The following is a 134,324-nucleotide window of genomic DNA, read 5'->3' as shown; positions in this document are numbered from 1 at the left end:
GTCTTTAGCCAGCCAAACAGCAACTGCTGTTTTCATGGCTGTGTGCTGTCCCAAAGGCTTCTCCTAATGTTTCCCCTTTGCTCCATTCCCGTGTGCCATCATTTAAGTGTGGCCCAGGTGATCAGGCTCTAAGAATGTAAACGTTGCAGTGGGGAATCTCTTTTTCTGCCTTCCCTTGGTGCTTTTAAAAGATCTGATAAAGCATCTTGCATGTTAAAATGACTTGATGTTAAACAAAGATTTTGTGCCAAAAAGTGACCCTGCAGTATTTAACTGTAACCTTCTAGAGGCAAGCTCTGCTCTCTTCAAAACCTATGCAGCCGTGGAAGCTGTGGTACAAAGCTGGAACAGAACCCTCCGACCTGTCCGTGCACCTCCGGGGCCTGCCCCCATCCATGTCCTTCAGTCCCTCTTCCCTCCTCTCGCTAGGGAGTCAGAGCATCCAGCCACACTGGGACAGTGTTAGGCTGTGGGATTTCTGTTCAGTTTATCTCTCAAACTTTCTGGTTATTCTTTTTTTTTCTTCTTCCGCCCTCTCTCACCTTTCATCTGTCTCTCTCATTCCTCAGACTCTCATTTCTAGTTTATGCAATGATGACCCCTTTTCTCTTTTAACCCTAAGTGATTTTGCCTTCTGTTGCCTCAGTTCTACTTGAGTCGTCTTTTTCTGTACTCCTCCCTCTTCTCTGATCACTCCAAAGTATCCCAACCCATGGCAGACTATCCTAAACTCACTCCCTCCTTGAGGAGGTGCCAGGAGGGAGGAGAAACTGAGGGGTCCACTTTGGCTCTGCGTGACTTCTTTTGAGCTGGAAGGATGACTGTCAACAGGAGCTATAGAGCCGGAGAGTAACAAGGGTGACTCCTCCTCTTTAGGATTACTCCAGAAGAGAGAAGCATTTGTGGTGGACGTGGTTAATATCTTGTGTCCCTGAAAGCAATAGAACAGGTGACAATTAATTCCCCTGGCTCCTCAAAGGAGGTAGAGGGGGAGTCAGAGCTGAGAAACATCTGCGTTGACAGAGAGGTTGGTCTTTCACCTACTGCCATTTAGATTTCCTTGCCTTCAAGGCTGCATTTTGGTACACAGAAAGAGGAAGGGAGTGGCTGAGGGACCTGAATTCCCTCAGGTGATGATTTCAAGTTGATGATTGATACTTGATGATGATTTCAAGTATTCAAACTGTGTAACTTCAGGCACAGAATTTGTGTGCTCTCAATCACACCTGCTTGCTCTCTGTTGGTCTCAGTAGGTATCGTAGCCTCCTAACATAGACGCTCTAAATTACATCTTAGCCTGATGCCAGAAGTTAGCTAAGCTGGTTAGTGGGATTGCTCTCACCTCTCTGCTTTTAGCGTTATTCTTTATTCTGGCATTATAAAGCAAAAACATTAAGAGCACTTCAGTTTGTGCATTTGCAGTATGGTACTAAGAACTAAAATCATGCCAAATGCTTCTTGTTCTTGCTGTTTGCTATTTTTTGTGTTGCCCAAACGAAGAATTCAGTCGTGAGGACATTTCTGCTGTGATACATATGCATCTAATGGGCATCCTGTACATCTTGTCACCAGAACATTTCTCAGATGCCTGATATAAATCATCATCCTTGATTAATATAAATAATAAAATAAAATCCCAAACCAAAAAAGGAGATGAGACACTGAACACTAATAGCTGCCCACATAAAACACTTGATAACAACAGTCAGGCTATATGACTTAGCAGGCCACTGCAGAAGTTCTTGTGGTTAATAGCTCAGCAATGGGGCTTGAATTACTCATCAAAGGTTTTTTTTCCTTTGAGTAATCAGTTTAGCTCCGTTCAAATGAAAGAGCTACAACGTGCATTATAGATCTTTCACGGATGTTATCTTTGCTAAGAGTTTAGGGAGAGCTGTGATATGTGGGTTTCTTTCTTCACCAGAATGTGAATACAGTGTCTCTCTCTGCAATGAAAATGTGAATGCATACTGTACCTTATAAGATAAACTTGAATTCTTCCATTTCTGCATTTCTGTCTTTTCGATGTTAATATACTCCTTTTCAGTCTTAAATAGATGCCACTGTATGAAGCTATGCCCTGATTTTTTTGGTGATTTCCACGTGATAGGTACAGAGCTCATAGGCAACACTATGTCCAGTTTTAAAAACAAAAAGTCAGTGCACAGAATGCTGCTTGTTCACAGCGAATTAGGGATGAAATATGGGGGGGAAATGAGCATTTGATTTTATTCAGCTTCTTATACGTTATATCAGTGAAGTCGGAGCCAAATTACTTTGATAGAAAACATCACCATTCACATGGAACCATTTGGGGAAAATAATTTACTATTTAAGATTCTCTATTTTTGCTTTTATCAGTAAGGAAGCTGAAAAGATAAGACTGCTTAAAGAATGGTATTTGTTAAGTGATTGTGAACAAAGTATCATTGGACCTCATGTATTTTCAGAAAAGTTTTAACTGGACGTATGATGTAACTTGTAGAGAGTTGCATGTGAATCGTGTTAGTCACTGTTTTACATTGTATTGTTCTGCAGTGCACAAATATGACTACTGAACACAGAAGTGTTACATTTCATTAAACTTAAAATCTTGTTGCAGTATATAGTTCCCCACTTTTTGTGCCAAAAACATCAATACATTCCATAATCTGTTCTAATAGAGGTTTGCACTTTTTTTTTGTGACTCTTGCAGTTTCAGTACTATATATCCCCATCACGAAGGAATAAAGTGTCAGTTGTACTGTGCACTGTGTAGTTTTTGCCTCTTGTTTTGAAACTGAAAGCATATGCATTTAATTTAATACTGTTTCATGCCATCTTTTTATTTGGAAGCTTGTTACATGCCTAGAAATAAAACCAATTATAGACACTAGTGCTAAAACCTTTAAGCCTGTTAGAAGAAATCTTGACTTTTTAGAAACAAATCATGATTTTAGACTCTACATTTAAGAATAATGTGTAGAGAGGGGATATTGCCAATGTGTTCTAGATACAATGGTTGTGACTAAATTTTATTGTTGTTTAAGATAGTTAAGCAGATCTTACTGTAGCATAGTATTTTCTCTGTAGTTCCTGTATTTACTGGAAGTTACAAAAAGTGAAACTACAAAGGCTTAGTGGCACGACTGTTCTGGTTAAATTACTCACGTAGCTCTTGGGTCTTTTCTCCCCCAGGATGTCACAAGAGGTGACTACGTTTCAGACATCGCTTGGTGGTGACATGACAGATGGCCCCATGTTTTGTATCGCAATACTACTTGTTGTGCGCTACAAATAGCGTGTGTGGGGCTAATCTCCGCTTGTACCCTTGTGCTCTAATATCATTAGGTTATGATATTAGGATTAACGATCCCGGGAGTCACTCCAGGCTCCACGGCCGTGTGTGGAGCAAGCGCTCGTGGGCCTTCAGTGCCACCTTGTGGCAATCCAAGGTTCACTTGTTCAAGGCCTCAATGTTGTTCCTTCAACTTTTTAAGAAACCCAACGTAAATTAACAGTACTGTAGCAAAAGAATTACATCACTTCCAAACTGTACAGCTTTGCTAGTAATAGGACTTTAAACAAACCATAAGCTAATACTCCTCTTGCTGGAGAAGCAGGGACAAGGAAAGATTTCATTAGGGCTGATCTACATATAGTCTCTGTACTAATTTAACTACACTGGTTTCAAAGTATGATTTTTATACTAATATATTTAAATCAATGCTACGTCTAACATGGATACATTTATTTTGGTGCAATTAATATAGTAAACTACTGCATTTACATGCATCTTTGTGTACCCGTATCTACACGAGAGAGTTGGCACCAATTTACTTGAATTTGTTTCTAAATGGCAATCATTAAAAATAACAAATGCTATACAAGCCACTCCCACTTGCCACATGAAGAAGTTTCTCACAGAATATGAAAACCTGCAAAAGCATAATGGTAATCTAAAAAGAAGTGCCCTTTGCAAAATTTAGCTGTAGACTATTACTTCAGCAAGTAGCGACTTCTGCACTTAGCTGTATGAATTCACTCTCCGCTGTAAGTACGTCCTGCTGAAAAAACATCAGTCACGGTCTCCTGCATCATAAAGTCCAGACATTCTGATGCTCTCAACAGCCTCACCCCCAAACATTCACGAGCTGTAGGTTGATTGCTGTGGGTTTGTAGTTGAAAACTTGCCGTTGGTAGCTGCAGACATCCATTCAATGTGGGCAAGGCCCTCGATCTGGATCTGTAACTGAACCAAACTCTCTTTGCCTTCTCTCTGCCTGGCAGCTTTCCTTCTCCTCCCTAGGGAGTTGTGGCTGTAGAGCCCTGCCGCTCTCACAGGGGCCGGGAGCGTCCTGCCAGCTCCAAAAAGGGGTTGTCCTGAGGCAGGACCCAGACCATTGAGTAAGGACCAGGAGGCAGAATGGGATGGGAGCACATGAAGCTCCCAGGCAGAGGCCCCTGCTCTGCAGTAAGGACAGGCTGCCTGGAGAGGGTTTGATCAATGAGAGCAGAGGGCAACGAAAACCTGGAGCCAGTCACAGCTCTGAAAAGCCAACCGACCTCTTCTCACAAACTGTGACAGCATTACAACATTTTATAGGACCAATGCTGTGAAAGATTTGAACAGCTCTGGGTTGTAAGCAGTTTCCAAAACTGACTTGGAAATTTACTCTAGAAACTTATTCTAGATGGCTATTACATATGTACATACTCATAAAACCAATGCAGTGTCCAAAATCTTCCCAGCTCCCTTGAAAGAAATTAACTCGCTCTTCATTGAGGCTCACTGCGTAATATTGAACTGATGTTAACCTCCTGAAACAAGTTTCATGCTGAGAGTAGTCTTCTTCCAACTGCCTGGACCATTAAATCCTGTTAGGGTTTATCGGCATTAAGTCTGCTAAAATATGTTCTATTCTTGTATTCTCTATCCGCATGCTCTTTTCCTGATGGCTGAAGTTAATTCATTTCAGTTTGTCTCATACACAGCTCAGGAATCCAGAAGCTTAACCCTCCAGGCATCGTGTGGCTTTGAACTGCACCTCTCGCTGAGCAAGGTTATTAACAAATACTCTAAATCCAGAATGCACGATAGCTGTTTTTATCAGCAGTATTGTACAGAGCCAGCAAAGTCTGCAATATAAATCACCTTGAAGAAGAGGAGCTGGAAGGCATTTGGTTTAATGAACAAGGATGGGAGTCGGGGCTGGGAAGACGCCTGACTGTCTCAAAAGTGCCACAATCAGCTCGCTGGAAGCATCAGAGAATCTCAAACCTTCCCGTGTATTTTGGTGCCTAGTACAGATTAGGGAGGATCAACATAGGCACTTGGACTTGAAAAAAATGGCCTGTCCTGCAGCCCTCTGAGCAGGAAAACAGGAGATAAATACTCGTTTACTTCATATTTCAGATGTTTAATCCAGAGATACACAGACAGCTTTGAGGAATTCAAATGCACTACAGCAAACAAAGGTTTCTTGGGGTGGGAGTATCACCACAGAAGGAGATGGGTTGTGAGCAGAGGCGTGCTGCCAGGTTACCAGCAATCAGGTCTGCAGGGCCGGATGGTGAGGGCGAGTCTAAAGGAGTTTTCACTGGCAGAAGTGTCCTTCACAGCAATGACAGGGAGCAGAGCAAAACCACCTGGGTGTTTTCTGGCAACCAGTTTGGGGACTGGCTGTGATTTTAACACCCAGCTCTACAGCAATCAGCCCTGTCACCAGGTAAGAATGGTGACTAGTCCTTTATTTTTTAAATGTTCTGGGCAGGACCTTTGCTATCCAATGTGTTTATTGAAAAGCTGGGAATGCTGTAGAATAGATATTATTGCAGTTAATATTTGAAGTATGATTGCATTAACAAGGCATATCAAGCACAAGGACTTTGCAAAGTATCCTGAAACTCATAGTTTTGCCTTGCTGACCAAAACCCACTATTGATTGCTTCCACTTCTATACACTTTCATGCTTAACTGCTGGAAACGAAGTTTTCAAGACTGCAGCAATAGCCCGAGTTTTGCCTTTGAGAGCTGACAAAATACTGATTAATTAAGTTTTGCCTTCTGTCCTTCAAGAGTTTGCTCCTGCACGGGGCAGGGGGGCAGTGGCACCAGCGGGGTCTCCTAACAGAGCTGTCCGGCCTTCGGAGGAGTAAAATGGGAGCTGCTGGCTGCTCCATTGCATACAGCTTCGCTTGTTCTCAGACCTGCGTTGGCCTTGGAGGATCGCCCTTTACAGCAGAGGGTTTTTGAAAACTGTCAGTCCCTAAAATCTACTATAAATCCCCATGTCTTCCTTATTTGCTTATTTATTAACTTAAAAACGCTGTAACAAGTGATGAACTTGGTCCAGATGAACTGCGGCCTTTGAACAGAGCGTCGCTGAATGCTAGCGGAGCGACGGGCCCCAGGCGCCCGCAGCCGCCCATCGTTTCCAAACACCGGTTTTAACGGAGGGGGTGTTAAAGTGCCCCCGGGAGGCAGCTGCGACCTGCAGACACAGCCGACTGCCACAGTCTGCTGCCAATTCCGGAGAAGGGCCGGGTTTAACGGGCGAAGGGAGCCGCTCTCCGCCTCTGCAGGGCAGGCGGGAGCCCCGCCGCCAGGCCCGCCGGTTCATCGCTCGAAAGCCGCGGGCCCGGCGCGCGGGGAGGAAGCCCAGGCGAGCCCAGGGCAGCTCCCCGCCGCGGCCCGGCCCGGCCCGGCCCGGCCCAGCCGCTCGCCTGAGGCGAAGGCGTGAGGCCGGCGCGGCCCCGCTCCCCTCGGGCTCCCGCTCCCCTCGGGCTCCCGCTCCCCTCGGGCTCCCGCTCCCCTCGGGCTCCCGCTCCCCTCGGGCTCCCGCTCCCCTCGGGCTCCCGCTCCCCTCGGGCTCCCGCCGCAGCGCGGCCGCCGCGACACGACGCCGCGCGTCCGCGCACGCGCCGCCGGGCGGGGCCGCCGTGGGGGCGGGGTGCCTTCCCTGGGGGCCCATTGGTGGGTGGGCGGGAGGGGGGCGGGGCCGGGCGCGCGGGGGCGGGGCCCGGGCCGGAAGCGCTGCCCTGAGCGGTTTTCCCCATCGGCGGCGGCGCCGGCGGAGGGGTTTCCGCTATGGAGGGCCCGGGCCCGGGCTCGGGCTCGGGGGTTGCGGGGCGGCCGCTAACGGAGGACGAGATGGCCGAGGTGAAGAAGGATGTAAGTGGTGGGCTGGGCCGAGAGGCCGGAGTGCCCGGGGCCGGGGCGCGGAGCGGCGGGGTGGGGCCAGGGCCCGGGCCCGGGCGGGGGAACCGGAAGCTCTGTCAGAGCGGGCGTCCGAGGGGGGAAGGCCGGCGCGGAGGAGGGAGGGCCGCCGGGCCGGGCCGGGCCGGGCCCCCGCCGCGCCGCCCGGAATTCCCCGCCGCCTTGCCGGAGGGCGCCCGCGGGGGCGGGCGGGTCACATGCGGCGAGGCGGGGGCGGCGGGCCCGGGCCTGGGCTCCGCGGCGCCGGGCGGGGGCCCCCGGGGCGCCCTGCCCGCAGCTCGGGCCTCCGGGGCCCTCCCTGGCATAAGGCTGATAACGACTTGCAGAAACTTAACCCTGGGGCCAGGTATTCACCTGAAAGTTCAATTTTCTTTTGTTTTCCTCTAAGCGGTTTACTCCTTTGTCGCGTTTTAAGGCCGGGGTAGCGAGGGTTGGGTTTTCGTGGTGTCTCCGTGTACCACGATGAGGCATAGGAAGCAGAGTAGAAGTGATTTGTAATTAATATGGTATCCAAAGGTTAGCTGCAAATGTATGTGCTTCTCTTGGTTTTAATACGGTTCTCTCTTACAGAGCATGAATATTTGGATTGAATATTGATAATTTTTTGAGGCTTTTTGTTCTATATTTTTCTGACTTTTCTTTCCCATATTTATTCACTGATGTCTGGAATCTGAGAGAAGGCTGCATCCTTATTCAGTCTGGATTTACTTATCTCTTTGCTAGACTGGGAAGCAAGCAATGTGCTAACCAACCTCAACAAGTGATTGGTTAATTTAAAAAAAAAAAAAAATCTTAAAAAAATCACAGTTTATCAATTACTTATTGACCATCTCTGCTCCTGTTTGTAATTTGCAGTGTCTTATGTTTGACTTATTTGGGTTTTTTATGTTCCTTTAAAGTACAATAAAGATTGTTTGGAGTTGGGTTTTGATTTCTTACTAGCTTTATGCATACATAATTTTCTTTAAATGCTTTGTCATAGTTTTGAGAGGCATGTTTTTCAAGTTACTTGCTTCTGTGGAACCACAGAACTACTACCAGTGCAGTAGTTAGCATCCGGTAGTCACACCAAGAAAAGATAAGAACTACTTAAGTCAGGCTATATATATAACACGATATGTATGTTAACCTGTGTCAGTGACTGAATTCACGGCTGCATCTCACAGAAGTGCATGTATGTCACTTCAACCTTTAATCTTACAGAGTCTCCCATAGTAATTGGAGGACTTGATGGAAACCTAATATGTAGAAAGAAATAACATTAGTTCTATCATCAAAATACAATCTAATAAATCTAACTTTTGAGCTGCTCCTCTCAGATTTTAAATGTTGCGGCTTTGTGATACAAAGTGCTGGTTCAGTGTGAACTCACTTAGCTGTTTCAAAGCTGTTAAAGTAACTTTGATAGGGTCACTTTAAACAGAAGTGCTGCATTACCAGAAGTTCTGTGTATATTATGTGACAGCATGCCTCAGAAAGCTAGCTTGCAAGGATAACTTGGTCTGGGTAAACTTGTCTTGAGGAGAAATTCTAAAGGTTGGAGCCTTACGTTTGAGAGCTGGGAAGGAAGCAGTGAACCATACAAAATAATTGATATAGAGCAAAGTATATTTAAAGCTTCTGTTCCAATGTGTTTGCTCTTTCTGTCCGTCATAAACTGTTAACCTATGAGGACAGTGTGGAGGGGAATTCTGAACTGATACGCTTCCTACAGTGAAAGACTCATTACAGGAAGATGTTAGTCAAAACATCGTAGTCTTTCTATTCAATAACAACTCATTCTATTCTTTTAATGTTGAAACTTTAACTGACTTACATTTCAGAGTTTGTTGACTGATCCTCCTGGTGGTAGGATGAGATTTCCATGAGAACTGAAGAAATCTGTATCGCCTACTACATTTGTAACCATTCAGGCATAGGCTTGTTGCAGTTGGGCACTTGAGATGTGTTCCAGAGCCACCTAAATTGATATAAGCTGTACTGTCACACTTTTCTGCTCCTGTCATAGTTGTTATGCCACCACTAGTGCCAGTGTGACTGCATGTTAAACTGGATCGGGTAATTAATCTCGCTGTGGGAGGGGAAAAAAAAGGCACCAATACAGTTTCTTGACTGAATCTTCTCATCCACCAGTACAAGGGAAAGGGTAGGAACATGCAGCCGCCATGCAGGGCGGAGTGTTCTTGCACTTAAATTGGCTGCCATGGAGCTGCACCCTTATGTTTTCGGTTTTACCTTGTACTCAATCTAGTGGTGATAGTCTACTGCCAAAAGCCTTCCTTTATCTTCCATGCATGCTCATCTGATATTTTCTTTAACAACTGTGTAACCACAGGCTGTTTATTGATAGCTTAGTATTCATTGCATCCTAAAGAGCAACGAGAACACATTTATCCTCTGCTATACTTAGTGGAGCAGTCCAGGGAGTTTGGGTTTTGTTTTTTTTTTTAAGAGTTATTGGTGCCTTCCCTAGCACCAGTGTGCCAGACAGTATTTTGCTGTTTGAAATAATCTGTCTTAAAGTGCACCTTTATATCTAGCTTTTCCTCCACTTCTCTTTACTGAGCTAGTAAATGGCTGTAAGGCAAACGGTCATTTTCAAATTTTAATTTTTAAATGCTGCTGCTGCTATGGAATCTAATCTCAAAAAGCAGGGGGATATTTGAAAGCTTTCTTCAGGAAAGAATTTTTGTTTCTTTCCATCTCTTTACATGTCTTGTATGTAAAGGTGCTTTTCCTTCTGGCTCTCAAATATTTTTTTCTTTTTTTGAATCAAATGAAACTTGGCCGGAGGGGGTGTTAGTTTTTTCACATCAGTAATATTCATCTAGTGCATATCTGACTTCTTGTGTAATTCTGCACAGTGAAAAATGTGGCAGGAGAAACTGCCAATTTTGTAGTATTATTTTCAAGCACAGAGATGTCATTTGTGACTCTTACCTTCATAGAGTAGTAGATACTGAAACCAGAGAGTAGTGAACACATGCATTAATTCTGTTTCGATGTTGATATCAAGCAGGCTAGTTAATGTACAGATTGAAATAAGATGAATATCACTTACATTTTGGCGATGTTTGTGCTTGTATGTACCCTCTGAACAAGGTGGAGGAAGATTGTTTTCTGTTTTGATAACTGTAAAAATTGGTCAGTGTAGGAGCTCACTTGATCTTCCAAGGAGGAAATTAAAGTGGTTACATGGCAGTCTTTAGTTCTGACATTGCTGACCACAAAAATAAATTGGTAGCCAGGTTAGAATTGAATATGGTGACAAAAAATATCATGTTTCCTCAGAAAGAAGATCTCTGAGGGAATGTGGTCTGATAACGAGGTGTTACAGTTCCTGCAGATGCAAAGTGGCACTGCTGCTAAAGTGCTCAAGACAGATGTCTGCTTCATCAAACCCAATGTTAATTAACTGCGTGTTAGGGTCTTTAGACCATGGATGGAAGTCCCCTCCCACGGGCAGATTGTTCCACTTCTTTCTTTTTGCTGGTTATGGAGAAGAGTTAGGCAACCAGTTTACACTTGTAAGCTGAAGTTATGCTGCAGAGGGTAGTCATTTTGCTTTTGCCAGTCATTAGAGTTGCACTAACTCCCAGTGGTCTGTGCAGCACGTTAGAGGTGTGCAAGTTGCTTCAGGTGTTTAATACAAAATCTTAAACCAAAAGAAGGCAGCTTGATGAAGACAAAAATCAGCCAGTAAAGTTGTTAAGAGTAGGTCCATCTGTGGATGAAAGTGCATGTATTTTGAATGCCAGTAATCTGTTGAACTTGTGAATAGTGGTGTTTATTTAACAAACCTTTTAAACAGTGAGTATATTCATGCTGTTGCTCTGAGACTGCTTTTACTCAATGTACAGAAAACATCAATAATCGAACTATTTTGGAGTTGTGCCTCGTGGGTACAAGTAGTATGGAAATGTGGCAATTGGGTAGTCAGTGAGAATGAGCGTGTCTGTAGACAAAGTGAGTAGGTGCTGTAGTGTTTTGTTGGTATAATTTCTTTTCCTTTTTACTTTGTGAATGTTCTGAAATGTGATAACCACAGACTTGATGTAACTGACATTTTCAGTAAGTATTCACCTTATTACTTAACATGCTTTAGACTCCTGAGTTCACTCAAAGGGAACCAATGAAAGGGGTAATTAAATTAGATAACATTTTTTAAAAAAAAATGTTGTGTTTTTTTTTACACTGAGAAAAATCTCTGCTAGGTATCGTGGTCATGGCTTTAAAAATTGTTTCATTAACCTGTATCAAAATCATATAGGTTTCAAATACAGGCTTCTAAATAAATTGAAAGATTGGCTAATACTAGTTTGTTTTGTTTTTCAGGCTTTAGAAAGGATGCGTCCTTACCTGTGTGACAAAATCATAGCTGAGAGACACTTTGATTACCTGCGTTCAAAGAAAATACTCACTAGAGAGGACACAGAAGAAATTTCTTCTAGATCTTCCAGCAGGAAAAAAACTGGGAAGTTATTGGACTACTTAGCAGAAAACCCAAAGGGACTAGATGCTTTGATTGAATCTATCAGACGAGAAAGAACACAAAACTTCCTGTTACAAAAGATAACTGACGTAGTGTTGAAAGTCAAAAATGAAAAACTTGAAGCTCTCAAAGGTGAGAAGTTTATAGTAATATTTTGTAAGATACAAGTTTTATTTTGAGGGTCTGCAAAATTAAAACTTCAATTCTTTAAATCATGTTTCCTAGTACAGGTTGGTTGTGTGGGGGTTTTGTGGTGTGGTTTTTTGGGGGGTTTTCTGCTTCCTCTACTGTTTGGGACAATATTCTTGGAAATATCACCAGTTTGGGTTTTCAGATCCTAGTGCATGTATCCTGGCTTTGCCTTTTTACTATCTGAACACATCATAAATAACAAATTGCAAAAAACCCTATAACGTGTTGTTACGATGGATAAGTCTATCTTCACATTTCAGTTTTGCTTTCTATGAGGTTCTAACTATGAGGTTCTATGAGGTTCTAACAAAATAGGTGATTATCTTGCATTTCTCTTGAAGCTATTTACTGCAGTGGCAGGATGCTCTGGTTTTGTTAAACTTTGTACCTCAGCAGAAGATAAGCCAGCACATGCAACCTGAGGGGAATTCTCCCGTATGCCTTCAATGCCAAAACTTAAAATTAGACACTGTAAATGTATGAATGTGTTACATCATATAGGTAGAGAGGTTTTGTTGACACACAAAGCTTGAAGTAACTATATGTACTCATATTTTAAGGCAGATAAAGAAAGGATAAGCCTTCTAAACTAAAAATGTTACTTCCCCTTCCACACCCATCAAAAGAGAAATACAGAAGGAAGAAGTACATTTTAACCCTAGAGATGAAAGGTCTGAAGTTTTCTCTGGCTTCAGGTAAAACAGCCTTCAAATGCAGTCCACTTTGGAGTAGAATCATGTAGCTGAAGCTTTTAAAAGTTTGAAGAACATAGTGAGAAAAATCTATCAAAAGATAGGTCAAAGGGCTGAAGTGACTTCCTAAAATGAAGCTTAAGTTATGGTGCATCTTTGTCAAGTAGTAGCTGATACAGAGATACAGAGAAATCATTCACGTCAGCCTGGATAACCTGCATGTATTTTTTTAATTTGCCATGAATATTGGGATGTCACAGGTGAGATGAAGACATTAGTCTGTTAAAAATACAGACAATTGATCTTTGGCAATCTTACTGATATTAACTCGGAGCGCAGTTTTAAGAGTGCACTATGTTGTGATTAAATCCAGTCTCTGTTTCTTGTCTTAGGTCTAAGCTGCAGCACCTGTATGACCTCACTGTATGGTGGAACGAATAATCTTTCTAGATCATATTCTGATGAATCTAATTTTTTTGATAAAACAAAAGACAAAGAATCTGCCCAGATACATCACCCAGAAGAAGATTATAGCACCGCTGCATTTGTGTCTGCTGTCTCTCTTCATTCAATGAATTTACCAATTGCAGAGATGGGAAATGCTGCAGAGAGCGCTGTTTTCTCAGCCACCCTTCCAGGGCCCGGAGACCCTGGTGCACCCCCCCTCCCCCCAGAGCTCCAGTCAGAGCAGCAAGAACCGTGTACTAGTTCAAGTGACAATTGCTTTTTGCCTTTAAGATCACGTTCTCTTCAACCACAGTGAACGTAGTGACTTTTGTCTCTTCATCCAAATGGTACTGAAACTTTGTGTGATGTCTTATAAAGGTTAAAAAAATGTTTTCAAACTGCTAACTAGCAAAATCGGAGGAAACAATCTGTGCTATTTACTGTTTCTAAGGAGTAATTTTTTTGTAACTGGGTGACTCTGGAGCTGCTTGATTTTATGTTCTTTAGGGAGCTTCTTTCCAAAAGATCGTGGTATTACACCAGCAAAGGTTTGGTTTTTAAATCAATGTATTTAAGATTTCACATTTAGTTGCAGGTATTTAAGCTGCAGCTATAGAGCAAATGTTTTTTTTCTTCCTACAGAAACTAACGAATCTGGTTTTCTTAAAGTTTCTGTGATGGGTGAATTGGAAAAGATGGTTAGGAAAAGTACTGAGTATTGAAAAATAACTTTCTGAACGAAAAGCTTAAGCTCACTTACCAAAAACCTTCCACTAATTTACCAAATTAAATGTTTCTCTGTAGGATAAATTTTGCCCTGTACATATGTGTGTGCAGCTCCATTTGCAAAAAAAAAAAAGCAAAACCAAAAAAAACCCCAAACAAAACAACAACAAAAAAACCCCACCACAATCTGTAGCTATACTTATTTGCAAGAAGTCTTCTGAATTGTCTGAACTTTGTTCTCTGTCCTACCAGTAAATCAAAAGGTACTTGGTTTCGCAGTGATTTGAGTTAGCAAATATACTTCCACCAGTCTTCGCATATTATTCTTGTATATTAGTTAGAGATTTCTGATTTGAGATGCACTTTAAATATAAATTCTCATTAGTACTGGAAAAGGAATGTAAACTGCTGTAACAGCGTCATGTGGGCTGTAAGAAAATGTTATTGTATAATGCTATTAAGGAGCAAAGCCTGTATGTTTTGTCCCAGTAGGTAAGTAGAGGAGGAGTCCTATAGCAAGAAGTATCCATAACTGACGGACTCTTGGAAATGTTGCACTTCAGATACCTACTCTTCAAAGCAGAGAGACAGGTTTACATTTCAAGTTGTTCGGAGTCAAATGCATTTTAAACTATTTCAACATGGGAAGGTTCTCATTTCTTGACACAATGGAACATGCTGTATTCCTCTCATACTCTACGCTTGAGTTGTATTTAGGAAGTTGGCTTGTAATCGCTTTAAAATTACTAGGCAAAGACAAACTCTTACTTGGAAATGTGTACAGTTGTGTTTTGCAGTACTACACTTTAAAGCGATGGGATGTTTTCAGTGTATCAAAGGGTAGGTTTGTATTTAAGGCTTTAAATTATTTTGGCTCTTATACAGTGCTTTAGCTGTGTAATTCCATTCAAATTCAAACAGAGGTAATATTCCTAAACCGTGTTCTCCTTTTGTGGAGACAGGCCGTCTGCAGGACCTCAGTATAGTCTCTAAAGGGGTTTTCACGTTTACTCTGGTTTTGGAAGTAGGTTAAAATGAACTGCAATGTTCGACTACACTCTGTACTTAGTATATGAAGAGCTTACATTCCATAAAGATGTGGGCTTCTGTTTAGTGTTTATAAAAATCCTTGTTTTTCTTATATGCATCTAAGGTCATAGCCTGTCAGGACAGTGAAAATGCTTTTCAACAAAACTGCTCGGTTCAGAGGGTACTCTGGAAGTTAAGTGCCTACATATGCAAGCAAAATTTTGCTCTCTAACATGAAATTAAGGGTAGGTTTAAATCCCTCTCTTCCATTAACTTGAACTGTAGTTGCACGTACTCGGGATGTCTAAAGATTGATTTGTCCGAATGCCCGGCGTGACCACTTAAAGAGCTGTGCTTAGGTTTGGATCCCTTGGATTCTTGGAGGAGAGCGAGCAAGCTTGGCCTTAACTGGAAGAGAGCTTCAGCCCAGGGTGAAGGCAGCCTGGCAGATCTAAATCCCAGCGCGCGAGGTGTGCTGCCTGCCGGGATCGCTCCTGCGGCGCAGCCTGTTAACCTGAGACTTTCATTGAATGTATTCTCTTACCAGATGTTTATAACGTGCCTTGGTTTTTGGATTTGAAATTTTTTATCACAACTTTTGGAATAAATTCTTTTGTATAATTGCCTGTTTTCCTGTCTGCCTCTCTCGTTATTGAAATGTATAGGTTGTAAGAGCAGTTTGTGCCAGTATCGGGATGTGCGGTTTTGGTTCTGTGTGTGCGGGAGGCTTTCGTTCTCATTGTCTCGTTGGAGAGGTTTGTCTTTGGTGGAAAGAGTGACTGGATGTGAAACACCTGTGCCTGTAGGACCGCTTTCAAGAGCCGTGTATAGGGAAAACATGCATGTGAAATTAAGACCTCGGCTGCTTGACTACGGTTTCTGTGGTTCATGACTAGTATTGCTAATCTGATTCTTGCTTTTTTTTCAAATGACTCGGTCGCTCAACTTCTTTAAGATGTGAGAAGTGTTGCTTCCAGCCATGCATATATTGACTTCATTCTTAATTTAAGATTATTTTTTTTTAATAGCAGGGGAGAAACAACACCTTTGAGAGCTGAGGAGTGTGACTCAAAAAAGGATTTGCAAATGTTGCAGGGACGGTGGAGGCTCACTTCAGCGGTTGCTTTCATCATACTTTGTGTGTAGGGCGTCTTTCAAGATAATGATTATAGTGCTGATTATGAGAGAGGAGCTGGACCCAGTTCAGTATCTTTGCAGTAAAGGAATTGATAGTATAATAACCAAATCCCCTTCCTTACACCTTATCCTCCTTCCTTGGTAGTGTTAAGTAACCTGAACAGTGCTAGTAGGAATTTTAGCTGATGCAAAAACAGATCCATGGGTCTTGCTGACGAGACGTCTAGTACAAGCTTTTTCCAACAGATGTGAAAAATCCGGTTTGGTAAAGACAGCCGGGTAGGGGATGTTCAAAGCTTTATCTGCCCTGGCTTAGCTAGCGCTCGAACATTAGGGAAAACGTGTTTTCTCTCTACTTAAGCCTGCAGGTGTAAAAAAGGAGAAATGGGGGTCGTCTCAGTTTCACGGCTGATTTTCTGTGTCCGTCTGCGGCCCCTTAGGGGGAAAACATCCCCGAGGTACGGGGGCGAGCCCCGCAGGCCCGGGGCGACGCCGGAAGGTCAGCTTTTTCCCCCTCCTCCTTCTGCTGGATCCCCTTCGCCGTGCACAAACCGGGACCCCACCCCCAGCAAAACAGCCCTGGGTTTCGCCTCCCGGGGCCGGGGGCGGGCGGCGGCGGGGCCCCCCGCGGGGCGGCGGCAGGCCGGAACCCTCGGCGCGGGCCCGTTTTCCGTGCGGGCGGTGTCGCGGCGGCAGAGCCCCGCCATGGCGGCGGAGGGAGAGGACCCGCTGGGCTATTTCGCGGCCTACGGCAGCTCCAGCTCCGACTCGGAGGCCGACGAGCCCCAGCCCGACGAACGCCAGGCGGGGGGCGGCGCGGCGGCGGGGGGCAGCCCGGGGCGGCGGCCGCGGTTACCGCCGCCCGACGAGCTCTTCCGTCGGGTATCGCAGCCGCCCGCCTTCCTCTACAACCCGCTCAACAAGCAGATCGACTGGGAGAGCCGCGTCCTGCGGGCGCCCGAGGAGGTGCGGGGCCGGTGGGGCGCGGGGGGCAGCCCGGGGCGGCCGGTGGGGCGCGGGGGGCAGCCCGGGGCGGCCGCCGGGGCCGGGTGGGGCCGGGCCGCGCCGCCTCGCAGCCGGCCCGGGCGCCGAGGCCCGGCGTGACGGGTGCCCTGCTCTCTCCTGCAGCCCCCCAAGGAGTTCAAGGTGTGGAAGAACAATGCCGTGCCCCCGCCGGAGACCTACAGCTCCCCTGAGAAGAAGCCCGCGCCGCCTCCTGCCCTCGACATGGCCATAAAGTGGTCCAACATCTACGAGGACAACGGGGACGACGCGCCCCGGCAGGCCAGCAAAGCCAAGTTTCTGCCGGATGAGGAGCAGGAACCCCCGGAATCGGGTGAGGTCCTGGCGTAAGGCAGCTGTGCTTTGCACGGGTGCCTGCGTTTCGAATTCGTGCACATAGGGAGGCGAATTGGGTGGGTGGGTGGATTCTGTGAGTGGTCTGTGGCTGGAGCCCTCCCTGCCCAGACCTCAGAGGAGGTTCTGCTGGCCTCTTCTGCATCCTCTGCGTGAGGTGCTGGAGCGTGCCCAAAGGAGGGCGGTGAGGCTGGTGAAGGGTCTGGAGCACAAGTCTCACGAGGAGCAGCTGAGGGAACCGGGGCTGTTTAGCCTGGAGAAGAGGAGGCTGAGGGGAGACCTTATCGCTCTCTACAACTACCTGACAGGAGGTTGTAGTGAGGTGGGGGTAGGACTCTTCTCCCAAGTAACAAGCAATAGGACGAGAGGAAACGGCCTCAAGCTGCACCAGGGGAGGTTTAGGTTGCATATTAGGAAAAACTTCTTCCCTGAAAGGGTAGTCAGGCAGTGGAACAGGCTGCCCAGGGAAGTGGTTGAGTCCCCATCCCTGGAGGTATTTAAAAGGTGGGTAGCTGTGGTGCTTAGGGACATGGTTTAGTGGCGGACTTGGCAGTGCTAGGTTAGCGGTTGGACTTGATGATCTTAAAGGTCTTTTCCAACCTAAATGATTCTGTGATCCACTGCTGCTCAAGAGCAGAGCAGTAGTTGGCTGCAGGGATGGTTAGGCTTCAGTGTGGGTGTTCTGGTTTCCTAGAATCAACATAGGCTCTCCAGCAATCTCTCTGCTCCCCTTCCATTGTCATTAGCGGAAACAAGGAATGATTAAAGAGCCTGTAGAACTGTAGTTACATGAAACTAACAGGTTCAGTCATGGTACTGCTAAAACAGAAAGTGGTATGAGAGCTTCTTCTAACACTGCTGTCTTGACCTTAGGTGTAGATGTAGGTCAGATTATTTTTATAATGTTTGCAAAACTTGGGGGCCAAGAGGGGAATTAAATAAAATGTCCATGTGACAGATTACTGAAGAAAATATTTACTGTCCTTTTCACTTCTAATCGTGTTACAAGCTGTAATGGTAATTTAGGAAGTAAAGAAATTCGACATGAGGGAGGAATATTTTTTTTTAAACTCGCCGGAGAAAGAAAATAGCCAGTAAGCAACAAAGAGAACAAAACCAGAAGAAGAAATTCTGGGGTTTCAGAACACACAATGTTTTGCTTTGCCACTAAAGTTGTCAGCAAACCTTTTCCAAAGAAAGGGTTTTTTGCTGTCTTGCTCCTTTTTTTGTTCTGGGTGTTCCTTGCCCAGTGGCAGTTTGTCTGTGTCTTGCTCCATTTGTTCGGTGTGCCTTTTTTTTCCCCCCTTCACATTTCTCTTAGTCAGCCTTCATCCAAAGACTAAGAAGATAAACTGTTAATTGACCTCGACATTACTTCCTGCTTCTAAAGTGTCATTTTCTAGCTCTTTGTCTTATCTATTCAAATAATAAGTTTTTTAGAACAGGTACTGTACAGTAGCATAACAAGACCTCTTCTCAATTATCCTCAGTGGCCTGTGGTAGTAATAACAAGTAATCATTCCTATTCTGTCTATATTCTGTCCTATTCTGTCTATATTGTCCACATTCCAAAAATGAGGATGTTGTCAGTTAATACTACTGTGTCTTTTTTCCAGGCACCTCAGATGTGGTTAAGTCAGTTGTTCTGAGACGAGGATGGTGTTTAAGACAAAAATACTGGCTTTGCTGACTTTGATTAACTCTGTCTTTTATTTAAAGATGGTGAAAAAGATGATGAACCAGCTTCTGCTAAGAAACGTAAACTAGACTCTGGGGAGCAGACGAAGAAGAAGAAGTTATAAGCAGGGTGTGCTGGATTTAGCCATAATGAGAATTTCAATGAACTTGGATTCCTCTGCTGGAATGGGAAACAAATACATGTTTACCGCATTTCTCTCTCCTATTGGGTAGGGAATTTTATTTCTGAGTATGCTTGCCTTTTGGAAAGCACAAATTTAAATGGACAGTGTCGTGATATAAACTCGTCTACTGAACAAAATTTAAACCTGTTTATTTAAAAGAGGGATTTAGAAGAGGGATCCATTGTGATGGATGCTTGTGCTCATGCAGGTTACAGGGCTTCATGGTATTTTGTTTATCAAGAAACCTGGTAACGTGACCTCTTCTGGACTGACTTTTCCATTGTGTCAAAACCTTTTATAAAGGCGTATATACTAGAGATTCTTTAATACTGTCCTGTGATATGTTTGCATAATGTTGTTTTGAAATGTACGTAAAGGCTGCAAATAGGTCACTGGAATAAAACTACATTTGAAAACATACGCGGTATAAATATTGCATTGCATGCTTGGTGAGTAGGAGGGATGAATGCTGTACTGTGTGCATTTCAGTGATGTATTTCTTATGACACAAGAGATTCCTCAGGGTTTTGTTTGTAATAAATATACAACTGCAAACTGAAAAAAACATGAACCTAATAATGGAGTTTAATATTTGATTTCACTGCATCAGTGAAACGTGAGACTAACTGATGCAGGAAGAATTGAAGCATTTCACATATTCTTCCTAAAATTGAAAATAGAATCTAGATATTTACGTGGAAAAAATTATGACAAAGTTGTGATAAAGTCTTTACTGCCAAATTGTATTTATTTCAGTACAAACAGTTGGTAATCTTCTCTTAAGTGCTAGTCAGTATATGTTGCATTTGTGATATGCTGCTGCATGGATTTGGGGGTCTGTATATGAAGAAGTACCAGCAAAACTGGGTTGGAGGGAGGGTTGCTTTAGGTTTATTTTCAAATAAAGCTTCTGTGCCTTAGGAAATGTGCAGCGAGATTAGGCCTACTATTAGAAGTTTATGTAATTAAACTAGCAATGTAAATATTCATAATTTTTATTTTCCTTCTGTCTTGGACTAGCTTTAATTTGGCAGACCAGATTCTGTATGCATATGTGCTAATATGTTAATATTTTTTTAAAGTGATTTTTTAAAAAAAATCTTTTCAACCTCAGTATATAGAAAAATGTATTCATTTTTAGTGAGTATATGAAGTTAGCAACAGGTTATGCAGTCCTAGCCTTGGCAGTGTGATAATGCTTTCTCTGGATCCTTCTCTACCTGCAGACTCCGCAACCGCTCCTTGCCAATTTCACAGCCTGTTGGGCCAAATCCGTGATATATTCCACCCCTTCTGTGCTGCCAGTCTGGAAACTTATTCCAAAAATGGCACTTGTACACAGCTGAGGGTTTCCCATGCTCCAGATCTCCTAGCACAAACCCAAATATTTGACGCTGTCATAGCAAGCTTCAAGATGGGGGACGGTGTCATAGGCAAAGCTGATGTAGTGCCAGATCTGTGTACAGTTTCTCAAAATACTCCTTCGTCTCAGATTATGATGGCTGGGCTGGAGCAGAGCAGAGCTGGCCTCCGGGTTGCAAGGGGAAACCTCCCATGCCCTTAGTGATGACCCTGCTGAGTTCCAGCTGGGATGAAGACCCCTTCGCGTTTATCCCTTGCTGAAATGGAGCCTTCGGTAGGTGGACAGCCAGTGGAGCGTGACAGCCTAGGACCTGTGGATATCTGCACTTTGCTGAGTTGAGAGACTATAAATGCCCGTACTTTGCTTTTCTAGAATGCTAATGTAAATTCTCCTTCGTTCTAATAATCGCACATGAAACTTCCACTAAAAATTGCCATCTAATGCAGACCGGTTCTCTTACAGGAATAGCTGTCTCCATGCAGGTCATGCAGCCTTACGTCATCCACTTCGGGATATGGATTGTCACAAGCTACTTATGTAGCTGGTCTCTAGGTCCTGTTCGTCTGGGATCAAAGTTTCTGTGAGCTTCGCCTACAAAGAAATGAAGGAAGTTTTTCTTGAAGTGCTGAATGTGAAGTCTCTGAACGAAAAGGCTCACTCTAATCTGTTTTTTTTCTCTATCTGCTGTCCTAATATCGCTAGGTTGAAGGTGCTAATCTTCGGCGAATGTGGTAGGAAAAAAGACTGCTTATGCTCCTTTTTTGACAGGAATGTGTTTATACTATAGCTGGCATAGAGACCTGAGGGTAGGGAATAGCAGCAAGCTCCTGTTCAGATATGAATATCAGATGTTTGGTGAGTTTCCTGAAGGTTTAGTTTGTGTCCAGGCAGCGAGCTGCAGATTACGGTATGTCTAGCAAGACGCTTCTTGAGAAATCTGCCTCTGCTGTCCTGTATGTTCCAGGGTTATGTGGGATGAAGGGTACCATTTCTTGAAATCTGAGGGATTTGACGTGATGTACGCGGTTCAATGGACTGCCTAATTCTCAAGTCTTACAATAGTTCTGTTTGCTACTGAAGCGCTTCTCGAAGAGCGTTACAGCTGAAGGTTAATGTCACCAGCTCTGGAAACAGGATGCATTCCCACGACTGCCATGACCGAGGAGGCTTTTGTCCTTGTATTGTTTGCTGTGCTATTCTGCGGGGCAGCTCAGGAAGTTACCATGCTAATCACTCCTTTTGTTTTCAGATAAGATGATATACGTGGTATCCAGTTGTCTTGAAGTTAACACCATCTGATACTCAGTTTCCAAGGAGAAGACCAGCGTGGCTAATGTGGGAGAAGAATGATTAATTGTATTCTTTACAGGTTGAGGAAATCTTCATTGTAAGCAGTGCCCATGGCAGCTTCCCTATTCAGGAGAAATGGCAAAAGCAACTATGCTTTTTCTTTAGTAAGACATCTGAAACAAGGCTGTGAGAAAGCCTGTCTGAAGCTGAATTATCTGGGTGGGCTGGTTCTGCTGCTGGAAGTTTTTTGGTAGAGATGCTTCAGTGCATCATCTTCAGGAGAAGATGATGAGAGAAGTGCTAGTGCTGCAGCTTCTGAAGCAAGTCAGATTTCTTGACATACAGGGCACACAAAAAAGCCCAGAGCAGGGAGGGGACTGACCTTTCTGAGTTCAGAGACAACAGACAGCATGTGCATTTTATTGTAAGTAAATGAGAGCGCATGAAAGAAATGTTATGCTTGTATCATTGGTGACTTGTAATGCAAACAACTACAGGACTCCCCGTAGTGGAAAAAAATGCTGGAGTCCTAACTGTGGTGAGAAAATGGCTGGAAAGGCATCAAATGCTTCCAGTGATTGGCTTTGGTAGTGTGGTTCTTACTAAATAGTACTTGCTTCTGTGGGAAAAAAATGACAGGTATCTATAGCTGGTACAAAGAGGCTGTTTGGAAATGGCTGCGTTGAGCTAGATAGAATGTAGCTACTAGCCAGGAGAGGAAGAAAAGGAGAGAAATCACGCTGATTTTGCCAAGGATCTGTAAGGTCTTACTCAGATTCCATAAAAAGCTTCTAAGAAAAAAGGGCATTAGGCTAAATTATAAATGCTCATCTGGAGTTGGGCTTCTAGGTCAAGATTACTGATAACGCATCCGTGGTATTCATAGCTACGAAGCTGTAAAATTACCAGCTGTCATTCAAGTTCCTCAGTAAGTCACTAGACAGAGCACTGCCGGGAAAGATGCGGTCATGATAAGCCTTACAATTATAGGAGTGCATCCAACAGTCCCCCAAAAGCGGATTCAAGTCTTCTCCATCCCCTTTTTGCATGATCAGAAGTGGCACAGGTTTACAAAATAAGAAAAAATTGATAATGATGCAGTGCTTAAAGGAAGCAGATCAGGTAGGTGTGAAGAAATGAGCAATAAGAAGATTTTCTCATTTGTTTTGAAAGTAGAAGAGGGAAAGACTCTGAAAAAGCTGAAGGACAAAGCTTGATGGAACAAAAAACAGACTTGTAGGTTTTCTTCAGGTTTGGGCAGCTAATAATGAAAAATTGGCTACTCCATGCATCAGGATCAGTGAAATGCGTGAGTGAACACTTACTAAACTTAAACTGATAATTCAGATGTTAAAAAAATCTCTAACTAGAGAACAGTTTATCCTGGCTTGTCTTTCAAGAGGAGACAGTGACAGCGAACATACGCCCCCGCTGACAAACGGGGAAGATTGGCTCTGAAATTAGTCCTCTATTGACTCATCGCTGCACTGCTTTTATGATGAATCAAATGTGATGATGATCATTATGTGTAACAGGAAAAAAAAGGCAGTAACAATGCATACAAGTTTGCTCTGAGAAAATTCTCTTAAAAATTTGTCGTATTAGAAAAACAGTGGCGGGAATGCAATTAATTTGCAATGAACACATTGTGTTGCCTCCAGATGCTGGCACAATAGCAGCTACATTACTTGGATTTCCAAGAAAGTCAAGATGGTCTGGAAAAGAAGAATTCGCATCAGTACAGAAGTACAGCTGTTGAGGATAATGGCTTTCATGGCAGGCAGCGCTTCCTCCCAGAAATGCTAATGGAGAGGTTGTTGCAAGGCATCCCTCCGGTTGTCTGCTATTCCGATGCGACAGCTTGATGCATACTAACGCTACTGAAGAACTGATTCATTTACAAATGGTCTGTGATAAGCTTAAGGCTGCCAATCTGAAATTGAATCCAGGGACATGCAGTGTGTTCCACAAAGGGTAATTTATTGTGAACCTGTAATCAGCGGAGGAGGAGGAGGATTTTTTACCAACGGAGAGAAACAGAAACTGTGGGGTGCTGGCTGGCTCTTTTCTTTCTCTGGTGACAGGAAGCTCATTTGCCAGCTTGCTAATCTTGCAAAATCATGGCAAATTTAGATGAAAAGATGTAATGCTTTCAGTCACCAGCAGGATACAATTTGGGTTTTCTTTTCAGGCTTGAAAGGTTCTTGTGCCTGTTTCTGTCTTAGATTGCTGATTTTTTTCCAAACCCCTTTGACTACTGGTCGCAGATGTTTGTGCTTTTGCTTTGGGTGTGGGTTTGATGTGAGAACAACGCGTCTTAAAAGCGTGGAAGCTGATTACAGCTGAAGCGTGCGTTCTTCAAGGATACATGGCTGTACCGGTTGAAAGGGACCCCTGGCAATGGCTACAGCTGTGCAGCATTTCCATTTGGAGACAAAATGTATAAGGACACCCACAAATACCCGGTAGACTGGAAAATACTGAAAGGTTGGTTTCCGAATAGCTGGAAAAACGCCATCACCGTCAGGCCTTGGCACAAGCATGGTTGTACCGGTGCCCTATGGAGGTGAGCTTGTTGAGAGGCTAATTGCTGTAGCAGCAACAGAGTGGAAATGGCTGCCCAGGCGTGCTCAGGAGGAGACGCCGACTCCTCTCTCTCGAATTGACAGGAGGGCAAGCGTTACAGAGGAAAAAGCTTCTCAAAAAGAAGACTAGCGTGGGATGCGTTTAGAAAACCCTTGAGGAAATGGAGGCCCCTTGCTAAGAAATCTGATTCCATTACTGCTAAATGGCGTTTTCTGGATGTATTGACTAAGGTGAAGTTTCAAGGAGGATACAACAAGAAGCGGCGATTAGCGAGGCAGTCTGCGGCTGTCTCAAAATGTCAAGACTGAAAAGCAGGATTTCTGTAGAGTAAAAGGTTAGCAAAATACAGAAAATTGCTGAAAAAAATACAGTGTTTTCATTGCACAGGAGGCTTCCCGTGGGACATGGGAATCTCAGGAAATGGTTCTGTTCCTGAGACAAATGTGGTGGTAGCAGTGGACTGCCTTCTAAAAGCTTGTAAGTCATATAGTTAGGAACCAAGCAATAGTGGGAATAGCAGAGGGACAGAGATTCTCGTGAGCTAGTTCTTCATGTGGAGAGTATCACAGACCAAAGGGAGCAACCTTGTACCAGAGGAGTCCCCAGAATTTGTGTCGTTGATAGAAATGTGCCAAGATCAGTTGGACCTGGAAGGCGGAGTCGCACCAGAGACTGGAATGGGTTTGTGCTGCTGGTTCCTTTGAACTATTTTCTTCAGGGCACTTCTGAAAAAAGCAGGAATTTTCAGGGAAGCCAGGGCCTGTGGAGTTGGATTGACAGAAGAATGCAATGAATTCAGTGAATGGAGATAAGCATTTTTGGTCCTTATCAAATAATTTTATCAGTGCTCTTCATTTAGAAGATGAAGTGCTCTTCATCTTTAGAATGCTTTCGTCTTGGTAGCTTCAAAAGGTAAATCACATCTTTGCTTCGCTGTAGCTGTGAGCAACAATGCAAGCACTCTGTGTTTTGCTGCCTTCTAACAAGGTGAGCCTATTCTTTGGAGCAAACGCTGATTTCCCATCCCTTTGCTTAACTTCTCCCACATCTGTTTCTTGCTGTAGATGGACTGATACGAAAACAAATACAGGATTAATACAGGGTAACCCCAGGAAAGTGTAATGGGGAGTTAAACCTAAACCACAGGACTTATCAGGAGAGGATTAACATATCTCCTCAAACCAACCCAACCAACCAACCAACCAACACACCCCCCCCAGCAGCAGGCTCCCAGCAAAAGTAATTGGGGAGCCTTTCTGTTGGGAAGCACAACAGGGTCCAGTTTTGTTAAACAAGTAACTTCTCTGACACAGGGTGATGAGGGATGCCTTTGGGAACCAGACCAGGTAATGTGAGAGAGTAATTTCACTTCTTTCGTAGGAAGGATCACAACTACTTAATAAAGACCAAAAGAAGGGTTTACAAAAAATATTTCTCTGTTAGGCTTTTGGTCTAGAAAGCGTGTCACTTTCTGTTTAATTAGAAGATGCTTAAGAGAAACGCACAAATCCCTTCCTTAGGACTGATAAAATGGCATTTTGTGAGACTAAGAGCTTATATATTGTCTGAAATGTTTCAAAGAGTTGTATTATTTAATGTAGTTATAAAGCTGGCAATGGCAAAGGCTTGAAAACATACTGTTTTAATAGTGAGGAATCCTGTTTTTTATTCAAGATCTAAGGTTTTGCTTACCATTAGTGACTTGTCAAATCACTTGTTCTCTCAGGAACCCTTGGGCATGCCTCCTGGATAGCTGTAAATAAGCTGTATCTCTCTGACAGTTTAAATAAGCCATGTCACCATGATCTTTGACGTGGTAATTAAATACTGCTTACATCTTAAAAACTTAAATTTTTCAAAGTATCTATATAAAGCAACACATATATAAGACAACACAGAGAGTTATATGCTATAGAATTATTACATTATTATAACATTAATAGATTCCTTGTATTATTTCCCCACAGAAGCATAATTGACAACTCAAGCTGGTAATATAAAAATAAGTAGAATCCATGTCATTAAGTGATTCCAATGCTGACAAAACAGGGGGACTTACCTGACACAGATCATAGATATCTAAATTCAGGGCTCCTTGAATGGTCAATAACCAGTGGCAAATAAATTCTGGTCCCCACCCTCCTGCTGGGGATCCCATATTTCCCTGCCTTTTCTCATCCTTTTTGGGACAGCCGCAGCACACAGTAGCTGTTGAGTCAATAAAGTATCACGTAGCTGGCAGAAACATGCACTGCTCCATCGGCAAAATCATCCAACAGACCACTGGACAAATGAAGCCCTGCAATAATTTAGCTCTTCTGTTCTACCTTTGCTGGCTTTTCAGCTGTGCTACTCCAGCAGAGGGTGCTTTTGTTAGCTGCTGGCATAATGCCTGTTTGAATCTGTCCTACTTTAAACTGTAGACCCTGATTTTCTTTGAGTCAGCCTAATACCCGATCAAGTGACTCTTGAAACAGTACACGTCTATTTTGGTTGCTTTATTGATATCTTGCTCTAGATTTTCTTAGCACTACAAAGGCTTTTTGAACTGGTTTTGCACTGCAAATTACAAATACGTTTTGAATGCTGTCTGGGGAGAGTTACCATAGTCTTTTTCTTTCAAAAATAATTCTTAGGTTCTGCAAAAGTCCCATAGATTTTAATAGCATTCTGTGGATATTAACCTGAAAAGCTATCACATTTAGTAATAGCACTAATTCCTGGGAAACTCTACAGGATTTTCCATCAGTGCTGTGTTTATATCCCAGATTGTGCATATACACTTGAACGTTAAGAACCAGAAATAAAAGCTGTTGGGAAATTGGCTCTCCTGGTACTTGGGAAATAATCCGCTTCAGAAGGTCAGTTCCATCTTGAACATTTGTTTAGTTTTCTCAGTTATATTGTATATGGGTTTTATTTGTTAAATAAGTAGCTCTTCTGGTTTTTACTGCAGAATAAGCAGGTTTACTGACCCTCCTCGTTAAGGCTATAGGGCTGTTGGGTAGCTATATGAGATATAACCACTTCAATTCTACTTCTGATATCATGCTAAAGGAAGCTCTTTAATCTGTGGCTACATTTGCATTAGTAAGTCGTTTGGCACAATAGGAGAGTGCCTGTAAAGTGAACTGGCCAGTGCTGTGGGCTAGTTCTGCTTTGCTCCCGTAGACTCAACGCCCAGCAGCTGTCCAAGTGCATTAAATGCACTCCTGGAGTGCATCTCCTGGCTTGAGTTTCATCTGAAAGGAATCCAGTTGGTGCACTCTGAAAACCAAAGCAGAGTCTGCTGGGCCGATAGGGAGAGTCACTTCAAAAGCAGCCTCCTGATCCAAACCGCAATACTTCTGCAGGCACACCCTGACTGTGCAAGGAGCACCGCACGCGCGGAACCAGCGTGTCTCCGGGACACGCCTTCGCGCCCAAAATACGCCTTGCTGGGCAAAACACAACTGTATGCAAATTGGATTCAAGGTCTGTGCTCTTGGTAGCATGCCAATATTGCCTTCTAAACTTAGCTTTTTCATTACCTTTGATTTTTTTTTTCTATTAATTGATTCACTGGTTCTTATATTAAATACAAGGGGTGGTGGAGAATGAGAGCGAGAGTAAATTGCAGCACTGATCGTTGCTTATCCACAGTTCCTAGACCAGTAATATTTCTCCTTAGAGATGCCGCATTCATTCCTGCAAGAATCTATACATGTGTATGAAGCTCAGCTGTGTATGAAGCTCAGCTATGTATGAATCCCACTATAGGCAATGGAAAGTCTGTTGTATATGAACCTAATCACACACCTGAATTTACACTGCCAGGGGCCATAGCATTGAGCCTCTGATTCTTGATAGGGGCTGAAGCCTTGTTGTGCACCAAGCAGTAGAATAAGGAAAGTGATTTGTGGGTTTTTTTATTCCTAGAAAGAATGGATCCCTTTCCTCTCCCTATGCTTTCTTCTTAGGAAAACTTAACTAGCACATGAATTTAGCAAGCTTACATAAACATTTTTTTTTAATTTCAATATAGTTGTCTTAAAAGATTAATTTCTCCCCGAGGACATTTGGGCAAGGTGGAGAGAGACTGATCATTTCCAGATGCTCTTTGCTGACAGGCCAAGAAAAATTCTGCTTCAGCTTAACATTTGTGAATGTATTTTAAAAAATATATATTTTTGTATGCAAGTCTGACAGGGAGAGCGCAGGCCAGTATGACAGGCATCTTAAAAGTGCCTGAGATGCATAGATTTGCATTGTCATAGCTGCATAGTCATAGCCTCTGCTGACTGAGCTAAAAGCCTTTGGAGCTTCCCTTGCTCTATCTCCTATGGACAAGCAGAGGAGATGGATGTATTTTTCATACAGAAATACAGAGGCCACGTTCAGTGTGCTTTGCAGTAGACAAATGACTCGGCGGTGCTTGCTGAATCGGGCAGTTAAAAATACATCATTCACATCTTATTTGATGCTTTGGGTACATTTCCTGATGGGATTCCTAAATATTGTACCCTAACTGCTGGCAAGACTTGGCACAGGGAATGACAAGTGGTTTGACTTTGGGTTTCTGGGGAGTCCCCCGAATTACAGTAGCAGGGAGAGCTGATGTCTTACATGTTACCTGAGAAGAGAGCCAGTTGGAGAGAGCGATTGTGCATTCGCACCCTGCTCGCCGTGCACCCTGTCTCGCTTCCCCGCAGAGCACGAGCAGCACTCCGGTATCGGCAGCTGCAGTCACTGCTGCTCTGGCCTCTGCACAAGAAATCAATGCTTCCTTTGGTATTGGCTCTCTTGCCTGGCAGCAGTCTCTAATCACTACAACATGAGGACTTTTTAATGGTGAAAGCTGAGACTCAACCACTTCTGTGGGAGACCCTGATCCCTGGGAAGAGCAGATTCTTCTTCAGTTGGTGCTGATCTCTAAAGCAACAGCAGCCGCGGTGCTGAGCAAGGGAAGCAACGGGGCTGACGCCTGTCGGTGGCAAAGGAAAGGCCTCCTTGGGAAGCAGTCCTTCCTAACGTCCATCCATAACAGGTGTTGTCCTTCTCAAACGATGTGTGGAACTAGAAACACCACTGGAGACCAGGATGCTTTTGTGAGTCAGAAGCTGGTTTTCCCTGGGTGGTGAGAGGAGGTGGGGGCAGTCAGTGGGACCAACCGCGCCTGTTGCCTGCTTGTGGACATTGAATCCCGGAGACACGGGTTTCTGTCAAAATGGTCAGTAAACCTGTCTCCATTCAGACGTTGCTGACTGTTAAAACTGTTTTAACCAACTGACTGTCTTTTTGACACATTTTAGCTATCTAGAGAGGGCTCTGCTCCTGTGCGTGGCAAAGCTCAGGACCCTGAGCGCGTTATGGGCAAAGCCCTTCCAAGGCCAAAGAAAGAGGTGTGTGAGGGCGGCAGTGGATGTGAGGTCTAGAGATGGTAAAGTCCCGCTTCAGGAAATGAATCTTCTGTGGAGCTGTGTCATGGCATTTGTCCTAAAACCTTGCAGCAAGCTCAGCTGTGACAGAGTAAATGGGGGGAAGAGAGGAGGGAAAACTAGGGGCATCGTTCTCTGGGGCTGTTCAGGTAAAGCAGGTAAATACCCGAGGGTCTTCCTTAAGCCCATTTGCTGTTTAGAAAGGAAAAAAATGCTGGGTTAGAGCATGAATTCATTTGTTGTGTTTCAGGAGCAGACAAAGTAGAAGGGGAAGATGACTCCAACTCAAATTTTTGGAGTGTTTTCTGTGAGAGCAAGACTGGGGAAGAAAATGAACATTACAGTTTTTGTCCTTAAAGAAGGAAAACGTGCTGTGCAAAAGAGGGCTCTGAATCCTAAGACAAAGTGCTAATGATTTCTAGGTGTTAAAGCTCTGAGACTTGATGCTGTAGGCAACAAAGCATCAGCTTTACTACATCAGTGTTGCTAAAATGAACTGTCAGTTTTGGGGTCGTATATAGAACAATGTAGGAGGTAGTCTTTGGTGTTTTCTTAGGTTTTTTTTTTTCCCCCTAAATACTTAGTGGTGAACATGTATGCAGAGCTGAAGAAACGCATTCTGTGTGCGCGTGTCCCCCCAAGGTTTTCCTTTCACAGCCTGCAGGCTTTGACCTGGCAGGGTCCTGTCCATCGCAGAAGCGTGCAACGCGTCAGCTCATACAGGCTGCAAACTTGTAGCAGGGTCTTAGCACATAATTTAGCCTGTGATACCTGATGAACTATATGCCTAATTAGAATGTGCTATTTGGGGATACGTCTTCCACAGGGATGCTAAAATTGGCAGCTTTACCATTTGACCTGATTTTCCTTTGTTGTTGGTTGTAAAGATAGAAGCCACTACGGAGTTAAAATCTGTTGTGTTGTGGTTGGTTGGTTGAGTTTTATTTTGAGAAGGAGGGGGATAATTTTAGTTCTTCAGAACTAAAAATTAGATCAAAATCCTGGCAACTGTTCAAGATAAATGAGCAACCTTGCAATAAAGGGGTTTCTGTCACCTTGGAAACACAGTTTCAAAAAGCCAGTTGTAGTAATTTTAGTTTCAGACTTCCCTCTGCCCTTGTCCCTCCCATGCAAATTCTGTTTTTACACTCAGTATATCCTGTTTAGTTGTGTTTCTTTTCTACATAAACAACAGGGGAATTTTCCAGACAGAAGTGGAAGAACACTGAACATGACCTTGCGCGTCATGTTTCAGAGCAGAAACTGGTGTTTGGAAACACACAAAGTTAAACCCATCCAAAAATAGGTTTTAAAAAATCATTCATTTTAGATCTTGCAGCTCAATGTAAAAAAACCCAGAAGTTTAAATACTTGGTTTTTTACATACTGTTGAGTCTTTTTATTCTGGAGAGGCATATGGTATTTAGGAAACAAATATTAGCAATGAGAAGGAAGGTTGGGGGATTAAACGAGTAAAAATCTACTTTGAAAAATGGATGTAATCTAGCAAATATACATGGTCTTCCAGAATCCTCACCATTGTGTTATCTGTCTGAAATTCGTTGCATTAAAGTGCTGTGGGTCTTTGTTGTGGGTGTTACACAGATTATGCCATGGCACGGCTGGAAACTCAAGTAATTAGAGAAGAGATTAGGATAAAGTAGTGCTTCTATCCACTGAAGAATGTAAATATTTTGAATATTTTCAATAGCTCACACTTCTCAATAACAGATCTCACCTGAAGAGTGCCCTTACCGTGAGGGCCCACTAGAGAAAAACCAGAAGCCTTTGTAGCCTTTCCTGTCTACTTGAAATCAGCTGAGATACATGGACTTTCCACTCCCACTCAGGAAATATTTCGAAGTGAAAAGTAAATTGATTTTCAATTATCTGAAAGATTAAATTGCATTTAAATCTATATTTTATTGTCCAGGTAATGTTACTGGAAACTCAGAGGAACCCATGCAGGACTGGTGACAGCCCCTGTGCCAGCATCTGGTGTCACCTCTGCCTGTTGGGCTGCAGCCGGCTGTGTGGGCTGTCAGGCTGGGTAGGAAGAGGTGCCACCTAGAACCACGGGCCATAGTCTGAGCAGCCACAGAAGACTAGCAGGGCATTACGCTAATACATCACAGGAGACATGACTAGATAGAATAGCTGACTGACATTTGGGTTAAACATTTGGAAATGCTTCCTAACCACGTGGCTGCTTAGACTGTTGGGATAAGAGTAGGACCATATAACTTGAGATATTTAAAATGAGATTGGTCTGAATATGAGCAAACGAGGAGACGTGTGATTAAGGGAGCACAAGTGAGATTATAAATCTATTTTTTCACCTCCGTTTTCTTGGATTCTGTTGTGCCTCCCAGGGGTGACTGAATGATATGATGGACATTAATTATCAAAAGAAGCTTGACCGTGCCACCTTCCCATCAGCTGCTGCGCTTTTGTCATTCCTTGTTATCGCAGGAGCGAGTGAGTGCTGGGAGCCAGCTGTCAGCAGATGGTAGGCAGCAACCCTGGTAAGTTTGCAAATGAGGGACTTTCCCTGCTGGAGCCAGCAGGATCAAGTACTACCCTTCTCCTTGCTGCATTGTTCTTTACAAGTCAAGAAAGCTCATCAGGTCAAAACATGTGCTCCATAGTGCCTGGCCTAAACAGGAAAACTTTTTTCTCCTGTGAAACACAGTTTTATTCTGTTCTACTTGATAGGTGTGCTCCAGGAGATGCAAAAGAAACTCCAGGGTTCATCTGTGTAGCTATACAAAAACGCTTTTCTAGTTTTCCTTCACTGTACTGAAGCGGTGGTGTTCAGACTCTGCAAACAAGCTAAGTATGAGCACGCTAATGCATGCACAGACTTCATTGTCATAGTTTCTTACTATTAACTTCTCTGATCGCTGCCTTTGACGCACACACAACGGAGAGAAAGAAGAAAATATTTCATATATGAAATCCCACAGATCTCTCAGCAGCCTGAGGTGATATGCTGGGTTTCTCTGGCTTTTTTTTTTTTTTTTTTTTTTCATTTTTTTGGCTTCCTAACATACAGGATAACTATAATGAAATTATCATATATGCACACATATAAAGTTGAGTAATAAAATTATTTAGCTTACATAAAAGAGAAAAATAGACTAGATCTTTTCAACACGTGAAAATCATTGGCAGATTGTGCCTATAGAAACAACATCTGTTGCTTAAAATTTAAGATTATAAGAACACATCTTTAAGGCATCCTTGTGATTATCTTAAGTACTTTGAGCACAGCACTCTATATACAGTTCTTAAAAAGGATCAGTCTTCCAATTTAAGGACCTTTCCACTTTTCTTTTTAAATACTGCCTTTCCTTTTACAGCACTTATAAGTCCTCTATACTTTACTCCGACTTGAAGCTCAGAGTTTTGAGGCTGTTGATTAAAAAAAAAAATTGCTATTTCTGATGATAGAAGTGGAAGAAAGGAACTTTAAGAAAGTGGATTCCTCTAAGAACCTGTTCATTAAATGTGTTCCCCCATTCTGGCATTTTGTTGACTGTGAATAGGCAATCAGAAGCCATTCAAGATGTTCTTCTCACAGCGTTTAAGTTTTGCAGGATTTTTAATAAATAAATTTTGTATCTGCAGCAGCTTTTAGGACCCTGTGCATAATGGGATTTCTGGTGGATGTACCTTGCAACATGGACTCTGTTGTGTGGACTGGTAGACCCTTGGCTCTGCGAAGGGTCTGTCAGTGGGTACAGCCCTCCCGGACAATATTAACAGGGACTGCTACACACAGCTCAAACCCCTTACGGCTCCAGCTGGTTAGGGGATGAGATTCACAAATGTTACATTTCAGCAAAGGCTGGATTAATAGCCAAATACTGTGAGAGACTGAATGATGGCGGAGACTGTGAAGGCATAAGGCCGAGGAGAAAGATGGACCACAGGCGGACACGAGTGAGAGCTCTGCCTCTTCCCTGCCCTCCTGGGGCAGAAACGGCAGGACCACAAATGTGGTCCTGGCCTAAAGAGACAGGACAAAATAGACAGAGAAATGCTTATTTAGTGATTTCAGTTCCTTCGTAGAGGATCTCCTAATGTTGTGAGCATGAACTTGAATCTGTTTTTCTTTTGCTTGAACTTACTGCACTCTTCGTTAGTGTTTACTTTCGCTTCAACCAAGGTGCAGTGTCACTGACCTGCCAGTTTTGTCTCCATGTTAGGAGAAGGTAATGGTGATAATGGTCACGATACCGACTATTTTTACCGTATGGGTAATGCTTTGGCTTCTTCATATCCAAAATACTTTGGTATTTTTAGCATATCTTCAGTGAGACTGGCATCCTACCATAGCACTGGCATGCTGTAAGATTGCAGTCAGAGGTGGTAATGACTGCCCTGAAGTTCAATGACATGTTTTCAAAAGCTCATAGGGATGTTAGCTTGCATTCTCTAAAAAGACAAATACCAACTTAAAAAAAAAAAGTGCAAGATACTAAAAAGAGCATGAATTACTGTCTTGTTTCTGTTTAAACAAAGCACAGAAGGCAGAGCCGTGGATGCTCCTGCTGCTTAACTTAGCTGATAGCTATGAACAGAAGTATTTCTATCGCACTGCTCATTTGAATCTAGGTTACCCGTACATGGTTCTTAAAATCCTCTCCTGTTTAATTTTAATTACAGCTTAACAGGACAAGTAGACCATGCCACGGGGAGCAATGGGCTCAGCACTTCACAGATAGCCAGGGTAGCAACCACCCTGATGCTACAAGTCACATCGCCAGAGCCCAGGTGGCCCGCGCCACAGGAGTCAGAGAGGAACTGAAGGTGGCAGTGACTTCTCAGAGCTCTGTTACCTCTTTGCGAGAAGACACCAAGTTTGGTTGGCCATGGCCAAGCAACAGCAATGCAGGTGTGGTGCACTGGGTATAAGATCTTGACAGCAGTGCCTCTTAAAGCGGTTTGGGATTAAGGAGGTTTCTGGCAATGATGCGCTCTAGAAAGAAATCAGTGGTCTGAGCCAAACACTTGACTGCTCTTGGAGTCTCTAAAACTTACTTTTAAAAAGTGCACCCCCAACTGCAAATAGTTCTGGAGACCAGGGAGCAGATGGTGGAGCCATTTGAGTAACGAACACCTTCGGCTTTGTCCAGCCTGTTGTCTAGCAACCTCCTCAGGTTTAGAATATAAACAGCTTATTCTCCCATTGGTTTGTCTTCCTAAGAAGATAACCAGCTGTATTCTGGACCTGCTGGGGTGCCTCGGCTGGCCAGTTCAAAATAGGGTCTGGGGGTAACAAAGGTATGGATGACTGTAGTGGTGTCTGCATCTGAGAGGGATCAGTCGTTTGGCAGGCTGGGGATAATGCACACGGCTATTAGCTGCCTGATAGGGTTTCATGGGACTCTTATTTCAGTCCATTTCGATGTCAGGAAGGCCGGCGCTTTCAATAAAAAGAGTGCTCATAGATTTTATTGGGGCATTCAGATGCTTCCAGTTCCCAGCTGTCATCAGCTCCGCTTTAGTCTTATAGCTGTCACTTTATCCCCCTGTCTGTGACAGGTCTTGAGAGAAGAAAGATACCCATTTGCTAAGCTTTAATGAAAAGGAGACTCACTCACGTTTCCGGACACTTTTAGTTTTACTCATATGAATGAATCCCACTGAAGTACAATAAAGTATACCTTTACACAGTTACATCCTACATTAACATGTAACTTTTGTTTCAGGTACAGGAGCAGGTCTTAAGTGCTACGAGGGATGGAATTTTCCAAACTCAAACCAGAGCAGTTCAAAACCAGTCCCTGCGTTTGTACAGAAACGAATGCCTGTGTACTGAGGAAAGCACAGCTTCTTCGCAGTATCTGCTGAGGCAGAGCCGATCTCTGGAACTGTCAGCAAGGCTGTAAAGGTTATTTGTCAGTCTTTTATCGGGAACTATTTATCTGCATAATTTCATCATTCAGCTATATCAGTGCCCAAATATTGCCACCTGTCCATCAGCTTCTTCACCAGGGATATCCTTCTCATCAATGCTTTTTTTTTTTTTTCCAACTTAAGTTTGACTTTTTGCTTCTGCAGTCATTTACAGTTCTCGTGTCATCAACTCAGAAAAGATTACTTGGCAAAATCTCAGTCTGTTAATGAAAAAAACTTTTTAAAACATTTCCCTTTGTACCTTAGGAAGAATACTGATTTCTATTTGTTTAAAGTCACACTGTTTAACTGGTCCTAAATATTTGCCAGTCTCCTAATAAGAAGCCTCTTCAAGTCGATGCAAGCTCTAGTCCCAGCCTCTTGAAGTAGCTTTTACTTTTTGTAGAAGGCCGAGTAAAAGGACTCACGCTCAGCACTGTGTGCTTTGCAGCTCCTGAACAAAACAGGCTGAGCTGAAAACAAAAGCTCAGCTTTGACTCTTACTCCACTGGCTCAAGTTAGTTCCAGCCGGATCCTTAATGTTATTTTATCTGCAGGTTGGTTTTTTTTTTTGTGATCAATGCCAACTCTGTTGGGCAAATACAGGATGTGTAGGGATTTAAAAAAAATCCAGCTGCCAACAAGAAAAAGTGCTTTGTAACCACAGTTTGGAATAGAAACAATTTTCTAAGATACAGATCAAACTGTGTTTATAGACTCAACTATTGGCAGCTTTTCACCGAGCTATTTCCTGTGTGCCTATTGCATAGGGGAATAATCTAAATGCTTAAACTAACTCTGAAAACCATAGAGAACATGAAGAAAATACTGTGTGAAGTGGCACAGATCACACAATGATGTTGAATTTTGTTTCCCTAGCTAATACTCATGGGAGAAGGCAGTACTGCACACCAAACCTCAGTACTCCAGTCCTTTGCAGGATTTGGTCCTTACTCTGGCTAGTACCTGCTTTCTACTAATATTGTTTTAATTGCTAAAAGAAAATATCCAAGCAACAAAAATTTCCAAAACTGCCACCTAAAGAAGAGGAACTTGCTAAAAATGACATACAGTCACTTTAAGTGCAGTAAGTTGTTATTCATTAGGGGGACTAACGCAGACGATCTAAGGCGTGGGTAGGCAGGAGGAACCTGATTTCCCGTTAGAACCGGTGGGAAACCCGCAGGTATGATGATGACGGTCAAGGTAGGTGTAGGCTTCTTTTGTTTGCTCAGTTTGAAATGGTTGCCACAACTTTCTCTTGTGGAAAAAGCCTAGAGTTCATCTCCTAGCTGTTTTGAATCTTTTCAGTGCTTTTTAATGGGGCAGGTTGCCTCTTCCAGACTTAAAATGCATGCCCTTTGCCTTAGGCATGCATTTGCTGGTGGCACAGCTGAGCTCCTGATCACATCAGTAAGGTCAGTGCAGTCGAGCTGTGGTGCCCATGCAGAATTTTACCGCTGGTAAATTTTATTGCTGGTGTTCTGCTCGGCTGCAGTTCATTCCTTCTATCCAAGCCATGTCTCAGCTAGGGAGGACGGCAGCTCCAGTACGGAGAAAGGTTTTGAGTCAGGAGAGTCATGTAGGTTGGACGGGACCTCTGGAGGTCCTCTGCTCAGCCGCAATGCAGAGCAGGAGCCGCGGAGGTGAGCTTGCCCAGGGCCAGAGCCAGCCAAGTTTTCAGTGTCTCCAAGTCAGAGTTTCCACAGATTTTCTGGGCAACCTGTTTCAACATCTGACTATGAGATGAACAAAAAAAAATGCCATCAAATATGTTGATACCTTTCTTTGACTGTATCCTTACAGGTCAGGATCAGTTCTGGAAGGTGTAGTAAAAGGCTTAGCTTTACATACTGATTCCAGCCTGAAAATCAACGTTTTTGTTGGGTATGAAAGCTTAACCACTGAAACGGGTAAGATTGGTTTAGAGGAGGTGGCACTGGGTTCTTCCTTTACTTGGGCCTATAGGTAATGCAGATAATTGTGAATTAATCTGCTGGAGGTAGATGCATTCATTGTGCACAGCGAGTGTGCTGTCAGAGAAGTACTGACAGTTTTGGGTTTATGCATCTCTTGTGTGCTACTTTGCCCGAGATGCTGTTCCTCACCTGGCCCGCGGGCGCTGCGAGGCAGCTGTCTGAGGGGGCAGGATCCGATGCCCGCAGGGACAGAGGACTCGCAGCTCCTCACCTGCACAGCAGCGAGCACCGGATCGTCCCAGCCGCTGCTGTCTTGTCTGTCGTTTTTCCCAACGAAAAGCATTTCTCTAATGGTTTTACATCTTGCTCTGCAACTCGTACACAGATATTTCCCAACATGTGTATTTTAAGGAATGCAAATTGTTTCAAAAGACAGGATGGCAAAATGGCATTTTGAGTTGTTGCAATGTGACATATGATAACTATTGTGAGCCTTATCTTAGATTAAGAGAAACCATAACTACTTTGTAATGTTTTTTTTCGTACATTGTATATTTACAGGTATTACTGAGTTACTACTGTTGGTGTTTCACATACAGATTCAAAAATGTAATGTTGTTCTTCAAAAATATTTAGTTTCAAATGATCAAATAATTAAATCCCCCTCAAAATTTGACAAGAGAGGAAACCTGTGAACGCGTGCCATGTTGACGAGCTGCGGTTGTTTTCTCCAGAACCCAAGGAGAGAGCCTTCGGCCCGGTGTTGGGGGGGTTTGCCACGTACCGAGGCAGTGCTGCGCTCGGCACGCAGCGTGCCTGGACCGCCGGCCTGCTCCCGGCTGCCTGCGGCGGGGCGGCGGCGTCCAACCCACCCCGCAACGCGATGGCTCCTGGGCTCTCGCCCACCACAAGCCAGGCGCATCGCGGGTCGTTTGTAAGATGCGTCATACAGAAAGCTGCAAAACGTATTCCTGAAGCTGTTGATAATAAAGCGTAGACCCATGTAGATGTTAAACCAATGAAAGCTGCCTCAGTATTTTATCTTGGTAAAAAATCAATGACGCTTCCCATTTCCCAAGGTCGGTTTCGAAGGGCTGTGTGCTTGCTAATGGAACTAATGTGCAATGTAGCTGAGCAACACATACACCAAACCCAAATTTTTGCCCACTTCAGCAGCCTCAGTACATTATTTGCTCTAACGCCATTTGTCTTTTACCTATGTGGTATTTTGGCTGGAATACTAAAGGCTCCTAAGGCCAAGGCCAACTTCATCCCCGCTTTGCCGGCGTTACGCTGCTGAGGAGCGTGCAGAGGCTTTCCGAGGGAGCGAGCCGTGGCTCCCGCGCTGCCAGGCTGCAGGGAAGCCGTCTGAAATCCTGCCAGGAACCAAGCACTGCCACATGCACGGCGGGGGAATAAGTTTGCAGCCTACAGATGTCTTTCTTTGGGGGGAAAAAAAACAAAAAACAAACGAAACAAACCGAAAAACATCAAGGGGAAAAAAGTATTTAAAGTATGCTGTCCATCCCTTAGCCTTTGGCAAGAAATGCCATGCCCGTGGCTGACGGAGAAGATGACACTCCGAGCTGTAGCGAGAAAGACGGAGTGCAACCCAGGGTACCGACGGGGAGCCTGTGCCCGAGCAGGACGGACGCCGGGGCCGGGGAGGCGGGCTGGCCACCCACCCGCCAGAGCCCCGGCAGCCCGGGCCACCGCCGGCAGGCAGAGGCGGTGCCGCTCGCCCTGCACGGTGGGGACCGGCTTCCCTCAGGCGGGCCGGGGGCGACACCCCCTCGCCAGGCCGGGCCGGGCCGGGCCGGGCGGGCCGGTTCCCGCCGCCCCGCTGAGGGAACGGCGGGGGCGGGCGGCGGGCATGCGCACTGCGGGGCGCCCTCTCACCCCGCTCAGCTATGCCAAGTATGTGCGCGGCGGAGCCGGGGCCGGGAGTGCGGAGCCAGGCCGCCATGGGGCAGCGCGGCCCAGGGCTGCCGCCGCCGCCGCGCAGGGGGACCGCCGGCTGCCGCGGGCCGGGGGGCAGCGCCCGCTGAGAGGCGGCGGGGAGGCCGCGGCCAGGCATGGCTGACCCGCTCCGCAGGACGCTCTCCAAGCTGCGGGGCAGGAGGTCTCAGCGAGGGGCGGCGGCGGGCGCCGGGCACCGCCACGGCGGGGTCTGCGCCCCGCAGGGTAAGTGTCTGAGGGGCGGCCCGGGGCTCGGCCGCGGGGCTCCGGCTGCCCGCCCGCGGCCGCCCTTCCACCTGCCGGGCGGGAGCTCGGTTCGCGGGGGGCGCGGAGCCCCGTGGGCGCCGGGGATGCGCCGTGCCCGCTCCCCGCGGCTGCCGCCGGCGGGGCTTTGCCCGGGGCCGAGCTTTTCCCGTCCCTCGGTCGGAGCGGCTTTCGCGTGGGGTTCCGCTTCCAGGCGCGGACTCTGTTATTCCCCCCAGAGGTGGGGGAGAAGCCTCCGCCACCCGGCGGGAGGGCGCTTTGAAAGGAATAAATAAATCGGCTTTTCACGTCTCGGGGCGGTCTGAGCTCCCTCCGCGAAGTGGCCGGGTTGTTCGGGGCCGCCGGTGTGCCTGGCGGCGTGCGTGCGAGAGCGGGCCGGGGTCGGGGACGGCGGCGGGGAGAAGGGCTCCCTCCTCCCCTGTCCTGCTGGGGTATTTTAAGCCCATCGTCCATGTTTAAAAGCAAACTTTATTTTCATTGGTCGGGGCCGGCTTATATAAACCATAAGTAAACAAAAACAGAGTCCTAAAACCGATAGGGTTTTAGATGGAGCTGCCAATATGCAACGAAATTAAATAAGTTATTTACTCATGTTTGGAAAAGTTTCTGTCCTTTTTTTTTTTTTTTTTTTTCTCTATATCTCCTGTAACCTTCAAATTTGTTGTGAGCAGAGATCAGGCACTTCAGCAAATCTAAATTTAGGTCTTGAATCAATCCTCAGCAGTAGCATCCTCACATCTGTAATTACTCTTCTTCTTGGGAATAAAAATTCCTCATTAAAATAAGATGTTCTTGAATTTAGACCACTACTTTATGCGAATCCCTGCATGTTTTCTTATCATATGACTGTTTGTCATTCTTTGGCTTTTGTTTGCCCCTTGTGTTGGTGTTTTTTTTCTTCCCCCCCCCCAAAGGTGTACTTGAAAGCTTACAAAACAATTTTTCGTCTTGCTGTTTTTCTATTTAAATACAGAATTATTATATTTTACAGTTTTACTGGGAAACTTAATGAAAGAAAATGTGTTTAAATAGCTGCTATTGCAACCAGAAGAACTATGAATTGTTTTGGTCCATATATGGAGAGGCATGAAAAAGCTGTTCCTTTCTTTGTTACAATCTGAAAAGCAGTATCATCATTCATAGTATCATGTTGAAGTATTTTATATGCCAATGTAATAGGTAGAATATCACTTTTGACCTTAGTTGAGCTGAAATGTTGAGGCTCTGGTTCTGAGAATACATATGTTGTTCCCATAATATTTTAGCTTTAAATAGTTATTTATTTAGTTTTTTGTCAATAGAATGGAAGGTGAAGGGAGCACCTGATGTTTTTTGGTTTGTTGTTGTTTTTTTTTTCTTTTTTTTTTTTTTTTAATTCAACACCATATTGAAGTCTTTTAGGAAGGAACCATTGTCTTGTTCTGTGTTTGTGTGGAGGCCTAATGTGTGGAGGTTTAATATATATTTTTAGAATATATTAAATATATTGGAGTATATATTTAGTAGAGAGTAGGCAGCGTTCTTCTGAATGAACCTGTGCTCTAGAACAAAAAGCATGTGCCTGACCTGTATATCTCTGAAAGCTTTGTATTTACTTAAATCTGGCTCGTTACTATAACAGCTAACAACATTTAAAACTTGCTGTGTTACACTGAACCGGTGGTTGTGCAGATACTTGCATGTGAAACAGTTTGTTACTAAAATAAACACAGGCATAAGGGCTTTCAGGATCGGGACCAAGTTCGAATAAAGGGGAAGGAGCGCTTGCAAATACTGCTATCAATTGCAAAAACTGCAGCTGGCAGATTTACATGTAAGTGTATCGTTTGGATGAGATTCGGTGAGCTTTTACAATCAGTGACCTCTGGCAGCGTGTTGGCTAATTCGGAGACAGAGAAGGGGTAGCTTTAATACGTATGATAGACGGCGTGTCTCTGCAAGCAGTAGGGTTACTGGAGTACGCTGGAGGTACTTGATTATCAGTGTTCCTGCGGTGAGCTTTTGCAGATGGTTTGTTGTTGAGATACCCGGATGGGTGTTGAAAAGAAAGCTGAGTTTGCTCTGTGCGTTTGCTGCTGCTGGGACCGAAGGGCAGCCTGAGGCTGAGGCCAGATGTATCACTGGGTGTATGTATATTTAGGCACGCTGTACTTCTTAGGAGCCCGCTGTTTTGGGAATTGTAGGCTGTCTTAAGCAGCGCGGAAGGGCCTGCATTTCTACAGTGAAGGAGGAAGAAGCAGATATTTTTGTTTGTGGAAATACAGCCCTCGGGTGCTCCATCTATTTATGTCACGGGAGCAGAGACCGCTCCTTGGGCTGTCCGTGCAGAAGTGGAGGGCTTTGAGGTAGTCGCCACCGGCAGGAGGATGCCTGCTTACATTTCCAGGCTACGGGTGGGGGAAGAAATACGGTTGCTGCCAAATCACTGAAACTTTGCCAGAGATCTGCATCCTCAGCCCCGCTTTCGCGTTTTCCTCAGATTCTGTTAATTGACCGACTTAGGCCCCAGTGTAGCAAAGCACTTCAGTGGAGGTGTGCACAGGCTTCAAAAGGAGCACGGCTAATTTTGTTAATTCTTTGAACCAAGTTAATTCTTCAAAGTGTTCATATTGCAGTTTAGCTAAATGAGTAAACCTCATTTTTTTTTAAAAAATCACCAAATGATGAATCTCTAATCAAATGAAGTGGTGGCGTTTTAGATCTTATCAAGGATCTCTTCTGTCATTAATGTACGAACCTAAAAAGAGGGTCGAAGGGAAGGTGTTTGTGTGACAGTCTTTTTCCTGTCTCCATGTCTACAGCGATCTTAACTGGATTTACAGAGCTGCTCCTTGAGTCCTCCACAGAGGCGTCTGTATTTTAACATCCGTTATTGGTGTGTAAATAATTTTTTTGCTGAGAATAATGTTCAAGCACTGTCAAATAGCTTCTCCCATCTGGAATTTCCAATTGCAGAGGGGTTCGCATGAAAACAAGTTATCTGTTTTATGAGAACCCAGTTATCCCCATTCAGTCTTAGCGGCTGAGCAAACCCTGTCTGGGTTCTCCTCCTCTGCAGAGGAGCGTGAGGGTTATTTGACCTCCGTTCCCTGTTTTTAATTTGGATGTATTTGCAGCTTTCCTTCCAGTCCTAGCGAAGGGGCCGGTGCTTGCTCAGGGGTGAGGCGCTCGCTCCTTGCGAGCTCCACCGCGCTGCTGCGGTGCCCTGCAGCCTGCCGGGGGTACGGCGCTGCTGCTGAGCGGGCTGCTTGGACGTGCTCTGACAAGGGGCTCAAGTGCAAGTGGCTTTTTCGATGCATAATTAAACGTTTGGCCGTTGCTTTAAAGAAATTGTGTTGAGTTTTGGGAGCAGTCAGTGGAATTTGATTAGGTGTTGCATGGAATTTTTGTTGTGTAATGAGATATTTAAAAACTTTCCTACATTTCTTCTTCCTCCTTCCTTCCTTTCATGATGGCGTGTTTCGTTTTATTCCTCACAAATCAGGGGATGCTTTTGTCTTAATTATAGGATGAAGCTGGTAAGGACAGTCCTTTCTGGAGTGTTTTTGTGCAAGACATATCCTCACCTTTATTTTGTATCTAAATCTGGAAGTGAACCTGTGTAGGGGGTTTTGTAGCTATTTAAGCTATATGTTATAGTAAAACCAGGGGCTATTTCTTCATTGGCATAAGTAAACTGTGGAAATTCTACGTAGCAACTTTCCAAACCAATTGTACCTGAACTTAGCTGAACAAAAAGCAGCCATTTCTGTCCAAGTATGCGTGACCTTTCCGCAGGGCTATCTCACTGCCATCTACCTAAATTACACGGTGTTAAAAATACAGCTAAACAAGCCTGACTCTTTATGAATTATGTGCACGTTCTGCTTTGGCAGGCTGAAATCTAATTTTATGATCACATCAACTTATATTTTGTCCTTTCGGATGAGGTCTAGTGCAAATGTCATACGACAGCATATGTGTTCATCTGTCAAAAGCAAAACGATATTCTAAACATTTGTCTTACCCTCTCTTTTTGCCTCTCTTTCTGGGAACAGACTTAATAGAAAATGTTTACATAGCTTCGAGAAGCAGGAAGGAGCCAAAGTTCCCCCAGGCCAGCGAGGTCCCCGAGCACAGGCCGCAGGTGAACAGCATTACTGTTTCTAAGAAACGCAGCTGGCTGCAGCAGAGCACACACCGACCTCCTCCTCCTCCTCTGGAAGAAGAAAACACCTGTAAGGAAACGCACGGAGCTGTTATCCCGGTACCCAAATCTCCCATCCTGCTGCCTGAACCTGCAGTGCTGCTGGCACCTTCCACGTTACCGGTGGGGCGGGAACGCCCCGCGCGAAGCTGCGCTCCTGTCGGTGCCCTGCCAAGCGCTGCAAGCCCTGCTGTGCCAAGGAGCGCTGCTTTGGACTTCGGTGAGGATAACGATGCAGATGATGAAGGAGAAATATGGTACAACCCGATCCCTGAAGATGATGAACCTGACTTGCCGAGGGTCTGCCCTTCTGCTGTGAATAGCCCTGTTGCTGGGGGCTCCCCGACGGTACGGTACAAACCCCGCCCTGGGGGCGACTTGGGGACGGCCGTGGCTCCCCATGAGGGTCCCCCACGCTCCATGGAGAGCACGGGGGACAGTCGGATGGTTCAGCCCAGCGAAGCGCGTCAGGCCGATGTCGTGCATCCTGGGGAGCACGTGCAGCAGCACCGGCAGAGGTTTGCCTGCAAGGCTCCCAGCGTGCCAGCAGTAGAGGACAATCCCGCCTTTAAGTGCCCTTCAACAGGTAAGAGGGTTCAGGAACATAGAATCATAGAATTGTTTAGGTTGGAAAAGACCTTTAAGATCATCAAGTCCAACCATTAACCTAGTGCTGCCAAGCCCACCACTAAACCATGTCCCTAAGCACCACAGCTACCCATCTTTTAAATACCTCCAGGGATGGGGACTCCACCACTTCCCTGGGCAGCCTGTTCCAGGGCCTGACTACCCTTTTGGTGAAGAAGTTTTTCCTAATATCCAACCTAAACCTCCCCTGGTGCAGCTTGAGGCCATTTCCTCTGGTCCTATCCCTTGTTACTTGGGAGAAGAGACCGACTCCCACCTGGCTACAGCCTCCTTTTAGGTAGTCATAGAGAGTGATGAGGTCTCCCCTTAGCCTCCTTTTCTGCAGGCTAAACAACCCCACTTCCCTCAGCTGCTCCTCATAAGACATAACGTAAGTGTTATGGCCTCTGTTTTCTTTTAGAGGAATAATAAACCCTTCTTATATGTATCTTTTTTCTCTTTCTCCTCCTTTTATCTTCATCAAGCAAATTTCCAGTGGAAATGCATGTCAAGTTCGTAAAAAATTACTCGAATTGTGAGACTGATACCTACTAAATGCAGAGATACACAGTGGTTTCTCAGTCAGTTTGTTCATGTCATGTCCAGGTGTGGTTGTCCTCTGTGCTCTTTGGCCCCCACCTCGCTGAAGACACAGGTTTTACAAAGCGAGCTTGCTAGAGCCTGGTAATGTGAGGGCACACTGGCTTTCCTTTGTTAACTGCTCTCTAACCCTGGCCTTGGATTCCAGCCTCGAAGCTACTTGTTGTCTGCAGAAGTTTCTTTAACTTGCTGTCTGGGACTTTTTAATAAAGACTTTCTGGAACACCATATAAATGCTATTCATCACGTTGCTTTCTGTAATTGCTGTCTTGTTGACTGTCTCAGACTAATCTAATAGACTGGAGAGGAGTGGTTTTCACTTTCAGAAGCCAGCCTCTTTGTTCCTTGTTATCTTTGGCTGAGTGTTTGATAGTCTCATTTCCATAATTCCATTAGTGTGTGAATTCAGCATCTCGTTAAAGATTTTTCCCAGTCTATTAAAAAAAAAAAAACCCAAACAAAAATAAAACCACACCAAACAAAAGTAAGCAGAAAGGCCCCCCCCCAACCCTTTCCAAAAAGGTATTATTTTTAATTACTGATGTGTCTTACATTATCATGACCTTAACTCTACTATCCTGTTGAGAGTTAGAAACTTAGCGTAAAGTTCAGGAGACAGGGAATTCCAGGTTCCCCTCTGTGGAGAAAGTTCGTGCTTTCTTTGCACTGACATTTAAGAGCCTGTGTTTCTGCCCCGCTCGGCAGAGAGGACCCGAAACACCGACATCGGAGCTCAGGTATGCATTGCCCTCTGGAGGAGACCCCGGTCTGGGTTGCCCCTGTTTGGCCTTGCCAATCCCATCCCAGCAGGCTTCTGGCCCTGCGTTCCCAGGAGCTGCTGTGCCTGGATTCCCAGTGCGGAGATTGCTTCTGGGAACAGGGCTTGTTTTCAAAGGCACCAAGCAACTGCTGTAAACAGCAGAAGAAAAAACACTTGGTCTTCTCTTCTGGGAGCTCACATTTTGTTCTTTTTTTGTGGAAATGCTGCAGATACAAGCGTATTTTTAGTTGAAAAGTGTGTTAAAGTTACCAGGCATTTATTTAGAAATAGCTCACTTTATAGCTGCACTAAATACTTAGACCAGTTATGTTTGCTTGCAAGATAGGTGAAATTTTTTTTTTTTTTTTTGGTAATCATTGGAGCTCTAGGCACTTGGAGAGGTCAGTAAGCATGGTTATTTAGGAAAGCCATGTGTGTGTCCTGCAAACTGTTTGACCCCCGTTTAGGCAGTTAATCTCTCAATATATAAGTGACTCTTTTTTAAAAAAAAAAAAAAATCCCTTTATGTAAGAAGAAAAAAGTCAAAATGGTTTTCATACTGAAGAAACATTTATTTCTGAAAGCAAAACTGCCCATTTTAACTGTCTCATGAAACCAGGAGAAAAGCGTTACGAATTTTCCCGGATCGGTTTGTTATGCATTGAGTTAATTAAGGTGCTTTAAATGCAGCTCTCCTTTTGCATGTATTGAATAATGATCACATTGAATAGATTAATTGATGATGAAGTGGATCCCTGCTGCTCAGTAATTGGCTTTATTATGGAGAAGTGGCTTAGTTGTTCTTTTTAATCCAGTTAAGGTGTCTACAGTTATTTTCAGTCAAATTTAAAATGGCAGCTCATCCATACAAAATTACTGCATGAAGGGCAACATGGCCAATTTAACTTTATTTGTGTTAGGACCTTGTTTGAATTATACAAGTGCTCTGAAATAGATGTCTATATTCTTAGAGAGCTGGGTACATTAAGCAGTAACTCCAGACAAATAAACAATTACTGCTTTGCAGAAAAGTCTGCTTACCTTTGTTATTGGTGTGATTTTATATATGTCAATATTGGTTAGCATTAGAGTCTAAAGTATTAGATTTTGAGAAACATAGGCAGAAAAAAGTGGGGCACTATAAAAGCCAACAAAATATATAGTTGTTCATTTTGTCATTTGCTGTTTTCTTCTTTGGATAATGGAATCCAGTTTACCTTGAAAACTTTAAACATTACTGACTTATTTGGATTTTCAACTTTGTACAGAGAAAATGGTTGTGGATTTTTTCCTTTTTGCTATTTTTTTGAGAGTCTTTATTAGACATAAGGTTAAGAAAAGATAAATTATAGGATTCAGTTATTGGGAGTCTTTCCAAACACAGCAGCAAATAGATATTTCCTGTAAATGTTATCAATAAAATGGATCATAGTTGTAGAGGTGCTAATTTGCCCCATAGTCTTAATTTACACCATTAGTTCCTGGTGTTAATCTGGTTACTTTATACAGTAAATGCCATTTAAATTAATAGGATTTGTCAGGTAATTCCTTAGTGAATAATTCTAGCCATGCTGGCTCTTAAAAAGAAACTGATCAAAAATAAGGTGTCCCTGTAGCAGAGCTCAGGAAAATAATTCATGTATTTTGTTTATAACAAGTACACAAAAGGTAAGAATAAGAAGATAGCTTGGTTCCGAGTTAGTAATGTGGAAACATAGTGCCAGCTCGTGCTCTTAGGTCTGTGGGAGAGGAGTTGAAGTGGAAAGGACCCTGGAGGCTGTTTTTAATTTGATTTCTCCTTGCACAGGCAAAATGGTTATGATTGGAAAATAGGAATATTTTTTGTTATAAATGCAATATGAAAAATTCTATATATAGTTTTTTGCATATATAAAATGTTAAAGTAAATTTTCTTTACAACTGTTCAGGATTGAACTCTGACTGTATGTTTTTATAGATGTGTGTATCACCTGCAAAATGTTGAAGAAAAACACCCCTTTATAATGTCAGCTCCTGCAATAGATTTACATTGTGGAGCTCTGAATAGTGCCTTCTGAAGAATTTGTAATATTTTTGCTTTTGGGGAGGATTACTGTTGGGATTAGTGTCCACCTAATCAGTGGAATCATCTCACATGTGTTTGTATCTTGGAGACACCCTGGTAGGACTTGCGCATTGTAGGTTGCCAGGATCTGGACTGTGCTTTTGCTACTGAAAATGTACATGTGTTAGCTGTCTGGATGGAAAATCCCGGTAGGAATCACTGTAAACAGATTTCTTTTCAATGTTGTAGGAAGCGAAGGTTGATACCATATACCATTTAACCCCGTTACGTGCCAGCTGGAGCTTGGCCTAAATCTCATTAAAACTACAGTGCTCTTTCTCCACTTAGACCGTGACCACTATCCTGGTTTCCAAATACATCTTTTGGGGCCAATACAGGCGAATATTTTGCATGCTTAGATGTTGCAGATAAGCTTCCAGCAATACACATGGAGGATACTGGGCAGCAAATCCTATCTACCAATTTCCTTCCACACATTGAAAATACTATTTGTTTAATTTTTAATATTTTTTTGGAATGGAAAATGCTTTGTGATTTAACTGTTTTCCAAGTGCAAGGAGCTTTGGTTTCATGAGGCAGAAGAAACGTCCATGTGAAATACTTGCATAATGTTTGAGATACCAAAAGGGTTTGGTATGTGGTAGAAAGGTCCCTCTGCTCCCTCTTTTCTCCTGCAGAGCTGAAGCCACTTCTTTGGTGGGCTTTGGGGGAGTTTGTGCACATGCTTTTGAAGGCCGAGGCCTTATTCACGCGTGTGTTTTTGATGCATGAGATGACAATGACATAAAGACCTGCTGGTTAAAGAGGCAAAAGGATGTAGCATCTGTGGAGCGGAAGCAGTTAATTTAAAATAGCGATTGCCTTTTCCAGTTTCTGATTTGTACCGAGTAGCTGTTCATATCCTCTGACTGGGGAAGTAGGGGCAAAGCTGCTTTTCGTGCCATGAAAGGCACAGCGAGGGGAGGAAATCTTCGCGAGAGCAGCCCAAGCGGACAGTGCTTGGCATCAGCCGCGGCGCTGCCGCTTGCCTCTTGGTGTGACGCCAGCATCTGAACAGAGCCGACTGTGGTTTACGTGCATCACAGAATCAGTGACGTTTAAAATATCTGCAACAAACTCATGCTTGTTTGTAGGTACTGAACTCTTTAAGTCGGGTCAGAGATCTAAAGTGCCGTTACACGTGCTTGTTCCTCTCTCTGATGAGGTACTGCTGTCGAGGACGCTCTGAGGATCGCCACCATGATGAAGAGCAGGCAGTGGTCAGCCCCTTCGCCTCTCAGCGTGCAGACACCCTCGGGAGGTTACTCTGCAATCCCTCCCCTTTTTAGTTAATGGACTATTTGAAGCAATTTGTTTTATATCTTTTGCTCCCATGAAAGTGATCCCTGAGTTGATGGGTTTGTCACAGCTTAATTAATGTCAGTATGCATAGTATTTGAAGAAAACAAACTACTGTTATAGAGTTCTTAGAGATTTTTTTTACCTCATTAATAATTTCTCCATTCCTTGACTCTGAATCATTATGTGGGGTGGAACTCAGAGGCTGCATTGGTCACAGTAGTAATTTTTACAGGGGTAAAAAAGACTTTTTTTTTTTTTTTTTTTAACAGGTTAAGAGGAGATTCCTCCATTTATTTAGATAATTAAGATGTTACATAGAAATAGTTCCATTCTATCCCAATTTTTAGAAGTTCTTTTTAGTTTTTTTTTTTTAAGGGTTTTTTCCTAGTTACTGATGTGGATAGAGATGATATTTTCCCTATATTTTATTTGAAGTTGCTTGAGTTTGATATAGCATGAGTTCTTCTCTTAATGGCATTTGCACTTCTACTCAAGTTTTCTATCATGAGTTCTTCTCTTAATGGCATTTGCACTTCTACTCAAGTTTTTTATCAGAACAGGTCTGGAACTATCTGAGGATGAAAAAGCATAATGAGCCTGTGCCTGAGTAAGTTCACAGCCTCTGACATGAGTAGAGCTTTCCCGGTTCTGTCAGTTGAGGATCCAGTTCAGTATTTCTTGGGGCATATAGCACAGAAAAACAATAGCCCTTTTTCACTCGCCCATCATTTGCTACAAGAACAATTTTGAGATATTTGGGCTTTTCTGTTTTGACGTATCGCTTTTTCATTTTTAATATATTTTCCCAATAAGTCATTGGGTTGATTTAAAAATAATAAAAGAAAAAGAATGAAAAATCTAGGCAGAAGGGAGACTTTGGTTTTGAAAGTTATAATCTCTCAGTATGAGCTGTATTTTTTTTTCTCTTTTTAAAATGAAATGGCTTAGAGCTTCAACACTAATGTCATTATTCTAAACAGATGCTTTCAGTGTTAGATGTAGTGTACTTATTAAGTATGTTGGGAGAATGGTAGGAAAAATTAAATTACCTATCGACTTTAATTTGGTTGGAACTCAGCATGTCCATTAGCTATGAGAGCGGCCATTTGATATTTCAATAGCTTGCTGTAATAAGGAACTGATAGTTTTCTGACATTCACCTCAACTTGTTGTCCCAAAAATAAATTACAGGTTTTCTGATGAACTTTAAAATAGCTCAGAAACCCTCCCTTAAGCGATGAGGAATGTTACGTGTAGAATAGGGTAATCAAATATGCCTGTAAAACAGCATGCGCTGCTGGCAGTCGGTATGACAATGATATATGTGCCCAAGTACATGTAAACAGTGTTAAGCAGGGTCAGACAAGCATTTTTGCTATACTAAATCATTGCCTATGTCTGGCAGAGGCTGTGCTGTAAGAGCTTAAGATAGTTTGAGTCCTCTCTTGCCGTGGGGCATCCCTGCTCGGCCGAGGGGACAGTAGCATTGCCCTGTGGCCAGCTGGCAGGGTGGGGTGGGAGAGGGGGGTCTGGGTTTGTGAAGCGCTGTATTCCCGTGGGCTGTTCATGTCTCTCCAGTTGTGTCTCTTTGGTCATGAAAAGGCTTTATCCTTTCACGCAGCTGCATCGCTGGGCAAAGTAAAAGGTGGCTTTACTAGCCAAGCTGAACGAACAGCTGATGGAAGCAGTCAGTTACAATGTCAAAACACTTAGACTTGGATTGCATTGGCCTTCAAAAGCTTTTTTTTTTTTTTTCTTGTCTTACTCATGCTGCTGAAGCTTCTGGGAAGCATAAGTATATCATAGAGTGGCCCAGGTTGGAAAGGACCTCGTAAGATCATCTGGTCCACCCTTTGGTGGGAAAGGGAGCCTAGATGAGATTACCTAGCACCGTGTCCAGTTTCATCTTGAAAACCTCCAGTGATGGGGACTCTACCATGTCCCTGGGGAGGTTGTTCCAGTGATGGATTGTTCTCACTGTAAAAAATAAATAAATTACACACACACACACACACACAGTCAGCTGCATCACATCAAGCTGACCATCCCCTTGCCACCTTGGTAGCCATTTATGCAACACGTGCCTCTTATGTTTCATCTCCTCCTACCATCCCTCCCTAAGGATAATTTTTAAGGTTTAACTGGTCAGATGGGATGTGTGGTGGCAGAGTGAGTGGGGACAGGGACAGTCGGGAGCCTGTCTGCAGCACGGCCATGTAACTTGCTGAAAGGAACGAGGCGCAGATCAGTTCCTCTGGCACCCTTGTGAGAAAGCCGTATCAGATGGGGAGGCTGGGAAGTGAAGTGTTGCCAGACTGCACTACAACTCCTTTTGCAGCTTGTTCAGAGCTGTGTCATGTACACTCTTTAAAATTGCGTGCATACCTCAGCACATTGCTGGCTTTAGTGGAACAACATGTGGCTCAGTGCTGATGGGAATACCATCCTGCATAATACTCCACTGTTAAGTTTCTTCCAGCCACATATTTCATTTTAACTGTTTGGTGCTGAACGCAACAGAAGTTGGACACATAAAAGTCGAAGTGTTAGATTGACTCTTCAGTTTTAATGAGCTGGGGGGAAGTTTAATTTGCTGGCCTGCTTTTCCAAGCCTGTGCCAGAGACTTTTGACAGAAAGGGAAGATTAATGTTAGCGGGCTGAAGTATGGCACTGATGGCTATAGAGCGCTCCAGGCCAGCCCACCAGTGGGACCGTGCTGTGATTTGCAGTACAAGGGGAGGCTTTGTCTGCTTTTATCAAACACCACATTTCTAACTAGCTGTTTGCCAGAAAAGCACAGCAGGCGTGCTAGAAATAGCCTTTCCCCTGCGAGGGAACTACTTCCATGAGATTCAGGGCTAAATGAATTTTCCCCTGTCGCTCTGGAAAACAGATTCTATGCGTTATTCTTCATAACTGAAACTTTCTTTTATAAAGATACTCTTTTAAGCAACTGTCTGCAAAAGTTATTAAAGCCAAACTTCTGTTGGGACTAGAACTAGTCTTTGTAGGGGTTGGGGGGGGGGGGGGACGGACACGACACGACGGGGTACGGACACGACATGACACGACCCAAAACCGCAACAAATCACTTTGGTCAAAGACCAGATTGCCTGATTTAACTGTTTAAGCTAAGTGAAGTATAAAAAGTAAGTTACAGTTAAATGGTGAAAATTAATTTGGATGAACAGGGGACTTGTAAAAATCACTAGCTGTATGGTTGTTTGGACTTGAAGTGATTAGTTTAGAATTAAAGCAGTAAGCCTTTGGGAAATCTGTAAGAGAAACCTCTGTAAAGTATGATTTGCTGAGTATCTTGTGAAAACAACGCTTCTTTCTTTCTTTTTATATGCTGTAAATAGACCTTCCCTTTCCCTGGCTCGCAAAGGGGGATGACCGATGGATATAGGTGTTCGAGTCTCTGTGAGCTGCTTGGGCTGACTGCACCACACAGGGTTAGCGTGCTTAGGCGCTCCATAGTACCCTAAGGTACTATGCCCTTCTGCACACGCAAGGCTACACGAGTCCTGTTGGGAGCTGCTGAAATTTGGAAAGTGATGAGTGAATGGGGTGGTTATTGCTAGCAAGAACCACTCTTGGTTTCTCAAGGGTTAGAAAAGTGACTCGAAGTGAAAGTATTCGTGTAATTTTATTAATATCTATCATTCTGGCCTCAGTTCCCCTCTTGCATGCTTCATTAACTGGTGTAAATTCATTGCCTTTCCTACAGTCATTACTGCCTCATGCTGGTGAAAGTGAGAAAAGCTTGAGCTATAGCTTGGTATTTGGATTTCCTCAAGTATTGGAGCATGAGGTGAACTGCAGGTTCTTGACTGTGTGCAGTACTGGCTTATGTCTGATCGTGTTCCTGAATTAGTTGTCTCTTACTGCTAAATTGAGGAAGGTTTTTCTTGGTCTTTTTTTTTCTTTTTTTTTTTTCTCCTCCCTTTTTAGCATCCGCGCCTGCTGTTATGATTTTTTTGGTACCTTGAAAGGTGGGTGATTTATTTCCCACAAGGACATCACTTGGGAACCATATAACTTTAAGCCTTGTCATAGGATGGTTGTGCCAGGAAAGATGGAAAGTTGCTGGCAGGAATGAGGCAATGCAGGATGTGGCTTTTGGAAGGAATAAATCCTCCTTATGTTCTTCCTCCTCTGTCCTGTGGCAGAAAGAAGGAGCTGAGAGAAATGGAATAAAAGGTGTGAGACAGTGCCTGTGTCTACACAGGAGGGATTTAGGGCTCTTTGGGGCAACAGAGGGACGTGCACAAGAATATAGCCATATCCTTCATAGAGACAAGTGCCTTTCCTCTAGTCCTAAGAGGAGTGGGCAGCGCTGATGTGTTGGCTACGTAGCTAACTGCTTCGTAGACAAGGATGTATTTGCCATATTCCAGTGTTTTCCCATTTAAGACTGGTTTCGTTGCACCTGTGCCCCAGGAATGCAGGCATGTCTGCTTGTATGGGGGATACAGCACAAATGGATCAAGCTGAATGCAGCGGGTAAGATAGCTCATTTGTTTATATGTAGTTTCTGGCCCTTTCATCTCCATAAAGGAGAACAAATCTGGCTTTTGACTATGAACTGCCAAATTTGGCTGAACGAGTCGGCAGAGCACAGCTTTCTGAATGCTCGTGAACATCTGACTGATGAATGAATGATGGCTGTCTGAATTAATTGTGTTGATCAAATTACGACAAATTAACATGTTTTCCCCTAGTTCAAGATTTATTTTTTCATTGCTGCGAACTGCAGTTACTGAGTGGTGTGAAAATGATTATTCTTTCTCTTTTCTTCTGAAGGGTCTGGAGTTGTACTTGCACACAAGGCTGATATACCCTCAACAGAGGTTTCTCCTCCAAGTCCCAGTCCTCTGAAAAAAAGCGGATCAATCAACTGGCCTTTCCCTGATAGAATTAAATCTCCCAGGACTGTGAGGAAGCTTTCCATGAAAATGAAAAAGCTGCCAGAGCTGAGCAGGAAACTGAGTGTCAAGGGAACTTCAAGCCATACTAGTTCAGATAACCCTCCTTCCCTGCTGAAAGGTAGCTGCCGGGATACAAGCCATACAGTGTCTTTGCCATCTTCTGGAAACTCAACCACAGCTGCCAGCAGGAATGTGATAAGTCGTTACCATCTCGACAGCAGCGTGTCGTCGCAACACACCTACAAAAAGAAAAGCTCGAGGAGCTCCAAATCGTTCAACAAAGGTGGTTACCTCAGTGATGGCGACTCTCCCGAACTTATAACAAAATCAGGTAAACATGGGCATGAAACCAAGTGTGGGAAAGGAAAGGAGAGCCTTCCAAGTAACAGTGGTAAAACTGAAATAGATATCGATGCTTTCAGACACTATAACTTTTCTGATCAACCCAAGTGCTCTCAGTACATCTCTGGACTCATGAGCATTCACTTCTATGGTGCTGAAGACTTAAAACCACCAAGAATAGACTCAAAAGATGTCTTTTGTGCAATACAGGTTGACTCGGTAAACAAAGCAAGAACAGCCCTGCTTACATGTAGGACAACATTTCTAGATATGGACCACACGTTCAACATAGAAATTGAAAATGCTCAGCACTTAAAGCTGGTGGTGTTCAGCTGGGAACCCACCCCACGGAAAAATCGGGTGTGTTGTCATGGTACCGTGGCTCTTCCCACTCTCTTCCGAGTGACAAAGACACATCAGCTGGCTGTCAAACTGGAACCGAGGGGGCTTATTTACGTCAAGCTGTCGCTCATGGAGCAGTGGGAGAACTCTCTTGATGGTCTCGATGCCAATCGGGAGCCCGTGATGTTCGGGGTAGATGCTCGAAAAGTTGTAGAGAAGGAAAACGCGGGCTTGATGGTGCCACTTTTGATGCAGAAATGCATTCTGGAGATTGAAAAGAGAGGCTGTCAGGTACTGTGCATATTTTAATCTGTTTTGTTAATATTTCTGTGTTGCGATAGCTGTTGCAGAGTGTGAGCAGTGAGTGGGAAAGGGGAAATTAAAAACACCATTACGTGTTACTCTTTTTGCTTTACTGTTCCTGTTTGGTGAACAGTAGTCATTGTAAGGTGGGAAGAATAACAGGACTGTGTGAAATCAATGCTTCCAACTTGGCCTTTGTAGAAGAGATGTATGCTTGCTCACAGGCGATGCTCACGGTAGTGCTTTAGGACTAGGGATGGTGAAATGAACCTGCAGCCCCCAGTGTGTAGTCACACTCAAAAAGCAGAGCTGAGATGAAAATTGAAAAAGATGAAAATTGAAAGTGCCTGATTCCTGAGACACAGGTCACTCCCTAAGGACATATTGTATCTAAATGCAAAAATGAGTATAATGGTTCCTGAAACAGAGGCATTGCGTGCAGTGACACAAAGTGATGAGGACAGGTCTTTTAACAAAACTTTACTTACGCGTGTGCAGTCTCAAGCCAACATGCCAAAGACTCATGCCATTGCTTTGTGCACAGCATTAAGATTGTGCTCAGGTGGCCAAGAGGGCCAATGGCATCCTGGCTTGTATCAGGAATAGTGTGGCCAGCAGGACCAGGGAGGTGATCGTGCCCCTGTACTCAGCACTGGTGAGGCCGCACCTCGAGTACTGTGTTCAGTTTTGGGCCCCTCACTCCAAGAAGGACATCGAGGTGCTGGAGCGTGTCCAGAGAAAGGCAATGAAGCTGGTGAAGGGTCTGGAGCACAAGTTTTATGAGGAGCAGCTGAGGGAAGTGGGGTTGTTTAGTCTGGAGAAGAGGAGGCTGAGGGGAGACCTTCTTGCTCTCTCCAACTGCCTGAAAGGAGGCTGTAGCGAGGTGGGGGTCGGTCTCTTCTCCCAAGTAACAAGGGATAGGACCAGAGGAAACGGCCTCAAGCTACGCCAGGGGAGGTTTAGGTTGGATATTAGGAAAAACTTCTTCACCAAGAGGGTGGTCAAGCATTGGAACAGGCTGCCCAGGGAAGTGGTTGAGTCTCCATCCCTGGAGGTATTTAAAGGACGGATAGATGTGGTGCTCGAGGACGTGGTATAGATGGACTTCACAGTGATAGGTTAAGGGTTGGACTCCATGATCTTAAGGGTCTTTTCCAACCTTGACGATTCTGTGATTCTAAGATGAGCAGGAGACCCTGAGGGGCTGAATTAGTTGTCTCCCCATGCCACTGCTCCTTGCCTTTCTTCGGGTTGTTTTCAAAATTAGGACAGGAGATGAATGCTGTAAGGCAGCAGTGCCCAGTGTCTTCTCTTCATCCTGATACAGCTTATTGGTTGATGTAACCTAACGGACAAAAATATTTATGAAAAATGAAGTATGGAAACAAATCCCCAGTTATGGATGCTGGACAAGAAGTCTGTTAGGAAGGAAGGTGCACAGCCCTAAGGAGGGGTGTCCCCCTGGGCAGTTAATTTGAAACCGGTGGGAGGACTCTTGCATACTGTTCCGCAGCATGTGTGAGCCCTCAGTTTCTTTTACACCTGTTCTTGCTCAAGTGAAATTGAGAAGTAATCACACCTACCACTGTTACTATTTTAAATTGCTGACAGGTTGGATGTAGTTCCAGGTGTTATGAGATTAACTCTGCTATTTATAACCTGGGTCATAAAATACAGATAGAAATGGTATTTCTATTTAATTACTTTGCTGGAAGTCACTACTGATTAACAACTGTGTGATTATTATTGTGAATGCTTCTCCTAACATTATGCAAATCAGTGGGAAGGAGAAGTTTTATTCTTTGCAGTGTATGTGTCCCATGGTTTCAGCATTTTATTTTGGGCTTATTAGCACCTAGTCATGCAAATGATATTGGGTAATCAAGGCAACACTGGTAATGAAGCGATTGGGATCTGAATTGTCTGAATGTACCTCGTGCTTTTGAGCATGAAATCTAATTTGTGTATTTGCACAGGGAGAACCAAACACGCAAAATATACTGTAAACTTCTTGTTTTAACCACGTGCTTGTCTGACATTTTTAACTTTCCTATAGACTGCAGACTACTGTCACAGTGTGTCACCTCCACCTGAATTTCAGACATGGTGTTAGAAAACTTTAGAGTTTAAAAGAAATTGTCTTAGGCCAGTGCTAGATCATATTCAGTCTTGGGAAAGAGAGAGGGTACAAGTTCCATTGGGTAACTTTCCATTTATTTAAACAGGAATTAATATATGGCCAGACAAATACTCTTCTTTGAAAACCTAGATTCGTATGGTCTAAGTCAGTACAGTCTAAGTCAGGGGGTTCGGGGGGTTTTTTTGCCTTTTGAGTCCATGATAGTTTTGACCTAGCTATTTACTGCTCAGTATACCTGCCTATGAAGTTCATTAAAATAAAGTAAAATTAATACATTTATGATTTAGTTCCTTAATATCATAGGGTTGCTTTGTATTGATGAAAATGAAAAGTAAATAATGATAAAATGCAAAATTTGAGTGCATGAAAGCACACGATTGAATTAGTTATTTAGTCCAAGGGTGTTGTGGGTTTCACTTCTGTCACCTGGAGCATATTAACCCCTGCTTTGCATAAAACTTTTAATATCATTTGAAACACGTGCCAAGTCAACATCTTGTCATCTTTAAAGCAGCATCTTATAGATGTAATAATGAGTATTCATAATTCTTTTGAAACCCCGGTATCAAATATAATTTAAATTTTGTTTACTATCTAGCTTATTCTGTATTTTGTTGTTTGCTAATTTTGCATGCAAGCGAAGCACTAAATGATTCCAATTTAAAAGTCATGTTCTGTCAATAAAATACTGCTCAGCCTGTTCGCTGTTATGGAAAACATTAGTGTTATTAGCTTACTGCTTAACAGTCACAACTGTGTCTCTTGTGTAATGTTTGAAAACATACATTATCATTTGATGTTAGCAGTCTGTGCTGTTTGAGTTTTCTTAAAGTTTGTTTCCAAACAATTGCCTGAACACGTTTGTTGCGCTTCCCGGATGAGACCAAGCATAATGTCAATTATTAGCCCCCTCTGCAGGAAAATAACTGATGTGAGGCCATTGTTTTTGCTCCTAGGTGGTAGGCCTGTATCGGTTATGTGGCTCAGCAGCGGTTAAGAAAGAGCTCCGAGAGGCGTTTGAGAGGGACAGCAAGGCTGTTACCCTCTGTGAAAGCCAGTACCCAGATATTAATGTCATAACAGGTAATATTGCTTTTCTTTTAATACAGAATTATGCCATGTTTGCAACGTACCTTTTAAAAGGTGATAAAAGGGTTTGTTTAAAAGTGGAACAATTTTGTAACTATTCATACTTGTTATGTAAACCAAAGTTGATCTAATTTAAGGCATCACTGAGTAAACAGATTGCTCTAGGAAATTAGGCAGGAGCATTCATTTCCTACATATCCAGAGATGGAAAATGTAACAACAGTAGCCAGGGCATACATTTTCTGTGCCGAAGCCCTTTCTGTAACACCCAACATCCAGCTGTACGGGACAGTTCTACCCTGTGTGGGCTTTTATTTCATTTCAGTGTATTGAGAATGAATTTTGTTCATTGCACTTCATAATTATATGAAGTGGTGTTAGAAGATGTTACTCAGTGACATTTATTGGGGTAAATAAACCTTTTGGTTCAGAATGTCCAGCTAGTCGGTTCACCTTACTTGCCTTGGCTGGTTTCGCTGTTGGGTTCAGTGTTGCTCACAAGTACCAGCGTTCCCAGCAGCAGAAACTGGTCTTTATGTTTCACTCTGATGTGATACACCCTTTATAAAGAGCAGTGGAGAGTAAAAGTAAATGGTATAAAACATCTTTTAAACTGGGTAAATTTCTTCTCTTTACAAATAAATTAATGAGAAAAAGTGGTGATAATTTCTAAGAGCAGATTGTTCCATGAAATTATTGAAGTCCTGTTTTCTTCCTGATTTTGTCAATCACCTCAGAAGGGGGAAAACAACCTTTCTGTTGCTTTCTGCCAAACGGCAGAAACTGTCTGACATTGGCTTGTAAGCAGACAAATGGCAAACTGCTATTTGGTTAATGTAAACTTTTGGCTAATGGAAACCTTTGGGTTTGGGGTTTTTTTGTGTGTTTTTTTTTGTTTTTGTTTTTAATTTTGGAATAATAAAAATGGCACTGCCCTCCCATGCTACGAGTAATCATCACAATAAGAGAGTATTTGCAGAAACAGTTCAGGAGTATCATGGGAAGGGGTATAGGAACTTAATTCTCATCCATATACAAAAGAACCTGTAACATTTCATAAGCATTTTCATTTTCCTGAGAACATTTTATACTTGGAACCAACCAGAACTGGCTGAAACTGAAGTCTGAGCTGCAGGAGAGCTCAGTACTGATGCAAAGCCCTGGAAGGGCAGCGGTGCAGTCTGATTGATCTTTCCATCACGAGTTTATGATGCAGTGGTTAAATAGAGAAGTGTAATTTTTCAATATACGTTGCTGAGAGCCTCATTGGTGGTGGTGAACTTTTGGTGATTGCATGGGTCCTGCTGGACCCTTGGTCCTTTTCTGGTTTGTACTACTGAAGGATAATATTTTGCATCCCGAATTTGTATTCTAAGAGTGAAAAGACTACGGCCTTGGTGTCTGTCTTACGGAAAGATTACTGGATATGCTTTTGTATGTGTTATATTCCAAGATTTGACTTACATGCTGCTTTCCTTACAAGGAAAAAATAGTTTTAAGAAATTACATTAAAAAAAAAAAAAAAATCTTTCCCCTGGTTCCCTGCAGCTGTGCTGTGTGATTGCTTGTAGTGCCCGTGTTAAGAGTTGCGTTGAAAGGACTGAGTGCAGGGGTCCTGTGTGAGCTGGGGGGAGCGGGGAGGGAAGGGGTGTTGGCACCCGCAAGTGCTGCTGGCTGAACTGCAGCCCGCTCTCTAATTAATTGTAAACAGTGTGGTCTGGGCTGAAAGGGGAACCTGCAATTTTTGCTGACAGACCTGAGGTACCCACCGTGCTTAGGGCTAGGAATAAAAGAGCCTGAACAAAACCTCTGGCGTATGCTTAGGGAGCTGAGTTGAGGAGGAATGTTTCACCTGATTACTGCTGTATTTGCAATGCTGAGGCTGATGCACATGATTCCTACTTTTATAAGCCAAAACATGTGTTCCATAAAATATGAATCCTCAGCATAAATCTTGGCTGATTGAAGAGAAGTGCCGCCTTGTGTCCTTTTTGAAATTTGAGTAGCGCTGCTTTTCCAAAAGATTAAAAAGATTTTTTTTTTTTTGACAGCTCTCCAAAGACTAAAGAATGAACATTTAATGATTAAATCTTGACTGAGAAATGCTCTTGGGATTGGCACAGCCTTACACACAACTACGTGTGCGTGTGGCTCAAACCGAAGCATGCAGCCAATTTTTGGAACTGCCCAGTAGTCATGTTGTTGCCTTACATCTGTTTGCATCCACGTGAATTCATATCTCTGCATAAAGCATGCAATGCTGTTAACAGTTCAGTGGGTCAGAAAAATGAGGACTTAATGAAGTGGATGGCAATTTCTGCTCGCTGTCTAAATTTGTTGTGTGCGGTTGTGTCAAGGGGAATGTGCTAGTGGGCTGGCAGCAGCGGGAAGCATAGATTCATGGAAAAAAAAATAACAGCAGCCTCTTACAGGGCTAATTTAGCTGAGTGAATAGCAAAAGGATTTAGAAAGGTCAAGGGGCATTCATGGCTCCCAAACTATCCTGTTATTCAGGGTTAAACAGGAGAAAGCCCTTTGGCAGGTGGTAGTCCCGTGACTGGATGCTATTACAGGAATTCCTACTAAATGATTATTAATAGACAGTTGTGAGTGTTTCAGCAGTATAAGCTGATTTGATTACGACATGCCATTTCCTACTATAAGCTGATTCTGATTTCAGCCTCCCCCTCAAAAAAACCAAAGTGCAGGTGAAACAAAGATCCTGATAAAAGTCAGCATCTCTTGCTACTGTTTTGCTTTCGGAAAAAGGACAACATCCCAAAGAGTGATGTACAGCACCAGATTGTGCCACATTTGTCTCGTAAATATTGTAACCAGTTAATCCAGTCATGGAACACAGGCCTCTAAAATGCAGGGAAGAAGAAAAACTTTCTGGGGAGGGGGGAATATGAGTAAGTTATTCAATAGAAGCTAGCCACTTAAGTGGAGCAGTAAAAAAAGTGGCATATTCTTTTTAAAACAAACAAACAAAAACACCCAAACCACCAGAGGGAATATGTTTTCAGGAAAAGCAGCAGTGATGCTGCTAGGTGCAGTATTGTTTTTAAAATAAAAATATTTATATGGGTGGAAGCCAACTTTTACTTACATTCTGCATATGAACATGGCTATGAAGGAGAAAGCGTTAACTTGCGTTCCCTGTATTTTTAGAAACAACCTCATAACAAAGCCCACTGCTATACAGTTCAGTTTACAGCTACGTTATAAAGATGGAGCTTATAAAAACTGTTGCTTTGTTAAATAGCATGGTGTGATGGTATTTGCTGTGATTTGGGATTTTACAAGGCTATGAGGAGTGCATACTAAAAAATATACTTTTCCAACTTTGCTTTTTCAGAGGACAGGCTGCTTTGTTAATTACAGTACTCACTTTCAAAAAGGTTTTTTTTTTAATCCACCATTTATTCTTAAAGTATTTAAATTTAATTGTGATCTAGCTGAAACAGGTAGATATTTGTGGCACAGAATGCATTTTTTTAAGGAAAGTAAAAGCTGCTGGGAGGCAGGCTTGTTTCCTTCAAAGTTTTCTGTCTCAGTTGTACTGGATACCTTGCTCCTGGATGGCATCCTGCTGTGTCCTTTCCAGGGGGCTGCTGTTAGAATTCTTAAATGGTTTTGGTTTTTTTAATTATTATTCTTACAATCACAGAAACCCCACTCAGACTGAAGTGTAAGCTGGCTTTAGAGGCTGGCTGATATGAAGGCAAACGCTCAATTCCTTCCTGTTTGTTTGCATCTGTGGAAGGAACGGGGGTTAATGAGGCGCTTGCTTGGTTGTGGCATCCCCTAGAAACAGCCTCTCCTCCAGCCCGTCTCCAGCTTCTGAAACGGTGCAGTGCATCTCTGCAACTGGGAGGGCTCAGTGCATGGGTGTTTCAGCCAGTGTCTCCTGTGGATGTAAATTATAGCTTCCGCAGCAGAAGCGAACGATGTGCTGGAGGGACAGCGTACCCAGAGGCAGGGGGGAGCTGGCGTTTCCCTCTTGAGGATGTCTGTCTGGAGAAAATGCTGTCTGCTTTGCAGAGCGTGGCACTGGCACCGAGGTATTTGCTTATAATTTCATAAAGGAAAATACACTTGTGGTGGGTTAACCCTGGCTGGATGCCAGGTAGCCACCAAAACAGCTCTATCGCTCCCCTCCTCAGCTGGACAGGGGAGAGAAAATATAATGAAAGGCTCATGGGTCGAGATAAGGACAGGGAGAGATCACTGAGCAGTTACCGTCACGGGCAAAACAGACTCGACTTGGGGAAAATGAATTTAATTTATTACCAATCAAATCAGTGTAGGATAATGAGAAATAAAAAATAAATCTTAAAACACCTTCCCCCCACCCCTCCCTTCTTCCCAGGCTTAACTTTACTCCTAATTTCTCTACCTCCTCCCCCCAGGGCACAGGGGGATGGGGAATGGGGGTTGCAGTCAGTTCATCACACGTTGTCTCTGCTGCTCCTTCCTCCTCAGGGGGAGGACTCCTCACACTCTTCCCCTGCTCCAGCGTGGGGTCCCTCCCACGGGAGACAGTCCTCCACGAACCTCTCCAACCTGAGTCCATCCCACAGGCTGCAGTTCTTCATGAACTGCTCCAGCGTGGGTCCCTTCCACAGGGTGCCGTCCTTCAGGAACAGACTGCTCCAGCCTGGGTCCCCTGCGGGGTCACAAGTCCTGCCAGCAAACCTGCTCCAGCCTGGGCTCCTCTCTCCACAGGGCCACAGGTCCTGCCAGGAGCCTGCTCCAGTGTGGGCTTCCCACAGGGTCATGGTCTCCTTCGGGCACCCACCTGCTCCGGCATGGGGTCCTCCACGGGCTGCAGGTGGATATCTGCTCCACCATGGACCTCCATGGGCTGCAGGGGGACAGCCTGCCTCACCACGGTGTTCACCAGGGGCTGCAGGGGAATCTCTACTCCGGCACCTGCAGCACCTCCTCCTTCTCCTTCTTCACTGACCTTGGTGTCTGCAGAGTTGTTCCTCTCACATATTCTCACTCCTCTCTTTGGCTGCAGATGCACAGGTTTCCTTCCTCCCCCCCTCCCCCAAAATATGTTATCCCAGAGGTGCTGCCACCGTTGCTCATGGACTGAGCCTTGGCCAGCAGCGGGTCTGTGTAGGAGCCGGCTGGCATTGGCTCTGTCGGACACAGGGGAAGCTTCTATCAGCTTCTCGCAGAAGCCACCCCTGTAGCCCCTCTGCTTCCAAAACCTTGCCACGCAAACCCAATACAACACTGAAGAGAAAAATTAATTGCCGGTCGTATATAAAGGAGGAGGTGTCATCAGGCTGTGAGGACTTTGGTGTTCGCAGTAGCTCCTTTCCTCGGGCAGGAGGAGGACTGCTAAGAGCCCTTCCCTTGTCTCTCCCTTGCCCCAATCAGGAGGGGGACCCCAGGCAGAGCTGCTCCTGGGGTACTTTCATGCACCCCTCTTCTCTGGATGCGGTGCACCTTCCTCCCCTGGTTTCAGTCCTTCTTTGGCCACGAGCTGCCTTGCGTGGGCTTGGAGAAGGGGTCAGAACTGTGAGGACAGGGGTGCCGGTGCTCCTGTCCTCCCAAAAACGCGGGAAAGTGAATCTGCAGCTTGTTAAAGGCAACTGTTCTTGTGTCTCTTGTGAAGGCGTCCTAAAGGATTACCTGCGAGAGCTACCCTCTCCCCTGATAACCAAGCAGCTCTATGAAGCAGTGTTGGATGCCATGGTGAAAAATCCCTTGAAAATGATGGCAAGTGGTTGTGAAAATGACCCAAGTGACTCTGAGCACACAGCAGCTCTTCTGGATTGCCTGCCAGATGTTGAGAAGGTGAGCAGTGTTAGCAGGTTCAAGTCAATTGAATGCTTCAGAAAATAAAGGAACACTTTCACACTGGATATAAAACGTGTCAAAATGTGTCCACCTGTTTCCTGACTTAACAGTCCCCTTGGATTTTTGATGCTCTGCATCTTTGAAAATACTTCCATTCCGTGATTAATTGGAGGGTCTGCATTGCTGGATTTATTCTAGTTTGCATTTTATATTGTCTCCATAAAACTGAATGAAAAGCTGTGATCACTACTTTTACATTGTTAGATGGGAGATGGTTCCCACGTGGTATCCTGCTCCATTTCTGTGGAGCTCTCTGGTCTGTATGTTAATAATTACATGGGCAAATGCTTTCCTCTTTCCTAAGCATATACAACCAAGCCTTAGTTTCCCGTACTTTGCAGTGTAATAGTGCTGTGCACCGTTGCCTGCCAAATTCACTTCTTGGAAAACCACAGTTAGCCTGTGGGAGAGAGTGAGTGAGTAGCCTGCACAGTACCTGGAAGTTACCTGGAAGCTTGTTCCCATGCTGAGGTCATACTGAGGGTTTCTTTATTTTCTAATGTACCTGGATCATCTGTACTGCTTCTGCAGCTTCCCTCCCCTCCTTGATGTCTCCTTTCTGTTGTGAGAAAACTCATCCATGTAGAACTGAGATCAGGTAAGAAACAAGCTGAATTTTACCAGAAAGTCTGTCTTAACTAGGCCGATCTGTGATAGTCTAATACAGCTTTTCTAACTCAGCACTTAGATGTTCCATTCATGGGTGTTGGTAGAAAAAAATATAGCTATCAGCCTTGATCTTATCCGTCTGGAGCAGCAGCGTTAGGATGTCAACACCGCCTTCGTCTAGTGTTTTGTTTCCTGAGCAGTATTTTGTTCTTTTAGGCTACCCTGAAGATGCTGTTGGATCACCTGAAACTAGTGGCTTCCTACCACGAAGTAAATAAGATGACGTGCCAGAATTTAGCTGTATGTTTTGGGCCTGTGTTACTGAGCCAGAGGCAGGAGACCACCAACCATAACAACAGAGTCTTCACAGACTCGGAGGAGCTTGCCAGTGCCCTGGACTTCAAAAAACACATAGAGGTTCTTCACTATTTACTCCAGCTGTGGCCAGGTACTGTTTCATTAATCTGATCAAGGGAAAACGTCAAACCATTGCTGTATGTTTTTACTGTGTGACAGTGTACGTTAATTCACAGGATGACCGAGGAGCATCGGAATTCTTAAAACACGAGATATTATGGTATCACCTATTTAATCTAAAGAAATCATGACAATTTTTTAATCTAGTCTTTGTATTTGGTCACTTCGTTTAATGGGAAGTTTGTTGTTTTGATTGCTTTCTTACCAGATGGCAGAGTTTGAATATAATGTAACAAGTGGTGAAGAGTGCTTTATGTGAGTAAAAATACTAGAAAAAACAAACCCAGTGACAGTAAGGTTTCCACATCTGAATTAGGAGGTTTTGGGGGTGTTCTGTTTTTTGGTTTTTGTTTTTTTCCTTCTGCTCTCCTGCTTTGACCATTCAGGATTATCTCTGTATGGAATTCATTAATTGTTTGGTCTCTGAAATACCCGAAGGGTTACTTTATTTTTGTGTTTGTAATTGGCAGAGTTGGGAACATCCTTAGAGTAAGAGCTGTGCAACCTCTGGTTGTTTTTGCAGAGCCTTGCTAAGGAGGAATGTTTTTAAAACAAAACACAACAAAAAAGCCAAACCAAACAAACAATAAAACCCAAACCAAAACACCATAAGTACCTTTTAGCTCCCACTTCCAAACCGAAGAGGTCATATGCTTACACATAATTTGGGGTCAATTCTCAATAAGAAGGGAGGTGAAATTCTAATCTTCCTAATAAACTACCAAAGTAGACATGAAGGTAACTATTTCTGCTAAGATCTACCTTTCAAACTGGAAATGATTGCACAGTGTTCACGTTTCCCCTGGCACTGAGAGGCATAAGCCAGTGGAAATAGTCAGGATGACATCTGGAGCCCGGGGTTTCAGCCTGTGGTGCCTTGCTGCTGCTGAACCGCAGCCTTCTCTTGCACAAGCGCTGCCCGAAGTCAGGAGCGGACGAAGGTATTGCAACTTTTCAGTTAAACAGGGAGAGTTGAGGGTAAATACTGTGAAACAACTTAATATTGGATCTGATGGGTTTAGTTTTGTTTTCAGATAGTCTTTGGCCAAGCAGTTGTTGAAAGCTACCTAACCATGCAGAAGATGGGTCCATTGTGCTGTGGTATCTTCCTTTTTCACAGTGGTCTGGCTAACGGTGTGGACAACTGATCTGTTTGGTAACCCGAATAATTTAATATCTGCTTCTCAAATTTGAGCAGTGTAAAACCTTTAATTCTCGAGGCTAAGAGAAGATTCAGCTCATCTAAACAGCTTCTTAATTGTTCCCTTTTAGAACACAATAATTACTCTTGGGAAACTGCTGAATTTCTGCACCAATTGAAACATGAAATGGAATCACAGTTAATCTAAATGAATAATATGTCTGATTGGGTTTGGTTTTAAATTTATTTTTACTGGAAGAGGAGGATGTCTGCTTTTTATGGGAGACTTGGGGTCACCTGGGAGATGTGCAGGGTCACGAAGGGCCTGACTTGGCAATACTGAATTACAGATGCTGTGGCTGCATTTGAGCCAGCCAGGTGGACTCTGCTGCTCCGTGTTCAGGATACAAAATATTCCCCAACTCATTTAAAGAGTGTTTGGGAAAAGGCGCTTTTTTTTTTTTTTTTTTTTTTTTTTTTTCTCCTTTCCTCTCTCCTGTCATCTCCCTCCATTGCAAACGTTATAAAGAGAAATTGCTATTCCTAGCTAGGTGGTTCTTGAAGCATTTTATTCAATCCTGGAGGTCCCAGGAAGGGCTCCTGACATGTAAGCATGGGTTGGCAAAGACCTATATCTGGCAGATTCTATGCAATAATTAAAAAAAAAAAAAGTGTCTGGATTTGTTGTGTATTCCTAGACATGAGGTATAAATGAATTTGCGCTAGCAGACAAAGTGCAGGATAGGCACATGAATGTGTGGTCTTTGTCTTAGTAGTTCATAACCAAACTATGTAAGATGTATGATCTTGCTGTTAATTAAAGGGGGTTTTATGATTACAAAAAAAAGTATAGGAATCTATACTGTATTGTTATTATGCAGGTCATCTTAAACAGTCTCTGCTCTACTTAGCCAGTAATACTTTTTAAGTCTTTATCTAGAGATGTATTTTAAATTTGTAAGGTGGGTTTTCTGGGGGGTCTTTTTTGGGTGGTTTTTATTTACTTATTTATTTTAATTATGAGAGAGAGAGTTTTCAGGGAAGGTTTAATCCTTTCTTGGGTAAAACTATGAAGTATCAGGACAAGTAAAGCAAGTGCTAAAGAAGAGAGTTGACTGTAGGCTGACTTGACCAGCACAGCGTAATTGCCAGTGAATACCCCACTGAGGTCTTTCAAGTGCTTGAACGCTTCTTGTGGTATATCAGATACTGATTAGTATAAAGAATATTCTGTGCGAGACAGTGATTTCAGCCATTGTGGGCTACTGCTTCATTCCTCTTACAACAGTTTCCACCCGGGGAGCATCGCTGGGCTCCCTCCTGCCACAAACCGTGTTGGTGAGAGCCGCTGTGAGTCGCGGTGTGTTGCTGCTGTGCGGGCTGTAGCGGTCAGCGAACCCCTGCGCCTGCCCTTATCTCTTAGCCACGGGAAAGATGAGTTGGGGAAAAAAGTCAATGTGGACAACTAATGTACTGGAAGGGAAAAAAACCCGACAAGTATATTCTCAGTTGTGTTGTCTAATTTTCCCCCCACGGTAAGTCTGATTTATAATAGTTTGCTTGCATTAGACATTGCTAGCTACTCTGCTCTGACTTCCAGCGGCGCGGGCGAGTTGCTTTCCAGCAGCTCGGGTGCAGGTGCGGAAAGGATGTCACTGGCTGGGCAGCTTGAAGAGCTGCTTGTGGACGATGTAAATGGCAGTGCTTTTTACATTTTTTTTCCATACTTTGCTGACCTGATAGCGGCTGTGCCCTGGAGTCACCTCCAGTGGCAGCTGACCCTGCGGCTGTAGCAAGTACACACTGACCATGCTCTGGGTCAGCACCACCGGGAAGCTGCCGGCTGTTGGCTCTGCTGGCTGCAGCCTCACAGAAACCTTCTTTGCCTGAAAATAACAGCAAGAGGAGAGGTAATTTGACATATGGTGCAGCTTCATGATAGGCTTGAGGCGACTGAAGACACTTCTGCTCCCTTATCAACTGCAACTGGGCAGCCCCAAAGCTGCTGACTGCCAAAAATGAAAAAAGCTTTCAGTCAGGTCAGTGAGCCAGCACAGGAGAGATGGGAAACGTGGGTGGAGGAAGAGGGAGACCAAGAGCTGTTTGGGCAGCAAACACTGTGCAGGAGCTAATCATGAAACCTTGGGGATAGCTTATGGCATGGCTGCTGTGGGAAACAAAAGCAGGTAGGTGTAGCTCTGCCCATAGCAGTGTGCATTGCTGCAAAGGGGGCAGCAGTCGGGTAGAGTTTTCCTTCGCCTTGAAGAGAAAGCTGAATGCTATCCCTCAGCTCGCAAGAACTGTGCAGGACGTTGTGCTAAAAGAGAGGTAAAACATGAATGTGAAAGCATGGTGACCAGGTGAGCACCATACAGTGTAAACAGAACAGTTGGACCCGACGGAAGGATCGCAGTCTGGTCCCTTACGTTTAATCTCCTGTAGATTGAGACAGCTTGATAATCAACATGTTGTGCAATACTTCAGTTTCCGTATTTTTCCAACCGAAAACAAATAGTCCTTGTTTGGTTAGACCATGTAATACTGGCAAGTTATTGTTAACCCATGGCCCTTCATCTTAATGGAGTATAGTCTAAACAGAAGGGCTTTTGTTATGGTAAGAGGCGGGGGAAAAAGCAGTAATAGTTATTGCATGTTACTGTGCAAGGCGTAAAGTAAGACTAAAATCCCCTGGAGAGACCTGTAACGCGGCCCCAGAAGGAGAAGCATTGGGCACATCTCGGGACTGAGCCTTTGTGCCTGCGCGCGAGGCGTCTAACGAGGAGCGGGTCAGACTGCGAACCACAGGGGTTTGTGTGCACCGCGTTGTCCGCAGTGAATGGGAACAGAAAGTTTCTGCTTCCGATTACAAGAGGTAATGGTCTGTTTAAAACAAAAAGAAGCTTTGCAGCTCAGACGTTTAACAGGCACAGGTCAGTAAAAATATTTGTGCTGTTTACCGTAGGAAGCCGGTAACAGTGGAGGAGACTGTTAGTAACTTATGCTGTATAATCGTGAGCTCAGGTAACATGACCGTCAAACCTGTTTGAGTGTACGGCTGACATGGGGTTGTGGCTGCTTAGAAAAATAATGCATAATGCAAATGAGCTTCTTTTAATAGCGCAGAACACTAGGGCAAAAGAGAAACACAAGAGTTCAACTCTTGGAGCATCTTGAGCTTCTCTAGGTGTTTCTCTGTGGTGGTATTTTTGTTGTGTTTTAACCTCTTTTGCTGTGCCTGCTTTCTGTTACTCTTTTAGCCCAGACGAAGCGTGTGAGCTGAGCTGTTTGCTTTTCTTTGACCCAGAGCCAGATGGTGATTAACTCACGCAACGAATTTAATCGGTGCTCTGGGAGTTTCTACTTTTAGATAGGCTTTTCTCCATTGCAGTTTGGATCTGGCATGAACCTTCAAAACTGAGCTTTTACGGTAGTTTTTCTTATTATTTTATATCAAACAGCAGCAGAAAACATAGTAGTGGAATGTGTTGGCTGTAAGCTTGCATGTATTCATGCATGCTGTTAGCGTGTGACGTCGAGGGAGGCGAGTGGGCATCTGTCATGGACTTCTCTTGTTGTAGGACGGATTGTTCAGCCCTGACTCTAGTTTAACTTCTCCTCTCTTCTAGTACGTCACTCGCTGGCCAAAGAACCAGCACATCCGAACACGTTTCCTGAGCACCCATCCTCCCTGAATTACCTGAGACCCAAGAGGCAGAGACCTCACATGCTGAATTTGAGCGGTACTGAGATGTCTGGGGTACTCAGACCAAGGCCAGCAGGTCTAGACAGCCCGTCGAGCAACCGCTACGCTGGAGACTGGAGTAGTTGTGGGGAGAACTACTTCTTAAATCCAAAAGACTGCCTGAGTGAAGCAGACTACGATGACGTCCCTTCGGAAGACACAGAGAGCGGGGATGACGGCAGCAAAGCCGAGGAGTCGGACGCCCCGGTAAGACAACCGCAGCCCATCCCCAGAGAGCACACATTTCAGAGCTATTTGGCAATGCAAGCAATAGACTCCGTGGTGGATCACAGAGCAAACCTCAAAGATCTGCAGGAAAGTATCGATACCCTGATAGGAAACCTGGAAAGGGAACTCAACAAAAACAAGCTAAATATGAGTTATTAAATCCTGTCCTGCATGATGCCTCCTCCTAGTGCCTCTGTGCCCCTCACAGGGCTTCCCACAGCCGTCTGAGGAGTGATGGTGCCCTTGAACGCTTTGTGGTAAGGCTGCGGCCCACCTTGCATTAACAAATCTTAAGCCATTCCGTTAAATGTCTGCCTTTTTGTTAGAAGGTGTTGGCCTGATTCTGGTGTTGGAGGCAACCTTAGAGACCATGACATGATTCCACATAGTGGCATTTCTCCCTAAAAATACTATGCACTTAGGCGGTCTGGGCAATACCTGGCAGAAGATAAAGCAACATCTCTGCTGTCGGCGGCAGCAGAACTCCTCATTCCTGAAACCCGGTACAGATGTTCCTCTCGGAAGAGGATGAACGCTGCTTGGCCTGACTTTTGCAGCATGGACTTCAGATAGACTCGTTTTACTATATATGCAATGGCTGCTATGAAAAATGCTTTATATATATATATAATATTTATATATAAAGTTTTAATTGTACAAATATTAATGTATTCCTCTATTAACACTTTTCAATAATTATTTAAACAAGCAAAAATTAACTATTTTTCTAACCTTGTTTGTATATATCTATGTATAAATGTGCATGTGTCTGTAGCCACCTTTGGAAAGGAGAGGTCTCTTGGAATTATGAAATGTCCTTGTTTCTAGGAGGATGTGTTCAGTGATGCCAGGATGAAGTTACCCCTTGGGTAACACAGCGTTTGATTTACGTACAGAAACATGGCCAGAGAGAAGGCAGGGTGAATGATTAATACCAATGACCTTGCGTGTTGCAGGGGCATCAGTTTGGAGGTGTTGACTATTAACACTCTCTCTCACACACCCACCACCCTTTCTCTATTTTTTTTTCCTTCTTTTTTGTTTGTTTTTTTACTCCATTTTTTTTTCATGTATAAAGAAGGTCTGGAAAGTATTTACTTTTTGAAAAATACTTCTGGTTTGTCCTTGTAACCTGTTACTTTTGATGTTTCAATACTTTTTTTTTTTTTTTTTCCTCTCCAGAATGTCATTTATTTTTGTTGAGGTACCTTTGTCTCGCTGCTGGTAGTTAGATGTGTTTGAGCCCTCTCTGAAGGGCTATGGCTCTGGAGATGCAAGATTCAAATTCTGCACAAAGGCAGTTACTTTTTTCTCTGAGCCTTTTTTTTTTTTTTTCCCTTTTTAAATTAATCTCCCAAAAATGGAAACCTGAGTTGTTACATGAGGTTGAACGGGTTGAGTGATGTTACTCCTGGGGAGTTTGGGTGGGACTGCAGTTCACTGTGACCTTCTTAGATTCAGCTATCACCATCTTCTCAGGTCATCTTTTATCTTTAGTCATTTACGGTGAGCAATTAAGCATTTCGTCTTAAGGAAACACATTCTTGGTTTAATTAAAAACAGTTATGAAATTGCATACAGATGTTTTGGTAGTCCCTCTAACCAAAAGGAGATACAGAGTCATTCCGTGTCCTTCACAGGTCACCCCCAGTGAGGAAGGGGGGATTTGGGCTGGTGGGGGCGAGAGGGTTATGTGTTTTGAGAAGTCAAACACCGAGTCGCTGTCAGCTGGCAGGGTAGAACTTAATTCTCTTCATCTTTTTGGTACAATGTTGGCATCCCGCCACGGCTTTCCATTCACCCTGTGGGTAAGTGCTTTTCTGCTAACCCGTACTTCCTTATATTGCTTAATTGAAGTTATTTATTTACAGTAGCAAGGAACTAGGAATCACTATGGCAAACTTCACCCCTCTTTTCTAAGGAATTATTTTAGCATGGTTTCAAATGGTTTATTCAATCTCATTAATTTATTTTTTATAAGTGTTAAAAGATGCAAAACAATTATTGCAATATAATGATAATGTATGAAAATGTAAATTTAACCTGAAGCATTTATCAATAAATCGATGTATTTTTTTAAACTTTTATACCTACAGAATGTGCATACTTTTTAAACTATAAATTTAAATTCTAAATAAAATTTGAATTAAGAACAAAATTTGACTAAGCCTAGTTAGTGATTATTTAAACCTGTCTAAGCTGATGCCATCCATTTGTACTGGCTGCCCATGTGAATTAATTCCATAAAGACATTTAGCTTTTCAGAAGATATTTTGTTCGGTTGTCGTTTCTAGATTGACCCAACATTTTGGTTACATAATTAAAAAGAAAACCAAACCACTGCTCCATTTAAATCCAACAGGAATAATATTCTAAGGAAATTGTCAAACCAGTGCTCTGGCAGCATTTCTTCTTCTTCTGTTGCAGGATGCCGATGCTTTTGAACGTAGCCTGGCTTCTGCACTGGGTGTGTAGATGTATTAGCACTAGTTGAAAGATGTTTGCATTTAAAGTTATTTGATAAATAATGATATATTAAGTTTTCATTGTCTGTAATAATCTAGATGATGTCAGTGAGCACCTTTTGAATAAGTGTAAGTTTTTCTACGGGAGAGTTCTGTTACTCAGTGCAGCAGTGTGCTGCTCTGTCAACTTTAATATTTTAACCTTACAACAGGGGAAATCAATGACTTGATAAACTGTATTAATGTTAAGCTACATAGTTAATTAAAATATACTAAAGTGTTGCTATTATTCAAATGAAACATTTGCTCATAATCTAGTTATAACAACTTGTAGAACACATTTTGTATCTTAGAAATCCTCTTTAATGAGAGATTTCTCAAGTGGTATTTTTGTTATATGTTGTCCCTTACATATATTCTTATAGATACTATTATATTTTGTATAATTATTTGTATAATCTGGTCAAGCTGCATCCTTCTTATGATAGTTACAGATTCTTAAGGAACAGGATTAGTGTAGGAATTACCCTATCTAGACACACTAAATTGGGAGATTAAAACAACCTGCTTCTACCAAAGTAGTAATGAACTTTTTTTTTTTTTTTTTTTTTTTTAATACAAAAGAGCGGCCTCGGGCTGCGTGGGCTTTGCAGGGCAGAGCTCCTGTCGAACCCCATGGGCACAACCAGGAGCTTCTCTTACTCTGCTAACCTTTGTTCTTGTCTGCTTGGTGTAACTTGGTTTGACTTCAGGAGCAGCTCCTGTTCTGCAGGGGCTCTTACCGCTACTAGAAGAGGTTAAAAGCAGAGGGCAGGCCCTGCAGTTGAGTTCAGAGAGCAGATGGCCTTGGAGTGTATGGACTTCGTTCAGGCGTGACCTCCGCTTCCCAGGTAAAGAAAATGGATGCAGATGCACTTACAGAAACAGTTCCAAGACTTGCACCAAAACTGCATGCAAATTGTTATACCCAGGTATGGGCCAGTGATGGCCACGTGCTGGGCTGGATAGCAACCAAGAATCGTAGTTCGTGGTCCCCAGGGAAAAGCAGAAATGCGTCTGTAGGTCTGTGCAGCTCTTTGCTGCCAAGCGTTAAGGTTATGATACGCTTAGGTGAGTTCAGGAATGGACTAGGCCCATTTGTAGTGTTCTAATCCATTGCTGTTTGTTTAAACAGGGTTGTCCAAAGGCTGCTTGGGCTGTGTGGCTGATCCAGCTGACACTGAGTCGCTTCTCCCCCTTTTTCAGCTTCCCAGAGTGGCTCATTACAGGAGCGTGCAAGAGATGGGTAGGGATGGTGTGGGATGTGGAGTAGAGGGGGTGGCAGTGTGACCTTGGGCTGGTTTAAGCCACTGGGGACCTACATCCTCAGAAACTTCAGATCTTTAGCTCTGTCTTTCCGAAATGTGTAACATGTGTATTATTAATTAATGCACCAGGCAAGAAATGTTGCTGCAGCTATTAAGACGTGTTCTAAAAATAGAGGGAAACATCCCCAACAGAAGTAGATATTCAGGGTTTTTACAGAATAAATCTATAAATCTGATAAGCTAGACACACATCTGCTATTTCTGCTGCCAGATCTTAACCCCTTCGCCTTCCTCCCCATCTCAAGGTATAGGTTTTTCTTAACAGTAAAAACGTATTTTGATATAAGAAGTCTTTATCTCAAATTCTGGAACCAGCAACAGTTGAAAGATGGTTATTTGGGGTGGGGGGAGAACTGGCATTACATTTTAATGTAACTATAGAACAGAATTGTAGAATCATTAAGGTTGGAAAAGACCTTTAAGGTCATCAAGTCCAACCGTTACCCTAGCACTGCCAAGTCTGCCACTAAACCATGTCCCTAAGCACCACAGCTGCCTGTCTTTTAAATACCTCCAGGGATGGGGACTCAACCACTTCCCTGGGCAGCCTGTTCCAGGGCCTGACTACCCTTTTGGTGAAGATGTTTTTCCTAATATGCAACCTAAACCTGCCCTGGCGCAGCTTGAGGCCGTTTCCTCTCATCCTATCGCTTGTTACTTGGGAGAAGAGACCGACCCCCACCTGGCTACAGCCTCCTTTCAGGCAGTTGGAGAGAGCAATAAGGTCTCCCCTCAGCCTCCTCCAGACTAAACAACTCCAGCTCCCTCAGCCGCTCCTCACAAGACTTGTGCTCTAGACCCTTCACCAGCTTCGCTGCCCTTCTCTGGACACGCTCCAGCACCTCAGTGTCCTTCTTGTAGTGAGGGGCCCAAAGCTGAACACAGTACTCGAGGTGCAGCCTCACCAGTGCCGAGTACAGGGGCACGATCACTTCCCTGGTCCTGCTGGCCACACTATTCCTGATACAAGCCAGAATGCTACTGGCCTTCTTGGCCACCTGAGCCCACTGCTGGCTCATGTTCAGGCGGCTGTCAGCCAGCACCCCCAGGTCCTTTTCTGCCAGGCAGCTCTCCAGCCACTCCTCCCCCAGCCTGTAGCGTTGCATGGGGTTGTTGTGACCCCAGTGCAGGACCTGGCACTGAGCCTTGTTGAACCTCATACAGTTGGCCTCAGCCCATCAATCCAGCCTGCCCAGGTCCCTCTGCAGAGCCTTCCTGCCCTCCAGCAGATCAACATCAACTATGATGCATTTGTTTTAAAATGTCATCCTACACAATGAATTAACTGTTTTCCTTCTGTTTGACTTTTTGAGCCATGCAGGAAACCCAATAATTTGTCTTAACAACAAAATTTGCTAGGCAAAATTAACCTATGGAACAGTCTGCCATGAGATAATGCAAAGCCGACGCTACAGGTATTTGGACATCTAGGATTGCATTAAAGAGGATAAAAGATCATGATGGGATGTCTAATCTCATGTCTCTGCTGTTATTTGGGAAGAGAGATGAGGAGGAAAATGGCTCTCGGGAAGGTTACTCCCTTTCCATTGGATTCCCGCCGCTCCCCAGACTACGTTGCTCTGGGGAGGGAGGGAGGTTGATCATCAGAGCCCTGATCCATTGCTTCCTTTTCCTCGCTGTTAGGAAAACTCAGCTGAAATCCGGCGGTTTTCTGGAATATTTTCTTAAAACTCTCCAGAGTGCCTCTGTGGTGGGGAACAAGGCTCACGTTGAGGCTGACGCCTCTTCAGGCTTGTAGTGACAGAGTTACAGTGGACGGGAGATGGTTGGGCTTTCCAGGTAAGCCATGACCATATGGGTGACTTTAATGTATACATAGTTTGCAGCCCTGTTGATCAAAAATCTGTGGAAGATGATCTGAGGCGGTGTTCTAACAAAGTCCAGGCCTGATAACAGAGAGCTGAGCTTTTTAATTAGTCAGTTGTGGGATATTTACCTGTCTGTATGGAGCAGGCTGTTGGTTAAATATTGATTTAGCAGAGGAGCTGTGTTCTCTTCCTGTTTGAGCTCCGACTGCAAACACCGTGCTGCAGGTGGTAGGGATGTGCTTGTTGAGTTTTCCTTGGTTTTAATTTACAGGTAGTTTAATATGAGGGGCAAGGAATATGACTATAATATTTAAAATTCAAACTAACAAACAAAAGACTATTTTTCAAACCAAGTCCTATCTAGTGGCACCAAACCTCTCTTAAATCTGACCAAAGTTCAATCAAAGTGGTAAAAGTACACGATGGAGAGATCCTGGCTGTAGAAAATTGAAGGGGCATGTTTTTAACACTGCCTAAAACCAATTTGCAATGTTTAGTTCCGGACAGAGGAGGCTCACACAGCTCCCGTTTCATATTTGGCTATGCTATACACTGCCGAAGCAGAGCACCAGGGCTGGCTATCGCTTGTCAGCCAAAGATCCTCTCTGCAAATCCCCCATGTGTCAGTCATCTTTTGTGCTTTAGTGTCTACTGTGACCATATGGACATTTGTTTGACAGGAGTCTGTGACCCTCAAACAGTTTGGTGAGTCATGGAAAGAGTGAACTCACCCGTACAGAGTTTAATCTCTCCTCCTCGGATAGATTTAATTTCCGCTTGACAGGCTCTGTTCCGTTACATGGGGTCTGACCTGGCTATTGAAACCGAGCAACCAGCAGAACACCGCTTACGGAAGTCATCTCTGTGGATGGAGGATGAACTTTAATATTCATGAGCTGTTACTCATTTACGCTGGTAAATATTAAAACTTCTGTATAACGCTGTTTGATCTCTCTCAAGAATAATTGTCTTTTGCCAGAAATGCACACGCTCAACAGCCACAATGTGCTTGCTAAAAGCTGTTTGCCCTAAATAATACTGATTTGTTTGAGGGGACAATATATTTTAGTGGCTTCGGTTTTCTGTTTGTAAGCATTTGCCAGGCTTAAGTAATAATCATTTTCTAATCTGATGATGGCAAGTAAAAGTGGTTCATCCTGCAAAGTTTGAAAGGCTTATGAATAGTGTGGTCAGATCTATGCTTTTGGTTCAGCAGCCCCTGAAATTTGTTTACTAATTTATATGGTCCTCCCTTAGTGTATCAATGTATGGATTCAGCAGAGGTGCAAGGGGCTCCCCTATCATTTAAGTGTAGTAAGTAATAAATAGAAGACTTCATAGCATGGTAAATATTTGTTGTGGCTGCATTTAAGGGAACAGAACCAGGTTGCTGTTGAGGGAGCACTGATGTTGACTGTTCCCTGCGTAAGCAGTAGCATTATATGATACCTTTTGAGCATTGTGGCAATCTTCTTGGGATAGATCCTCTTGTAGGATGTGATGTTGTAGCAGTGATGGCCGCCTCTCTTCCCTGCTGTAATCCAGGTGACTGCACATGCTATTTGGGGGAACAATTGCTTGTGGAAGTTGTAGTGGGTAGAGTAAAGCTAGCTAATGATGAAATCATCTTTAGTGTAAAAAAGACCTTTGTTCCTATGCTTCATGAGCTGCAATGGCTCACTGATTTATAAGAGCAATTCAGAGTCTGGTTTTGATCTTTAAATCCTTAGATGAGAGTGAGTGGAGCCTTTGTATGAGGAATTGTTCCTTCCATCTCTTGTTACTGTGATGTTGTGGTCATCTGAGGTACCCATGTGCCTGCATGCCTCCCCTTCTCCCTTCAACGGCAGCTTGGGGACATGGGGCTGCTTCTTCGCTCTGGAGTGCCTTCTGTCACCGTATCTCCAGAGCAGGAAATGTCCTGGACATCTCAAAAAAACCACTACTGCTTGTCCCTAAGTTTTCAAGAGGAGTCAATGCTTTGGGGATGAGGGAGGAGATGCTTGCTGGAGCCAAGTAGCAGAATTTGGATGGCCTATGTGAATGTTACTACTGGAGTAGAATGGCTTCCCCTCTGGTGGGAGCCGGTGGACGTAGATTGGCAGGGTGAATACTGGCACGTTGGTTTGACCGGCCGAGTTGTGTTTAAGATTTTTACAGCTTATAGAGTCCTGACAGACACAGAACTTTGAAAACTATTATTTAAACAGATAGAATATTCATTATAACTGTATTAATGAAAGATAGTGGGGGAAGTGTGCCCAAACCAGTTGTTCTCTAGCCGCATTGTGAGTAAACAAATGGATAAAGTTAATGAAACAATAATCTCTAACTGCAAGATGCTTTATTTCTGAAGCTAAACATGTTCTGCTGAAATAAAGAGGTCCTGAAATAAAAAGCTCACTGGTTCTAAAGGTGATAATGGGCTCTAAGCATCTGATGAAGACAGCATTTCTTGTCCCTTTACTAGTCCTAAATCAGTTAGTATCTGCTTCTTCAGGTCCGGAAACACAGTATTGTCTGCACTTTCTTGCTCCTCCATCTCTTCTTTTGTTTTCTGTAGAGTAGTCATACTCTGAAGGAAAAACACATACCAGGCAACAATGCACTGTTAAGCTTCGAAACCTATATGTGACCCCATTGCTTTCCAGTGGATAGTATCAGTGCTATCACAAATTAATGAAAATAGGCATCGTCTAGGGCTACATTAACTGAATTGTCATTTCCTTGGTTGATTAGTTAGTATCATGAAACCATTGACCAAAGAATGGATAGGCAAAATCCTTACGTGCATGAAGAATGGAAGGTGGGAGTCTCTCCTTGCTTGAAGGAGCAGTGTTTATAGGGAATTTGCCAAAATGTAACTTTTTGAAAGAGCAATTGATGTAAAAAGAAAAGCAGATTCATAGGTGTTAAATGTCCATAAGCTCTAATGCTCTTCCAAGAGTTTCACTTGACCGAGAGGTGAACTCAGACCATCTATTCCACTCCTAAGAACTGTAGATACAAAATAAGGAGCTGCTAAGCTATTCTGATAATGTTCATCCTGATTTTTGAAAATACTGTGGGAAATCCTGCCTAGCAAAACAAGTGCATTTTGAAGACCCAAAGAAACAAAAAAAGCTTTCTTAGTTCCAAGTATAACATACTGTTTTCTCCCTCTGTGCTTCCAGTTCCATCTCAATTCTGTTTTGGCTTGAAACTCTTGATACTCTTGAAACTCTTCTTCACAGTACTTCAGATATTTGGCTTCTTTTTCAAAATAATCAAGTATGTTGGCATGCTGTTAACACAATGACAAACAAGGGTCATTATACGCCCACAGACACAGAATTATTGCTGATGATCTGAACGGTATTCTTAGTTTCTCTATGTTGGGAATATAGATATCTCCATTTATCCAAATAATTTGCAGCAAAACAGTATAAAGATGTGGATTGAAACCAACTGATTTTGGATACAAATATGCATGGGGTTAAATAATTTTTATTACACTGACTCTGAGTAGGTCATCCTTCAGCAACCTGCACTGAAATAACTGAACCAGTTTTAGGTTAGTGATTTCACTAAATCAGTCCTAATCCTCGCTGACCCAACTTCAGGCACAAAGAAACCATAAAATACCATACTTCAGTATTACACTATGCATTTATCTGGGATTCTGTGTTTTAGTTTTCATTAGTCTCTTCAACAACCTATATTTTTCAGTGAATGCTTCAGTTAGAATGAACGTAATCTAAGTATTAGTGACTGCTCTTGGGTTAATAATTCTGTGCCCTAAAGTGTGTAGTTCCAAAACAGATGTAATTTGGGCAGGAGCAATGTGTTTCTTCATGTTATAGCACTTAGTTAGCTCCTACCTTGCTTCGGAGAAGTTACTTTTACTAAAATGAGGCTGCTGACCTGGTGTTATATTGCTACATACTGTAGCTCTGCATACAGCAAACCTTTACGGGATGTTTGTGAACTATTTAAGCACATACATAAACTTAACTTAAAACTGGGATATGATGGGTAGAAGATTTTGTGACGGAAAAATAACAGACTAGGTAGCAGGCAAGACTGCTAGACTGAATGAGATGAAAACACTACCTTGATCTTTGGCTGGGAGGTGGGGGAAAAGAACAAGAGAAAACGATGTGGAAATAAAGAGAAATTAAGACTGTTTTCATTGTTCCTATGGCCTTTTGGTACCGGCAGTCCTTATTTCAAAAGAGAATGAATGAGTGGTAATGTAACAGTCTGCAAAATGTGCTTTAACTAAGCTGGAACCAGATACTAAGATGTGTAAATTGAAGTACCAAATTTACAGGAAAAAAATTGACGCAAATGCAGACAAGAAGGTGTAAAGAAAGAGAAATTCAGTATATTCACATTACTATGCACTATATAGCATTGTTTTAATGCATGAAACCAGGTGTCATTTTATGCATGTGACAAAAAATGCTGAACTCTTTACTGTGTTTTCATGTAGCCAGGTTGGAGCAGTGGGATTCTGCCAACTGTCACCCAAGTTTCCTTTAGGTGCCTCCTATCTGAGCTCTGTGCAAAGCCAACTTTGCTACAGGTGATCTTTGGAGAATATGGCCATACTGATCTCAAATTAATTGCCATCCATTTGCAGGCAAGTTTTTCCAGACAGGCCTGCTTCTGGGTTGGAGTTTTCAGGATAAAGTGTGACAGAGAAATACAAATTCTTACCAACCTCATTCCTTGAAGGGTGACTTAGTGTCTGACAGATTTCCAAAACACGTAGTACTCCGAGATCATCAGAAACAGCTAAAAAATGCTGCTTAGCTGAAAGATATTTGACAAAAAAAAAAAAAAAAAAACCAATCTAAATTCCAACAGTAACACATACCTCCACCCAAACACGAGCTACAGAGGGTTCATTTTCATTGTGATCTTTTTAGTTTATTGTTCACTGCAGCAAAGGGGCAGCTTTATTGCACTCTTATTTTCTTAACAAGTGAAATTCCCTTTAAAGTTTATACTTTTTCAAACTTCTTTTTTTTAATTAAATTAAATTTTTCAGTTGCTTTAGGCTGTGGTACTACACTTAGAACTGATGTATGCATTTTTGTATATACCGTGCAGTGTTAAATTAGTGGAAGTATGTGCCTTGGAGTCACGGGCCATTTTGCAAACAAGGTGGCAAGGTAAAGTGCAATCACCATCAACGTACGTGAGGCAGTCCAGGGGCTGATGAAAGTGATCATTGATTCGGAGATGTTCTGGAAATGAGATGGCTCATGAGTTTTCTTCAGTAAGTCCCAAATATCTATATTTCCATCGTCTCTGCCAATGAAGAAAACTCCTGATCTTGTTAAGGACCATTGTCCCGCAGTGTATCTTCCTGCAGAGCAGCTTGACTGAAGGATCGCTCCGTTCTTAATTTTTTTTGAAAACAAATAAAAAAGTAGACCCAACAATCAAGCAGTACTATCCCTTCACTACTTCAAATCTCCTATTACTTAAGAACATTCACAATTTAAATGATCCTATTACAAAAATTCTATCAATGGCAAACTTGGTATCACCTTCTGCAGATAAAGAGGAGAATTGTGAGGAAGTAAAAAAACCTGATATCTCGCTTCCAATCTATTAAGATAATCTGTCTATCTGCTGTTAAAATCGGTGGTCTTGAGATTTTGCCGGGTGCAGCTAATCTGGATTCCTACATGAGAGGAGGAACTGTAAAAAACCCCACATTTCTTTGTCTTCAGATGATGAAAAGACTGCATCCTAAATATAAGTTCTTCAGACCTGTTTAGCAGACATTGCCTTTATTCTTTGGTTGCCCTAGCGGCAGAAATAATTTGTTGAGAAGCGGCAGTTTTTACAAGGTTGGAATTGAAGAAGGTCACTTCATTTTTTCTGTAAAAGGCAAGTTTACAAAGCTAATTCTAAAATAGTTTTCTGATGTGAAGAAAAAGGAAGAGCTCTTCTTATATCCAATTTATTTCTAAACCATGAAGCTTTGTGACTTACGAATGTTTCTGAAAATACAGATTCTGAGGCTATTATAGTTCTGTCTTGCATATCTATCAATTATGTTACAGCTGTGTTAAAGTAACTTACTGTAACCCCTTCTTTCCAAATGGCAAAATTCCGGCCTCCAATGCTTAGAATGATGTCTTTAAAAACTGGAGATCTCTGGAGAGTGTTGATAGTGTCAGTGTGGATGATGTATTTCTGAGTTTGCTTCTGACCTAACGGAATGAAAAAGGCAGTTGCTTGTAACTAGTGCTTTAGTGATCATCTTCACAATGGGAGTTATGCAGGGGGAAACCAGAGTGCAGGATCCAGCACAGGCTTCAAAGATGCTAGCCTCGCTTTTTTTGCTTACAAGGTATAGGAATTGGAATTGCCGCGAATCTAGTTACTTCCATGATTTGTGCCAATAGGTACATAGCGATGCACCTGTGATACTGGAGAGGGCTTTTGCTATTCTGTCATGACAGCTAAACTGCTTGCACTTTTGAGGGGATACTGCTAAATCCTGGTGTCGTCAGTGAGACGACATAGCAGATGAGCAAGAACCTTAAAAAGACAGTATAGTTGCAAATGTTTTAAAGTTAGCAATATATTAAGGTTTAAAACAGGTATTGAGAAACTTGAACTTACGAACTGGTTTTGCCGAGTCACCATTGACTTCCATTTTCCAGTCAGAATAAACAATTTCTCCATCCTGTGATGCCAGAAAAAACAAGTAAATGCATTTAATATTAAATATGTTCCGAGTAAATGAAAACGAAAGTTTGCAGCCAATGACTGAAAAACCACTAAAATTTTGGATCACTATTTTTCAGTTATGTATTGCCAAAACAGCTTTACTTACCATGATGTATGTAGGCAGTCCTTCCTGCAGAATTAGGTGCTCGATTTTTACAGTTCATGCTTTGCTCCAGTATTTGGGAAAAATGTGACTGGAAGCAAAAAGGTAGCTAGAGGCCAAATTTTCATTTCTACATGAACTCAAAACTGGGAAAGATTTTGGAATTTTAGATAGGTAGGGTAGGTAGAGAGCTACGAATAGCTGGGACTTCCTAAAGTAGAAATAAGTTGTGGGGGAAACTGTAGTATAAGCATTTTCACCTGACATTTGGGGAAACACTAAAAAAATATTACTAATCTTATGGGTTCTGGAATAAGGAAATACTGTTTGGTTCCTGATGGCAAGTAGTTAAGTTCAACCTACTTTGGAAATGTCTTGTAATTCTGCCCTTCAAGTAAGGGTTCATAGTCTACCAAATATTGGGGTTTTATTATTATTATAAGCATGTAGCTAAATGCATTCAAATGGGAATGTGGCATGTCCAGAAAGATCTTTTTAGTTAACACCTGAAGAAAACATGCAAGTCCATACATTTGTGAAAACTCTATTATTTAATTGTTCAGTCTTTTGGATATCTTGGATTAACATTTTCATTAGTAATCTACTATTTTCACTTACTTCAGTTCCCACAAAAAAGTCGATGGAGATATTCTCTAGCACTCGCAGCTTTTTGCTTGAAGGAGTACTCATCTCTGCATATGGGCTCTCTTTGGCAGGTATTTCTAGCGTGCTCAGAGATTCCACCTTCTCTGGGAAGCAGTATGGATACATCTATTTGTTATACACTGGAATTTATCAGACCAAGCAGATCCTTCGATTTATAAAGCTAGTTCACGTATAAGGGGGATTTCAAGAGGAGAGATGAAGAAAGACTGCCAAGTAAAGCAGCAGTTTTGCAGGTTAACTGTTTTCTGGGGGAGTCTTCTCGTTGCTGCAGCTGCTCTGAAGTCAGTGCTTACCGTATCCAGACAACTTCTTAGGGTAGCACCATGCTGTTCTTTCATCAGTTTTGCACAGCATCAGTGTCTCCATGGGAGCTGCCCTTACGCATCCCCCTTAGCTGCTGCAACCAGGAGCTAACATTTCTGCGCCGGGGAATGGCACAACCTGCCTCCTGCAGCCTGTGGTGTGACAGCATGCACTGCAGCAGCTACGCCACAGCAGCTCAACTGCCAGAAAGGCATTTTCTGGTGTGGTTTGCAGTCACTCTCTCAGGTAGTCCAACTCTTGGGCTACCTGTGTGTCAGCTTGGCAGCTTTACAGAGGGATTAGTAGTGTGTCCTTACCACAAAGTACCATAATAAGAACTGATCTGCTAAGGAATGTGAAGTTAGCACTTCACATTCTGTAGTGAAGGGTGACACCTCTATCCACAGCACTACAGAAACACCTACAATATATACTGTTACTCCAGGATTATTTTTCTAAAAATAGAATTCTATAAGGGCTGAAAAGGACATACTGTTTCAGTGATAAAGAGACTGAGTGGGGGACTTGCATGGGCTATGAAGTGAAACCTGGCAGAGTTACTGTGGATACAGAACCGCTCCTTTTGTTTTCAGTACAGGTATGTATCTTTGTACTCAGTGCATGTACGTCACACTTTGAATACCAGTATATCTATGAAATCTTTTTCCCCAGATGCATTTAGCTATACAACATTTTGTTGTTCAGCTTTGCTTAGCTATATACTGAAATATAAGCTTATTAAAAACATTTTCCCCAATAAGGTGTAATAAAAATATTACCTGAGTTTTTGTAATGATAATGTAGTTCCCTTAAACTAATTCTGACGGGACAGTACTCTGTGTTGGTATCACTTTCGCACAGGTTTATCTGTTCAGAAAAAAATGCATTTGCTAACTCGTTTTGTCAGATCTTTGAGGTACAAGACTAAATGACTTTCTGCTGTAATGGAGCAGGTCTTTTCAGTTTGCAGTGTGTTTGTAATACTCCACGAACAGTATTTGCTGCCTCACATGCAAGCACAGAGGAGATGCAAACCTGTGGTTTCTCTTGTGTTATCCTTTTCCTGGTAAGGATTTTGCCATGTTTCTAGCAAAAAAACAGCTCCAGTGGTCATGCTTGTTCAACAACTGTACCAGCTGCAGCTATTCTGAGCAGCACAGATCAGCAGGTCCAAAATTACTCTTTTTTTTTTTTTTTTTTTTTTTTAACCTGACATTATTTTCAGCCTCCTTTTTTTCACAAACGGCTTGACCATTTTCATCAGACTGACTGTCGAGTTGCCAGTAATTATGGTTCTGTTGACCATCACCATGTTTCACAGTTTGGGACCCACTGAGACAGACAGCATAGCGGGTGAAAAGGCTGCCAGCAACATACACTATTAATACAACTACTTTTGCACCTACTGCAGTTTTTAAGAAGCAGTCGTGTTTTACTTAAGTTTCAGAGGAACGTTGAAGTCTCTCATTTCATAATCGGAAGGAAATTCACAAGGAAAACACAATTTTGTGGAAAAATTAGAGTTGGGGAGAAAAAGAATACATTCCTATGGAGTTCTGGCTATATCTACAGTTTGGCTTGATCCTTCTATTCTATATTTGTGTACAGTACCTTTATGAGAGGTTTCCAGCAGAGACCTAGATGCTTAAAAGTATCTGGAACATCAGCCGGCATATCAAAAATTTCCTTCTCTTTTACTTCCTCAGATGAAGGCTGTTCAGGAAGTTTGGTGGCTGGAATATTCCAAAATAAGATTGAGCTGAAAAATGATTGTATAATATTATTCCCTGGTTTTGTTTCAAAGTCAGATGCAGTTTTCCACACATTTTAAAGTTTTTTTTTTTTTTTTTTTTTAGCCTTTCATCTTCAAACTTGACATAGCAATAGAGACTCTGAAAGGCAGACAAATGCTAGATACTTAATTGCTTCTTTTGTAAATGATGGCATATATTCCGTTATTCACCGTTTCATCAGTTGTTAACTATACCAAAGCAGCTAGAGAGCATTCATACAGTTTGCTTATGGAAAGTTACTGGGTGAAGTTACTGGCACTACCTGGCTAAAATTCCTGGAGGCTGAGAGAACTGGGCAGAACCCTGTAGCAGGCAATCTAGTAATCCAAATCAAACCTCATTCCCAATTCTTGTGTGTACCAATTTATTTGCTGACATTCGAGGCAAATGGTCCCGCTCACTTCAATCTGTCATCTCACTGGAGTTTTCAGCCCTCTGATTGCTCCTGTTGCTCTACTCTGGCCATTCCTGCACAGACTTGATACAGACAATGATAATTTTCCTCATTGGTGACATCTCTTTCCCTTTACTAACAGGAGTTGCTCAGAGACCCATGCTCTTCAAGGATGACATTACAGGGACTTCCCTGCTCTTACTTTAGGTGAATACTTTTAATTTGGAGCCCTGGTGTGTGAGCACTTTAAATTATTTCTTCCTCATGCATTACTTGCATTACACTGCAAACTTATTAGCAGTTGTATTTACAGTCGTTCTTCTAACTTAATTCTTTGAAGTCTTCTCTGTATTTGATTAGGGAAAATAACTTTTTATCATTACCAAGTTTTGCTCTCTCTGTCCGTCCTTTTCATGGCAAATATATGATTGAGCCCAGCCATGCAGCCTTGAAGCCTGAAGCCTTTTGGCATCATGAAAGCTAAACATCTATTTCCACTTTTTGCATTCTGCCCTCTTGCCAGTCTTTCACACAGGATAATATTTGGTCATAACCATCATGACTATTTAGTCCACAAAAGAGGAGATTCATACAGAATAATTTTGCAAGCAAAATCTCCAAGTTTAAATATAGTTTACAGTATTTTTGTGGCCTCAAAATCTTTAATAGCTTTTTGTGCCAGTCACATAATCAGCGTAAGGGTGGGGGTGTGGCTCTCCAGGCCAATGCGTGTGTGATCAACGCTCTTCTTAAGGTATACACAGAATATAAATGTATACATGTGAGGTTTTTCAGTTAACGAACACTTAATGCCGTTACTGTAAAGGGCTTAACTGGCCAAGAACTTGATGTGCTTGTCTTCTGCATACAAAATTTCAGCTATTCAGGATAGGCTGATAGGAATCCAGAAGTGTGCTAGTCAAATCATGGAGTATGCTCCATAAAGCTTTCCAAAGGAAACTGCAAGACATCTTGTAGAGTATGTATTGTATATACCAATCAGGGGAGCAGGTTACAAGCTGCACGCAAGTTTCAGCTCTGTTTTCAAAAGTAGCACCCATTTGGTTGTCCTAAAAATAACAGTAATAATAATTACAAGGGGAGAAGATGATGAGATGCAAAAATTATACTCTGCTAAGTAAGTACTTCAACACATCAAATGGGCTTCTAGAAATTAAGTCACTGTTTCTGCTTGGGTAAAGTTTGAAAATCAGGACTTATTAACTTGTAGTTATAAAATTAAGCTATTTTACAAATGTACTTCAAGTGAACTGATACCAGCTTTGCCTGCTAAACACCTAAAATTTTAAATTAAGTCAGCAGGGTAAATACTTGCTGCTACTACTCCAAGTCAGGCCCTCCTTAGGTTGCCACGTTTAACTTTTTTTATCCAGCTCAACCAAAGAGCAAACAATTGAGAAATTTATCTCAAACAGTTAAGCGTAGTGGGAGTGATAGCTCTTTGCCAAGTTTACACTATGGGTCATCTCTCTTAAATTCTCAGTCAGCTAGACCACACTATGGGATGGTAGTGGTGCCTTCAAATGTTAATTATTAATAGTTTAGTTTGTGTATGTGGCGTTCTGCAGGTTTTATAGTACTTATCATTTACCAAGTAGTCACTGTTTTATACCAAATTTATTTTCACTTATTCAGAAAAATAAAGAAAAGGTGTTGGGGGAGAACAACTGATTATAGGCCATGCCCTGATCAAATATAATTTCCAGTATATGCAAAATGTATCTATGTTGGCTAAAACTGTACTTATCTACCATGCGGCAAAGTTTCAGCTACACTTTTTTTTTTTAGGCCAAATCCTACTCTTATTTTCGTTCATAAGTTTCCTACCTGGAGTCAAAATGGTAGTCTTACAACCATGCAAAGCTGAATTAGGTTCTGGGTATAACTTTGAATACTTTTTCATTGATATGCAATAGTAAACTGCTGATTTTAGGAACTGTGCCATAAAAACTGCAATGCTGTGCAAAGGCTGACACACATTCCATATTTATATAACAAAAAGTATGTCCCAGGACATTTTGCTAAATATTGACAAAGTGATTCCTTTGTCAGTGTTATTTATCAAGCATGGGTTTCCCATATCTGTTACCCCAGGTGAACATGAAAACAGCTTTCTGAGCCTAAACCTTGGCAAAAAAAACCCCACCCAAGCAAAAAAAAACCATAACAGCATTCTGCTATCCAATCCCTTTCTTCATGTTTTACGTTTGGTACCAATTAGTATCCATGGATAGTACTGTAGCATAATTTAATAATGAACAGTTGTATCAGCTTTCTTTTTATGATATATGTACACCCTTTTCCTCACTTTTCTGGTAATGTTGCTAAGGACTGCAGTATCTATGAAGTCTTAAAAATTTGTTTTCACAAATTATTAATATATTAATTTGCATAAACCATTTAAAGATCTCAGTTTTCTTCCTCTTGACCTGCTTTTCCACTGCCATTATTTTGCATTTGACTACATTTGCATTTCAAATTAATTTGGGCAACCATTCGCAGTACTTTGATAGTAAATGAGAATCCGATACTCCCGTAATAGTGTTGGACCCTTTAACTACATAGACCCTAAGTACTATGGAGCTTTAAAACCATCACAGAAAATGTAAGTTTTGAGTACATAGGCAGCACCTAGAAGAATTAAGGTAACTACAATAACACCATTCTTGGGTGCCTAGATATTTAGGTAATTGAAATTATTTCTCTGAATTCTTGGTGGCAAGCTAGATTGCTCATAGTAGGAATTCAACTTATTTTAGATATGGAAGGCTTATTACAATTTTGAATTATAATTTTCAGTAAAGCTACAGAAATTTTTTCCAGTATGAGCAGATTCATATCAGATTTGAGAACACAGCACAGTTGTAAAGCACAATGAACAGGACACGTGGCACCAGATTATTTAATATTTAGAAAACGCAGTGAGAAATAATGAAGGCTATTATAAATAATTGAATCTTTAATATTTTATCTTGAGTCTACACTATGATTTCTGAGGTAGTAGATTAGAAAAACAATAAAAAGAAGAAAAGTGAATTTTTAAACTCACCTCAGAATAACCTGGCAGCCAATGTATATCTGTTACTGTTTTTTTATGACTATACTGTATGGAAGAGACTGCACAGTATTTCACTAGAGGTGGCTCTGTGCTACTCTGCTGGGCTTGTAAAAGTGATGGCTAGAAATGTTTTAAAAAGAGATATCTTAGTGTATTTCCAAAATACAATAGTAGACCTGTCAAAGAAAAAAGGTTACTTTACATACTCTCAATGCTTCTTCACATATTTCAGATCAGTTTATAGAACTTTCTAGGGGTCTAATACCTTCCCTTTGGAAAAAAAAAAAAAAAGAAAGCATCAAAACAGGCCTTTGAATATGAAGCTCTAAAAAGAATTCCAACATGCCTCCACAGGCACACACACATCCACTTATGTTATTAGTTCCTCCTCTGCTCTTAAGGTCTCTCTTGTGCTTATCCCCTTTATAGTCTCCTTCCACTGAAATCTCCTTCTCATCTTCCAAGCTATCTTTTTTCTGTCCATAAACTTCCAGAATAATTATCAGTATTATATTCAAATGTTTGTACAAATGCTATATGTATTTGATAGGCTTCATAAGGCAAGAGCTGAGTATATGTTAGTGCCCATTAAAGAACAGTCTTATCGAAGTGTAAGTCTGCACAAAATGCAGTAAAGCCATTAAGCTGGATTAATCAGGTAGAAATTATATTGTGTTAATAGGTTTATTTCATGAACTCATCAGGTTTCTTATCCTTTCTAGTCTCTCATTGCAAAGATTATCTGCTCCTCTGTTTTGAGTCAGGATATCTTCACCCATTTTTCCCCACAGACACGTAGATGTACTGCAATATATTTGGAATGGAAGCATTCACCATGTTAACAGCTGTTATCTCGATTCCATCAGCAACAGTTTTTGCATTTTGCAGCTTTTCTTCATGTTGAGAAATATCCCACAGTACAACCTACAATGAGAAATTAGTATATTACAAATTATTTCATCCTTTATAGTAATAGGCATTTTTTTTTCACATACAATTCATGGAGGTTTGGGGAAAAATAAGAAATTCACTCTCTGCATTATGCACTTTAAAGACTATGAAGTCTTTAAAGTATTGCTTCTTCAGTGTGATGCAATCTGTTGAAAGGCTACACTTGTCTCAACACAAAAAAAGAGAGTTTTAGCAGCTTGACCTAATTATCAGTACTACAAAGAAGCATCATACAGTAATGGCTCAGCTATGGAATAACCAAGCATAACTTCAGTACAGGATCAGAGAATTTCTGAGACTCTGTGACATCTGTCTTGTGACACTATATGTTATTATGGATGTTGAGTGCATCTCTTCACCCTTATTTTTATACTGTAAGAAAATACAGAAATATCCAGTTTTGTTCTTAAACAGAGAATTAACACCTGTCCATTGATGCAGCCACCAGCAATGATATTTGGATCACTTGGACTGAACTGAAAGCAGTAAATGTCTTCAGGACACTCCAGCATTAACTAGAAAGAAGAAAAACAAAATAGTTGAGAAATACAGTCACACTGATTGTTTGTTTTCTTGTTATTTAAACACTTGGCATATTTAAAAGTCCTGATTAAATACCTGAGGGTGGATAGGGTCAAAAAAACTCCAAAAAAGTATTACTGACTGCTGCAGCAATGATTTATCAGAAAGGTTAACTTGCTCTTCATAAGAAAGCCGCTGTCTTGCTGACACTGCTATAATCCCTGATTGAGAGAGAAAATGAATTTTCTCAAAGAGACAATTCAAGTTTCAACACGCTGTTAATTATTCTAAGTGACTTATATTTATACCTTCTGAATACAGTGCAAAAAAAAGAGCAAAAAGAGACCCAACCATGTATTTATTTTTCTTTTTACAGATCAACTTTGAGAAAATTATTTTTGTTGCTTAAAATTATTTAACGATGAGTCATAGAACCTAACCATCAGGATAAAATTCAACTTTTTTGTTACTACTCCTTAATGGTGTAATACTGCACCTGAAATAACGTGACAGGCATATAGCCCTGGCCACCCATCATGCAATCAAATCTTTTGTAGCTTAATTCATTTCCTCTGCAGGCTGCCGTGTTGGCTATTAGTATGCTGTGCAGCTAGGAGATTTATATAGAACTTAATTGTGCCTTTAAGCCTGGCTGTGTAGAGCAATAATCCATGGCAGGGAGCAGGAGGAGACATTTAGTGTGCCTCGTGATGCTCCCTGGCCCTCAGCAGAGCCATGTCCCATTGTGGCTGTAACATTCCTCACAAGTATTAGGCATGCTACAAGAACCAGCCATGGGGACAAAAGCCATGGTAGTCAGAGCCACCAGAAGGACCTGGCACAGTTGCAGCCCACTTAAATGAGCCTCATAAGGGAGAAATTTCCTTTCCTATGAGCTCCGCTTAGACATGAGCGTGAGGGGCTTTGCATGGCCTGTCTGAACTCTACAAAGAATCTGTCTGTCTCATTTTTCACTTCATCTCAAATCAGCAATTCCGACAGACGTACTAAATCAGTTTTGATTTGTTTTTAAATTTAAAAGCTGATAATTTTATGAAAGATGCATATTTTATGGCTGTCATAATACATGTCATTCAAGTCTCAAATTAGTATTTTAACCGCATTACCATAAATGGTTGGATGCCAGCAAACGCAGCTAATACTTCTGTCCTTGAGATAGCGCAGATCTGTAAATGATCGGTATGCTTTAAGATAAACATCTGGCTTGCCACCAGAACTGCTTTCATCTTCTGCTAGGGCCTTCCAGTCATCAAAAAAAGCATCCATAATTTCATTTTGCTGCAATGCAATTTCCATTCTGTTTTGTGAAAAGAACAGTTAACACTTTCAATAATCCAGATGTGACTACTCAGTCATAGAATCACAAATATTTCTGTAAAGAGGCAGCTTTTGTTTTACACAAAATTATGACCACAGTAGTAAAAAAAAGAAAGTATTAATTGCTCAGTGATGCATCACTGTAAGGGAACCCTCTTCCATTTAAATATAAATAACTGATTGTACCAAGAATTTAGTTCTGTGTGGATCAAGTACAGTGCAATTGTCCACTTCTTGTGCGAAAGGTGTCAGTAACAGGGACTTGTCCCATGACTAAGGGCTGTAGGACAGCACCTTTGCTCTTCTGCATAAGCCTCTGCTTGAGTGAGCAGCGTTTGAAAGATCAGCTTCACAGCTTGTTTGAAAAGATATAGCACTGACAACTTTAACAGTTCTAATATCTATTTAAACCAACATTCATATTTACATTCATATGGCATAGACTTCATGTTAATTTTCACAGAAACAAATATTAAGCTAATATTTGTTAATATTAAAATAATAAGCAAGAGAAAAAAAAGTACATAGAAACAAACAAAAACAATCAGTATTTGACCAGACTAATGGTCCACTCAGACAAGAGTTCTTGCTTGTATTCTGTATTATTTCAGGTAGCCTTTAATGTGTATCGCTGCAGTAATTTTACCTTAAATGTACTGATGTAAGAAATTCTTTCAGCTTCTCAGATGACAGACTCTTTTCTTTCTCTTCATTTGACAACTGTCTAGGAAAGTACTGCGTGGCTGCATTTTTTGGATAGGTCCTAACCAATTGGAATAAATTTGAATGTGTGTAAGTATAGAAACAATTTCAAAGACAGAAACCCAGGTAATGTGTAAAATTAAAAGCTAAGTCTTTTCAGTTTTTCTAGAAACTGTTTGGAAAAGAGTGAAAGAAGAAAGATGCAAGTAGAGCATCCAATTCTTTTCTCTTAATCATTTTTTAACTGAGTAACTCCAGAAGAGCTGAGTTAATTTATATAACGAGTTGAGATCAGAAACAGTGCGTAGCTTAATAAATAAGGTGGTAAATATTTTCTCACACTTACCATTTTGTCTGAGTGCTAGCTTCTCTTACTTTTGGAACCATTTGTACGCCCACATCTTTTTCAAGCATTTTAATACTGAAAGTTTTGTCTTGATAGGGTGTGCATTCAACATAACTGTCTTTTACATGTGAAGCATTCTTATCAGTAAATTTAATTGGTGCACCAAACTTCCTGCGTACTCGAGAAATCATGTACTTAATCTGGAAAAGAGATATTTCTGTAGTTAGCAGAGGAAGAAGTTTTTGGAAAGTTCGTTCTGTAAAATGGCAGTGTTGTTATTCATGTAATTGTAGCATTTGTTGTACTGATGATTTCTGTACTGAGTTTACTTACATTTCTGCATTTCGAAATCCTGAAGTGCTCATATAAATAACCTACATATCTAATAGCAGACAGGTCTGTATTTCTAAAGCAAGAAGTTGCCTTTAGATAATGTTTTGGATTGCTGCTAGTAGGATAAGAGAATTACATTTTGTAATTCATGCAATATCAAAACTGCACCTTAATTAAAGGATTGATTTGCAAGAGGTCTTATGTAATACTGCATTGGACTTCCAGGACCTAACTTGTCAGACCTTCCCTCTTAGTCCAGTTCTCAACTTTGGGTGAGGTATTTCAGCTTCCCTTGCAGTGCCTCGGGAGAGAAAAGTACCCCGAAGAGGATCCACAAAGACTTGAGTGAGGAGTTTCTTTGTAGTGAGAACTAGGAAGGAAGAAGGGATGTGGCTTGACTTCTACCCACAGAGAGAGGCAGGCACTTGATTTCAGGCAGTAGAGAGGTATTGCTTTGACTTGGATCCATAGCCAGGTACTTTTTCCCAGCACCTCCCACAGAACTGGAAAGAAATGTAGGCTGAGAATACTTCTGAGCGGACCTTGCCAGCAAGGTAGAATACAGAATACTTGGACTGTGAATGTGGGTTAAATTTAGTGACTGTGAATTAGCTTTAGAACAATCAGACATCTTTTTAAGTATAAGCAAGATGTCCAGCTGCTGAGAGCTATAAAAACCTAGCCAGTCTTCCCTGAACAGGCATTTAGGTATTGAGTAAAAATCACTGATGGACAGTTAAATGCTTGGAGATGCCCCACACATCGCAAGTTAGGTGACAACTGTGAATGGACTTTTTGGATGTATAATTTTCCCAGTATAATCTGTAGGTGTAGTTAATCAAATATGTTCTTCTGTAAAGTCAGCTTGTAATACCTGTAGTCGGTAACATTCATTCCGAGGTAGAGAGCCCTTAAAAGTGTTACATGCTATTTAAATGTCATCCATATAATGAAACAGAGTTCACTGGGCTCCATGGAAACAGAACTACGTCCTTAGAATATAATTACAATGACTCAACTTGTAATCTGGCCAGAGAGTAAATTGAGTAAAAAGTGGCAGAGATGCTAATGACCAAAGATGATCAGGACTTTTGAATTTACAGCTTAAACAGTAGATACGTCCAATGCAGTCTCACATGCCTTATTTGCAGAATTTAAAGAGAACAGAGTTGTAAAAAAAAAAAAAAAAAAAAAAAAGTTTCTGCAGCACTTTCAGTTTTTGTTATGTTGAGCTATTTCTCTCTTTTTTTTTTGTTTGTTTGTTTGTTTTCTTGAAAGACCCCAAGCAAAACTAGGATTGCAACTTTCAGTTTCCTGATTTTTTTTTTTTTAAGGAACTTAAATTTGGTTTTTTGATATTTATTTGATTGACTAACATCTATTGATTCTGACCTTCGTAACAGTGTCTTTAACAGATTCTTCTTCAACTTCCTTTTCGCTGCCAAGAGAAACCCAAGGTTTGTGGACAGGAGGCTTATAAGGATGGACTTCCAGAGTTTCCTCTCTATTTTCTTCTTTTTCTTCTTTTTCTTCTGCAGTTTCTGGAGGCTGTGACATCAAACAGTGAGAAATGGTACTTTTTAAAACATTTGTTACCAAAATGTAAGTATGAACTAGAAACCCAGTTTTCAGTCTTTATTCACACATTCTTAACTTTTGTCTCAATGCAGTAAGTCTGGCTGTACTGTGCCCCTGCGTACGACTGAGTTAGGTCCCATTCATTCATTTGTGCATTAGAATTTTCCAATAAATGTTACATATTTAACTACTAAAGAGAGACTGTTGTCTTGAAAGCAAATCACTGTTATAGAAAAAGAGTTTATAGTGATTTTTTTCTACATTAGGCCCTCCTGCCTAGACTTGCAACTTGCTTTTCTATTAATTGTTACTTCTCCTGATGCTGGATGACAAACTCATGTTGAAAAATTATACAACCTACCCTTACAATAAACCTTCTCCTATGATGCAATGCATAGGGGGAAATCTTCTATGTATCTCGAGTTATTTAGAACTCAAGAACATTTTAAAGTATGATTTGAAGAATATACACATACATATTGTGAAAAATTAGTATAATATTTCTTTGAAGATGCACAATATATTATAAACTTTTATTTTTATGTCTTAGAAACCTGGGTCTTGGCAGAGGAAATTAATGCTTACAATAAAAAAATGCAGCAATGGGGGTTATTCTGGCCCTCTGAAGTAAAATACAAAAATTTAATTCAGTCTTTCTCAGTATAAAAGATATTTTTACAGTGATACACATATTTTTCTATGATGAGATTAACCTTTAGAGAAACATTCTGGCATGCCAAGCACATCAGATGCTTATGAATACAATACCATTCCTGAAGTGTATGTTTGAGACAAGATTCTGAAATACTCATAGACAGAACAATGCTGTGGTACACTTGGATTTTCTTACCTTCAGAAGGTTTTCCTTGGCTTCCTCGGAAGCAACAAAATAAAAGTTCTGTCCGTACTGGAACTTTGCATCAAAAACTACCAAAAGTTCTTCCCCTGGATATTCCTATTTTAATTAAAACAATTAGTGGAAAACTGAAAGCAAATAACATACAAAACAGACATGAGCCTGTGACTGGCAAAGCTACCACTAGCGTAAATTCAGTATCTTTGGTTAATCTTGTGGTCTTAACAGAGAATTTCATGTGCTAATTGAAAAGAACAGATGGATTTTATTTTGTAATAAAAATAAGTCTGGGATAAAACTGATCTTTTCATACAGAGAATTAAACAGAAAAGAAATTGTTTTAATGATTCTCAATAAATAGGCCATGAATTAGGGGAAGCCAAAATATGTGAAGCTCTGCCAGTTCACAGAATCAAAACTAGTAACATTTAAATTACTTTTAGCATATTTGCAATCTTAAGTTAGTAAAAAAAAAAAAAAAAATGTGCGTAGTGAGCCATGAGAAACTTTGAGTTGACAGTGGTCCATGACCTACAGCCTTTGGATGTTACAGCATTAGTGTATTTACAGAGTCAAACAAGGACAGACCTTATTATTAAAAAAATATATACTCTGAGAGCATGAAGTCTTAAAGTGACAACGAAATAAGCTACATACTAGGACAACTTTTTTGATAGGGTAGAAATCAGAAATTGCAGCTCTTGTTTTCAGGTCCTGAATGATGTCCTCTTTTTTAATAAGTTTGAAACAATTTTCTTCTGTGACATCTTCATCAACTCGGCAATTAAAAATTTCTTGGGTCTTTGTAGTCAAAACTAAAGGAAAGATTTCTGGGTGGCCTATGAAAGAAAGCAAAATTGCTTGGTAAACAAATTCAGTGTGTTGTTTAAACATAAACATATACTTTAATAACTCTGAGTCTTCACTGTTTCCTAGCAGAATGCCTTTGAATCTCTCAGCTTAGTTTTTGGTATTTTGAAAGGCACGGAATACAAATTATATTATTACATTTTGTTAATCTTGGAAAAGATGCTACCTAACATTTCCTACTTAATGAATATGTTTTTCCTAGTATGAAGGTTTTTTTCCTCTCGATCAACAGCTTTAGTGAAGAGTCAATAATGGACTGGTTTTAATACATTAAGGACACAACTGCATGACTCTGATTTAAGAGAGCCCTTGAATAAATATACTTTAGTCCTTCCCTGTAGAGCGGTGTCATGTTAAGTCAATGTTTAATCTAGATGAGGCTTCAGTACCCTCCCAAATAAGGATGCTTTTCTGATTTTGGACTTTCATCTTCCTCTCATTGAGTTCAGGTCACTAAGATTCAAGCCAGGTATTTATTTTCAGCTTTGCTGGAGAATATATACCTGTTGTTTTCTGCACACATGACCTTTGTTAGGTTCATTCATATTAATTCAGAACAAGCTATTTCTTATCCTAGCTCCGGCACTGTTATCTTCATTGGTTTTAGCGAGGCTGGGTGCAGTTAGGTGACCCGTCAACTGTGCTTTGCAAACACTCAATCTGAAGATAATATACAGTGCTTCTTGTTAAGTGTCTGTCAGCTATATGTACGTAACACTGGTCCTTCCCGTATTACAGGTTCTGCCTTCCAGCTGACATAACAGCTATAAGTCATTAAGATCACTATAGGCCCAGCTAGTTGGATCCTGCCTAAGAGACTCTCTTCTTCCTTTGCAATACTGCCATGCTAGCAGACTCGTGCTCTATGTCTCAGCTGCCATAGTAAGAGCATGCTTCAGGAAGGCCACTATACTTTTGTCTGACAAGGCTAGCGGATGTTCACTTTGAATGTTCATCTTTTTGATAAACTGGAAAGTGTAAAAGATTTAGGAACATATATACATGGGATTTTTATGTACTGAAATGGGCTGACTTTTGTGATAATAACTTTCTATCATCTTTGTTTCATTCTCTTTTCTTAGTTTGAGTTATTTAATATTTTAATCTTAATTCCCAGCACCTGTGGTATTTTTCTCCTTGTGTATGCCTTAAATTGAAATATCTAAATTGATGTATCTAAAATGATGATATTGACCAGCTGGCTCAGCACATTTTGAGAAGCCATCTCTAACCTAAGCCAGCAAGGACTGACAAAATGATAAAACCTCCTTAATCTCTATGATTCAGGAAGCTAAATCTCTGCATAAGCCTATCACATAATACATAATGTTTGATGAACCTGACGTTTATCCTTTAAAATCTTTCAGCGCTGCTCCTCCACTGCATCCACTCTGCTATAGTCATCCACTAAAATTAATGACATGCATGATGCTTCTGGTACACCCTGCACTATACCAAGTATGATTTACTTAGCGTTCACTAGTCATTTTGTAGCATATACAATCCATTTGTAGCGTGCACAGTCCGTTAGTTCACTTTCTTCATAAGTTGTAGTCAATATTGCATGACTTTCCTTTTTGATATCTCAGAGATTTCCAGGATTTCTGTGTGGATGCTTCCAAAAAAATACAAAATCATAGGGATGTTGATTGAGAAAGACCTCTGAAAGTCATCTGGTCCAAACTCACTGCTGGTAACGGCAGACCAAGTTGGGTCTCGTCTATCTTCCGCAGTCCCTGTGCTTGCCTTTTTGACATCTACTCTCTGTAGCTAATGAAGCCAAGACCTAGATTCTTCTTTTGCTTATCAACTTGGCTATGAGACCAGGCTCAGAAAAAGTGTTTATTCCAGGGTGATTTGAAACATTTAATCCCTTTAAGGAACTGCAAAAGTTGATCTGCAGGACTCCCAGGTCACCGTAGCCAAGGGCATGAGACCTCATTAGGATGTCATTAGGAAGCAGACTCAAAACCTAGTACAAACTGCAACACTACAGATATACTTTACATTTCAATATATTGGAGCAAAAAAATTAGACCTCCTTTTGCAAATTAAATTTCATAGGATAGAAACCTAAATCTGCACACCAAGACAGAAAGCAATTTCCATCCTCTGCCGTACACAGCTGGCTCATGGGACAGAATGGACAGGAGAGCAAAGGAACACGAAATTTGTACGTATCGCAGTCCTCAGAGTTTGTTATGTGGCTAATGCAATTAGGAGGCCTAGAGCCTACAGAAAATTTATAACCATAATTTGCTGATTCTTATGTGAAATGTTTTCAGAAGATTATTCCCATGGCTCAAATAAACTAAAGTAAACCCGAACAATTAGATTTTTTTTGGATACATCAAAAATCTTAACCAGGAGTAACTGTTTATTCAAGAAGCTTGTATGATGTTATTTTTTAAAATGCTGAATCATGCATACAGCCTCATCCACAAATGCTAATGCTAAAAAAAACCTTTCAAAGAGATGCAGAGTTCAATGTCAAGTGAAACAATACAGCATGCATTAAAATTAAGCAAAAATACAATAGACATCACTATGAGGGGGAGCAGAGTAGAACAGATACTATAACAGAGTATAACAGATACTATAAATAAATGCTCTATTGCTTTAAGTCCAAGTTAGTCCAAGTTAGTCTAAAGTAATGATCAGAATTAAAATATGTACGTCTTTTAGTCTAAAGGACTAAAATTCTATATTATAGAATGCTATATTATAACAGATTCTATACATAACATAAGGAGCTGATACTGGAATTCTTACTATTATGAACATTTTTATTGAATGCTCTTTTGCAGTAAAAAGTATGTAGCATCTAGTCAGAAGCTTCACATTGTTTTTCTAATAGTAAATTGTACTCATATAATTTGTAACAGTCAACAGCTCTTAGTGCTATGAGAACTTCACAAAGGTCCAAGAAGGTCTAAGAGAAGTAAAGAACACTTGCGGGTCTTACGCTAAGCAGATATCATATCTGAATCTGAATTCTCTCAGTGCCAGGAGGCACACAAGGCGAACATCGTTCTTCCACTTCGATCGGTCTGCGGCTGCGTGCTCTGGAGTCCCAAGGGCCACAGCGCAGTCTTCTGTTGGTTTTTTCTTCAAGACATAACCGATCCAGTTCCATCTCCTCCTCCTCACTTCATTACCGATTTTCTCCATCTCCATCTCCGAGTTGATGCTCGTCGTTTCTGCAACTTTTTTTTTTTTTTTTTTCCGGGAGGAGGTAGTTGGCCTCCTGCCCAACCCCCATGACTTGGAGGGCCAGTGGTTTTTCTGTCAGGGTGGCCTTCCCTTAGGCTGCGTTGGTTCGCGGCACCTTCTTCAATTTTATCCGGTGCACCCTCCAGAGAGGGATCCCCTATCCACCACCCAGGGGACACGCCTTCTGGCCGTGCAGCCCCAGCCGAAGGTAAGCAGATATCATACTTACAGTTTAAATCCTGCTCAGAGAGTGTCTGCATATAGTAGCATTGTTTTCCTGCTTTTAGCAACAGGTTTCTAGCAATAGTTTAAGTATTACGGCTCTGACCTTATTTGCCACTAGGTGGAGGTAACATTCTCTCTTACTGAGAAAACTAAGTATCTCTAGGAACACTGAAAATACTTTTTTTTTTTTTTTTTTTAATAAAGTAACACTTTAATCATCTGAGGGATCACTTATTGTCCATTTTCATTAATTGCAGCTTAGCCATTTCAGTGATGCTAATCAGAGTGCAATTTTCATTTCCACCCATGTGCTTATAGGATTATTTAGGAAGATAAGTGATTTATGATTTCTTTAAAAATTACCTAGTTTATCTATTCCTAGTTTGCCACATTGTTTTACCTTTTAGCAATAAAAGCTGTGCTGTTAAAAGCCAGTTAAGAAGATAACCCTTTGTTACTGTTTGCTCTTGTAAACCATAGATAAATTTTACATTGACATCAACTTAAGTTGTATCTGATGAAGAATTGCACAAATCAGGTCAGAAGAAAAATCCAACCGGAAATATTAAAAAAACATTAAAAAAGTATTTGGTGTTTAGGAAAAAATGTTTCAATTCAAATAATTGCATATTTTAGCTCTTAACTGTGGCCACACTTAAAGCTGCACTTTTCTTGCACATGAGCCAAAAGAAATGTTTGATATCTTGTGACTTTTAAATGACAGATCTTTTTCCCCTACAAAGCAAAAGATGTTAATCAACATCTATTGGTATCTATGATTACAAAACACAAATGATATGCTAAAATCATCTTCTCACTAGATTTAATAATGATTTGACAAAGCTCAAAGATTAAAAGATGATAAAAATATTTCAAGTTGTTCTTTCAGTTGCTTAACTATGACTAAATGCAAACATTTTGCACCCTACAATTCTGTTGTTCTTTTTATTTCCCCTGACCCCAGCTCTTCTCAACCCAAGACAAAAACATCTTCTCCAAACCCATACCTGTTTCAGCATTCCTTGCTGCACTGCCTGCTACTCAGTGGTACTGTAATCACTACTGTAATAGCTGCATTTCTTCATAGTTTCTCATTTTTCTCATTAATAAAAAAATCTTTCCTTTTCATTCCTTGGCATTAGTAATAATGAAGCTTCGAAATGATTAAAGTATTCCAAAACTATTACTTTAAAGCCCAGTCATCATAGCACTTACCCATACAAGCCATAGAAAGATCAACTTCATCATTTTTACCTGAAATATAATGACATGATGTTATCAGTAATTTTTCTTCCTAATAAAGGAACTATAAATATACAGTCCTTTCCTTGTCAGGGCAATATTTAAAATCTCTGTATAGACTTTAAACTGTGAAGAGGAAACAAAAAATAATTCCTATTCAGTTCAAATTTAACACAAGAAATGAGTGAAGCCTTTTAAAATAGGTCTGTATCTTAAGGAGATGTTACCATAGTTTGAAACTACGGAGATTTAAAACTCATTTTTATTTTGAGCAGGTGGTCTGCATAGGAAAGAAGCCATAAGAAATCTGTCATCTTGTGGCGCACACTGCAGTTCCCATGGTTGAAAACGGCACTGGCTGCTACCTGGTAGCACCTGCTTGGGGCAGTTACCATGCGACCCGTGCCACGGGAAGAGGAGATAAATGGGCAAGGCTCACTAACGTCAGACAGTAGCAGAACTGGCAGGTGTGCAGGTAGGAGCCGGGCTTTCTTCAGCTCCTGAGAGAGGGTCTGCGAACCCCGCAGCGAGGTAGGACAGGAAGAGATTAGCACTGATGCGCAGAATGTTCTCTGCAGCACAACAGTTATTAATCAGCTGGGAGGGAAAAGGTGATCAAAAGGTGAAAGCAACTTCAGCAAGGTGGCTGTCATGGCAGGAAAAAAAAAATCCGTGAAACAAAACAAATAAAACCCAAGCAAGAGTATATTCCTGCCTTTTCTGAGAATGTGCATGAGTCACTGAAAAAAAAACATTTGTATATAGCAAAGGCTCATTAGCCTTACACTTCATTAACTATATGCTTTATAAATGACACAAGTGAGATAGTATCTCAGTACATCTCAGAAAAAAAAGCAATAAAATGCACTGCAAAATTAAATTGGGACACTTTGGTATATTTTCAAGCGCTATTATTGTACGTTTACAATGTGATCCTGAGCACCTGAACTCCGGCTTCTGGGGGCACCTCTGTCTGCCTGATGCTCTCTCCCTGGGCTGTTAGCTTTTGTGAATCTCCCCACTTAATATATATTAAGCCTCCCAATTTCCCATTCAATACTGTTATTATGACACCACAAACCATTAAATCTAAACTACCGAGACAAAGCGTAAATATTGCAATGTAGCTTTGTTATGTTCCATATATTGGTTACAAAACCATAATCAGTAATTGTAGATCTCTCAGTTATTTATATAAAATAGCATATTCTAATTTAGCTCATGTTTACTTAAATGCGTGGGCCCAAAATAATTAAGGTAGCTGTCACGTGAGACCAGGTTACTGCTTGTTTTATTGCTGCTGTACCTTACATACCAAGCTGTGTTTGTTTTCCTTTTGAGGATTCCTTAGCTTTGTTTTCACCTTTCTGTTTCTTTGCCGAGGTTTTTGGACCTTTCAGGGAGGTCTTGCTGGATATGAGATTTTCTGACATTTTTTCAGATTTCTCTAGAGAAAGATACATATCATCAATAAACTTTAAATGGACAATGGAATGCACTATGTATGAGTGAAAATTTGGTCCGTGACTTTATGTAGTTTATCATTATAGGAATATTTTTATATGCAGCCAAAGTTATGTTCCATAATTTTAAATCATAAACTGTATTTTGATATTATATGTAATAGATGGAAATACTTCTTTTGTCCAGGGTGATTAAGTATGTAAACTGATTACCCAAAATAGTGAAAGGTTAAATTAAGATAGGGGTTTTCCTTACAGAAAGCTAAGGACCTGAGCTACAGTGGGAAAAGCGCAGGTGAAAATTCTCCAGTTGTAAATATTTGTACCAATGATGTCCTTAAGTGTAAATCATTACTCAGCTGCACAAAGCATTCCTGTGCTTTTCTATTTCCCGTTCATTTTTCAGTGTGGTCCTGCGGAGGACAAACTTGTAAAGAAGTTGTATGCACCATTACACGTGGCAACCACGCAGCTGGAGACGATACTGTAAGAAGGTTACTCTTGTTTCCTTTACTCTCCTTCTTCCCAATATCTAGAATAAGGATGAGAACAGCAGCGTAGAGAAGGCTCGGTTCCATTGCAAAGAAGGAAATGCAACACAGCCTGCCCACTGTACAAACCGGACAGCACACCGCCGCGAAATACACTGCCAGCACCATCCTGTGGAAGGTACACACACAGCAGCCGATAGAACAACTCAATCGGGATGGTCCAAATTCTGTTAGAAGTATTGAAAATTGTTTGATGTCGTTATTGAACAGCTAGAGGCATTCAGCTGGGATAAGGACAACAGGAGTCTCAAGTTTGTTTGTGTCCTCTCTCTTCCCTGTTCCCACTTCTTTTTAAGACTGTAAACTGACTGGGAGAGGAACCATTTTCTAAATGTCTACAAAGCACCTACAGTATGTGGATGCTATTATGATTTTCACACTAATAAGAGGAAAGCAGATGCACTTCTAGGACAGAAAGAGACAGCACCTTCAAGAACTGTGTCATGACATAACTATTTCTGATGAACTCTTACAGGAGCTACAGCCTGTCTGCCTGCACGTGTGAACAGCCCATTTACTGTCAAGACACGGTGAAAAGGTGAGGTTATAAAATAAATGTTCTATCTTGAGACTTGCCCAATGAAAGGCCTAAAATAGTGTGAGCGTTAAAACAAACACGCCGTGGCCTGTGCATTTGCAATTTCAGTGGTCATCCTGGCTTTGGGATGGTCTTTCATTCCCAGACTGAGAAACAGTGTTTTTCTGTTTTGTAACACAGTTCTCAAATACTCCAGAAGCAAGGAATATAATGTTAGCTTCCAATCTGAATTTTAGTTTGGAGATGGCCACTGATGGCAAGATATAGGTCATGGATTATAGCCTGGTGGCATAGCCTGGGTTTGGGATCTATGTTAACTTCCCATGAATTCAAGGTAAAATTTGCTGGTGACTTTAATGGGAGCAGAGTCTGACACTCTTATTACAGGTATGCATTTTTCTTTTTCACTCCAATCAAAATAGAAAAATACACTCTAAAAATCCTCAGGCTTTCTTCTCTATCATACTGGATCTTGCAGATCACAGGTGACAAGCTGCATCCATGGGATGTTAGTGCATTTCTCTGTTGTTTGATCATTATGGCAACTACAGCCCCCTTCATTAATCCATCTGAAAAACTGTAGCAATTAAATCTGCTTTTTTCCAAAAAGCAATGATCATACCAATGCAAAACAGATGCATGTTTCAGAATTCTGAAACTTTTGCCTTGGAAGGGACGATGTTTTTGGAAGACTAAAAAAAAACCCACAAGTCATGCATAATGAATGTAAGGAGAAAGTGAGGAGTTTTTTCTGCCCTCATTCTCACAGTCTTTTTGTCAAATACAGGACTGCAAACATTGACAATATATTTATGTCTAACATTGAATATATTTTCCCAGTTATAATCTTTCAAAGGAGCCTCTACACTGAACAATATGCTTATAGTTCTGAAACACTTAGGGCTACCTAACTTAGAGTGCCTGTCAGTTCAGATAGTTAAAAGAGGCTCATTTTCCCTTATTTAAAAAAAAAAAAAAGGCGCAACGCTATTTCTTATCCATCTTCTTGTACACTTTATGTTTAAAAATTGTGACCCATTTAATAAATGGATTCTGTGATGACTCTAATTTGAAACCAACCTTGATGCCTCTGGATAAAAGAGACAGCTCTCCAGGATAGGAGGAGAGCCCAGCTGTTTTAGAAATTAGTTGAAGGACAATATGAACCATCTCATATATATTACAGTCACATTGTCTTACTTCACCATTTCCTAATTATAAACCGAAACAAAGCCAATTTGGAAATTTTGAGTTCTTTCTTCTGAGTAACCTAAACCCTAAGTCACATGAATAGAGGAAACACTGAGAGGGCTGAGATAAATCACATGCCTATGTTTAGTACAATAACTTGCAAGTAAAAACATCCCTTTTCCTTTGACTGACTTTGAGTATATTATACCTATAAGAACAGTTAAAACTTTTGAAAATTGTCTCCCAGTAACGCAATTGCTCCTCCTTTAGCGAAAGCATCAGGTGTAGAGGTACACACAGCCCTATACAGGTAAGGGCAGTGCTGGTGAAGGCAGTGTCGGTGACCCAGTGTATGTATATGCATACGTTAATACAAAAAGTATCCCTGTTTAAGGGTTGCAGATGAATACAGGAATCAATAGGACTGTTTATGGTTCCATCTGTGATGCACAGAACCTCACCAACTGGAAAGCAGATAGAAAAGTACAAAGTAATAATCTCCATTTACAACGTCCCTAATACCATATCGCCTCTGCCCATTTGTCATCCTGTGGGCATATGATTATCAGTGGCTAGGAAACATGTAAGGCCTCCAAGAACGCCAAGGCAGAACTTTGAAAAACTTCTCTGGAAGCATAATCAAGCCCACAGCCGTTTACAAAGTATGTATGCAAAGTGGGTTTTTTACACTGGATTACGCAACTAACCCCCAGGTGCTCCCTGCGGGAAACCAACACGCACTGAGAACTTAAAAATAGGTACTGAAGAGCAATCTTTTGCTCTCCTCCTCTTCCAAAAAAGACATAAAGGAACAAAAATCCTAATGGTTCCTAATGTGTAAGATAAAAGCTAGTATTTTCAGAAGTTACCTCTTACTTCAGGGGTTTGGTTTTTTTCACTCCCTAAGTTTTTACACGAAGTACCAAATCCTATCAAGAAAACCATGACAAAATTGGTGTCTGTATTAGAGGACTGTCTGAAAACATGTCAAAAAAGATAATTTCTTTAATCTGTGTTTAGTTCCTATCCTCTTAGGGATATTTCTATAGTGCTTATTTAGAAAGGCCTCTAATATGCGTATTTGTCCAGAAGTATACAAATGTATTATGTCTTTCCATTAATGCTTATATAAATTCATGATTCTGTGATTGAGAGGTTGGAAACAACATTTAAATTAACATAATTTAAAAAACTTAAGAGTGCAAAACCTACAAAAAAGAATAGCTCTTGAAAATCAATTGTCATAAACATTGCCATATATTTTATTTTTAAAATTAGGCAATGTTTTATATTAAAACTTCATTAACTATGTTCAGTCTAATTTTTCAGCAATTTTTCAGTGGAACACAGCTTTACATTATTTGGTAAATACCAATTACCATTAATTGGTAAAGCCCAAGTAAATATTTGACAACTTTGTTTGTTTGACATTTTGTAGCCTAGTTTATTTATAGATGGCTGTAATATTTTGAACATTAGGCTCAAGAGAAAAAATAAGATCAGAGTGTTCTCCTAATCATTTAACGTACTGAAACATTTACAGTTATAAAACAAATCCGCGAAGTTGCTAGGTACTGCAAAAGGGGAAAGTTAATTAGCTATCAGTACTACAAAAGATGCTGTCTGAATTGAGGACACAGGATGATTCATTGGTTGCCTAATTGAATGGTTTAAGGTCAAGCCTGTGTGCATTACCAATTTAGCACTGTAATTTACCACAATTTGGAATGACAGAAGAATTGAGCGTGCTTCCATTTAACAAAAGCAGTACAAGGAAATGATCAAAAACATGTGCTACTTGCTTTTTTGTTGTTGTGTCACTATCAAGCTAAAAATCACATTTCTGTCTGTAAACATTTAGGAACTTGTTAAAAATACCATCTTGAGAATGACCTCGTCTCTCCAGAAATTTATGTACAACGTTCCCTTTGATTAAATTTATTCTACTTTGCTCTACACAAAGAGCAAATAATACACACCTGAAATTTGTATTATTGGTTATGCTCGTGCATAGTTGGACATAACTTCATTGCAGAAGTTGTAGGGAGTAAAGCTAAAGTTTTGGCAACTACCAAATCATTTTGGCATATGAATAGTTCTATTTCAATGCACCCGATTTCACACATATAGCTTTTCATTAAATTAGGCCTACTTGAACCAGGTATAGATTTTGTTATTTGATAGAAACCAGTAGAGGTAGTTACAGGCTCTGGGATGATTAGTACAATACGTGTAAAATTAGGTTAAGAATTAATAAGAAAGGCATAGAGAACAAAATGGAAAATTTCATTAAAACACTGGATCATACTGTGTTCTGTTTCTCTCCTTTCTTCCATTAAAAGAGAAACAGAACACAATTGGAAAAGGTATAACATGGATGATTGAAGATATGGAACATGTTTTGTACTAGGAATAAACTAGGATTCTTTTTAGCCTGGACTGAAGAGGATATGGTAGAAGTCAATAAAATCATGAGAGGCATGGAGAAGGTGACCAGGGGGTGATTATTCAGTCTTTCGTAAGACAAGATCTAGCTGGCATCACATGAGCTTACCAAAGGGCAGATTGAAAACAAACAATAGGAGTACAGAAGTATTTCATTGCACAATAGTTGTTAGTTGAATTACGGAGCATACTGCCTGTGGACAGGATAGCTGCCAAAAGCGCACAGTTTCAAAAAGTAACAGGGCAAGCTGACAGATGAAAAATTGAGGACTACTAAAAATAATGATCATTCCTCTGGCTACAGAAATGAAGCCATAAATCCAAGACAAAGGGGTGCGAAGAGCCGAAGTATGGCTTTATTATAATCTTGCACAGGCCCTCACTGGCCCAGGCAGAACTTCTGGTCTACATGATTAAAATTTATTAGCAATTTGGTCAGTACTTCAATAGTTAATAAGTATGATATTTAAGTTGTCATAACACGATCCTGTCAGGAAGCAAACAGTAGCATACCTTGCCTTGTTATGACTTTTGAATGAGAAATGTTATATTGTAAAGATTTACACTTGATAAGACTTATCAATTTTTTTTTTTTTTAAGGAAAAGTAAGAAAAATAATCATCTCATCTTTGAAACGTGAGGGCTAGGTTGCTGGAACAAAATCATGTGCTGAGACTGGGGCGGGGGGGCTGAATTTGGAGGCCACTTGCGGAGGGGCAGGGGTCCGGCCGAGGGGGCTGGGAAGGCTTCGCGCCAGGGTGAGGGGCGCGTTTGCAGCCGCCCGGGCCGGCTCGCTACCGCCCGCCAGCCTTCGGCACAGCCACCCCCGGGCCCGCCGTCCCTTCCCTCCCGCAGGCCAGGGCCAGAGGCGGAGGCTGAGCCCGCTGGCGGGATACGCGGTGAGAGAGGCGGCTGGGGCGGTCTCGGTCGCACCGAGCAGGCCGCGGGCTCCGCGCCTCGGCCCGGCCCCACGGGCATTCCCCGCCGGCTGCTGCCCGTGCTCTCAAACCTGCCATTTTTCACCCGTTTCCACTAGCAGGGCCGCTTCCTCGCGTTGCCGGGTCCCCACCGCCCCCGGCCGCCGGCCGCCGGCCGCCGCCCCCCGCCCGGCCGCCCCTACCTCCGCGGCCCCGGCCCGCCGCGTCCCTGGCGCCGCGCGGTTGTCAGGGCAACGGGGCGGGCCAGGATTGACGCTCCCGACAGGCAATCAGCGCTCTGCTTTTCAAACCCGCCCCCGCGAGGGGAGGCCGCTATTGGGGGTTCCTCGTAGGACAGCGGCTGTTCAGATAAAAACTACACGCCCCGGCATGCTGTGCGCGGGCGGCTCGCCGCCGCCCGCGGGGAGTGGGAGCAGAGCATGATGGGGTCTGTAGGCGGCAGCTACCCCTGCAGAGGAGCCACCCCCGGTCCCCCGGTCCCAGCATCTCCTCGCCATTAGCTGCCAGGCAGTGCTGGGGGCGTCTCCGGCTGGGAAGGAGGTGATTCGGTGCGATTTGGTAATATGAAGGTTTGTATTCCACATCATTCATATTTTTGATGCATAAAAACAATTTAGCTTGCTTTGCTGCCATGTAAAACACAGAGGCCCCGGAGCATCTTTCCCTCTGTGTTCGTGCAGCACCCAATGCTGGTCCTTGGTGGCACTCCAGGGACCGTCCGCCCTCCCCACTGCAGGCAGGAGGGATCCTTGCTCTCTTCCATTTCTCTGTCTCCAGCCAGGAAGGTCCCTCTCATAAGATGCCTGCTACTCCCCTTGGGTTTGCCTTGTCCTTATTTTACCTTCGCTATCTGTACCAGCGCTCGCATGGGTGCTTGCAGCACGGCTGAGGCAGCTGGTGACTGGACGCAGTTATCCTAACCCCGGCTTTATCCTCCCGTCCGGCAGCGACACCGAAGCGATCATTTCTGCCGTGCGGTGAAACTGGCCGAGACCCAGGACAGGAGACCGTTTCTTTGAAGCCCAGTTAATAACTTTAATAGCTTAATTGCATGTAAGTGGAACGACTTACGCATGTCAGTCATTCCACCTTGTTCACCGTACTGCTGGCCGCCCGTCATAACTACAGGTCTGTGACCAGAAAGGTGGTTTGTTTGGTTTTTTTGTTATTACAGATGGGGCACAGCTAATTATAACATGAGCGGTACCTTTTTTTCTCCTGACGCAGGCGCCCAAGTTAATAAATCCGGAGACGGCACTGCCATCCTATGGAAAGCGTATATAGAGCCGCCCGTCGCGCGCGGCAGGAGGGGATGCGAGGCAGAGGCTGACAGACAGCACGGCCCGGCCCCGCACGGCCCCGCACGGCCCCGCACGGCCCCCGAGGCTGGGGCGGGCTGGCGGAGGCCGGCGGAGCCCCCCCGGCCCTGCCCCCTGCGGAGCCGCGCCGGCCGGGAGGGCGCCGGACCGGTAGCGGCGGGGTGGCGGCCGGCAGCGGCTGCGGGCAGCGGGCTCCCACGGCGGCTCCCGCGGCCGCCCCCGCGGCGCCAGCAGCCGCCGGCCCCGCTGCCTGGGCGGGCGGGCGGCCAGGGAGCAGCGGGACCCGGCGGGCCGTAACGCCAGCCGGCTGGCAGGTACGCCGAAGCCGTGGCTTTGAAAGCACGAAGCGGGGGCGGGGGATCCCAGCGGGTGCCAGGGTGAAGCAGCGCCCGGCCGGGGCTCGCCGAGCCCGGGGGGGGCAGCGGGGGCTGCTGCTCCGCCGCGGCCGGGGATGCGGCTCCCGGGGACCCCGCGGAGGGGAGGAGAGGCCCGCGTCGGCCCCTGTGCGACCCGGGGGGCCGTGAGGTCAAGGAGTGTGTGTGTGTGTGTATATTTAGATATGTTTTTTGTTTGTTTATTTGTTTGTTTGTTTGAAATCAAGCACATACATTGACAGGAATATTGCAGCATCAGAGTAGGGCTTAACTTAGAAATGACTGATAGGCTGTAAGAAAGATGAGTGGAAACTGTGGCATACTGTCCCACGGGACAATGGAGACCTGATAAAACTGGAGCTGATTTTTTTTTTTTTTTTAAGCTTATTTATGGGCCTATTCTTAGTGTTAAACTGCTGATTCAAAACTTTTCTTGCCCTCTCGGACAGCTGGGGAAATTGAGGGTCTTGAATAGTATCTGAAAACAGACTCGTGCTCTGGTGTGTGCGATGGCTGCTTGAGGAGAGCGGATGTGATCGATGCGTTTTTAAAAATTAATCTTGGTGATGATTTTTTTTTGTTTGAGTTTTATAAGAAACTTTGCTTATGCAAATTAAAAATAATTTGTCTAATGTGGCGCATCTTTAAATTTATTCACAACCTAGCCTGCCTCCTCTGTTCTTAATGTCAAAAATCTTTTATCTGAAATAAATATTCCTGGCTACCTCTGAAGTACTTTATAAAGCATTTATAAAATGTTTGGGAGTCAGTGAAGTTAGTAACAGATTAACATCTAAACATGCTGAATACTATAGAGAGTAATGTCTCGAAATATGTTTATAAGGTTCTCTTCTAATCATCTTTCCTCTCACACTCATCTAAAATGTGAGCCTCTGGCTAACCACGATGCTTGAATACGATAACCTTTTCGTCATTTTGTCTGGTTCATGATCACCGTTGGTTTGCATTCAGCCTTTTATGGCTGAAGAAATAGATATAATCTTGCTAAATGACAAGTTAATGCGCTCAGGTAATTTATCTGAACTGCAGTTTGGCATGCTGAATCTCCATTTCCAAGAGCGAACGATGCTAATACTGATGGTTAATAAAAATGCTGTCTTGTCTTGAAAATCCCATTTCTTTCAAGGGCTGGACAGCAGGGAAAAATGCTAGCTACAGAAGTAGATAAGTTTTCCAGAAGAGTAAACACTCATTTGGTACCCTTCTGGACACAGAAGGAAATGAGTCAGGATGTCTTGCTTATGTGGCATTGTTGGCAAGTGAGAGAGGAAGACGTTTTCAGCACGTGACTCCATAATTCCAAATGGGCAGAAATTCCACTATTAAAAAAATGTCCTGACAGCCTATCTGCAAATTTAAGAGCTTGCCCAACCTTTTCTTTGCATTCTGCAGAACACATGCAATATTATGAGGAAGGTCTGAAATTCAGTGTAATGTGCAAGTGCCTCTCACAAAAGATAAACATCTTTGGAGTCCAGGCTGCCAATGCAGACTGATCTGACGCTACTGTATCCATGCTTGCATGTTTTCCAACTGACACAGGCTTCTTTTCATTTCAGAGATGGAAAATCCTGAAGTGGCCGTGAGCAGCTGCAGCGCTCACAATGATGAAAATCTTTGCAGCTACAGACGACACCTGTCAGTATCACAGGAGGGGCTTTTGGAAGACCAGCTTCGAAGGAAGTTAAAATTCTTCTTCATGAACCCATGTGAGAAATTCTGGGCCCGGGGCAGGAAACCTTGGAAACTTGGGATTCAGCTACTCAAAATAGCAATGGTTACTATTCAGGTGAGTAACTAGGGAAGCAGGGACTCTTCTTAGCCCATGGGAATTCAAATAAGGAGTGCAGGGACAAATGCTATTCTTGGTGTGATCCAGAGAGAGGGAGAGGATAGGCTGCAAAACTGTCTTAGTTGCATATATACAGCTTAGATCTCAGATGGCATCATTTTCTCCTAAAACTATTGACTGAAAGATAGCTTTCCTAAGAGCGGAGATGAAAGGAGCCATGTTGAAGGGCTCTACTTTACTTTTTTTTTTTTTCCTTTCCCTCCCCCCCCCGCAAAGGATGGCATCCTTACACGTCAGTTCCCCCCAACACCGTCTTCACTCTGAGTGTGTTTGTGTTCGAGGGAAGGAACAGTCGCTCGTGTTTCAATATCACAGCGATAGGAACTGAAATCAGTAGCTTTTTCATGATGTTTGCTTATGCCTTGCATATGGTATACAAATTCTTGTATTGAAAAAAACAGAAATTTTGCCCCACTCCTCCTCTCACCCAGCCTTGCACCATGGATTTCATATAACACATTTATCTGCTGCCTATAATGCAACTGTTTGTCTCAAAGTTCTGTGGTTAAGGCAGAAGAAGATCTTTCATAAGATCTTTCTAATGCCTCAGATGATGATCCTTCAGAGTTGCCCGCATGTGATTTACATTTATGGTGGTGTCAGTGCTATGACAATACAAGTATGGAGAAGAATGTTTTCCGCGGTTGCATGAATGATGGGACAAACTGCAGGAATAATAATTCTTTTGCTATACATTTGGAAGTCTGTTTGTATCCCTTACTTACCGCTTTAGTTTGAAATGTACCATCATCCTCTGTTTATCATCTGTCCCATTTTGCAGTTAAAAATAAAATTTGATGGTGGAAGAACCTAAATAAGAAAGAAACTAATGCTGATTTAGCCTTTTGAGAGAAAATCTGCCAGTAGGTAATTCAATTTTAGCACTGTTGATTTGCTGGTGTATTCCTGTGTGCCTAGCACGCTGAGCTTGCCCGCAGAGCATTTTATTGTCATCCTTATCAAAACCTACATATCCAGTCTGCATTGTGGCAATAAAACTAATCTGTAGACTACTGATTCAGACTTATCTCTGATAAGTTTCTTCACAACACTGCTGACACTAGATTTGAAACAATAGTCACGAAAGAGAATTGCGAGCTCCCACAAACAATACATCACATTCTTCTAGAAACCTTTTCCAGCCTGGATAGTAGCTAGCAGGGTTTTATGCTAACTCTTCATGGACAATTGCAATATATTTTTTTGACAGCTTCAGAGGTTATCCTGTTACAAGCACAGTTTTGATCAGTTATTCTCAAAGCACCTTTCACGCAAATCTGAGAGAGGGATGTTTGTTTTCCTGAGTCGTCCTCAATTTGCCTTTTCTGCACTGGAGTGAGGACTCCAAAGTGGGGTCTGGTTAAGTCCTGTCCTGCCTTTTTGGCTGAGGTACACTGATATTCCCCAAGGCACGTCCTATTAATGTCAGGCTGAACTAACAAAGCACGTGTAACAGTATATGGGTAGCTTGAATTTGATATAGCATCCTTTTCTTTGTAATAATGCGAGTCCTTGGCCAAGATGCTGGTGAACGTGTTAAAGGAACGTTCTTGAAACCCATTGATTCCTAAAGTCAAACTTTCTTTTGACCAGCCGTGAAATGGAGCAGCCTGCATATAAGTGCCCTGTCTACCAGTGTGATAAAAGAGTGGCTGTTTGCAGGACAGGATTCACATGTTAAGCCAGAAGCCAACTTTGTCTTTGAACAGGAAATATAAATGTCTTTTTCAGCTGGTGGTTTTTGGATTGAGCAACCAAATGGTGGTTGCCTTCAAAGAAGAGAACACTGTTGCATTCAAACATCTCTTCTTGAAAGGATACATGGACAGAATGGATGATACCTATGCTGTATACACACAAACAGATGTCTATGACCAGATATTCTTTGCAATAAACCAGGTAAGGATTGTTGCTGCAATGTATACAATACACATGCTCTTTACCTGCATACCTTTTTCTTCTTCCACCTTCCCCTGCTGATGTCCGAAATTGAACTTCTGTGTCAGTTGCTTAAGACTAGAATGTCGACTCGTTCAGGTTTTCTGTCATTGCCAGAGCATTGTACTTGTGGCGACATCCTTAAAGCTAATCAGTATACTAATTCTGCATGAAATGCAAGCCTTGGATTTGAGCCAGAGTGCTTTGCAAATAAAAATTAGGCTTTCTAGTAAGGACTGTAAAGAAAAAAAAAATAATAAGCAAAAAGGTATTTAGATCCAAATCCTGCACTTGCTGTTTTTGTCAAATAAATACCTTAAAGTATTCGAGGACTCAGCTGTAGTGTGGTGTAGGTTTCAGAGTTCTTTAGGTGACCTTTTAAATAAAAAGGATGGGTTGTGGCACAGATCCAGGCACTTCTGGGGTGTTTTTCAGAGACGAGCAGTTTTGGTGCCATCTAAGTTGGTTTGTCTGTTCTGAACTTTAGTACTTACAGCTGCCCAACATTTCTGTTGGAAACCATGCTTATGAGAAGAGGGGAGCAGAAGAGACAGCTCTGGCCGTGTGTCAGCAGTTCTACAAGCGAGGAACCATCTGTCCTGGAAATGACACCTTTGATATAGACCCAGAGATTGTGACTGGTAACGAACCTAATCTATTATATCAGTTCTTTGGGAGGAGGGACCCTACATATATGATGAATTCTCATAAACATCCAGTATTGTATAGTCCTATCAAATGATCTATATTGAACTTACTAGGAGCCAAAATGGCAAGAAAACTACTGTGTAACTAACCTCTAGCCCTCACCTCCAAGGTAACAGTCCTTTATGGCTACTGCCACAAAACAAGTGATGAGCTGTTAGCACTGACGACCATCTAATACAAGTATTTTGGGCTAATTTCAGGAGCCTTCCCTATGAATTCACAATGAATAACTTGGCTGGTTCAGGGAAGCCAATCTATTTGTCGGCTAACTTTCCAAACGACTCCTCAGTTAAGTGTGCTATCTTGCCTGGCGTAGTCAACAGCTCTTTCCAGCCTTGGGAGTGGGCAAGGCAGATTACAGTTAAGGAGCATGATAACCCACGAGATATTGTTGTGAGTACTTATCCATTGCAGACTGCTTGTACATTGAGCCGGTGACGCCGTTAGACAACACAACAGTGGGAAAGCACAATTTGAATTTCACTCTGGATTTCCACAGGTGAGGAGGAATCAGCACCTCCTGTATTGGGGTATTCATGCATTTTCCCTGTGAAAAGCTAATACAAAGCTCTATTGCAGACTGGTGACGGTGCAGCTCATGTTCAATCTGAAGGCAATCAACCTCCAGACCGTTCGTCACCACGAGCTCCCCGACTGTTACGATTTCACTCTGACGGTACACGGAAGCCTGCCGCGTGTCTTTCTGTTCAAAACGAGAATCGTTCTTGCTGGTTTACCGTGCACAGTCAGTGCAGATGTTTTCTGAAGCATGTTGGGCACCATTGACCGGTCCCCAGTGGTGTCTGGATTACTCTGTCGTGGCTTAGCATACCCTGTAAATAACCGCCAGTGGGAGGTTAAGCTTTGAGTGCTCGTGATGTGGTCCTGAAGCACTTGCTTGGCTTACAGCCTTTTGTGCTCTAATCCATCTGAAGCATAACAACAGCATAAACCTCTTCTCGTTAGAGAGATGCTTCTAGGAAAGGTTGTTTTCAGATCATAAAGTTTAAAATAATTATTTCACCTAGTATCTAGCTGATCAAGCAATTTGTGGCAAATACATGGTTCACTGGATTTGTCTTTCACTTTGACAGCATTTATTTGAATAAACTGGAATGACCTTAAACTTAAACAAGTTTCGTAACTTCTCCCCTAGGAGAATTATTCTGAATCATTATGCAAGCTTAGCAATACAGTGTGCTACATATGTAATGGTTTAACTTTAAAAAGACATGCACTTTTTTTTCTTTTGTTAATACAGATCGTGTTTGATAATAAAGCACATAGTGGAAGAATTAAAATAAGTCTAGACAACGACATAGCAATCAGGGAATGTAAAGACTGGCATGTTTCTGGATCAAGTAAGTGACATAACTGTGTTCAAATTTTCATGCTAAACTTCTGCCACGCTAGCACAATGTTTGTTAACCTTTTTCTTTATTAAAAGATGAGGCACTATTGACATACATTCTCTAGCGAGTGTGCTCTAAATCCTCATTTTCTAAGGAACTGTTGTTCTTCAGCCTCTGATCTGAAATCCTGGGAATCCAGCCACACCATTACTTTCCCTAGCAGTTCTCAAAATTTGCACCATTGATGCTGTCAAACCAAAATTTTTCCACACCTCGCTGTGCATCCTTCTAGCTTTGGCTACTGATCTTACGCTGCTCATCGCTTAAGGTAGGGCTGTGAACTGTTCTTCTAGCACCAGGCAACAGAAGGACACATGATAGTGGTGGAAAGTTGAAACTGATTCACTCTTATTTCAGGACTTAGCACCAGGAAAGACAAGGAAGCACGGTTGCTAAGGCTTGCTAGAGTGGAATGGCTAGAAACACTTCTTACTGCTGCTTAAATGATGTTTGGTGTGTATTTGGGTGTAACTGAGATGCACAGTATGGTTAAATAATCCATGTTAAATAGTTACTTACAGGAGCACCCTTTTTGGCAGCTATTGGGTCTGGTCAAAACATTGTCTGAGATCTTTTTTGATTAGAGAAAATAATATCTTTGAAAGCCAGAAGCTTTCTAGGACTCTAAATTCCACTTATTTTTTCATTTTTTTTCCTGAAGTAAGCAATAGGTTGAATCGGGTCCTTTTTTCTACTTTGCCACTTTCCCCTTTGCTATGCCTAGGTTAGGAAGTGAAGAGCTGGTAGTAAAAAAAAGAGAAGGTGTTTTTTTTTAAAGATCCAGATTGGAATTAATTTTGGGGAATTTAATGAAATGCATCACAGAGTACAAAACACACCACTTATGCAAACGCATGTTCCACTAAACACTCTTTATCAACTAGCTTTGCTAGCTGCCATGTTATAAATGCACGCCAGATGGCATGCTACCTCTAACGGATTGCTAGTGCAGCAATACAAGAAGGTTTTGATACCAGGCTTCTGTAATAATCCACATTTGGTATGTATGTAGATTGCTTCTATAACGGTTTTCAAAATCATCTCCTGGAGTACCTGGTATTATTTTCTGAAAGACAAGGAAAAATACAAAGGTAATGATTGCAATCGGACAACAAGAAGTTGTTGCTGTTCTGGACTACACTGCAAAACCAACTTAAATGGCAACAGTACATGTGTTAGTGACTTTGGTATAAGCAAGAAGTAGGTGGGCTTTTTCTGAGCAGTGCAGTTTGTGAAGTCAACTAGAACTTCGGCATCCCATTTTGGAGAATTGCTGCATCTTCTTGCAAATTTAGCATTAATTTGTTGCAATTTTTTTCTCAAACAATCACTCTTTTAGCATTAAAAACCTAATCCTTATACTGTCTCATCTAGTTTCAGCTGTATGATAGGTATAAAAACCAGAAAGATGTCTAGTGGTAGATTTGGTGCAAAATTTGACCTTAGTTGATCAAGACTGTGAATTTTAGTAATGTAAGAGATGGAGAACTTATGTCTAGCTCAATGTTGGTCTTGGCTAGCTGAGCAGCAATGCAAATTATCAGCACTGTTCTAGGACAGAAAACCTATCTGATAGTCAAATACTGGTCTGGAAGAGAAGATACATACTGTATCTTCCTGGGATTTTTTTTTTTTTTTTTTTTTTTTTTGACAAGTTCTGTCACTCCAAAGGCCATTCCAGTACTTGTAAAATGGACAACTCCCACCTCTAATTTCATAAGGCTGTAAGAAGCACTCACGCTCTGGTATATTTTTGATGTGGTATCAACCTTCCTAAATTAACTGAAGTGGTATCTGTAGTGCAGATGCACTTGTGTCTCTCATAAAAATATGTCAGATAGATAAACTTTTGTGGGAAGAATGCTAAGATTTTTTCTTAATTCAGTTGTATAAACTTAGTTAACATCAAAACTTGATTCTTATTTCAATACTGAAGATGGTCAACAAGATGAAATGCATCTGATTATAAACATATACATTTTTGTTCTTGCAGTACAGAAGAACACTCATTACATGATGATCTTTGATGCTTTTGTTATATTGACTTGTCTGGCCTCATTGATCCTTTGCACACGATCAGTGGTTAAAGGAATTCGGCTCCAAAGGGTGGGTATAACTCTTTCCTTGGAAAGTCTTCATGGCTTGTGTAAGTCTGATTAACTTTTTTCTTTCCTCCTTTCCCCTAGGAATTTGTAAGCTTTTTCCTATATTATTATAAGAAAGAAGTATCCCTCAGTGATCAAATGGAATTTGTCAATGGATGGTACATCCTGATTATGGTTAGCGATGTCTTAACTATTGTTGGATCAACTCTAAAGATGGAGATACAAGCCAAGGTAAGCTTTTTATATTGTCAGGTGGAAGCAAAACAGATTGTTTCTGTCCCAGCTACGTTTAAATCTCTCGGAGGACTTTAGGCTGGCTATACTTGATTCTGAGTGGCATGAAATTTTAAAACTCTATCTTCTTCTGTGGAATTACAACTGAGATGTGTTGTTTCCAATTGCAAGATTGAAAAACTCCAAATATCACCAGATATTATAGTTCTAATTTTCTTTGCTGCTTTGTGACTCCAAGGAATAAAACGAACTTCATCTCTGAAAGTTTAAGACTGTTGACTTCCTCTCTTCCCGATTTAGGACCACTTTGCTTATTTGCTTATTTTTTTTTTTTTTAGATTTAGCATTTAACTTTCTGTTCCTCATTTAACAAGTGTTTAACTAGCACAGAGAGTCTCCCTTTAAAGATCACTTTGCTGCTTTCACAGCTTCTGGTTTCTAACGTGTACATAACAGTCAGCCATAGCCAGGTTCTAGGCCTTCAATTTCTAAAATAAACTTGATACAGAAAAAAAAACTTTTTAAAACATAGTATGTGCAGCCAGAATTAGGGAAGAAAAATTATTGTAATATGCTATTCTGAAGCACTCTAATATTCAGATAATGTTGTGCTTCACCAAATCTGTAGCAGAAGTGTGACTTTGAAGTGTGACATTGCAACACAACAGACTTTGGACAGTAATGATGAAAGAACGGGTCTGAAATCCATCTGGTGACAGCTTGACTGTCATAAACGCCCTGTACAAATTGCCCTATCTTACCTTAGGAACTATAAACTCAGTTCTTAGGAGTAGAAAGAAGCTATGAGGAAGTTGGCTAAGATAAGAGATAACTCCATCCTGCTTTGGGAGAAGCAAAGACAAGAACAAGACTAGAGTAAGATCTTGCATTTGGGATTCCGGTATCTTATATATATATATATAAAAATACATCTATTTATATACGTTTCTTTTCTAAGAGAGTATTTTACTAAAACTCTTCTCTACAGGTACATTTCACTTCATTTTGCAAGCCATAACAACAAGATCTTGTTCCATGTTACTGTGTGACAGTTAATGGCTGAATAACAAGTTCACATTAAAGTAGCCTATATTTGTTTTTTATTAAGCTGTAAATGAATTATGCTAATGTAAAAGATTAGCCAACTCTTAGAGGAATAAAAACAGAAAATAGTGAAAACTTCTTATTCAAGTAAGCTGTCATGATTCATTTCAAAGTAGAGCTGCAGTTCAGGGAACAGGGTATATGCTACTTTGGATGAAAACAGGCCAGTATGTATAGGTGGAAAAAAACAGTGAAGTGCCAATAAAATATAAATGAAGTTCCAGCTAGAATTAATTAGAAGCTAATTAGTCTTCTCCTTGATAGCTTTCTACACCTCACAGTTCCCGGCTACCTGACAAGATCCTCTTTAGTATTTATCTGAGCTCTGCTGACCAGTCATGCTATTTTTTCAAAACTGCTTTGCCTACGTGCTGGAAGAACCTTCTTTGCTCTGCAGTTCTAAAGTCACGTCTACACTGTCCGTTGGGATGCAGTGGAGAGATTCCCAAGCTGCTCTGGGGAATCTATTGATGCAGATTCTAGAAGCAGTTGCTGCAGGTCTGGAAGCAGCATAAAAATGTTTGCAGCGCCAGTCTGCAGGTCTTAGTGAGCCAGGTACAGAGGGGGTGTCTCTGCACCTGCAGGGCAGCTGCGCTCTTGGCCTTGCAAGTGAAGCTTGTCTTGTCAGAATCTATTTTCCAAACAGCCAAATGTAAAGACATGTGAAATGAGTTACACTTGAAAGTGTCCTTGCTCTTTGGTGGGACTTCTGCTCTCTAATGCATATTGCCCCAAAGTAATTTTTAACGGAAGAGATTGCCAAGGAAAAAAATGTTTCTTAAAAGATCTTTGTAGTAATGAGAGTCAAATTTAGAACCTGTCAGTTGTTGTCAGACTTGATTTTTTTTCCTTTTTTCTTCTTTTTTTTAGAGTCTGACAAGTTACGATGTCTGTAGCATACTCCTAGGAACATCCACTATGCTTGTGTGGCTTGGAGTCATTCGCTACCTAGGTTTCTTTCAGAAGTATAATGTAAGGATCTCCTGGGATCTTCGTGCTGTTGGTATTTATTCTGTTTGTTGCTATAAGAGGACTGGAAGAAATGCCTGGTTGAATTCTAACTGTCTGCGTTGCTTTGTGTAGCTTCTCATCCTAACACTGCGAGCAGCATTGCCCAACGTAATGAGGTTCTGCTGTTGTGCTGCTATGATCTACCTGGGCTATTGTTTCTGTGGATGGATCGTACTGGGACCATATCACGTGAAGGTAATATACTTAACATGAAAAAAGACAACTTTTGAATAACAGAATGGATTTCAAACAAATGAGAGATTACTACTGTTGCCTTCTAAGTTTCCATGTCAAGGCTTCCCTTAATATAAAAATAGCGCATCTTCAACATGATGCTGCTCTGGTTGAGGAGCCTGACTTCCATGACTCAATCAGACTTTCCTCGAGTTATGAAAGCTCTGAGTCAGAAGTAGAAGCTGCCGTGACTCCCAATCACATGCTGGTATTTTGAGAAATAATTTTCATCATGCAGAACACTGGTGTCAGACTAAAGCTTTGGAGACTTTATTCTTATCCCTTTCAAAAGTTAAATTGGCTTACCTGCTCCAGCAGGAGTTTACGGGTGAATGAATTGAATGTATATATGAACAGGAGGTGACAACCTTTGCTCATTCCTCAAATGTTCTACTGTTTGCACCTTGTCATCCCCTGGGCATACAAAGAGATCCAAGGCAGCCAGTCAACAGCTGTGTATCATCTTCTTCATGTTATGTACAGTCTTTGGATTCAAATAAAGCGGCGACGGATGTCCTTGTCTTCTTCCCTTCTCTCTAGTTTCGCTCTCTGAACATGGTTTCCGAATGTCTTTTTTCCTTGATCAATGGAGATGACATGTTTGCCACCTTTGCAAAAATGCAGCAGAAAAGTTACTTGGTTTGGTTATTCAGTAGGATCTACCTCTACTCCTTCATCAGCCTGTTCATCTATATGGTGCTGAGTCTCTTCATTGCACTCATTACCGATACGTATGAAACCGTCAAGGTAAGCATCAACTCTTACTCTTCGTTTGGAATAAAAATGCAAGATTGGTGCTATCAAGGCTCTCATCTCCCTCAGTATTTTGACTTGCAGTGCATGCCAATTTAAAGAATAAATATAATGGCTACTTTTGAGGGTGCAGAGTGATGACCAGAAGTTTTTAGTCCTTCCCTACTTCAGTTTTCTTACAAGCCTATCTGATTTCCTGCCCCAATGGAAGCTAAATATCTACTGAAAAGGAGTAATTCCATATTCACCTCTCTGAATCTTCTAAATTCAGGCTTAAGCAATGTCTGAAAAGTGGTCTGGGGAGGATTTGGGTTATTGTGTGGTTTTGCTCTGCTAAAGGTTTAACTAAATATCAATTTTTAGCACTACCAGCAAGATGGCTTTCCGGAGACAGAACTTCAGAGATTTATATCACAGTGCAAAGACTTACCAAACTCTGGCAGGTACAGGTTAGAGGATGAGAGTTCTGTATCTCTCTTCTGTTGTTGCAACGGTACGTACCTACATTAAAATTATACATTAATGTATATGCAGAAGCAACACACCACAAAATGTCCCTGGTATAATGTCTGTGAAGAGTACTTAAATTTTGGGGAGTGGAGGGGATAAAAACCCCACAAAAATCCCAAACTATTTCTAATGCTCTAGAATGGAGCACTTCAGTGAAATGTCTGCAGCCAACAAACTCCTTAGGAGAGGTGAGGGAACTTTTAAATTAAGAATTACTTCACATATGAAAAATAGTACAGAAAGTTAGATAATATATACAGTAACTGAGGAACCCCGTATGTATAATGCACAAGGATTAACACTTATTGCAATAGTCAGGACTTACTGAACTCATTCAGTGTCGTCTTTTTAATGATACCTTGTGCAGTAAGGTGTCCTAACTGAAATGGTAGCAGGCCTGAAACTTAGGGAGAAAATCAGCTTGCCAAGGTTGTAAGATAGCATACAGTTTAAGATATTATCACAGCGTTTGGAAAAGGATTGCCTAACTTCCACTATGGAAAGCTTAATGCTTCAGTTATTTGAAGTTCTGTTTCTCCAGGAATACTGATGGCAAGTTACATGGTTTATATTTAACCTGGCTGGCAGCAACTCTTGAGTCTTGCTTGCTGAAGGGTCCCTTGGTGGGGGAGCCTTAAAATATTTGCAGCTTGATTAAAAAGATCAAAGGCATTTGCAGCTCCTTGGTATTGGGCTTTTCTGGTGTGCTATATTGTTATATGCCAGATAGATAGACTATATTTCTGAGGAGGAGGAGAAGGGGGCATATTTTGGAGCAGGGAGAGAGCAAAGCCTGCAGCCAGACAGTGCAGAGCGGAGAGCTGCTGTTCCGACTGAGTGCCTTTCTTGAAATGAAAGTGTGGGATGAAGCAGAGCAGGGCATCTTACTCCTGGGTAAAGGGCACCGAAATGTTAATATTTCCTTTTCTGCACACACCTCTCAGCTTAACCAGGCAAGAAACGCAACATGAGGTGGGACAGGGTGGGGATGTAATACTTCTCCCACTGACTTGGAGGTGGGGATCAGGACTCTAGAAGAGCATTGGAAAGGGAAAAATTGGTTACTCTCAAGCAATTTGTTCTTCAGGAGCATTGGGCAGCCAGCAGTGCCCTGGACTCAAACAGAGCTGTAGGCATTGAAGTGCCTGGTTTCAGAGCCTTGTTTCCTGAACTGATTACCTGTTCTTTAGTGATTTTTATCCTGGTCCAAAAGGTGTTGATGCACATGTGTGCCTCATACTATGCATGCTAATATTCCAAACTGGAAATGGTGTGTTTCTTTCTCTAGAAGCTAGACCAGGGGCTGACTTTGCAGTTGCCTGCAAATACTGGACATTGCTCCTGTAGCTCAGTACTGTGGCCTTCTGGTTTTACTTTGAATCAAATGATCTGTAGGAATAAATAAGCATCTCAAGTGGGATGTTGGGTTATCAGTTCTATGGCTTCTGCTCTTTAAACAGTCGTATGCTCCTACAGGACACACAAGGCTCCTCTTAATTCTTTCACCTGTTCAAACTGTTTCATGGTGGTTCAAGCAGTTTCTTATCAGTGTATGTCAAATTAGTAATTAAATAGTTCAGATGCATTTTTAAGGCTCCTCTACAATGAAACTATTGTTTTGATGCATGCACCTGACAACTTTTTTTCCCCCTCTCCTGTACAGGTCCTAGTGAACGTACGTAATGGATTGTGGCAGTGTATCATGGAGGCTTTAAAGCAGCACACATTGCAAGAATTGGACAGTGGAGCTGGTGGAAAACCTTACACCTAAACCCTGAATTTGCTTTTCTCAAAAAACAGTACAAGCCTGTGGCAGAAGCTTGCAATAAACTTACAGTCTTTCTGATTAGGCACTCTTACTGCTAGTTCAGGGGTCTTGGTGGGTTGTTTTTTTTATTAGATTTGTTCTATTTGTTTCCTCAGTTAAACTGTGCTAGAATGCAAAGGGCATTAAAAAGCTGTCTGTGTTCAGAGATTTGGCTAGATTATGTGAGTAGACTAGAAATGCAGTAACTTTCAAGAAGAAGTAGAAATAGTGCTGGACAACTGCAACTTTGAACACCAACCTAGCCCTCAGTACTGCAGGCATTATCTAGCTATGGCTGACCCGGCACAGAGTGAATGAAAGCTCACTCTAGAGCCCTCAGCATTTCTTGTTTATCTACATTCATAGTAAAAATAAACTAAAACTATGAAATTTGGCGTAACTTGTTTCTGGAGACATTACAGTGAATTGATACACAAGCCATTCAACTATGGCTGAGAGCATAAACTAAATATTTCTATAAACATAAATACCACTTACTGTAAGTGGCAGTCTCTTATCAGAGAGGCCAGGGATATGCTGGGCCAGAACTGAAGTTTGAGGGCTGAGTTGAGTGGAGAAATGTAGATGTTCTCCTATATCCAGCACTGGGTAGGATCAGTTACAGCCTTCAGCTTCGCAGTGTGCTCACCTTATGTTTTTAAAGGAAAAGTCAGACAAAAGCACTTTCGAAATATCTATTTTTTATCTGAAATCTTCCTGTGGTACACAAGTCTGTAAACCTGAAGTCTAAACTAAGTTAAACACATATGTATTTAATAGATATGTCTCTGAGAGTCATATCTCTCCATGCTTTAGAAACTGGATGTTTCCTACCAACCTCATAATCTAGTACTGTCAGCGGCTGTCTGAAACATTAGATCTTATAAAAGTTCAGTTTGACAGCTTAGTTTATATACTTTGTTGATTGTGATACCATTTAATGGATGCCTTATTTTCTATAGTCTATTCAGTCTGGGAGCAGAATAGAAAACCAAAGGGAAGCATATTTTAGATAACTTGCATTTGTGAGCAACAATCCCATAGGTATGTGTGACAATGTATAATGCTGTGCACAAAGGTGGAGGACACTAAACATGTTCTGTCTGAATGTTTACACGTTGTAAATGTGCTACAATAAACACTTCCAGCTGCAATGAGTGTGTCAGTATTCATCTGAAGAGTAAATATGTTGCTAGGTTAATAGAGGAGCTTTTTTTTTCCTTAATAGCAATATACAATTTCTGCCACGTGTGTGGAGTACATTTCCTGTAGTCAGGATGGTTCCTGTGGACTCCGTGAGGACCTGTTCCCAGTTTGATCCTGTTTCAGAGCTTTTCAGAGTTTGCCATAGAAACAAATAAGCACGTATTCAACCTTACACTAAAAATGCTCTTGTACATTACATGAAGTTCAAATTCAGCAAAGGCAAACCAACTGCAAGGTGTAGGCAGAACAGATTATTCACAGTATCTGAAAGTTTCCTGTATTGAGATCCTTGTCTTCCAACAGTCACCTAAGATTGAAGACTTTTGAAGCTTTCAAGGAGATTCAAGGCAATCTTGCCTCAAAAAGCAAATATTAAGTGACCATGTTTTTCTGTTGACGCATTTAAACTCCTTATGGATCTTCAACAAAACACACTATATAATGTGCACATCACTATTGTATAACATAGTTTGTGCAAGGAATTCTGACAAGGATGGCAAGCATTTTACGATCACTGAAATGCAGATGGCTGACTTCTTAGCAAGGCTTTTTCATACAGAGTTAAGAGAAAGCTAAGGTTAATAACTTGCTCAAAATGCAGGTGCATTTTGTAAACAGCTATGGAATAGTTTGTTTGCCAATACAGTTTTAAGGCAAGTAGTAGTCCGATTTCATTTAGAAACGGGGCAAAGCGTGTGCTTCATCACTGTTACGAAATCGGCAACAAATTTCAACAGAGCTCTAAAATATCAAATTCTTACAAAGTTTTATAGAAGCAGGGAGAAACCATGTTAATAGAATCCTGCAGTATGAACAGAAGGCATGGAAAGCTACAATGGGTGATCCCAGAGCAGGAGAAGATACCTTATATAGATTCTTTCAATTCCTAATAGGAGAAATCTTCCACTGAAGACTGCTTTCTGTTGCCTGAAGAGCAAACTTCACTGTGAAGCTTGTTTTGCAGTGAAATCCCTGTAAAGAGTCTTTAAGTAATGACCCGTGCTTGTGCTACAGCTAAGAAGTCAATCAACTGAGACACAGAAATTCATTGCAAACCCACGCTCTGTTGCTTCTGCTGGACTACACAGCTTTTAATTTAGCATTGCTGGCAGTTGTCTGGGTTTGGGGAGGAAAGAGTTGACGAAAGGCAACTTTCCTTCAAACAGTAACACGCAGGGTCACAGTGTGAAGCCAGAGGGAAAGGGCTACCTTAAATTAGGAGAAGGATGTGTAAAGTAAAGGATAGGATGGGGTGGAGGAAAAGAAGGAACGACTGCTTGTAAAGTTAGCAGAGAGAGCAGCAGTCGCATATTTCTGGCCATGGGTGTACACTGTCACATGGGGGAAAGAAGAACGGTACCCTGACAAGTTACTGGCTTACATCTGCTTAAAATGTCCACTTCCAACCGGAAAAATAAATGCTGCTTGCATTACATATCTGATATCTATCTATATTTTGTTTTTTAAGAAAACCATCGATTGTTCTTCTTGGCAGTGCTGCTGGCAATCTAAGTGCTTGCTGTCCAGATTTCTGACTTGCTTGATCCTTGGTGTTCAGGATCTTCATCTGCCTGAGTATTTGGCTCACCTGAGAAGAAGCCAGTCAATGCTGTGTTTTCTCGCCTACTGGCTGCATTTGAGATGAAGTGCCGCTCTGCCAGGAGATCTGTGGCTGCTGCTGTTGCGTGTGTGGTGGGGCTTTTTAATCTTAATTCGTGTCAAAATGTGATGTGCTGGTTATGGCCTTGCAGAGCCAAGAAGCGTGACAGTGATCTTATTCTAAAAAAACCCTCATGACTTCAACAGTATCAGTGATCTCAACATTAGCACTGCTAGTAACACATGTAAAGCTGCATCCTGGAGACATCAGTATCTTTATGCTGATACAATCAAGCAGGCACTGATAGAACTGTAAAATCCATGTGGGGAGAGCAAAGAAGCAGATAAAGCACCAGATAAACTCATTATGCTTAAAAATGCCATCCTGAGGAAAACAGGGCTTTCAGTGCTGTCCAAGAAGGTGTGGAGGGATAAGAGAGTGCCTTCATCCTGATTCTCACTGGGCTCTGGAAAGAGTTGCCTGAAAAATACCGATAGTATTTCCTCATGAAAATAAGTTGCAGGGTGCTAAACTTGGGTAACAGCTATTTTCTATACCAAGGCCCATTTCAATGCCCATGTTTTGCATATGCCCAGGTAGTGAGAAGTTCTTGTTTTCAGCAGAGCTCAGATCTCTTAGCAGAATGAAGTTACACTGAGGGGAAGAGTGGGGCCCTACTTGTTTCCAAGTACCAGTCTCCATGTTGGATAGAAGTCTATTCTCAAGTAAACAGTGTGCATGCAGAAGAGGAAGAAATAAAATCCAGATATGCTTATACCTTTCCAATAAAAAAAAAGTGTAAAGGCATAATTTATCTCTGGCGGATGGAGGGAAAAACAGATGTTGCTGTAAAAGACCAAACCTGCGGGTGCATCTGCCGGGGGCATCTCCCTGCCTGCGGCAGTACCTAATACCACATGCTTCGGAGGACACCTTAAGAAAACTTCCATGCATGAGCTGGCACCATGCTCCTGCAGCTAGTTTTGAGTAACTGCACATAGATGCCTGCGTGGGCTTTTGTTCCTTCTTCTGCCTTAAACAGCGTGACTGCAACCAAACACAGCGCCGGCTGAGAGCATCGCGGAGGAGGCCCACGCTGCCCGTCCCCACCGCGCCGGCAGGCAGAGAGCTCACGGTCGCTGCAACGAAGCCTGTTGTAAGCCTGCATTCTGGCTGAACACCCTGCTTGGGAGTCACCACGTTAAACCACATCCTCTGAGGAACCAAGCACTACCGTACCGGCTGCAAAACGACCAGCTCTGTAGTCGCTCACCTAACCTGACCGCCTCCCCTGCTTGCTGCCTCCTCACCTGCAGCAGCAGCCGCCGACCCCTCCTGCCCTCGGCAGGACCCCGCGCACCCGCGGCTTTGCCGTGGGGGAGAGGGCAGAGGCGGCGGCGGAGGCAGCTCCCCCTGCCGCCGGGCGGGCGCAGGGCAGGTGGGCGGCGGGGCGCCCTCCTCCGCCCGGGCCCCCATAAAGGCGGCGCGGCCGGCGGGGCAGGACGCGGGGCTCGTCGGCGGGACGGGACGGGACGGGACGGGGCTGGGCTGCGCGGCGCGGCCCAGGCCGCTCCCCTCGGGTCGCGGCGCCGGCGGCTCCCCCGGCCGTGGCCGCCGAGGGCTGCCGGAGCCCCGCGCCGCCGTGCCCGGGCAGCGGCCGAGCCCCGCGGCCCCATGGAGATCTCCCTCAAGTACCTGCCCGGCGGCCGGGCCGCCGCCAGCGGGTGAGCGGGGCGGGACGGGGCTGGGCGCGGCGCTGCCCGCTCGGGTCACCGCGCCCGGCGGGGCGGGAGGGGGGGATCGGGGCGCCCCTTGGCCAAGGGCTGCGGGGGAGCGAAGCGCCTCGGGGCACGGCGGCCGTGTGGGACGGCGATAACGGGCGTGCCGCGCTGCGGCGGGGGCGGGCGGCCCCGGGGAGGAGCGCTCCGGCTGCCGCCCTCGGCACCGGCTTCGCGAGCGGGCGGAGGCGCGACTCCACGCTCCCGGTTTGGCGTTGCCGCAGAAGGTGGGTGCTGTCCGCCGCGCCCCCCGGGGCCGGTGCTGCCCGGCGGGGCGGCCGTAGGGCGGCCCTGCCCGTCGTGGGGCCGGTGCGCGGCGGGCGCGAAGGGGCGTGCAGGGTGTTCAGGGTGTTGGTGTGCCCCCTGCCCTGGCCGCCGTCGGTAGCGCTGCTGCTCCTCCTGCAGCAGCTTAGCGCTTGGTAGCGTTGGCAGCTCTGTACAAGGAGGGTTTTTTTCCCCTCAGTTTCTTAGAGCTCGCTTTCCTGAGAAGCGCTGGGCGATGCCCTCCTCCGGCCGAGTTGTGAACTTAGTAAACGATCATGAAGGTGAAGCTGGGGCTGCCCAGCCTGTTACCTAGAACCCAACTCAGTGATTTTCTTTTTTTTCCCCTTTTTCCTCTGCGCCCCCCCCCCCCCCCCGCCCCCCTAATACCTGTTCAAGATGTAGAGCTCAAGTAGATAAATGTTCCTGATATGGACCGCTGATGGACAGTGTTAGTGTTGCTCCTGTAGTGAATTACTTTTTTTTTTTTTTTTTTTTAAAGTGAATCTGTGCTTTATAGCTTTTTAGCTACTTGATTCAATGGTGCTTTTTCTGCTGGGTGAAGAGCTAACTATTAAGTGCTTGTTTCATAAGTAGGTGGCTGTGAATGGTAGTCATTACTGTTGAAACCTTGTTCTTGAATAAAACACGGAGCTTTAAAGTCCTCGCTATGCAACATTATCCACACAACAGATTGTCCTACCAGCTACAGCATTGCAATGGTGGCTATCCTAATGCAGCTTTTTGAATCGAACTGGTAACAGTTATTATTCGTGACACACAACACTCAGTGACACTGAGATATGCATTTAAACGTGCATAGTAGAGTTAGTCTTTGTTCACGAAACTTGCTTCTATCAGTGGTTTACAGAACATACCATGGAAACCTACTGAGCGGTGTTACGGTACTGTGTCTGCATGGAGTTGTTCTGTTGCTCTGCCTTAAGCTGGGTGCTTTGTTTGGATTATTTTTAGATTATTAGGCTAATAAACATCTGGTAGAACTAGATGGTTTGTTTCAAATGCGGTAAGCCACTATTAAGCACTCGGAGCTTTTTAACTTTTTTTAATGCTTTGAAGATTTGTGTTCTGCGGGTTTAATGCAGTTTATTTGGGCGTTATTTTGAAACTATTCTAGAAACAAATGGATTAGAAAACAATTGCTGTATTTCACCTATTGCCAAATGAAGTATTTCTTGAATGTTACACCAGAGAACACCTGTTCTTTGTTGGAAGACAAAGCCCAACAGTGATGTAGGCTTGAATCTCATCTCTCTTTCTTAAGCTGAAAAAGTATGTTGTTTGCCTTGGCTGCATTTCCTGCTGATGATTTCTACAGCTTATTAATAAGGGAGGCTAAAGGCATCAGTGAAAATAATCCCTACCCGGTGGGGTTAAGTGTAAAAGTGAAAGTATTGTTATTAGTCAACATCAAGTTTTTAGAATAGCTGTAGGGGCTTGAAAGGCAACGATGGAAAAAAACACTGTGTCTTCCATGGTATGTGTTTGAATATCAAAGGAAATAGTGTTTCTTAGAGGGTTTACTGTTTGACTTTTAAGATCTGTCACTTCAGATGTGCTTTTACTGGAAGCTTGGGGAGGATTTTGTTGAAGTCGTGGGGTGGTTCTTACATCATACCTTCATGCTTTAAGTCTTGACCAGATCCACCTTAAACCTGCTTTGTTTCTTGTTTCTTTCCCACCTACTCCTATGACTTTTACTCTGGGTTTGGTCTTGTTCGTTTTGTACCCGTGCAAATGCTGCTGCCCGTTCCAGAGAAGCTGGGACAGGAGTAGCCATGTCTTTGGGTGTCAGTGCAGGACTGAAGTACGTAGGTACCTGTTTCCTCAGACCATACTCACAACTGTAATTATCATATGCTTTTCTGTCAGATGTGTTTTAAAATTTTCAAAGTTTTTATATCTTCAACATTATTAAAACTAGTCCAGTATGTTTTTAGTATAAATTTAAATAGGGATGTACTCCACAGTTTCTTTTTCTTAAAAGGCTTCCTGTGATTTTCCTGTTTCAAAACCAAAATTAGCCTACCTCCCATCATCTCCATGAATGATTGATTTAAGGCTGTGTAATAAAGATAACCTTTGAGCTTCCATGTTAAAAAGTTTTTTGGTTTTTTTTTGTTTATTTTTTTCACTTCCTCGTCTGAGGAAACACCGCAGTGTCGACTTTACTGTGTTTTTAACTCTCATTTCTCTTCTTAAGAGATAGCTGGTTCTAGCAAATCAAATGTGCTTTGTGGTCTACAGTTTGGGCTTAAATACCAATACACTTCAGACAGGTGAGGACGAAAGAAATAAGAATGCATTGGAAAACTTGGAAATGATGCTTTTTGTTTTGACCTTGAGAGAATATGTTATGCTTTATAAAATTCAGAACATGGGGAGTAATTTTCTGGATGGTAAATGGGACTGATAATCGGCTTATATAGCCAGTTTTGGATATGATTGTTCTGCCTTAACACATGGAGGGAGGAAAAAAATTGTAAGTATGGTTCTGATCTTTGTGTGAAGTAGGAAAGTTCTGACGAGTATGGTACTGGAAAACAGGGTTAAAAAGATTATGAGAAGGGGAAAGTTTTCAGTGTCCCGTTCAGTGGAGAGGGAGAAACTTAGAGTGATTTAAGACACCTACAACAATAGTCCTCTGTGCTTGTTCCTCTGATTTTTACATGCCTCAGTATTTAAATAAATAAATGCCTATGAGTTTAGCCCTTAAAGCTGCATGTTCCTAACAGAAGCGTGCTGTGAAGCCTGCTCTGGTTGCTTAGTCTTTAAGACACCTTTTTCTGGTGGTAGAATGTGGGTTATTCAGAGAAATGTGTTAACAGTGGCCCCTCTATTTCAAATATTTCGTTTTAAGAAAGAGATAAATGTAGACTTGCTATTACTATTACAGATCCTCTTATTTAATGCCTATTTCCTGAGAAATAGTTGTGTGAATGTTGCCTTTTGATGATCTGATGTGATTGAATGATTTCTAATGATGTGATCATGGGGAAATATTTCTTGCATTTTACTGTAAAACAAACAAACAGAAAATTGTTACAGATCTTTTATGTCATGTGGTCATCTGAGGTGAAACTGCAATATGAGGAAATTGTCTGCCAAAGTGTTCTGTTGGTTTCTAATTAACGTATTATTTGTGGCAGAAATATGATGGCTCAGTCAGATCTAGATCTAAAAGAGACGGCTCTGAAAGAGGATTTGAAGTTTTACTTCATGAACCCATGTGAAAAATATAGAGCAAGACGTCAAATACCATGGAAACTGGCTTTGCAGATTTTGAAGATACTTATGGTTACTACACAGGTAATCCTTCCTCTGTTTTTACTCTTGGAAAACGTAGCAATGATGTGCAGGAGAAGCAGGTCTGTGGTTCTGGGCCTTTGCCATCCCTGGGTATTTGTTACCGGTTTGAACTTCCTGCTTCAGTCGGGGAAGAAAAAAATGCTATGAAAGGTGTGTCCAGGGGGAAGAATAACATAAGCTAAATTACAGAAGCCTCCTGGAGATTTTGGGGCAGTATTTGACCAGGTATTTTGCTGTTTTAAAAATAACACTTTAAAGAAAATTAGTCTGTCCGCTATATCCGATGCTGTCTTCAGGCTTGCTGTCACAGTACGGCTCTGTGTTCTGCTTCCTGTGAGGTTCATAGATTATAGTTTCACTGGGCTGTTTCAAAAGTGATAGTTCTTGAAATCTAGTCAGTAACTTGAAATGTATGTGTTCGATGTGAAAATGCTACAGTCTGGTGATGATGGGGATGACTGGGCTGCAGGAACTGGACATGCCCCTTGCTTCTGTCATCAAATGATGCATTTCGAACAGTTGGGTACCTAGGTAGGTAGAGGCAAAGAAGAGGGCGGTTTTTAAACTGCACTGGTATCACAGTGTAGTTGGTTAACTTACAGTCCACTAAGAAATGGCGACTGGAGGTCGAGGGAAGCAAGATAGGACACAGGTATGAAATGATTTTTCTGGACCTTTGAAATGCAGGACTCTGACATCTGACACTTTGCAAGTACAACTAAATATACAACTCCTAAAAACATGCTGAGTTGCAGGATTCCAGGTTGGTGTCCGACTTGCCCGCTAGAATGAAGCGTAACCCTGGCTTACGTGTCCCTGTGTTTTATTGACCGCTCTCACTCTTCACCTCCCCGCTGGAAAGGCACGGCAGGCTCTCCGGCCCCGCTGGCACGGGATCCGGCCTCTGGTGCTGCCGTGCTGTGCTGGAGTCCTGCCGGAGCTCTGCCCGCAGGCGGGAGCGGGATGCAGTGGCCAGCCTGCCTAGGCAAGGCTAGCTGAAATAGGCTGTTTGCACTAGCGCCGGCACAACCGCTACCCGTAGCGTCGGAGCTGCTGAGAACAGGGAGCGTATTAAGGTGTGTGGGTGGCTGGGGTGGGCAGCGCGAGCTAAGAGAACAGGTTGCCCCATCTTACTTTGCTGGTAGCTGCACCTCGGATGTGGGTTACTGCGCTCTCTTCAAAGACAAGGCAGTAACCTTTGTGTGTGAGTAATGAGACAAAATACAACTTCACATGGCTCTGAAAAGGTTCAGTACTTTCAATCTATCCTAACCTACTGACTTAAGTTCTTCGGAGAGTTGCTGAACATGTAATTTTTCTGTCTGCTGTCCTAGTCTCCCACTATCCTTTGTGAGCAGAAGGGGTGCTCTGCTGCTTGGCTTTCAAAGGCCACAAGATTTTCTGGGTTGCTGCTTAAGATTTTTCTTGTCAGCCCTGGGTCTCGCTTGGATGCCAGGCAAGAAAAGGAAAACAGAGTTTCTGAAGGAAAATGTGTTGCTGCTCTGCAGGGAGATCTCAAATATGAGTTAATAGTAAATGGACAGGTTCAACAAGCATATCTCTATTTCAGAGTGAGGGTAAGACCCTTGAAGGACAACCTAGGAATATGTTAAGCCTCCTTCTAGCTGCTTCTGCCTGATGCCATCCTGTTAGTCAGGACACTTGTGACTTCTTCGGTGTGGTGCAGCAGCTGAGGTATCTGTGCCTGACTGAAAAGCAGAAGAGGCTTCTGTCCCAGTATGGGGAGTAAGTTTTACTCCAATGCTGTGCTGAAATCCCCTGGAGAGTCCCCTGAGGAGACCCTGCTGAGTATGTTGTGTTTCTCTATTGCAGCTGGAAGATCCCTGATTTTTTAGAGATACTAATTAGAGTGCTGCAGATTTATCTGTAGCACTCGGTGATTTTTTTTTTTTGCAGTCAACTGAATATACAACTAGTTGATTTAAAACTTGGCTAACAGTATGAAGATTCAGTTCTTAATCTGAAGACTGTATGTACCCGGCAGAACTGACATCCCCATTTCTCTGTCCTGGCTGTGACTTTGCTGTACAACCGAACAGCCTTGCACTAAATAGTCCTGCTGCATATATTCTTCTA

General features: G+C 42.4%; 6 protein-coding genes across 14 annotated transcripts in view; 5 read left to right on the top strand and 1 right to left on the bottom strand.

Annotated features, from left to right (window-relative positions):
* The first annotated feature begins 7,021 nt into the window (after positions 1-7,021).
* BCL10 (BCL10 immune signaling adaptor) lies at positions 7,022-15,399 on the top strand. The gene is made up of 3 exons (XM_082313938.1): positions 7,022-7,153; positions 11,534-11,822; positions 12,967-15,399. Exons 1-3 carry the CDS (start codon positions 7,070-7,072, stop codon positions 13,335-13,337), a joined length of 744 nt encoding a protein of 247 aa, XP_082170064.1. The 5' UTR covers positions 7,022-7,069; the 3' UTR covers positions 13,338-15,399.
* A 1,219-nt stretch (positions 15,400-16,618) lies between these two features.
* On the top strand, positions 16,619-19,650 carry LOC309590877 (UPF0690 protein C1orf52 homolog B; the record flags this gene model as incomplete). The annotated part of the gene is made up of 3 exons (XM_082312452.1): positions 16,619-16,879; positions 17,042-17,249; positions 18,989-19,650. The coding sequence occupies 3 exons, from the start codon at positions 16,619-16,621 to the stop codon at positions 19,069-19,071; spliced, it is 552 nt and encodes a 183-aa protein (XP_082168578.1). The 3' UTR covers positions 19,072-19,650.
* A 19,968-nt stretch (positions 19,651-39,618) lies between these two features.
* Positions 39,619-72,730, top strand: SYDE2 (synapse defective Rho GTPase homolog 2). Its single transcript, XM_082313369.1, has 7 exons — positions 39,619-39,794; positions 43,871-44,605; positions 54,220-55,319; positions 58,428-58,554; positions 64,193-64,374; positions 65,263-65,494; positions 70,291-72,730. Exons 1-7 carry the CDS (start codon positions 39,686-39,688, stop codon positions 70,791-70,793), a joined length of 2,988 nt encoding a protein of 995 aa, XP_082169495.1. The 5' UTR covers positions 39,619-39,685; the 3' UTR covers positions 70,794-72,730.
* A 6,055-nt stretch (positions 72,731-78,785) lies between these two features.
* DNAI3 (dynein axonemal intermediate chain 3) lies at positions 78,786-103,174 on the bottom strand. The gene is made up of 22 exons (XM_082313887.1): positions 102,860-103,174; positions 101,518-101,556; positions 96,652-96,833; positions 95,989-96,093; positions 94,953-95,108; positions 93,228-93,427; positions 92,826-92,942; positions 91,969-92,159; positions 90,938-91,062; positions 90,745-90,834; positions 90,203-90,292; positions 89,360-89,488; positions 87,286-87,359; positions 85,714-85,861; positions 84,882-84,969; positions 83,752-83,882; positions 82,923-82,986; positions 82,377-82,507; positions 81,481-81,685; positions 81,001-81,092; positions 79,445-79,578; positions 78,786-78,870 (listed from the first exon to the last, which is right to left on the bottom strand). Exons 1-22 carry the CDS (start codon positions 103,005-103,007, stop codon positions 78,864-78,866), a joined length of 2,646 nt encoding a protein of 881 aa, XP_082170013.1. The 5' UTR covers positions 103,008-103,174; the 3' UTR covers positions 78,786-78,863.
* Positions 103,175-104,031: 857 nt separating this feature from the next.
* Positions 104,032-125,130, top strand: MCOLN3 (mucolipin TRP cation channel 3). 7 transcript variants are annotated; one of them, XM_082313891.1, is made up of 14 exons: positions 104,032-104,096; positions 111,944-112,173; positions 113,968-114,135; positions 114,662-114,815; positions 115,297-115,381; positions 115,462-115,558; positions 116,144-116,243; positions 118,288-118,400; positions 118,481-118,630; positions 120,608-120,736; positions 120,821-120,943; positions 121,523-121,729; positions 122,099-122,228; positions 123,909-125,130. In XM_082313891.1, exons 2-14 carry the CDS (start codon positions 111,946-111,948, stop codon positions 123,926-123,928), a joined length of 1,704 nt encoding a protein of 567 aa, XP_082170017.1. In that variant the 5' UTR covers positions 104,032-104,096; positions 111,944-111,945; the 3' UTR covers positions 123,929-125,130. The 7 variants fall into 7 exon arrangements, with proteins under 7 accessions (XP_082170017.1, XP_082170018.1, XP_082170014.1 ...); XM_082313892.1 differs by lacking the exon at positions 104,032-104,096 and adding an exon at positions 109,089-109,239 and having other exon boundaries at positions 120,608-120,709; XM_082313888.1 differs by lacking the exon at positions 104,032-104,096 and adding an exon at positions 109,089-109,239.
* A 3,373-nt stretch (positions 125,131-128,503) lies between these two features.
* Positions 128,504-134,324, top strand: part of MCOLN2 (mucolipin TRP cation channel 2) — a 22,248-nt gene continuing 16,427 nt past the window's right edge. For 2 of the 3 annotated variants that reach the window (XM_082314536.1, XM_082314534.1), the window contains exons 1-2: positions 128,504-128,582; positions 132,068-132,227. In XM_082314536.1, the coding sequence (XP_082170662.1) occupies positions 128,533-128,582; positions 132,068-132,227 (210 nt within the window). In that variant the 5' untranslated portion in view covers positions 128,504-128,532. Of the gene's footprint in view, positions 128,583-128,796; positions 128,864-132,067; positions 132,228-134,324 lie in introns of those variants that run through there. The other variant, XM_082314535.1, reaches the window with a different exon arrangement.

Source organism: Platalea leucorodia (assembly GCF_965183815.1).
Source record: "Platalea leucorodia genome assembly, chromosome: 5".
In the NCBI taxonomy this organism is placed as follows: domain Eukaryota; kingdom Metazoa; phylum Chordata; class Aves; order Pelecaniformes; family Threskiornithidae; genus Platalea; species Platalea leucorodia.
Note: the sequence above shows the minus strand (reverse complement) of the source record. Positions and strands in the feature narration are given on the sequence as shown.

Coding starts and splice junctions, on each gene's coding strand:
- DNAI3 (XM_082313887.1), bottom strand. CDS start 103,007: ATGTATCTTTCTCTAGAGAAATCTGAAAAAATGTCAGAAAATCTCATA. Junction 90,293..90,744: donor GTGGCTGCATCAATGGACAG/GTGTTAATTCTC, acceptor TTCTCATTGTAG/GTTGTACTGTGGGATATTTC. Junction 81,686..82,376: donor TTTGGAAAGAAGGGGTTACA/GTAAGTTACTTT, acceptor AAAAAAATTAAG/AACGGAGCGATCCTTCAGTC.
- MCOLN3 (XM_082313891.1), top strand. CDS start 111,946: ATGGAAAATCCTGAAGTGGCCGTGAGCAGCTGCAGCGCTCACAATGAT. Junction 120,737..120,820: donor TCTCCTGGGATCTTCGTGCT/GTTGGTATTTAT, acceptor TGCTTTGTGTAG/CTTCTCATCCTAACACTGCG. Junction 121,730..122,098: donor ATACGTATGAAACCGTCAAG/GTAAGCATCAAC, acceptor ATCAATTTTTAG/CACTACCAGCAAGATGGCTT.
- SYDE2 (XM_082313369.1), top strand. CDS start 39,686: ATGGCTGACCCGCTCCGCAGGACGCTCTCCAAGCTGCGGGGCAGGAGG. Junction 39,795..43,870: donor CGGGGTCTGCGCCCCGCAGG/GTAAGTGTCTGA, acceptor TTCTGGGAACAG/ACTTAATAGAAAATGTTTAC. Junction 65,495..70,290: donor TTTACTCCAGCTGTGGCCAG/GTACTGTTTCAT, acceptor CCTCTCTTCTAG/TACGTCACTCGCTGGCCAAA.
- BCL10 (XM_082313938.1), top strand. CDS start 7,070: ATGGAGGGCCCGGGCCCGGGCTCGGGCTCGGGGGTTGCGGGGCGGCCG. Junction 7,154..11,533: donor TGGCCGAGGTGAAGAAGGAT/GTAAGTGGTGGG, acceptor TTTGTTTTTCAG/GCTTTAGAAAGGATGCGTCC. Junction 11,823..12,966: donor AAAACTTGAAGCTCTCAAAG/GTGAGAAGTTTA, acceptor TTCTTGTCTTAG/GTCTAAGCTGCAGCACCTGT.